Raw genomic sequence first — 144179 nt, 5'->3', positions numbered from 1 at the left:
ATCATCACTACTTTTGCTGGGTGGTAAATCAGTATTCCTGATGATCTGTCCAAACACCTGAAATGACTTTTCAGCACCCCAAAGGTGCGTTCCACAACATTGAGGGTGGCAATTTGTGCTTCGTTATAGCGGTGCTGTGCAGGGCCTTCTGGGGAACGCAGAGGTGTCATGAGCCACGGAAGACACCCATACCCTGAGTCACCTTTACAGAAAAGATGAGGTCAGTACAGTATATGGTAACGTATGTGCATTTGGTTAAAATGCGCAAGGGGGAAAAACACCAATCTTTACAGAATTATGGTAAAAGAGACTGATTCCACCTATATATTGGACATATCAGAAGACACTAAAGTGTCACTTCTGAGTAAAAATAACATGCACTATAGTACAGGTTACACTTACTGTTGGTAATTAGTGGTTTTATAAACAAGTATACCCATAATTTACCCAGACTGACATCACCTTCAAGTAATTGTGGGTTAGATACATTTCTGGCTAAACTTTACACACTATTCACACACTACACGGGAGTGCAATAAATTTATAGTATGTAAATTAACACATAATAGCACTATACATAGTGCGCAATCATTTACATAACTTAATATGTACTTAACAAGTAGCCAGCGCTCCGGCATTTGGTGGTCCTGGAATCGGTCCCAGAGGGCTGAGTAATGCAGAATATAGGCATCATGGCAGTTCCCTGGGTAGCCTGCAACCACACTGAGTATTTTGAGGTTGGCATCACATACCACCTGCACGTTAAGAGAGTGACGCCCACGCCGATTGACGTAGACATGTCCCCAAACGTGCGGTGCTTGAAGCCCAATATGGCTGCAATCTATGACTCCCAGCACATTTGGGAATGCTGAGCCCGACGTCCGGATCCCGACTGCCCGAACTCAGACAGCATGGTGGGCGCAACAAAGCCCCTTGCGGGCTCGCCACCTATTCTATTCTCCCTCTATGCCATTATGCACCAGTGTGGATAATTTATCAATACCCACTAACAATGAGACCTGTTTCCCTGGTAATGTAGATACTGTTACACAAAGTACAGCCTATAGAGAGGACACAATCATTACATGCGGACGGAAAGTGGGTAACGGCTACATCATCTCATTATGTGCATCACGGAAGTCACACAGGGGACAGACTGTTTCCATGTACTGAGTCTGTGAGAAGTTTTAAATACAATTCAAAATCAGAGAAACCGTTTTCATGTCCTGAGTGCGGAATTTTTTAAAAATACATATCAGGTCTTGTGGAGCATAAGAAACTTCACACAGGTGAAAGGCCCTTTCCCTGTTCTGAGTGGGAAATGTTTTACACAGAAATGGAAACTTGTCATACATCACAGAAAACACAGAGATAAGAGACCCTTTCCATGTGCTGTGTGGGAAATGTTTTGCAGTGAAATCATGTCTCGTTATACATCAGATAAGTCATACAGGAGAGAAACCTTTTCCGTGTTCTGAGTGTGGGAAGCGATTTATGTGCAAATCACGACTTTTTGAATACAAGAAGAGGCACGGGTGAGAGACCGTTTCAATGTTCTGAGTGTGGGAAATGCTTTACACTAAGGGCTTTATTCTAGTTCACTCTTAGAGGCAAATTCCTTCTTAGATGGACAAAACCATGTGCACTGCAGGTGGGGCAGATGTAACATGTGCAGAGAGGTTTTTCTTCAAAGTGAGATCTATATTGCAGTGTAAAAATAAAGCAGTCAGTATTTTCCCTGCACAGAAACAAAATAACTTGCCAAAAGCTAAAGCTCTCTGCACATGTTACATCTGCCCCCCTGCAGTGCACATGGTTTTGTCCAGCTAAGAAGGAATTTGCCTCTAAGAGTGAACTAGAATAAGGCCCTAAGAACATGTCTCGTCCTACATCAGAAAATGCACACAGGTGAGAATTTATTCCCATGCTCTGAGTGTGGGAAATGTTTTGCGCAGAAATCAAATCTTGCCACACACCAGAGAAGTCACACAGGGGAGAGACCCTTTCCTTGTTCTGAGTGTGGGAGATGTTTTGCGCAGAGAGCTAGACTTGTTAGACATCACAGAACGCTCACCGGGTAGAGACCCTTCCTGTGTTCTGAGTGTAGGAGATGTTTTGCGCAGAGAGCTAGACTTGTTAGACATCACAGAACGCTCACCGGGGAGAGACCCTTCCTGTGTTCTGAGTGTGGGAGATGTTTTGCGCAGAGAGCTAGACTTGTTAAACATCACAGAACGCTCACCGGGGAGAGACCCTTCCTGTGTTCTGAGTGTGGGAGATGTTTTGCGCAGAGAGCTAGACTTGTTAGACATCACAGAACGCTCACCGGGGAGAGACCCTTCCTGTGTTCTGAGTGTGGGAGATGTTTTGCGCAGAGAGCTAGATTTGTTAGACATCACAGAACGCTCACCGGGGAGAGACCCTTCCTGTGTTCTGAGTGTGGGAGATGTTTTGCGCAGAGAGCTAGACTTGTTAGACATCACAGAACGCTCACCGGGGAGAGACCCTTCCTGTGTTCTGAGTGTGGGAGATGTTTTGCGCAGAGAGCTAGACTTGTTAGACATCACAGAACGCTCACCGGGGAGAGACCCTTCCTGTGTTCTGAGTGTGGGAGATGTTTTGCGCAGAGAGCTAGATTTGTTAGACATCACAGAACGCTCACCGGGGAGAGACCCTTCCTGTGTTCTGAGTGTGGGAGATGTTTTGCGCAGAGAGCTAGACTTGTTAGACATCACAGAACGCTCACCGGGGAGAGACCCTTCCTGTGTTCTGAGTGTGGGAGATGTTTTGCGCAGAGAGCTAGACTTGTTAGACATCACAGAACGCTCACCGGGGAGAGACCCTTCCTGTGTTCTGAGTGTGGGAGATGTTTTGCGCAGAGAGCTAGATTTGTTAGACATCACAGAACGCTCACCGGGGAGAGACCCTTCCTGTGTTCTGAGTGTGGGAGATGTTTTGCGCAGAGAGCTAGACTTGTTAGACATCACAGAACGCTCACCGGGGAGAGACCCTTCCTGTGTTCTGAGAGTAGGAGATGTTTTGCGCAGAGAGCTATATTTGTTAGACATCACAGAACGCTCACCGGGGAGAGACCCTTCCTGTGTTCTGAGTGTGGGAGATGTTTTGCGCAGAGAGCTAGACTTGTTAGACATCACAGAACGCTCACCGGGGAGAGACCCTTCCTGTGTTCTGAGTGTGGAAGATGTTTTGCGCAGAGAGCTAGACTTGTTAGACATCACAGAACGCTCATCGGGGAGAGACCCTTCCTGTGTTCTGAGTGTGGGAGATGTTTTGCGCAGAGAGCTAGACTTGTTAGACATTACAGAACGCTCATCGGGGAGAGACCCTTCCTGTGTTCTGAGTGTGGGAAAAGTTTTGCAAATAAATCAAGTCTGGTGAGACACCAGGGAACTCACACCGGTCAGATACCCTTTCCTGGGACACGTCGGATCAGAAACATGGCCTACGACAAGGGGAAATGGGCCGTAAAGTGACACTGCACTGCTTTCTGATTAAAGGTGTGATAGTATATGTAATTAGTTCTGTAAATGTTATTACTCACTGGGGATTGGTTACATTCCAAATGCAATTTTGTGATGCCATGTGGCTAATTTTGTACAATCGTTCCCGTTTATAACTTAGCGAGTCAGTTTGCGTATGCAGTGTGTAGAAGGACGTGGGGCTAAACTGTTCTTTATGAATGGGGTTTAGGCGCAATTATGCACTAACTGTGGTTCCGGCTCAGATCTATCTGTCTGTGGACAACAGCCCAGAAGGCAAACCAGCACATCTTTATCTGGGCAGCCGGCATGTCACTAACTGCAGAAGCGGCATGCAGTGGATGGGGAGCCAGCTTCTACCCGCTGCTGGCTAACAGTGACTCTCCGATATCTGCCACGGAATGTCCACAGCCTGGAAAGTAAAGCTTCAACTTGGAAACAAATTGCAAAAAGATGGGGTTCCTTAGCGCATTTCTCCAAAACTTTGGCTTTTTCAAGAGGAAAGGCAGACAAAAATAACCTCACCCTCCATGGGCAGGGGGAATATAAATTGAATATACGTTTTTTTGCATAAAGAGTTTATTGGTTCTCTGGTAGCTAGATGCCCAAATATGTTATTTTGATAATCAGGGATGATGTTAGGAGTTAGGCCACATCCTATGCACATTATTACATTCATCTTATTATGTTCATTCAGTCTGTGCACCTCTTCCTTGTAGTACATGCACCAGGTATCGCTGCATGGGAGTCAGAGCGTCTCACCCCGTAGGGTCTATGTATGATAGAAACAATGAAAGTAGCTTCTGAAACTGCCTCTTAGCCATTTCCCCTTTCCTCATTGTTCCTCACACCAGGACTATGCAGATGCTTTGCTGGTGTCCATATGAGTGGAAGGGTTAGAGTACCGCGGCCAGAAAACAGGCGAATTGCCTGATTCGCTAAAAAAAAATGGCGAATCAGAGGCATAGAATACTGGCCTTTGTGTCTGTATAGTTCTAGTTATGAGAAATGAACCTGATAGCTGCAGCTGTCCTCAGTGACTGCAGGATATGTAATACATACAGAGGAACACCCTGTGACCACGTGATGCGGTCGATTGGTCGACCACTACTTGTCAAGAGGCAATAGATCTACACATGGAAAAGACCGACAAGATTCAAGTCGACATTGACAATAGGTCGACACAAGCAAAATGGCAACATAAAAATGGTCAACACGAGTTTTGGGGGGATTTTTTTTGTTTTTTACTCATTTGTTCTTACTTCACTTTCCAAGTGGGAATAAACTTACATTTAGTATGGTGAGCCCGAAGCATGGCGAGTGCAGCGCTACACCTATACAGTGTCCATGTCTGCAGGTTTTGACAGATGCCCCACAAAAGTGAAAAACGCAATGTCAATGTAAACCTTTTCCTGTCAACCATTTTCATGTCGACGTTTTGCTTGTGTCAACCTTTTGTCAATATTAAAGCATGTCCACCTTTTTCATGTGTCAACCTATTACCTGTCGACGACCGAATTACTGTCCATATAATGATCTGCACCCATGCACCACACTAAACTAGTACATATATCTGCTTAGTTATGAATTACAAGAAACCAGTGATAATAGATTTATAAATTGCGGCCATTTTCTTATAGCACAAACCAATGCCTCCCTAATTTTTATTCTCACGTTCGTATAAGTCAGTCTGGACGGTTAATAATATCAAGAAAACTTTATGTGTAAATACTGACTAATATCTGTATAAAACTATCCGGGAAATGTCCCCTATAGCACAGACTGTAGCTGCTGATATTGGTAGAGAATTAATACACTGGCGGCCATTTTCTTGTAGCCATGCACAACCTTTCATCCTTCTCACAACACGTGATGCTGCAGAGGGGGCGGGGCTACGCACACCCCCGGTAAACTGGAAGCGGATTTGACGCCTGCATATTGTATATATACTTCCGGGTCGGTGAGCCTGAGCCGGGCTGCGGTAATATTTCTGTGTGCGTGATAATGTTGTTCTTACCGGGGAGGACGGGATATTATACTGTGCGGTATAACGGGGATCCCCAGCGCCCCCTGTATATAATGTGGCGTGATTATCATTATTATATAGGGGAGGGCATAACTCCCAACATGACCCTCTCCAGGAGGGACACAATGCTCTGTTCCTGGACTTTCTGTCTGAATGAAAAACTGCCATCACCTGTGTTGAAAAACACCTTTCTTATCAATAACCCTGTTCAGCACAGGTGATGGCAATCTTAAATGCAGAGGAAAGTCCAGACACAGAGCATTGTGTCCCTCCTGGAGAGGGTCATGTTGGGAGGTATGGGAGGGGTCGGTATAGTGATATATAATGAGGGATAATCCCCCGGCACACGCTGCGTATGTGATATTATATAGGGGAGGGGTCTGTATAGTGATATATAATGAGGGATAATCCCCCAACACACGCTGCGTATGTGATATTATTATATAGGGGAGGGGTCTGTATAGTGCTATATAATGAGGGATAATCCCCCGGCACAGGCTGTGTATGTGATATTATATAGGGGAGGGGTCTGTATAGTGATATATAATGAGGGATAATCCCCCGGCACACGCTGCGTATGTGATATTATATAGGGGAGGGGTCTGTATAGTGTTATATAATGAGGGATAATCCCCCGGCACACGCTGCGTATGTGATATTATTATATAGGGGAGGGGTCTGTATAGTGATATATAATGAGGGATAATCCCCCAGCACACGCTGCGTATGTGATATTATTATATAGGGGAGGGGTCTGTATAGTGATATATAATGAGGGATAATCCCCCGGCACACGCTGCGTATGTGATATTATTATATAGGGGAGGGGTCTGTATAGTGATATATAATGAGGGATAATCCCCCTGGCACATGCTGCGTATGTGATATTATATAGGGGAGGGGTCTGTATAGTGATATATAATGAGGGATAATCCCCCGGCACACGCTACCATACCTCCCAACTTGTGTCCGGATGAAATAGGGACACTCGCGAGCGCCTGAAAAGGGGGCGGGGCGTATGCAAATGAGGTCGCGGCTTATGCTAATTAGCCGCGACCTCATTTTCATACGAGAATAGACGCTGTGCGCATGCGCACAGCGTCTATTCTACTAGATTGGGGGGTCTCCCAACTGCCACCCCCCCGCAGCGGGACAATGCCTGCCGCGGGTGGGACGTCGGGACAGGACCCGAAAATCGGGACTGTCCCGACGGAATCGTGACAGTTGGGAGGTATGCGCTACGTATGTGATATTATTCTATAGGGGAGGGGTCTGTATAGTGATATATAATGAGGATAATCCCCCGGCACACGCTGCGTATGTGATATTATTATATAGGGGAGGGGTCTGTATAGTGATATATAATGAGGGATAATCCCCCGGGACACGCTGCGTATGTGATATTATTATATAGGGGAGGGGTCTGTATAGTGATATATAATGAGGGATAATCCCCCGGCACACGCTACGTATGTGATATTATTATATAGGGGAGGGGTCTGTATAGTGATATATAATGAGGGATAATCCCCCGGCACACGCTGCGTATGTGATATTATATAGGGGAGGGGTCTGTATAGTGATATATAATGAGGGATAATCCCCCGGCACACGCTACGTATGTGATATTATTATATAGGGGAGGGGTCTGTATAGTGATATATAATGAGGGATAATCCCCCGGCACACGCTGCGTATGTGATATTATTATATAGGGGAGGGGTCTGTATAGTGATATGTAATGAGGGATAATCCCCCGGCACACGCTGCGTATGTGATATTATTATATAGGGGAGGGGTCTGTATAGTGATATATAATGAGGGATAATCCCCCGGCACACGCTGCGTATGTGATATTATTATATAGGGGAGGGTCTGTATAGTGATATATAATGAGGGATAATCCCCCGGCACATGCTGCGTATGTGATATTATTATATAGGGGAGGGGTCTGTGTAGTGATATATAATGAGGGATAATCCCCCGGCACATGCTGTGTATGTGATATTATATAGGGGAGGGGGTCTGTATAGTGATATATAATGAGAGATAATCCCCCGGCACACGCTGCGTATGTGATATTATATAGGGGAGGGGTCTGTATAGTGATATATAATGAGGAATAATCCCCCGACACACGCTGCGTATGTGATATTATTATATAGGGGAGGGGTCTGTACAGTGATATATAATGAGGGATAATCCCCCGGCACACGCTGCGTATGTGATATTATTATATAGGGGAGGGGTCTGTACAGTGATATATAATGAGGGATAATCCCCCGGCACACGCTGCGTATGTGATATTATTATATAGGGGAGGGGTCTGTATAGTGATATATAATGAGGGATAATCCCCCGGCACACGCTGCGTATGTGATATTATTATATAGGGGAGGGGTCTGTATAGTGATATATAATGAGGGATAATCCCCCGGCACACGCTGCGTATGTGATATTATTATATAGGGGAGGGGTCTGTATAGTGATATATAATGAGGGATAATCCCCCTGGCACATGCTGCGTATGTGATATTATATAGGGGAGGGGTCTGTATAGTGATATATAATGAGGGATAATCCCCCGGCACACGCTACGTATGTGATATTATTATATAGGGGAGGGGTCTGTATAGTGATATATAATGAGGGATAATCCCCCGGCACACGCTGCGTATGTGATATTATATAGGGGAGGGGTCTGTATAGTGATATATAATGAGGGATAATCCCCCGGGACACGCTACGTATGTGATATTATTATATAGGGGAGGGGTCTGTATAGTGATATATAATGAGGGATAATCCCCCGGCACACGCTGCGTATGTGATATTATTATATAGGGGAGGGGTCTGTATAGTGATATGTAATGAGGGATAATCCCCCGGCACACGCTGCGTATGTGATATTATTATATAGGGGAGGGTCTGTATAGTGATATATAATGAGGGATAATCCCCCGGCACATGCTGCGTATGTGATATTATTATATAGGGGAGGGGTCTGTGTAGTGATATATAATGAGGGATAATCCCCCGGCACATGCTGTGTATGTGATATTATATAGGGGAGGGGGTCTGTATAGTGATATATAATGAGAGATAATCCCCCGGCACACGCTGCGTATGTGATATTATATAGGGGAGGGGTCTGTATAGTGATATATAATGAGGGATAATCCCCCGACACACGCTGCGTATGTGATATTATTATATAGGGGAGGGGTCTGTACAGTGATATATAATGAGGGATAATCCCCCGGCACACGCTGCGTATGTGATATTATTATATAGGGGAGGGGTCTGTATAGTGATATATAATGAGGGATAATCCCCCAGCACACGCTGCGTATGTGATATTATTATATAGGGGAGGGGTCTGTATAGTGATATATAATGAGGGATAATCCCCCGGCACACGCTGCGTATGTGATATTATTATATAGGGGAGGGGTCTGTATAGTGATATATAATGAGGGATAATCCCCCGCACACGCTGCGTATGTGATATTATATAGGGGAGGGGGTCTGTATAGTGATATATAATGAGGGATAATCCCCCAGCACACGCTGCGTATGTGATATTATTATATAGGGGAGGGGTCTGTATAGTGCTATATAATGAGGGATAATCCCCGCCACACGCTGCGTATGTGATATTATTATATAGGGGAGGGGTCTGTATAGTGCTATATAATGAGGGATAATCCCCGACACACGCTGCGTATGTGATATTATATAGGGGAGGGGTCTGTATAGTGATATAATGAGGGATAATCCCCCGGCACACGCTGCGTATGTGATATTATTATATAGGGGAGGGGTCTGTATAGTGCTATATAATGAGGGATAATCCCCCGGTACACGCTGCGTATGTGATATTATATAGGGGAGGGGTCTGTATAGTGATATATAATGAGGGATAACCCCCCGCCACACGCTGCGTATGTGATATTATTATATAGGGGAGGGGTCTGTATAGTGATATATAATGAGGGATAATCCCCCGGCACACGCTGCGTATGTGATATTATTATATAGGGGAGGGTCTGTAGAGTGTTATATAATGAGGGATAATCCCCCTGCACATGCTGCGTATGTGATATTATTATATAGGGGAGGGGTCTGTATAGTGATATATAATGAGGGATAATCCCCCGGCACACGCTGCGTATGTGATATTATTATATAGGGGAGGGGTCTGTATAGTGCTATATAATGAGGCATAATCCCCCGTCACACGCTGCGTATGTGATATTATTATATAGGGGAGGGGTCTGTATAGTGATATATAATGAGGGATAATCCCCCGGCACACGCTGCGTATGTGATATTATATAGGGGAGGGGGTCTGTATAGTGATATATAATGAGAGATAATCCCCCGGCACACGCTGCGTATGTGATATTATATAGGGGAGGGGTCTGTATAGTGATATATAATGAGGAATAATCCCCCGACACACGCTGCGTATGTGATATTATTATATAGGGGAGGGGTCTGTATAGTGCTATATAATGAGGCATAATCCCCCGTCACACGCTGCGTATGTGATATTATTATATAGGGGAGGGGTCTGTATAGTGATATATAATGAGGGATAATCCCCCGGCACATGCTGTGTATGTGATATTATATAGGGGAGGGGGTCTGTATAGTGATATATAATGAGAGATAATCCCCCGGCACACGCTGCGTATGTGATATTATATAGGGGAGGGGTCTGTATAGTGATATATAATGAGGAATAATCCCCCGACACACGCTGCGTATGTGATATTATTATATAGGGGAGGGGTCTGTACAGTGATATATAATGAGGGATAATCCCCCGGCACACGCTGCGTATGTGATATTATTATATAGGGGAGGGGTCTGTATAGTGATATATAATGAGGGATAATCCCCCGGCACACGCTGCGTATGTGATATTATTATATAGGGGAGGGGTCTGTATAGTGATATATAATGAGGGATAATCCCCCGGCACACGCTGCGTATGTGATATTATTATATAGGGGAGGGGTCTGTATAGTGATATATAATGAGGGATAATCCCCCGGCACACGCTGCGTATGTGATATTATTATATAGGGGAGGGGTCTGTATAGTGATATATAATGAGGGATAATCCCCCTGGCACATGCTGCGTATGTGATATTATATAGGGGAGGGGTCTGTATAGTGATATATAATGAGGGATAATCCCCCGGCACACGCTACGTATGTGATATTATTATATAGGGGAGGGGTCTGTATAGTGATATATAATGAGGGATAATCCCCCGGCACACGCTGCGTATGTGATATTATATAGGGGAGGGGTCTGTATAGTGATATATAATGAGGGATAATCCCCCGGGACACGCTACGTATGTGATATTATTATATAGGGGAGGGGTCTGTATAGTGATATATAATGAGGGATAATCCCCCGGCACACGCTGCGTATGTGATATTATTATATAGGGGAGGGGTCTGTATAGTGATATGTAATGAGGGATAATCCCCCGGCACACGCTGCGTATGTGATATTATTATATAGGGGAGGGTCTGTATAGTGATATATAATGAGGGATAATCCCCCGGCACATGCTGCGTATGTGATATTATTATATAGGGGAGGGGTCTGTGTAGTGATATATAATGAGGGATAATCCCCCGGCACATGCTGTGTATGTGATATTATATAGGGGAGGGGGTCTGTATAGTGATATATAATGAGAGATAATCCCCCGGCACACGCTGCGTATGTGATATTATATAGGGGAGGGGTCTGTATAGTGATATATAATGAGGGATAATCCCCCGACACACGCTGCGTATGTGATATTATTATATAGGGGAGGGGTCTGTACAGTGATATATAATGAGGGATAATCCCCCGGCACACGCTGCGTATGTTATATTATTATATAGGGGAGGGGTCTGTATAGTGATATATAATGAGGGATAATCCCCCAGCACACGCTGCGTATGTGATATTATTATATAGGGGAGGGGTCTGTATAGTGATATATAATGAGGGATAATCCCCCGGCACACGCTGCGTATGTGATATTATTATATAGGGGAGGGGTCTGTATAGTGATATATAATGAGGGATAATCCCCCGCACACGCTGCGTATGTGATATTATATAGGGGAGGGGGTCTGTATAGTGATATATAATGAGGGATAATCCCCCAGCACACGCTGCGTATGTGATATTATTATATAGGGGAGGGGTCTGTATAGTGCTATATAATGAGGGATAATTCCCGCCACACGCTGCGTATGTGATATTATTATATAGGGGAGGGGTCTGTATAGTGCTATATAATGAGGGATAATCCCCGACACACGCTGCGTATGTGATATTATATAGGGGAGGGGTCTGTATAGTGATATAATGAGGGATAATCCCCCGGCACACGCTGCGTATGTGATATTATTATATAGGGGAGGGGTCTGTATAGTGCTATATAATGAGGGATAATCCCCCGGTACACGCTGCGTATGTGATATTATATAGGGGAGGGGTCTGTATAGTGATATATAATGAGGGATAACCCCCCGCCACACGCTGCGTATGTGATATTATTATATAGGGGAGGGGTCTGTATAGTGATATATAATGAGGGATAATCCCCCGGCACACGCTGCGTATGTGATATTATTATATAGGGGAGGGTCTGTAGAGTGTTATATAATGAGGGATAATCCCCCTGCACATGCTGCGTATGTGATATTATTATATAGGGGAGGGGTCTGTATAGTGATATATAATGAGGGATAATCCCCCGGCACACGCTGCGTATGTGATATTATTATATAGGGGAGGGGTCTGTATAGTGCTATATAATGAGGCATAATCCCCCGTCACACGCTGCGTATGTGATATTATTATATAGGGGAGGGGTCTGTATAGTGATATATAATGAGGGATAATCCCCTGGCACACGCTGCGTATGTGATATTATTATATAGGGGAGGGGTCTGTATAGTGATATATAATGAGGGATAATCCCCCGGCACATGCTGTGTATGTGATATTATATAGGGGAGGGGGTCTGTATAGTGATATATAATGAGAGATAATCCCCCGGCACACGCTGCGTATGTGATATTATATAGGGGAGGGGTCTGTATAGTGATATATAATGAGGAATAATCCCCCGACACACGCTGCGTATGTGATATTATTATATAGGGGAGGGGTCTGTACAGTGATATATAATGAGGGATAATCCCCCGGCACACGCTGCGTATGTGATATTATTATATAGGGGAGGGGTCTGTATAGTGATATATAATGAGGGATAATCCCCCGGCACACGCTGCGTATGTGATATTATTATATAGGGGAGGGGTCTGTATAGTGATATATAATGAGGGATAATCCCCCGGCACACGCTGCGTATGTGATATTATTATATAGGGGAGGGGTCTGTATAGTGATATATAATGAGGGATAATCCCCCGGCACACGCTGCGTATGTGATATTATTATATAGGGGAGGGGTCTGTATAGTGATATATAATGAGGGATAATCCCCCTGGCACATGCTGCGTATGTGATATTATATAGGGGAGGGGTCTGTATAGTGATATATAATGAGGGATAATCCCCCGGCACACGCTACGTATGTGATATTATTATATAGGGGAGGGGTCTGTATAGTGATATATAATGAGGGATAATCCCCCGGCACACGCTGCGTATGTGATATTATATAGGGGAGGGGTCTGTATAGTGATATATAATGAGGGATAATCCCCCGGGACACGCTACGTATGTGATATTATTATATAGGGGAGGGGTCTGTATAGTGATATATAATGAGGGATAATCCCCCGGCACACGCTGCGTATGTGATATTATTATATAGGGGAGGGGTCTGTATAGTGATATGTAATGAGGGATAATCCCCCGGCACACGCTGCGTATGTGATATTATTATATAGGGGAGGGTCTGTATAGTGATATATAATGAGGGATAATCCCCCGGCACATGCTGCGTATGTGATATTATTATATAGGGGAGGGGTCTGTGTAGTGATATATAATGAGGGATAATCCCCCGGCACATGCTGTGTATGTGATATTATATAGGGGAGGGGGTCTGTATAGTGATATATAATGAGAGATAATCCCCCGGCACACGCTGCGTATGTGATATTATATAGGGGAGGGGTCTGTATAGTGATATATAATGAGGGATAATCCCCCGACACACGCTGCGTATGTGATATTATTATATAGGGGAGGGGTCTGTACAGTGATATATAATGAGGGATAATCCCCCGGCACACGCTGCGTATGTGATATTATTATATAGGGGAGGGGTCTGTATAGTGATATATAATGAGGGATAATCCCCCAGCACACGCTGCGTATGTGATATTATTATATAGGGGAGGGGTCTGTATAGTGATATATAATGAAGGATAATCCCCCGGCACACGCTATGTATGTGATATTATATAGGGGAGGGGTCTGTATAGTGATATATAATGAGGGATAATCCCCCGGCACACGCTGCGTATGTGATATTATTATATAGGGGTGGGGTCTGTATAGTGATATATAATGAGGGATAATCCCCGGCACACGCTGCGTATGTGATATTATTATATTGGGGAGGGGTCTGTATAGTGATATATAATGAGGGATAATCCCCCGGCACACGCTGCGTATGTGATATTATTATATAGGGGAGGGTCTGTATAAGGCTATATAATGAGGGATAATCCCCCGGCACACGCTGCGTATGTGATATATAGGGGAGGGGTCTGTATAGTGATATATAATGAGGGATAATCCCCCGGCACACGCTGCGTATGTGATATTATTATATAGGGGAGGGGTCTGTATAGTGATATGTAATGATCGATAATCCCCCGGCACACGCTGCGTATGTGATATTATTATATAGGGGAGGGGTCTGTATAGTGATATATAATGAGGGATAATCCCCCGGCACACGCTGTGTATGTGATATTATTATATAGGGGAGGGGTCTGTATAGTGATATATAATGAGGGATAATCCCCTGGCACACGCTGCGTATGTGATATTATTATATAGGGGAGGGGTCTGTATAGTGATATATAATGAGGGATAATCCCCCGGCACACGCTGTGTATGTGATATTATTATATAGGGGAGGGGTCTGTATAGTGATATATAATGGTGTATAATAAGGCACACACACTCACACACACTATACATGTGATGTTAAACAGAAGAGGGGTGTGTATACCATTACTTGTACACACAGAAGCACTGCAGGGAAAACATGCCAGACCATAGTTGGTCCATTGGAAGAGTGTGTTTTAAGCTGAATTCATGGCAGAGTTTGCAAAACGAATGTTGATAAATGATTGTGTTGCACTGGTGCCTATGGAAAGTCCTGCTGAGTTTGGCCGATGGTCTACGAATTCCCAAGTATTAGTCCTGCTGTGATTCTCATTCATATTTAAGCAAACTTGGACAGTGTTAAATTACAGAGATGCAGTCTTTGGAAAATAAAGTGCAATCTTGAATGGACACACGTTAGTAAATTAGCCTTGTGCAAAATCTGCCAAAGTAAATAGTATCCTACATGGGGGATTGAACCTAGGAACTCACCAACATTCCCAGTGCACAGAACAGATACTAGCCCACTAGGCCACAGAGACCACTGACACACAAGGAACCTTTTCCTAGTATCATGGTGGAACACCTATTTTCCTGCTGTGTAGTGCCTGGGTAATGATAACAATGAGAAAAATCTTCAATCACTATAACATCTGCCATAGCTCAGAGGGTAAGTGGACCGGTGCCTTGTCCTCTGTGGTTATGGAGACCGGGGTTTGAATCCCGATGTGTCTTGTAAAATATTTTATTTATTTTTATTCAATAAATTAACTAAAATTCGGCTGCGTATCTTGCCCTGTACCTACCCTCTCTACTGGCAATGATGGCGGTGCCCTGACACATCTCTAGCTACACACCTAACTATAGGGATTCTCCATTGTGCTGTCCGGGTGGGGGGTGTGCTTGCGGTCCGACTTGCGTCATCATCCCGCAAGCACACAGGTGCCCATCATCCAGCGGGATCATTATCCGGGTGCTAAAGCAGGTCTGGCCCACCTGTGGCTCTCCAGCCGCTGTGAAACCACAAGTCCCAGCATGCTGAGACTTGTGGTTACACAGCAGCTGGAGAGCCACATACTAGAGGGATTCGAACCGGGGGACTCACCATCATTGCCAGTAACGAGAGCAGGTACTTAACCACTGGGCTACGCAGCCGACTGATGCTCAAGTCTTCGTTTCTAAATGTTATTGTCTAGGCCGGTGTAAAATCCACAGAACTAAATAGTAACCTACATGGGATTTGAACCAGAGGACCTACCAGCATTGCCAGTAATGAGAGCAGGTACCTTACCACTGGGCTACGCAGCCGTCTGATACACAACTCTTCGTTTCTAAATGTTATTGTCTAGGCTGGTGTAAAATCCACAGAACTAAATAGTAACCTACATGGGATTCGAACCAGGGGACCCACCATCATTGCCAGTAATGAGAGCAGATACCTTACCACTGGGCTACGCAGCCGACTGACACTCAAGTCTTCGTTTCTAAATGTTATTGTCTAGGCTGGTGTAAAATCCACAGAACTAAATAGTAACCTACATGGGATTCAAACCAGAGGACCCACCATCATTGCCAGTAATGAGAGCAGGTACCTTACCACTGGGCTACGCAGCCGACTGATACACAAGTCTTCGTTTCTAAATGTTATTGTCTAGGCCAGGGTAAAATCCACAGATTCCCTGACAAACCTAGTTTTTGCTGTACATTGGATATTGCACTTCGCACAATAGGCTCGGAACCAAAGCCTCCAGTATTGCTGTCTATGAGCAGTATATTGGGCCATTACACTCAGGTAATAGAGAACACTAAGTAATGTCTCAGTTTCTATTGGGAAGACAGTCGGTAAGTGTGTTGTAGACGCGGAGTTCCTGGTGCAGCCTCACAGCTGTTACTTGCACCATGCTGGTCCCAGCAAGAATCTACAGGTGATTGTGTTTATCTTTTTTTAATTCCTTTTGAAGGTACTTCAAATAAAATCTGCGCCATGAAGCTGCCCCCCCCTCTGGCAATGAGGGGGTGTCCTAATTCAGGACTGTGGGTATGGGACGTTCCCTGCATGCGCTGACTGTGCACCATCAGAGCTGCTGTCAGAGCGGATCATGGGCCCAATGGAATGATTTTCTGACTGGGAGTCGGTCTCAAGTTTTTATATTAACTTTGAAAAATCCTCTGCTCTCTACCCCAGAGTGGGACGCACACAAGCTGCATATACAAGGGGTGTCCCGGGATAGACCAGCAGTTTTATACAATAGAAGAGAACTTTTGTTGATTTGTAATATCATTGTAAAAGACAAACGTAGACGATTGAAACATGTAATAATAATGGTTTTATTTATATACTGACGTATATACATGTACACAATTTGAATTGGCATTTGTATAACAAATATTGTGTGTCACATGGCTTAAAATAAATAAAAATAAATAAATAAAAAGAGCACATGGTAGATTCGGTTTGCTGCTGCAGGGGAAGGGGCTGGGGAGCACATGGGAGATGCTGCACTTTGATACCGCTATGTGTCTTTGAGCACTGGATATAACTTTTTGAAAAATCATTTTAATAAATAAACAAACCAACATTTTTCAATGCTAACTTGTCATGTCTTTTAATTTTTATTTTAAATCATTGAGGAAAGGTTGGTTGGCAGTTTATCAGTCCTAAAATGGACATTTTTAAAAGAAAAGCAGGGCTGACCCAGGTTCAGTGGAAACGGCGCAGACCTGGGTCCGACCTGGGTCACAGTGCTGTGTAAATGGGGTATGAAGCTGGGTCCAACCCTGGAAACTCCTGTGTTGAAAGGCCAGGGTCCGACCAGGGATTTTGGTGTAAAAGGGGTATTAGGTGTACCAGGGGACAGTGCTGGGAAATGCGATACAGGACACGTGCATGTCTGTGTGCCACTGAGTCTCCGATCTGTACAGAAAGTGCTACAATGTGCAGCCTTTCCCAATACAAGATCTGTTCTGCTCCGTATACAGACTCAGTCACACACAGTATACAGACTCGGTCACACACAGTATACAGACTCAGTCACACACAGTATAGATGTGTCCTCTTGCCCCAGCATATGCACACCTACAGCCTTTCTTCCTCATGTACACATCTCACCCAGTAACACAGACTGACGTGCTCCCCCTACTGGTATACCTAGGCCACGTCCAGAGAGGAAAGCCCAGCCCCACGACCCCTCTACCACAGGATGGAGAACATCTCTGCCCCCCACAGGCACAAACTGACTCACTCATACCCCTTTCAGACAGAGAATCCCCAAAAACCCAGGTATTTCCCGTGTCGACCCCTTTCACACAGAAGCCGGATTTTTCCTGCAAATATCTGTGTGTCATAAGAAAAGGACAGTTTTAAAGGCACACAGAGATGAGGTCATCAAAAGTGGGTGGTGACTGCTCACTGCATTGCATTAACCATGGCATGACACAAGGATATGTTGTAAACAAGTTTTATTGTTTTTATATACTGGAAGGTACATGTTACCTCACTTGGCTGTCAGTATATTTGCAATGTTTGAGTACACTGTGGCATCTTTGACTGTCCCAGTCATCTGTTTGCCGATATCCTCCTCCCCTCTCACTGCCAGCAGCTCTCACCTCTTGCTTCTTCCAGTGGGCCATGCCTTTCTTCAGCTCCCTAATGACCTCAGAGGCCAGCCTCATTGCCATGGCCTCCCAGCCAATCAGAGAGGCCCATCCTCTCTACCAATCAGCCAGCACCCCACCAGGAGAGCCAATCAGTGCCTAACAATGTGTAATAATCCCAAAAACCTGGGTTGTTTCCTTTCAGACAGCCGGTGACCCGGGTTTTTGGAATTCAGACCTGGGAAAAACCCAGGTAAATTCCTGGGTTGAAGCCCTGGTATTTTAGACCCAGGTTGACCCTTTCAGACAGAAAAAAACCCCGGGTCTACCATCCTGGACCAGGGAAATTCCCGGGGGTTTTTTCTGTCTGAAAGGGGTATTATACCCCGTTCTCACTGCAGCCAAATTCCCGAGTCTAGCATGTAGACCTGGGAATTTTCCTTTTAACACGGGATTTATGGCAGTGTGAATGGGTCGCATATCCGGATTTCATACTATTTCAAGCTATTACGGTTTTTTTCCCTCCCTTCCCCGTTTCACTCCTCCCCCATGTTCCCCCTTTACTCCCCCCCCCCTTTTTTGTTTTTGACTTCTAAAAACATATATACATCGGAGACTATTATTGGTGGCAACTATGATCGTGGATGTGTTCAATGTGTCTTTGTTCCTTATATACCTTTCACTAATGATTAGTTTGATATGGTATCGGTACATCTGTCAGACCACACTTAGGTCTACAGTCATTAGGTCGACCCCACTAGGTCGACTAGCAGGAAGGTCAACCTGACTTGAGGCCGACATAGGCCAGGTCGACATGACTTAAGGTCGAATTTGCATAAAGGTCGACATGAGGAAGGTCGACTGGTCATAAGGTCGACATGGGGTTTTCACTGTTTTTTTTTTTTTTTTTACCCGAATGTCGACACAGTCGACATGGACACAGTTGACAATGAGAATCGGACCCTCGCAACGCTCGCTTCGCTCGCTATGCATCGGGCACGGTGGCTCTCTTCGCTCGCCACAGCTTTAATAACCTCCTCCACGCCCTAGTGGATGGTAGGGCATGAAATACCGCCTGTCGGCACATGTCGGCTCAAAAAACAGTGAAAAACCCATGTCGACCTTAAGTCATGTCGACCTTGGCCCATGTCGACCTTAAGTCAGGTCGACCTTCCTGCCAGTCGACCTAGTGGGGTCGACCTAATGACTGTAGACCTAAGTTCATTCTAATAGATGACCGCTTCCCTGTTATTTGCACCCTGTCTTGTAGAAAATATCTATACATATTTCTGCATTCCTTCCTCCATTTCTTGTTATTCCTTAGATATACTGATCTTTTGATTGTACATTCTTTTTATATCTATACAATATGTATCGATATACCGATCTTCTGACTGCATATTCTTTTCATATTTATATAACATGCACTATAAAATTTCGCCACAAGGAGTCGCCATTTCCATACATGTATGAGACATTTAGCCATAGAAGTCGCTGACCTGTGAATGAGAATAAGGTACGCCCATTACCTAGCGGGTCTAATCAGCGCATCGTTACCAGCTTCCCTGGATAACAAACGGCGCATGCGCAATCCTCTATCACCTACGGAGACAGCTCAGCACGGCCGCCCGGAAGTTGATAACACATTCTGAGGCCATCTCCTAGGCAACAAGTAGCCACCCGGCAGCATTACAAGTATGTATGCTGCACCACACTCGCGAGTCCCGCAGATTGGTTCCATCTGGCACCCGGAAGTACCGCTACCCAGCACTTCAATAGAGTATACAACTCTACACACCAGCTAGATAGGCATGTCCAAACTGCGGCCCTCCAGCTGTTGTGAAACTACACAACCCAACATGCCTTGCAATCATTTTAGCATTCCTAATAGCAAAACTGTGGCAAAGCATGATGGGACTTGTAGTTTCACAACATCTGGAGGGCCATAGTTTGGACATGCCGGAGCTAGAAGCTTAATAAGTATTAACACGCACTAAATGGAGATTGGCCGGATCCGTGACCCGGAAGTCCCGGTGTCACGGCAACAAATGTATGTTAACAAACTCACAAACCTTATTCCTCTACTTACTGTTCCTTTCACCCTTTGTTTTAAATTGGAAATTTATCAGTGAACAGAATTGTGTTTATGAATTTATTATTTGCCTCTCTCTCAAGCGCTATTTTTATTGTTACTTGTATAGATTGGTTGATCTAATTATTTGGTCACATGACCCATGTATTAGGGCAGTGGTTCCCAAACTGTGTGCCGTGGCTCCCTGGGGTGCTATGGGGGACACTTGCAGGGGTGCCACGGGTTGGTGGTCCTGGACCAATTCAAATATTTATGGTCAATTATTTATGGACAAAACCGGTGCTGGTGGCTGCCAATCATAGAATATGTGTACACACAGAAGAAAATAGTCCCCTTTACTACATAAATTAACCTAAGGATCACATATAAACACAATATACTTCATTGTGTAATTTCTTTTTTTGGCCTCGGGGTGCCATGAAAAACTTCTGATACTCTAGGGTGCCGTGATTCAAAAAGGTTTGGGAACCCCTGTATTAGGGTATTTAAAGCCAGACACCCACATGTATCAGCTATCCTTTGATAAAGCTACCTGGAGTAGCGAAACCGGTCAGGAAACTCACCACTCCTTACAGCTAAGAGGCTTTGGATTGCAGACCCGACTACACACCACCAGATCCCCTTCCACCCTCCATTTGGATACAAACTTTCTTCCATCTTCCATTTGGATACAAATTAAAAACATCTTCTGTTCATCCATTCAGCGGTAGGAGTTGGTAATTTGTGCCATCCTGGGCCACTCCTGGTTGTTCCATCTGGTCCTCCCTCTGGACTGTGCTATTGGGGACTGTTGTTGCTCCATTTCGGATATATAAAGTCGGGACTCTCCTGGCCACGTCTCAATACATTGCCTGGTTTGGTGACACCTTTTTATCCAGCTTTTAAAGTCATGTCAATCACATGTATGGACATCCATGTGTAATACTGATCTATCACTGGTTTAATATATCATTTTAGTTTATAAAATAAATTATTGTACTAGATTTACCAATCTGCTTTTATTTTTTATTCTTATTTTTACTTGTAGCGCTGCTCACTTCCATTGTTTATTATATAACTGATTGCGCATGCTTCTGCAAACACGCCAGACCATAGTTGGTCCATTGGAACAGTGTGTTTTAAGCTGAATTCATGGAAAAGTTACAAAACAAATGTTGATAAATGATTGTGTTGTACTGGTGCCTTTGGAAAGTCCTGCTGAGTTTGGCCGATGGTCTACGGATTCCCAAGTATTAGTTCTGCTGTGATTCTCATTCATATTTAAGCAAACTTGGACAGTGTTATATTACAAGCTGCAGTCTTTGGAAAATAAAGTGCAATCTTGAATGGACACACGTTAGTAAATTAGCCTTGTGCAAAATCCACAAAAGTAAATAGTATCCTACATGTGGGTTTGAACCATGGAACCCACCACCATTCCCAGTGCAGAGAACAGATACTAGCCCACTAGACTACAGAGACCACTGGAAAGCAAGGAACCATTTCCTAGTATTATGGTGGAACACCTATTTTTCTGCTGTGTAGTCCCTGGGTAATGATAACAATGAGAAAAATCTTCTATCACTATAACATCTGCCATAGCTCAGTGGGTAAGTGGACCGGTGCCTTGTCCTCTGTGGTTATGGAGACCGGTGTTCGAATCCCAATGTGTCTTGTAAATTTTTTTTTATTATTATTCATTAAATTAGCTAAAATTCGGCTGCGTATCTTGCCCTGTACCTACTCTCTCTACTGGCAATGATGGCGGTGCCCTGACACATCTCTAGCTACACACCTAACTATAGGGATTCTCCATTGTGCTGTCCGGGTGGGGGGTGTGCTTGCGGTCCGACTTGCGTCATCATCCCGCAAGCACACAGGTGCCCATCATCCAGCGGGATCATTATCCGGGTGCTAAAGCAGGTCTGGCCCACCTGTGACTCTCCAGCCGCTGTGAAACCACAAGTCCCAGCATGCTGAGACTTGTGGTTACACAGCGGCTGGAGAGCCACAGGCAGGCCAGGCTTGTACTAGAGGGATTCGAACCGGGGGACTCACCATCATTGCCAGTAACGAGAGCAGATACTTAACCACTTGGCTACGCAGCCGACTGATGCTCAAGTCTTCGTTTCTAAATGTTATTGTCTAGGCCAGGGTAAAATCCACAGAACTAAATAGTAACCTACATGGGATTCGAACTAGAGGACCCACCAGCATTGCCAGCAGGTACCTTACCACTGGGCTACGCAGCCGACTGATACTCAAGTCTTCGTTTCTAAATGTTATTGTCTAGGTCGGTGTAAAATCCACAGAACTAAATAGTAACCTACATGGGATTCGAACCAGGGGACCCACCATCATTGCCAGTAATGAGAGCAGATACTGAACCACTGGGCTATGCAGCCGACTGATACTCAAATCTTTGTTTCTAAATGTTATTGTCTAGGCCAGGGTAAAATCCACAGAACTAAATAGTGACCTAGATGGGACTTGAACCAGGGAACCCATCACCATTACCGGTATAGAGAGCTGCTATTAGCTCACTAGGCCGCTCAGCGGACAGGAAGATCCAGGCTTTGTTCTGTGTTATCTGGTTTTATGACAAACCTAGTTTTTGCTGTACATTGGATATTGCACTTCGCACAATAGGCACGGAACCAAAGCCTCCAGTATTGCTGTCTATGAGCAGTATATTGGGCCATTACACTAAGGTAATAGAGAACACTAAGTAAAGTCTCAGTTTCTATTTGGAAGACAGTCGGTAAGTGTGTTGTAGACGCGGAGTTCCTGGTGCAGCCTCACAGCTGTTACTTGCACCATGCTGGTCCCAGCAAGAATCTACAGGTGATTGTGTTTATATTTTTAATTCCTTTTGAAGGTACTTCAAATAAAATCTGCACCATGAAGCTGCCCCCCCTACTGGCAATGATGGGGTGTCCTAATTCAGGACTGTGGGTATGCGACGTTCCCTGCATGTGCTGACTGTGCACCATCAGGGCTGCTGTCAGATCTTGGGCCCAATGGAATGATTTTCTGACTGTGGGGTAGAGAGCAGAGGATTTTTCAAAGTTAAAATAAAAAATCGAAACTGACTCAGTGAGACGCACACAAGCTGCATATACAAGGGGTGTCCCGGTCAGGTGGGTATATTTAGGTCCTTGGTGGTGTTGAGGGTCTTTCTTCAGCTGTGACTGGAAAATGATTGAATGACTGTTTGCTATACTCTTCTGATTCTGCGGCCCATGATAATTACCGAGGCAGGTCCACAGCTTTCTCTCCAGTGGTAAGAGACCCAGGTAGGCCTGGTGGACAGTCGTCTGAATCTCATTGGGTTCATCTAAAAAAAGAGCTTAAGTATTCTATGGCAGTATTTATTTTATATCATTATTTGAATTCATTTTTATATTTATTTTACTTTAATAAAACTTTTTCCCTCTTTCTCTTGTTCTTATTTTCCACATATTTTCTGCACTCTATATATTTTTGCTAATCATCTTAACCCACAAATAGAGCTGCTGTATTGTGACATTTATATATATTTATTTCTATTTTGGGTTAATAATCTGCCCATTATTACCTGAAGGATTCCCTTTGGGGGTTATTCTAGTTCATTCTTTCTGACAAAATCCTTCTAATGCTGTGTACACACAGGGGCGATTTTGTGCAAAATCGCAGGAAATATGGTCGCTGAGCGACCATATTGCCCGCAATGGGAGTGTGCACCGGAGATATATCGCCGGGTGCGCGCTCCCATTTTTGCCCCTGTGGTGATCGCTGGTCGCAGGAACATGCTCCTGCGACCAGCTGATTTCCACTGCCAGGCTCTACTGGTCGCTGATGTAAAGTAGAAACTGAGCAATATATTGCTCAACCATATATCTCAGCAATATATCTCCCCCGTGTGTACACAGCATGAAGGTACACAAGGGGGGAGATATATTGCTAGCAATATATTGCTTGCAATATATTGCTCAGCAATATATTGCTGAGCAATATATTGCTCAGTGTCTCTTTTTCAACAAGCGACCAGAGATGGTCGCTGTTGAAAACGAACCTCTGCTGGGGGTGCCGCAGAGGTAATTAGCTGGAGCAAGCTCCTGCGACCAGCGATTACAATGGGGCAGAAAACGGGAGCGCGCACCCGGCGATTTATCGCCGGGGCACACTCCCAATCACTGGCAATATGGTCGCCTGCGTCCATATTCCCAGCGATTATAGCACCTATCTTCCCCGTGTGTACACAGCATTAGATGGACAAAACCATGTGCACTGCAGGGGGGCAGATGTAACTTGTGCAGAGAGAATTAAATTTGGGTGGGGTTTTTCTTCAAAGTGAGATCTATATTGCAGTGTAAAATCATGCAGTCAGTATTTACCCTGCACAGAAACAAAAAAACTCACCCAAATCTAATTCTCTCTGCACATGTTACATCTGCCCCCCTGCAGTGCACATGGTTTTGTCCATCTAAGAAGGATTTTGTCAGAAAGAATGAACTAGAATAAACCCCACTATGATGGTAACAATTGGACAAATACACTGCGGTGATCGGGCTGCCAGCCGGTGTCAGAATCCAGTTATGTGTAGCAGTGTGTGTGCTGGGTATGTGTAGCTGTATGTGTGTGTGTGTGTGTGTGCTGGGTATGTGTAGCAGTGTGTGTGCTGGGTATGTGTAGCTGTGTGTGTTTGTTCTGGGTATGTGTAGCTGTGTGTGTGCTGGGTATGTGTAGCTGTGTGTGTGTCTGTGCTGGGTATGTGTAGCTGTGTGTGTGTGCTGGGTATGTGTAGCGGTGGGTGTGTGTGTAGCTGTGTGTGTGTGTGCTGGGTATGTGTAGCTGTGTGTGCTGGTTATGTGTAGCTGTGTGTGTGCTGGGTTTGTGTAGCTGTGTGTGTGTGTGTGTGTGCTGGGTTTATGTAGCTGTGTGTGTGTGTGATGGGTTTATGTAGCTGTGTGTGTGTGTGTGTGTGTGCTGGGTTTGTGTAGCTGTGTGTGTGATGGGTTTGTGTAGCTGTGTGTGTGTGTGTGCTGGGTTTGTGTAGCTGTGTGTGTGTGTGTGTGCTGGGTTTGTGTAGCTGTGTGTGTGATGGGTATGTGTAGCTGTGTGTGTGTGATGGGTATGTGTAGCAGTGTGTGTGCTACTTATATATAAATGTGTGTGTGTTTGTGTGCTGGGTATGTGTGCTAGTTATGTGTAGCTGTGTGTGTGTGTGCTACTTATATGTAACTGTGTGTGTTGGTTATCTGTAGCAGTGTGTGTGTGTGTGTGTGTGTTTGTGTGTGTTGGGCAATTCCAAAGAAAGGGATGGAACTCTCCGATACAATGTTTGTGGTAAACATCTGGATTGTTACAAATTTAAAATGCACATAAAGAAAGAAGCACATTATACCACAATTGTATCTACCAATGGTGAATACAAATAAATACGTCTGATTTCTCTGAAACTATAACAAATATTTATTCCATACTTTAATAATAAAGCATAAACCAAACAGACAGTTTTAGTACAATTTTCAGGAAAGTTTTTCTTATTACCTTGACAATATTTAAAGGAATGTATGCGTAACAGATGTAACCAGAATATCGGCACGGATGTAACCATCAAATACATTAATCAGGAGATGAACAAAGGCCCCTTACATTAACTGGTACAGGGTAATTTACCTTTCTAACAATGTTTAGAGATTAGTACCATATCCATAACCTCTGGCTTAATGCATCGCCCATTCTCCATTCTCATTTATATCAGTGACAGTCCCACAAAAAAGTGGACAATGGGTCATGAAAGAAAAAAAATCAGATATTCAAAATATTAATTCCCCAGTGCATCAGTCATAAGGTGCCCATACACGTTGCGATAACAGCGTGCATTGTGACGCGTTATCGGGCGGAACGCATCCCAAGGCATGCGAGTTGCGTGCGATGCGATCCGCGGGCAGTACAAAAAGTATGTGCAGCACATACTTTTTGTACTGTGCAATGCCTGCGCGAGCGTGCATCGCACGTTGCTTATCGCAATGAGTATGGGCACCTATAGTCTATAGTAATTTTACATAAATCGGTTGGTAACAGTGTGTCACATGATATGATGCCATTTTGTCTTATTTCAGTAATGGTTGTCAGGGAGACACTGATTGTGACTGAAAACAAGGGTAAGAAACTTGGATTATTGTAGACATGTACTGTCAGAAATAATATGTTGATAATCAGTATTTCATGTGGTTACATGTGGCATGTATTTGGTGTTACATCTGTTACGTTTTTTTGGTATTCTTTTTCATATTTTGGTTAATGTGATGAGTAAACACATGATAGTTACCAGGTCTCTAATGGTTTATGAGAGGATTAAAAATTCCTTTGCCATTTGTTCACAATTTATTTCCTTTGGCAGTTCTGTACTGTAACCTATGTAACATGCTTAATGTAACGGACGTAACAGTTTATGTGACGTGTTACCGTTAGCTATGACTCCTCCAAGGGTATGGATCATTGAACAGACAGCAACAAAGTTGACAGAGTCATTAGGTTGATATGCTTTAGGTCAACATGCGGAGTGTAGATAGTCAAAAGGTCAACATTGAGGTTTTTCACTTTTTTTGTCCCGAATGTTGAGAGTCCACATGGACACTGAAACGTAGCACCACATCCCCTCGCATGGCTCGCTGCGCTTGCCATGCTCTGGGCAATTTTATTCTCCCACCACGCCCTAGTGGATGGTAGGACGTGAAATACCGCCTGTTGGCACATGTCATTAAAAAAAAAAAAGGTGAAAAACCCCTATGTCGATCTTTTGTCTGTCGACCTAATGCATGTCAGCTTAATGACCCAACCCATGTTGATCTAGTGCTTGTAGACCTAGTGACCGTATCCCACCTGCTGGGTGTCCATCGCATGTACTGTCCGTGAGGCTTTTCCTGGTTTTGTTAATCAGCTAATAGGATTGTGGTGACACAAGTGATTGACACCTTCTTTTTTGCGTTTTCGCATTTCTGTCATTCTGTGTCTTGATTTGACGGCTTCTGCTCGCCTTCTGGCCCGAGTCCATTCTGACCTCCTTTTTTTCTGGTCTTCCGCATTTTTTTTCTTTATTTCCGCAGCCTTTTCTGTGTTCAGTCTGGCTCTGTATTTTCTCATTTTTTCGGCAGGTGTCACAGCTTCCTTCTTTGTATTTCTCTCTTGCATATTGTCCATCTGGGATAAAAAAGCTAACTTGTAATAACAGCTACCAGGCATTTGTTGTTGATGTAACATAAGCTATGTTACGTCCGTTACGTTAAGCATGTTACATAGGTTACAGAACAGAACTGCCAAAGGAAATAAGTTGAGAACAAATGGCAAAGGAATTTTTAATCCTCTCATAAACCATTAGAGATCTGGGGCGAAATGTAATAGGGTGCGATTTTTAGACATGTGCGATTTTTGGTCAAAAACGGCCGAAATCGCACATTTTCCGAAAATCGCACATTTAATAGGTTGAAAATCGCGGTAAAAAATCGCGGTAAAAATTTTTTGACGCGAAATCGCACTTTTAGAAGTGCGATTTTTAGTCACATTTCAAATCGCATCCAGATGTTTTCCCATTATAAAGTATACAACTCGCAAATGTAATAGGGTGCGATTTTTGGTAAATGTTACCAAAAATCTCAAAAAAAATAGACCAGGTTCTGACAGGCGAATTTCACAGAACCATGCACAGATCATTGAGATCTGTGCATGGTCCTGTTAATAAAAAAAACGGCGTGGGGTCCCCCCTCCTAAGCATAACCAGCCCCGGGCTCATTGAGCCGGACCTGGTTCCAAAAATACGGGGGGACAAAAAGCATAGGGGTCCCCCGTATTTCTGAAACCAGCCCCGGACTCTTGGACCGGTCCTGGTTCCAAAAATACGGGGGACAAAAAATCTGGGGGTCCCCCGTATTTTGAAACCAGCACCGGGCTCCAACAGCCCGCGGTGTCATGCCACAGCAGGGGGACACTTTTTATACAAGGTCCCCCGGCCAAAACATGAGCACCGTGGCTGGTCAGCCTTGGACGGTGTACCTGGAGGAGTGGGGACCCCCCCAATAAAGGGGTCCCCCCCCAGGCTTCACCCGTCCAGGGCTGAAGCCCGGGGCTGTCACCGGCGTCCGTGGCCAGTGGACGCCGGCCTGATAGGGTTAAATCGATCATACGTTACATTGCTTTATACCGGAGAACTACAAGTGCCAGCAAACCTCCCCCGCATGCTTGGACTTGGAGAACCACAAGTCCCAGCATGCGGGGCATTAATGGGCCCGCTGGGACTTGTAGTCCACCTGTAAAAAGAATGTTTATAAAAAACACACACACAGAGAAGTAAAAGTTTATTACACACACACCTCACTTTTACACCAGCGTTACTTACCATTCCTGGATCCAGCGCTGGTCTGGCTGCTTCACAGCCGGCTCCCCCCGCACTGACAGGCAGCGGGGAGAACCGGCTTTCTCCGTTGCCTCTAACAGCTTCTGTAGCGCTGTTCCAGCGCTACAGAGGCTGAGAGCGCGATTGGCCGATACGTCTCCATGGAGACGCATAGCTCAGTCCTGATTGGCTGAGCTATGCGTCTCCATGGAGACGCATAGCTCAGCCAATCACGCTCTCAGCCTCTGTAGCACTGGTACAGCGCTACAGAAGCTGTTAGAGGCAACGGAGAAAGCCGGTTCTCTCCGCTGCGTGTCAGTGCGGGGGGAGCCGGCTGTGAAGCAGCCAGACCAGCGCTGGATCCAGGAATGGTAAGTAACGCTGGTGTAAAAGTGAGGTGTGTGTGTAATAAACTTTTACTTCTCTGTGTGTGTGTTTTTTATAAACATTCTTTTTACAGGTGGACTACAAGTCACAGCGGGCCCATTAATGCCCCGCATGCTGGGACTTGTGGTTCTCCAAGTCCCAGCATGCGGGGGAGGTTTGCTGGCACTTGTAGTTCTCCGGTATAAAGCAATGTAACGTATGATCGATTTAACCCTATCAGGCCGGCGTCCACTGGCCACGGACGCCGGTGACAGCCCCGGGCTTCAGCCCTGGACGGATGAAGCCTGGGGGGGGGGACCCCTTTATTGGGGGGGGGTCCCCACTCCTCCAGGTACCCCGTCCAAGGCTGACCAGCCACGGTGCTCATGTTTTGGCCGGGGGACCTTGTATAAAAAGTGTCCCCCGGCTGTGGCATGACACCGCGGGCTGTTGGAGCCCGATGCTGGTTTCAAAATACGGGGGACCCCCAGATTTTTTGTCCCCCGTATTTTTGGAACCAGGACCGGTCCAAGAGTCCGGGGCTGGTTTTGCTTAGGAGAGGGGACCCCACGCCGTTTTTTTAAAAACTTTTTTTTTTAGCACAAAATCGCATTTATGAAAATGCGCACATTTTCAGGACTAAAAATCGCCCGAAATCGCGGCAAATCGCATTTTTGGCCGCAAATTCGCATCTCATTACATATGCGAATTCGCGGCAAAAAATGCGATTTTTAAAGGTGCGATTTTTTTTTAGTCTAAAAAATCGCACCCTATTACATTTCGCCCCTGGTAACTATCATGCGTTTACTCATCACATTAAACAAAATATGAAAATAAATACCAAAAAAATGTAACGGATGTAACACTTAATATGTGCCACGTAACTTTTTCACTAACATAAAACCACATGAAATACTGATAATCAACATATTATTTCTTACAGTACATGTCATCAACTTGTGTTATATACTACAATAATCCAAGTTTCTTACCCTTGTTTTCAGAAAACAGCAATAGATCACAATAGGTCCCAATCAGTGTCTGTAACCTTTACTGAAATAAGACAAAATGGCAGCATGTCATGTGACACACTGTTACCAACTGATTTCTTAAAATACTATAGACTATGACGGATGCACTTGGAAATTCATATTTTGAATATCCCAACTTTTTTATTTTCATGACCCATGGCCACATTTTGTTGGAATTGCCCTGCTAGTTATGTGTAGCTGTGTGTGTGTACTAGTGATGTGTAGCCATGCGTGTGCTAGTTGTGTCTGCGTGTATACCTGTTACAGATGTGCTTGCTGCCGTTGCCCCAGCCTCTATGCCCCCAATGTATTGTTATACTTTGCTCATTGGTGGGGAGCTACATAGCAATACTGCCAACCCTATAAAAACACAAATACATGAGTCCTTAATACCTTATGGTATATGACAGGGGTTCCCAACCCTGGTCCTCAAGTACCCCCAACAGTGCACGTTTTCCAGGTCGCCCGGCAGGTGCACTCATTATTCAGACACATTTTAGAAGATCCACAGGTGGAGCTAATTATGTCACCTGTGATTCTGTGTGGAGACCTGGAAAACATGCACTGTTGGGGATACTTGAGGACCAAGGTTGGGAACCACTGGTGTATGACAAGAGTGCTGGGAGAAGATGATCCACCTATTCACCTGTGATATTTTACATTTGGATGCCCTGGGAAGTGGGAGACGAGCGCAAAAAACTACCTTATTATTATTGACAAAAACATTTTGGTTTTATGAAATAAACAAATATGCATTGTTACAGTTGCACTGAGTTATAGACCAGCAGTTTTAAACAATAGAAAATAACTTTTCTTGATTTGTAATGGGCCCCATACATCAGCAATCACAATTTATGGATTTCCAGATCCAGGGATTTTTTTGGCCAGATAAATGGATTTTACAATCTATCTGACTTTGCCCACACATTACAGATTTATTTCAGTGATCGGCAGATTTTTCCATCTAAAGATTGCATCTTCATATCTGGAAATTGCCCAATCGATTGTCATTTCAGCTGTTCATAATGTAAATAGATGGAGAAGACGAATTGGGAATGCCCACACATATAAAAAAGATCTGCAGATAATACCATGTTTAAAAACCTGATTAAGCAATCGATTGGTGATTTTGATTGGGATTGCCAAAAGGGGGAGCCCACACATCTAAAATTAATTGTGGCAATCATCTCCATATCTGTAAATTGTCACAATTAATTGCTGATGTATGGGGCCCTTAAAAGACAAATATAGACGATTGAAACATGTAATATCCTGGTTTTATTTATATACTGACGTATATATATGTACACAATTTGAATTGGCATTTGTATAACAAATATTGTATGTCACATCGCTTCAATAAAAAGAAGTAAAAACTTTGCCCATCAAAAGGCTTCGTGTTTGTTAAAAATGTGTTGTCGCAATGCGATGCAACTAAGGTGCACAAAGGGACTGTGCGGGGAAATGTGATATAAGACATGTGCATGTCTGTGTGCGACTGTACAGAAAGTGCTACAATGTGCAGCCTTTCCCAATACAAGATCTCTTCTGCTCTGTATACAGACTCAGTCACACACAGTATACAAGTGTCCTCTTGCCCCAGTGTATGTACACCTTCCAGCCTCTCACCTCATGTACACATCTCACCCAGTAACACAGACTGACGTGCTCCCCCTACTGGTGCACAACGGTCATGTCCAGAGAGGACACGTCCCCTCTACCACAGGATGGAACACATCTCTGACCCCCACAGGCACAAACTGACTCACTAAGTGACAGCGATACGGTATAAATGGGAGAGTTGTACAAATACAGCCACAGCCAGAAGCATTGTAACATATCCCCAGTGAGGTAGTAACATATTCCTACACCAATTACATATAATCTCACATCTTTAATCAGAGAGTATGCCAGCGTCATTTTGGGATACTGATGGGGGTAGTAACACTGCAGGTGGCACAGGTGTAAGATGCACAGAGAGAATTACATTTGTGAGGGGTTATTGTCCAAACTAAATTATAATCATAGTGTAAGAAAGAGGACACAGAGCTACATGCAAAAGCAGACAGTATTTAAGCTGCATGCAACCATAATGTAGTTGCATCTGCTGCATTGCTGCATGGTGATACTGCTCTTTCTGCTTTGCTTCCAGTTTAGCGTCAGCTCCTTTATGTCTAATTGGCTTTGTTCCGTTATGTTTCTGATCTTCGGTGTAATCCAGTTCGTACACTCAGAGCCCAGGAAAAGGTTGCTGACCCGTGTGACTTCCCTGATGTTTCACCAGACTGGACTTCTTTGCAAACTGTTTTCCACACTCAGAACACGAAAACGTTCTCTCCCCTGTGTGTGTTCTGTGATGTCTAACTAATTTTGATTTTTGTGTAAAACATCTCCCACACTCAAAACAAGTAAATGGCTTCTCCCCTGTGTGCGCTCTGTGATGTATAATGAGACTTGATTTTAGAGCAAAACATTTCCCACACTCGGAACATGTAAATGGCTTTTCACCTGTGTGAGTTGCCTGGTGTCTGACGAGATTTGATTTGTGTGTAAAACATTTCTCGCACTCAGAGCATGGGAATAACTTCTCACCTGTGTGCATTCTGTGATGGATGACAAGTTTCGCTTTCTGCGTAAAACGTTTCCCACACTCAGAACAGGGAAAGGGTCTCTCCCCTGTGTGGCTTCTCTGATGTATGACAAGATTTGATTTCATGGTAAAACTCTTCCCGCACTCACAACATGAAAATAACTTCTCCCCTGTGTGCATTCTCTGATGTATAATGAGACTTGATTTCAGCGTAAAACATTTCCCGCACTCAGAACATGGAAACGGTCTCTCACCGGTGTGCCTTTTCTTATGTTCCATAAGACCTGATTTGTATTTAAAACATTTCCCACACTCAGGACATGTGAACGGTTTTTCATTTGTGTGTGTTCCCTGATGTCTAATAAGTTTTGATTTCTGTGTAAAACATTTCCCACACTCAGAACATGGAAACGCTCTCTCCCCTGTGTGACTTCCGTGAAGAGACCAATGTCCGTCCTCAGCACATGGAATCATTATGTCCTCTATATTATGACCTGTACTATATGTAACAGTATTTACGTTACCAGGGGAACATGCCTCATGACTAGTGGGATCCAATGACTGATCTGCACTGAGCTGTAATGGCTGCATATTTCGGGTGTCCGGTATTTCTCCTGGAAAATCTTGCTTGATGTTATCTCCTATTCCAAAACCTGCTGAAGAAAGGAGTTGGCCCTTCAAGATATTTCCGCCTTTGCCTCCATCTGCTGGGAATAAAATAAATGCATGGAAATATAAATCTTATATTTAGTAGAGGCTTATAATACATAGTATGGGGCTGATTCAGCTCTAGCGCTGGCCATACAGCAGAACGATTCCGACGGATTGTGCGATCCATTGTGCACATCGTGTGGTATTTCGCAGCGGGGATGGCTTGCGGTCGTAAGCAGATTGTATGTGTTTTACAGCACATACATTCGATCGTTCCAATGTATGGCCAGCATAAGGACACTACAACCATCTGTAATATGATCACACAGGGCACAATCACTAGGGAAATGTAACATCTCATGGATCCCACCTCCACAGGGGACACTCAGGGCAGAACAATTTCCCGGTCATTCCTTCCATTGGTTTCCCTTCCCCATTCTTCTCTAGACTCTAACAGACATCTCGGAGCCTGACTTAGCATGTGGTCAGCAGCAGAAGGACAGGTATGAGAGGTAGGAGGGAGGAACCTGATTAGGGAACCCCCAAGGTGAGTCGAGAATTATGGGAATTTGGAAAGTTCTATGGGCGAGATTCACCAAACTAAAAATTCTGTAAAAACCCTGTTTTCAGGGTTTTTTTACCGCATTTTCATATGCAGCAAAGCACCACGCCAGTTCTATATGGCGTCCCCCACCGCCCCGTGCGCCCCCCACCGATCCACGCCGCACCCTCCCCGATATGGATTACAGTAATGCGCTATCACTGCTGTGTGGAATCAGTGTGGAACCGTCTATAACTCCTGTGTGGAATCGTTGTGCAAATATAACTCTATACTGAGACTGGCTGTATCCGGATGGCTGCCGGCGCTGCTTTTTCCTCTTCTTCTGGTGTGTTATCATTACTGCGGTATCACCTGCTCAGTGTCTGGGGGAGTACAAGAACCCCGTATCCTCACAGTTAGGCTGGTTTCACACACTCCGACTCCTGCCGGACGGTGAAATCCCGCACGGGCAGGGAGCCGTGCCGCACACAGTACTTTATCATGGAGGGGATGGCCACAGCCCGGCAGCCGTCCCTTCCAGTGGCTGCAACTGTGCGGCCGGGCCGTGGCCGTCCCGTGTGAATGGACACAATAGTGTCCATTCACAACTAATGTGTGCGGCACGGCTCCCTGGCCGTGCAGGATTTCGCTGTCCGACAGGAGCCGGAGTGTGTGAAACTGGCCTTAGGATGGGTGATAGTACCTTGTAGGGTTCCTGCAGCCAGTGTGTCACTCACCTGCGCTGATATCTGCAGGGATTTCCTCCTCCTTACACGGCCGATCACCCCTCACATACGTCACTTCCTCTCCTTCTACAATTTCTACTTTAATAGCAGCCAGGACGTCATCCTAATTATCCCAGAGACATAATATAGCATATAACTAATAATACCATAACAATGAGCAATGGTCCCTGCTGTGTAGACACAGAGGCTGAGACACAGGAACATGTGATACCAGTACCGGGATCTTCCTGCAGCGTCTCCTCATCACAGCACAAACCAGGAGCAGGTTACACCAAGCACAGCTAATACCGAGCAGCCATATTGCCAGTTACACACACCTCTATGTCTCTGTGTGCCACCACACGCACCTCTATGTCTCAGTGTGCCATCCATCACACGCACCTCTATGTCTCAGTGTGCCATCCATCACACGCACCTCTATGTCTCAGTGTGCCATCCATCACACGCACCTCTATGTCTCAGTGTGTCATCACACGCACCTCCATGTCTCAGTGTGCCGTCACACGCACCTCCATGTCTCAGTGTGCCATCACACGCACCTCTATGTCTCAGTGTGCCGTCACACGCACCTCTATGTCTCAGTGTGCCGTCACAGTCATCTCTATGTCTCAGTGTTCCGTCACACACACCTCTATGTCTCAGTGTGCCGTCACACGCACCTCTATGTCTCAGTGTGCAGTCACATGCACCTCTATGTCCCAGTGTGCAGTCACACGCACCTCTATGTCCCAGTGTGCAGTCACATGCACCTCTATGTCCCAGTGTGCAGTCACACGCACCTCTATGTCCCAGTGTGCAGTTACACGCACCTCTATGTCTCAGTGTGCCATCCATCACACGTACCTCTATGTCTCAGTATGCCATCACACTCACCTCTATGTCTCAGTGTGCCATCCATCACACGCACCTCTATGTCTCAGTGTGCCATCCATCACACGTACCTCTATGTCTCAGTGTGCCGTCACAGTCATCTTTATGTCTCAGTGTTCCGTCACACGCACCTCTATGTCCCAGTGTGCAGTCACACACACCTCTATGTCTTAGTGTGCAGTCACATGCACCTCTATGTCCCAGTGTGCAGTCACACGCACCTCTATGTCTTAGTGTGCAGTCACATGCACCTCTATGTCCCAGTGTGCAGTCACACGCACCTCTATGTCTCAGTGTGCCATCACACGCACCTTTATGTCTCAGTGTGCCGTCACAGTCATCTCTATGTCTCGGTGTGCAGTCACACGCACCTCTATGTCTCAGTGTGCCGTCACAGTCATCTCTATGTCTCGGTGTGCAGTCACACGCACCTCTATGTCTCAGTGTGCCGTCACAGTCATCTCTATGTCTCAGTGTGAAGTCACACGCACCTCCATGTCTCAGGGTGCCCTCACACGCACCTCTATGTCTCAGTGTGCCGTCACAGTCATCTCTATGTCTCAGTGTGCAGTCACACGCACCTCCATGTCTCAGGGTGCCCTCACACGCACCTCTATGTCTCAGTGTGCCATCTCACGCACCTCTAGGTCTCAGTGTGCCGTCACAGTCATCTCTATGTCTCAGTGTGCAGTCACACGCACCTCTATGTCCCAGTGTGCAGTCACACGCACCTCTATGTCTCAGTGTTCCGTCACACGCACCTCTATGTCCCAGTGTGCAGTCACACGCACCTCTATGTCCCAGTGTGCAGTCACACGCATCTCTATGTCCCAGTGTGCAGTCACACGCACCTCTATGTCCCAGTGTGCAGTCACACGCACCTCTATGTCCCAGTGTGCAGTCACACGCACCTCTATGTCCCAGTGTGCAGTCACACGCACCTCTATGTCCCAGTGTGCAGTCACACGCACCTCTATGTCTCAGTAGTTTTTGAAAATTTGTGAACTTATTACTTCCAGCGATTGTTATTAGAACATTAAAAACCATAAAGAAGGTGCCTTAGTTACCATGCTAAACCCTGACGACACCACAAAAGGTATTGTATATGACATACAGGGGTAGAGTTATTAAGCTTGGTGAAGTGATAAATTGTCTGTTTTTTATCACCGGCCAACTGTCATTTTTTAAACCAAGCCTGTAACTTCACAGTTAGGAAATGATTGGCCGGTGATATAAACCAGACACTTTATCACTTCACCGAGCTTAATAAATCTGCCCCACAGTGATCTGACAGAATCAGAGCCCATTACATACCACCTACCCATCATACCTGTCTAACTGTCCATCATATAGAGCCCATTACGTACCACCTACCCATCATTCCTTTCTAACTGTCCATCATATAGAGCCCATTACGTACCACCTACCCATCATACTTGTCTAACTGTCCATCATATAGAGCCCATTACGTACCACCTACCCATCATACCTGTCTAACTGTCCATCATATAGAGCCCATTACGTACCACCTACCCATCATACCTGTCTAACTGTCCATCATATAGAGCCCATTACGTACCACCTACCCACCATAAGTGTCTAACTGTCCATCATATAGAGCCCATTACGTACCACCTACCCATCATACCTGTCTAACTGTCCATCATATAGAGCCCATTACGTACCACATACACATCATAAGTGTCTAACTGTCCATCATATAGAGCCCATTACGTACCACCTACCCATCATACCTGTCTAACTGTCCATCATATAGAGCCCATTACGTACCACCTACCCACCATACGTGTCTAATTGTCCATTATATAGAGCCCATTACGTACAACCTACCCACCATACGTGTCTAACTGTCCATCCTATAGAGAACAATACATACCACCTACCCACCATATGTGTCTAACTGTCCATCATATAGAGCCCATTACGTACCAACTACCCACCATACGTGTCTAACTGTCCATCATATAGAGCCCATTACGTACCACCTACCCACCATACGTGTCTAACTGTCCATCATATAGAGAACAATACATACCACCTACCCACCATTCGTGTCTAACTGTCCATCATATAGAGCCCATTACGTACCACCTACCCACCATTCGTGTCTAACTGTCCATCATATAGAGCCCATTACGTAAAACCTACCCATCATACCTGTCTAACTGTCCATCATATAGAGCCCATTACGTACCACCTACCCATCATACCTGTCTAACTGTCCATCATATAGAGCCCATTACGTACCACCTACCCATCATACCTGTCTAACTGTCCATCATATAGAGCCCATTACGTACCACCTACCCATCATACCTGTCTAACTGTCCATCATATAGAGCCCATTACGTACCACCTACCCATCATACCTGTCTAACTGTCCATCATATAGAGCCCATTACGTACCACCTACCCACCATAAGTGTCTAACTGTCCATCATATAGAGCCCATTACGTACCACCTACCCATCATACCTGTCTAACTGTCCATCATATAGAGCCCATTACGTACCATCTACCCACCATAAGTGTCTAACTGTCCATCATATAGAGCCCATTACGTACCACCTACCCATCATAAGTGTCTAACTGTCCATCATATAGAGCCCATTACGTACCACCTACCCATCATACCTGTCTAACTGTCCATCATATAGAGCCCATTACGTACCACCTACCCATCATACCTGTCTAACTGTCCATCATATAGAGCCCATTACGTATCACATACCCATCATACCTGTCTAACTGTCTATCATATAGAGCCCATTATGTACTACCTACCCACCATACCTGTCTAACTGTCCATCATATAGAGCCCATTACGTACCACCTACCCACTATACGTGTCTAACTGTCCATCATATAGAGAACAATACATACCACCTACCCACCATACGTGTCTAACTGTCCATCATATAGAGCCCATTACGTACCACCTACCCACCATACGTGTCTAACTGTCCATCATATAGAGCCCATTACGTACCACCTACCCACCATTCGTGTCTAACTGTCCATCATATAGAGCCCATTACGTACCACCTACCCACCATTCGTGTCTAACTGTCCATCATATAGAGCCCATTACATACCACCTACCCACCGTACATGTCTAACTATCCATCATATAGAGCCCATTATGTACCACCTACCCATCATACCTGTCTAACTGTCCATCATATAGAGCCCATTACGTACCACCTACCCATCATACCTGTCTAACTGTCCATCATATAGAGCCCATTACGTACCACCTACCCACCATTCGTGTCTAACTGTCCATCATATAGAGCCCATTACGTACCACCTACCCACCATTCGTGTCTAACTGTCCATCATATAGAGCCCATTACATACCACCTACCCACCGTACATGTCTAACTATCCATCATATAGAGCCCATTATGTACCACCTACCCATCATACCTGTCTAACTGTCCATCATATAGAGCCCATTACGTACCACCTACCCATCATACCTGTCTAACTGTCCATCATATAGAGCCCATTACGTACCACCTACCCACCATAAGTGTCTAACTGTCCATCATATAGAGCCCATTACGTACCACCTACCCATCATACCTGTCTAACTGTCCATCATATAGAGCCCATTACGTACCACATACCCATCATAAGTGTCTAACTGTCATCATATAGAGCCCATTACTTACCACCTACCCATCATACCTGTCTAACTGTCCATCATATAGAGCCCATTACGTACCACCTACCCATCATATCTGTCTAATTGTCCATTATATAGAGCCCATTACGTACCACCTACCCACCATACGTGTCTAACTGTCCATCATATAGAGAACAATACCTACCACCTACCCACCATATGTGTCTAACTGTCCATCATATAGAGCCCATTACGTACCAACTACCCACCATACGTGTCTAACTGTCCATCATATAGAGCCCATTACCTACCACCTACCCACCATACGTGTCTAACTGTCCATCATATAGAGAACAATACATACCACCTACCCACCATATGTGTCTAACTGTCCATCATATAGAGCCCATTACGTACCACCTACCCACCATTTGTGTCTAACTGTCCATCATATAGAGCCCATTACGTACCACCTACCCATCATATGTGTGTAACTGTCCATTATATAGAGCCCATTACGTACCACCTACCCACCATACGTGTCTAACTGTCCATCATATAGAGCCCATTACGTACCACCTACCCACCATACGTGTCTAACTGTCCATCATATAGAGAACAATACATACCACCTACCCACCATTCGTGTCTAACTGTCCATCATATAGAGCCCATTACGTACCACCTACCCACCATTCGTGTCTAACTGTCCATCATATAGAGCCCATTACATACCACCTACCCACCATACGTGTCTAACTGTCCCTCATATAGAGCCCAATACATACCACCTACACACCATTCGTGTCTAACTGTCCATCATAAAGAGCCCATTACGTACCACCTACCCACCATACATGTCTAACTGTCCATCATATAGAGCCCATTACGTACCACCTACCCACCATACGTGTCTAACTGTCCATCATATAGAGAACAATACATACCACCTACCCACCATACGTGTCTAACTGTCCATCATATAGAGCCCATTACGTACCACCTACCCACCATACGTGTCTAACTGTCCATCATATAGAGCCCATTACGTACCACCTACCCACCATTCGTGTCTAACTGTCCATCATATAGAGCCCATTACGTACCACCTACCCACCATTCGTGTCTAACTGTCCATCATATAGAGCCCATTACATACCACCTACCCACCGTACATGTCTAACTATCCATCATATAGAGCCCATTATGTACCACCTACCCATCATACCTGTCTAACTGTCCATCATATAGAGCCCATTACGTACCACCTACCCATCATACTTGTCTAACTGTCCATCATATAGAGCCCATTACATACCACCTACCCACCATACGTGTCTAACTGTCCATCATATAGAGCCCATTACGTACCACCTACCCACCATACGTGTCTAACTGTCCATCATATAGAGAACAATACATACCACCTACCCACCATATGTGTCTAACTGTCCATCATATAGAGCCCATTACGTACCACCTACCCATCATACCTGTCTAACTGTCCATCATATAGAGCCCATTACGTACCACCTACCCATCATACCTGTCTAACTGTCCATCATATAGAGCCCATTACGTACCACCTACCCACCATAAGTGTCTAACTGTCCATCATATAGAGCCCATTACGTACCACCTACCCATCATACCTGTCTAACTGTCCATCATATAGAGCCCATTACGTACCACATACCCATCATAAGTGTCTAACTGTCCATCATATAGAGCCCATTACGTACCACCTACCCATCATACCTGTCTAACTGTCCATCATATAGAGCCCATTACGTACCACCTACCCATCATATCTGTCTAACTGTCCATCATATAGAGCCCATTACGTACCACCTACCCACCATACGTGTCTAATTGTCCATTATATAGAGCCCATTACGTACCACCTACCCACCATACGTGTCTAACTGTCCATCATATAGAGAACAATACATACCACCTACCCACCATATGTGTCTAACTGTCCATCATATAGAGCCCATTACGTACCAACTACCCACCATACGTGTCTAACTGTCCATCATATAGAGCCCATTACGTACCACCTACCCACCATATGTGTCTAACTGCCCATCATATAGAGCCCATTACATACCACCTACCCACCATAAGTGTCTAACTGTCCATCATATAGAGCCCATTACGTACCACCTACCCACCATAGGTGTCTAACTGTCCATCATATAGAGCCCATTACGTACCACCTACCCACCATTCGTGTCTAACTGTCCATCATATAGAGCCCATTACGTACCACCTACCCACCATACATGTCTAACTGTCCATCATATAGAGCCCATTACGTACCACCTACCCACCATACGTGTCTAACTGTCCATCATATAGAGAACAATACATACCACCTACCCACCATATGTGTCTAACTGTCCATCATATAGAGCCCATTACGTACCACCTACCAACCATACGTGTCTAACTGTCCATCATATAGAGCCCATTACGTACCACCTACCCACCATACGTGTCTAACTGTCCATCATATAGAGAACAATACATACCACCTACCCGCCATTCGTGTCTAACTCTCCATCATATAGAGCCCATTACGTACCACCTACCCACCATTCGTGTCTAACTGTCCATCATATAGAGCCCATTACATACCACCTACCCACCATACATGTCTAACTATCCATCATATAGAGCCCATTATGTATCACCTACACACCATTCGTGTCTAACTGTCCATCATATAGAGCCCAATACATACCACCTACACACCATTCGTGTCTAACTGTCCATCATATAGAGCCCATTACGTACCACCTACCCACCATACATGTCTAACTATCCATCATATAGAGCCCATTATGTACCACCTACACACCATTCGTGTCTAACTGTCCATCATATAGAGCCCATTACGTACCACCTACCCACCATACGTGTCTAACTGTCCATCATAAAAAACCCATTACGTACCACCTACCCACCATTTGTGTCTAACTGTCCATCATATAGAGCCCATTACGTACCACCTACCCACCATACGTGTCTAACTGTCCATCATATAGAGAACAATACATACCACCTACCCACCATATGTGTCTAACTGTCCATCATATAGAGCCCATTACGTACCACCTACCCACCATACGTGTCTAACTGTCCATCATATAGAGCCCATTACGTACCACCTACCCACCATACGTGTCTAACTGTCCATCATATAGAGAACAATACATACCACCTACCCACCATTCGTGTCTAACTGTCAATCATATAGAGCCCATTACGTACCACCTACCCACCATTCATGTCTAACTGTCCATCATATAGAGCCCATTACATACCACCTACCCACCATACATGTCTAACTATCCATCATATTGAGCCCAATACACACCATTCGTGTCTAACTGTCCATCATATAGAGCCCATTACGTACCACCTACCCACCATACAAGTCTAACTGTCCATCATATAGAGCCCATTACGTACCAACTACACACCATTCGTGTCTAACTGTCCATCATATAGAGCCCATTACGTACCACCTACCCACCATACGTGTCTAACTGTCCATCATATATAAGTGAAACTATGAGGAATTGCATCTTCATTAAGATATCAGATTTAATAATAATCTAAATTAATACAGGGAAAGAAAAATAATAAAATATTAGTGTGTAAGGGCCACAGACAGATATTATTATGAAGTCACTATTATTTGGCGAGACCATAGATCTACCTGATCCTCCTGTGGAATTCTGTGATCTTCCTCTGTAAACTCCTGTGAGTGGTGATGGGGGAGATCTCTCTCTGGGGCATATCTGCTGCTGGATCCATCTGTAGGAGACACACAGTGACTGAGGACATTGTATATATGTGACTATCAGATGATATGTATGTAGGTCACCCCGCATCTGTCTCCTGTCTGCAGTAACTGTCTCCACTTACCCAGTGATGAGAGCGGCCAGTGATTCTCCATCTTCACATCATCATACAGATCCTGGAGTCCTTCTGTATTCTCCGGCTCCTCCTGACACTGTAAAGGAAACACACACACAATGACACAGTCATCACTCAGACACATCCCCTGGTGTTACTGTATAACGTCCCCTTCCCAGCAGTCACCTCTCCTCTCACATCCCCGGTGTTACTATATAATGTCCCCTTCCCAGCAGTCACCTCTCCTCTCACATCACCGGTGTTACTATATAACATCCCCTTCCTAGCAGTCACCTCTCCTGTCACATCCCCGGTGTTACTGTATAACGCCCCCTTCCCAGCAGTCACCTTTCCCGTCACATCCCCTTGTGTTATTGTATAACATCCCCTTCCCAGCAGTCACCTCTCCTGTCACATCCCTGGTGTTACTGTATAACGTCCTCTTCCCAGCAGTCACCTCCCTGTTGTTACTGTATAACATTCCCTTCCCGGCAGTCACCTCTCCTGTTCCATCCCCAGTGTAATGTATAACGTCCCCTTCCCAGCAGTCACCTCTCCTGTCATATCCCCAGTGTTACTGTATAATGTCCCCTTCCCAGCAGTCACCTCTCCTGTCACATCCCCAATGTTACTGTATAACGTCCCCTTCCCAGCAGTCACCTCTCCTATCACATCCCCCGGTGTTACTGTACAACGTCCCCTTCCCAGCAGTTACCTCTCCTGTCACATCCCGGGTGTTACTGTATATTGTCCCCTTCCCAGCAGTCACCTCTCCTGTCACATCCCCGGTGTTACTGTATAACGTCCCATTCCCAGCAGTCACCTCTCCTGTCACCTCCCCCAGTGTTTCTGTATAACGCCCCCTTCCAAGCAGTCAACTCTCCTGTCACATCCCCGGTGTTACTGTATAACGCCCCCTTCCAAGCAGTCACCTCTCCTGTCACATCCCGGGTGTTACTGTATATTGTCCCCTTCCCAGCAGTCACCTCCCCCAGTGTTACTGTATAACGTCCCCTTCCTAGCAGTCACCTCCCCCAGTGTTACTGTATAATGTCCCCTTCCAAGCAGTCACCTCTCCTGTCACATCCCCAGCAGTCACCTCTCCTGTCAAATCCCCTGTTTTACTGTATAATGTCCCCTTGCCAGCGGTCACCTCTCCTGTCACATCCCCGGTGTTACTGTATAACGTCCCCTTACCAGCAGTCACTTATACTGTCACATCCCGGTGTTACTGTATAACGCCCCCTTCCCAGCAGTCACCTCTCCTGTCACCAGCTGAATGATCTCATTGGTCAGTTCCAGGATCTTCTGGTCAGTGTCTCGCTCCTGTATCAGTGAGTGAGGTGGAGGCACCATGATGAGGCTCTGGGTCCTGCTCCATCCTCCTGACACATGCGGATGGCTCCTGGGTGTCACACGCTCACTGGATCTCTGTATCAGTGATGTGTAATCCTGTGTATTGGGACAGACAGCAATATACAGGTAAATGAGGCTCCATGTACTTGCTCTACTGCTGCTTCTGACATAACCAGTGGGTCCACCATACTGAGTCCTCTATATACAGCCGGTGACCACAGGGGGATCATCTACTTTGTATAATCTAATAGAAAACTATTAGCGATGAGTGATGTCACTGTGACACTCCCATAAGCCCTCACCTCCCCGGTCACGTCCCTGTATTATTACTAGCGATAAGAGTGATGTCACTGTGACATCACCATAAGCCCTCACCTCCCCGGTCACATCCCTGTATTATTACTAGTGATAAGAGTGATGTCACTGTGACGCTCCCATAAGTCCTCACCTCCCCGGTCAAGTCCCTGTATTATTACTAGCGATAAGAGTGATGTCACTGTGACATCACCATAAGCCCTCAACTCCCTGGTCACATCCCTGTATTATTACTAGCGATAAGAGTGATGTCACTGTGACGCTCCCATAAGCCCTCACCTCCCCGGTCACATCCCTGTATTATTACTAGCGATAAGAGTGATGTCACCGTGACGCTCCCATAAGCCCTCACCTCCCCGGTCACGTCCCTGTATTATTACTAGCGATAATAGTGATGTCACTGTGATGCTCCCATAAGCCCTCACCTCCCCGGTCACGTCCCTGTATTATTACTGATAAGAGTGATGTCACTGTGACTCTCCCATAAGACCTCACGTCCCCGGTCATGTCCCTGTATTATTACTGATAAGAGTGATGTCACTGTGACTCTCCCATAAGACCTCACCTCCCCGGTCACGTCCCTGTATTATTACTAGCGATAATAGTGATGTCACTGTGATGCTCCCATAAGCCCTCACCTCCCCGGTCACATCCCTGTATTATTACTAGTGATAAGAGTGATGTCACTGTGACGCTCCCATAAGTCCTCACCTCCCCGGTCAAGTCCCTGTATTATTACTAGCGATAAGAGTGATGTCACTGTGACATCACCATAAGCCCTCAACTCCCTGGTCACATCCCTGTATTATTACTAGCGATAAGAGTGATGTCACTGTGACGCTCCCATAAGCCCTCACCTCCCCGGTCACATCCCTGTATTATTACTAGCGATAAGAGTGATGTCACTGTGACGCTCCCATAAGCCCTCACCTCCCCGGTCACGTCCCTGTATTATTACTAGCGATAATAGTGATGTCACTGTGATGCTCCCATAAGCCCTCACCTCCCCGGTCACGTCCCTGTATTATTACTGATAAGAGTGATGTCACTGTGACTCTCCCATAAGACCTCACGTCCCCGGTCATGTCCTTGTATTATTACTGATAAGAGTGATGTCACTGTGACTCTCCCATAAGACCTCACCTCCCCGGTCACGTCCCTGTATTATTACTAGCGATAATAGTGATGTCACTGTGATGCTCCCATAAACCCTCACCTCCCCGGTCACGTCCCTGTATTATTACTGATAAGAGTGATGTCACTGTGACTCTCCCATAAGACCTCACCTCCCTGGTCACGTCCCTGTATTATTACTGATAAGAGTGATGTCACTGTGACTCTCCCATAAGACCTCACCTTCCCGGTCAGCACGTAGATGATCTCCAGGGTGAGATGTAATATCCTGTCACTCTTCTCATTGTCCATCCTCAGTGATTTATAAAGAACGGGTCTCACTAGCACCTGAGGTCTAATAAAAGATTCTGCAGCTTTTCATAATGTATCTAGGAATAAAGAAAAAAGATGGAGTATATCCCTCGGTACTTGTGAGTTATCCGGACGCCCGATTTCAAAATCGGGTCGGATCGGGCACATCGCATCGCATCGCATGCGACCATCGGATGCGATGCGATGCGATGACCCGATTTTTCCATAGGAATCAATGTTAAAATGGACTGAGTCCATTTTAACATGGAATTCAATGGGAAAAAGGGGTCCTTTTCATACCCCTACTATCCAAGTGGGCATGGAGTTGGATATAAACCTGTGGCGAGCGTAGCGAGCCACCGAGCCCGAAGCGTGGCGAGCGTAGCGAGCCCCGCGAGGGGACACGGAATACCGTTCGCTCGCCACGCTTCGGGCTCGGTGGCTCGCTACGCTCGCCACAGGTTTATATCCAACTCCATGCCCACTTGGATAGTAGGGGTATGAAAAGGACCCCTTTTTCCATAGGAATCATTTTAACATTGATTCCTATGGAAAAATCGGGTCATCGCATCCGATGGTCGCATGCGATGCGATGCGATGCGATATCGCATCGCATCGTATCTGATTGTATGCCTTAACTTAAGGCATACAATCAAAAAATCGGGCGTCCAGATAACTCACAAGTACCTATCCCTCATTATATATCACTATACAGACCCGTCCCCTATATAATATCACATACATAGCGTGTGTCGGGGGATTATCCATCATTATATATCACTATACAGACCCCTCCCCTATATAATACTCCCCTATATAATAATATCACATATGCAGCGTGTGCCGGGGGATTATCCCTCATTATATATCACTATACAGACCCCTCCCCTATATAATATCACATACGCAGCGTGTGTCGGGGGATTATCCCTCATTATATATCACTATACAGACCCCTCCCCTATATAATAATATCACATACGCAGCGTGTGTCGGGGGATTATCCCTCATTATATATCACTATACAGACCCCTCCCCTATATAATATCACATACGCAGCGTGTGCCGGGGGATTATCCATCATTATATATCACTATACAGACCCCTCCCCTATAGAATAATATCACATACGCAGCGTGTGCCGGGGGATTATCCCTCATTATATATCACTATACAGACCCCTCCCCTATATAATAATATCACATACGCAGCATGTGCCAGGGGATTATCCCTCATTATATATCACTATACAGACCCCTCCCCTATATAATAATATCACATACGCAGCGTGTGTCGGGGGATTATCCCTCATTATATATCACTATACAGACCCCTCCCCTATATAATAATATCACATACGCAGCGTGTGTCGGGGGATTATCCCTCATTATATATCACTATACAGACCCCTCCCCTATATAATAATATCACATACGCAGCGTGTGTCGGGGGATTATCCCTCATTATATATCACTATACAGACCCCTCCCCTATATAATAATATCACATACGCAGCGTGTGCCGGGGGGATTATCCCTCATTATATATCACTATACAGACCCCTCCCCTATATAATAATATCACATACGCAGTGTGTGCCGGGGGGATTATCCCTCATATATCACTATACATACAAACCCCTTCCCAATCTAATAATATCACATATTATATATCATTACACAGACCCCTCCCATAAACAAAAATAATAACGCCACATTATGCACAGAATACGCTGGGGATTAACGCACATTATAATATCCCATCCTCATATCTATCCCTGTGAGGAGAAAAATAACATTATCACGTACAGATATTACCTACCCCCGGCTCACTGACCCGGAACTACATATATATACAATATAAAAAAGTAATAGGAGCTCTCCCGCTTCCAACATGGCGCCCGAGGGAGTGCGTATCCCCGCCTCATCCGCTGCGTCTCGCGGTGTAAAAGTTCTCCATGTGTTTGTTAATACCTGTGCGTTTCGAGGCTACAAGAAAATGGCCGCCGCCGTTCAGCCCATGCCTGTTTAGTGGTACATGCCGCTGTCATCACTGGACAAAAGGCGGTGATCGATACTGCTTATGTATTATGTGCAGTAGCTGTCCCCTGAGACTATTACTGATCTGTTACTATAACAGCGTTTGCCCCAGTTTTATAATACTCTAACATGACCATGTTCTGTACTACGAGAAAATGGCTCCAGTAACTGAGGACGGTTATTACAGGTAATTGGTAAAGTAGCAGATGAATCCTAGCTCAGTGTAGGGTTAGGACTGGTATATTTATTTATTAAGTTTCTTATATAGCGCACACAGATCCACAAAGCTTTGCAGAGAATAATTGAACCTTCACATCAGTCCCTGCCCCAGTGGAGCTTACAATCTATATTCCCATTTCCCTACCACATTAACATGTGCACACTGACATTCTAGGGTTAATTTTGTTGGCAGCCAATTAACCTACCAGTATATTTTTGGATTGTGGGAGGATTGTGGGAGGAAAGTGGAAGAAAACTACGCAAGTCATACCTCCCAACTGTCACGATTTTAGAGGGACAGTCCCGATTTTCGGGTCCTGTCCCGCTGTCCCACCCGCGGCAGGCATTGTCCCGCTGCGGGGGGGGTGACAGTTGGGAGACCCCCAATCTAGTAGAATAGACGCTGTGCGCATGCGCACAGCGTCTATTCTCGTATGAAAATTAGGTCGCGGCTAATTAGCATAAGCCGCGCCATCATTTGCATACGCCCCTCCCCCTTTTCGGGCGCTCCCTATTTCATGCGGACAGAAGTTGGGAGGTATGCGCAAGTATAGGGAGAATATACAAACTCCACTTTAGAAAGAACCTCTGATGCATACCTCCCAAGTGTCACGATTTCAGCGGGACAGTCACGATTTTCGGGTCCTGTCCCGCTGTCCCACCCGCGGCCGGCATTGTCCCGCTGCGGGGGGTGGCAGTTGGGAGCCCCCTCAAGCTGATTGAATAGACGCCGTGCTATTCGCGGCCGAAAATGGGGTTGCGGCTAATTTGCATAAGCTGCGCCCTCATTTGTATAGGCCCCACCCCCTATTCGGGCACGCGAGTGTCCCTATTCCAGCAGCCAAGAAGTTGGGAGGTATGCTGATGTCACAAGCAAGTGGCACGCACAGTTAAGGGAGGAGCAAGTGCCGATCAAGGTACCTAAAATGGGGTTGGGTCATTGGGTCGAACACTGACGGTGAAGATTTCAGATCTTCGCAGCTTACCAATCCAACGTGCATTGGGCCTAATGTGTCAGATACAGAGTTTGATACAAATTCTGCTAAGCGGGCAAAGGGAAACACGGTTTTACATGCCACGTCTGTATTTGCTGTGCACAAAACTAGTGGTCAGCTCTGACTCCCTGCCCCCCCGACTCACCCGCTACGGGACCTGCCCCCCGACTCACCCGCCCCAGGACTTTGTCACAACTCACCTGCCATCAGACTCCCTGCCCTGGGACCTCACCTCCGCCCCGGGAGCTGCGCCCGACTCCCCACCCCAGAACCTGCCCCCTCGACTTACCCGCCCTGGAACCTGCTCCCGACTCACCCGGCCCGCCACCTGCTCCCGACTCACCCGCCCCCCCCGGGACCTGCTCCCGACTCACCCCCCCCCCCCCCCAGGACCTGCTCCCGACTCACCCGCCCTGGGACCTGCTCCCGACTCACGCGCCCGGGACCTGCTCCAGACTCACCCGACCCGGGACCTGCTCCCGACTCACCCAACCCGGAACATGATCCCGACTCACCCGACCCGGGACCTGCTCCCGACTCACCCGCGAATTGCTCCCGACTCACCCGCACCCTGGGACCCGCTCCCGACTCACCCGCCCCTGGGACCTGCTCCCGACTCACCCACCCCTGGGACCTGCTCCCGACTCACCCGCCCCGGGACCTGCTTCTGACTCACCCGCCCCTGGGACCTGCTCCTGGACTCCCCGCCTGGGAATCTCTGCTCCAGAATCCCCACCCCGTGACCTGCTCTCGGAATCCCCACCCCGGGAAAAACCACAAGCACTCAAGGTATTTATGTATAGAATAATGTATTTTATTTACACAACAATGATACTAAAACCTTGTCCTAACTCACTGCGGGTGACTGTGCGCCAAGTAGCCCTTCGCAGTGTGTGACTCAAAATGACATTGCTAGCATATACTGACAGCAGCGGCGTGTGGTCTTGTATGTGTAAATCTGTACATATATGTATAAATCTATCCGACAATCTTGTAGTAAAGCTGTTTGACAGTGACGGTGAAACGCGTCAGCAGATCTCATCCCTCAGTGTTCCTGAACAAAACTTTTGCTATATTTCACTTCATTTGGACTGATCCGGACCAGCCCCAGGCGTTTCCAGTACCAGCATTTGCACCCCAGCAGAGGGAGAGTACCACCAGCTGACACCTGCACCGCCAAGCCATCCTCCACGGTGGACCGGATTCCAAGTGGACCAGCCTAGTACATAAAACAGGAGGCAGACAGGAGAGCGGGACTGACAATACATATACGCACAGACTGCACACTCTGGGGAATCATTACATGGTGAGCGGCTGTTATATGGGAGAGTCAGGGATAATGCAGGCGTGGCCAGGTGTGTGAGGGGAAGTCATGTGACATCAGCTCCACCCCCGATCAGCCTGATTCTATCACAGCCGCTGAGTAAGTCCTGGGCTACGCACAGACTGCACACACTGGGGAATCATTACATGGTGAGCGGCTGTTATCTGGGAGTGTCAGGGAATACACAGGCGTCCCCAGCCGTGTGAGGGGAAGTCATGTGACATCAGCTCCGCCCCCCGATCAGCCTGATTCTATCACAGCCGCTGAGTAAGTCCTGGGCTACGCACAGACTGCACACACTGGGGAATCATTACATGGGGAGCGGCTGTTATCTGGGAGTGTCAGGTATAATGCAGGCGTGGCCAGGTGTGTGAGGGGAAGTCATGTGAAGTCAGCTTCGCCCCCGATCAGCCTGATTCTATCACAGCCGCTGAGTAAGTCCTGGGCTACGCAAACTGGGGAATCATTACATGTGAGCGGCTGTTATCTAGGAGTGTCAGGTATAATGCAGGCATGCCCAGGTGTGTGAGGGGAAGTCATGTGACATCAGCTCCGCCCCCGATCAGCCTGATTCTAATCGCAGCTGCTGAGTAAGTCCTGGGCTACGCACAGACTGCACACACTGGGGAATCATTACATGTGAGCGGCTGTTATCTGGGAGTGTCAGGGAATACGCAGGCGTGGTCAGGTGTGTGAGGGGAAGTCATGTGATGTCAGCTCCACCCCCGATCAGCCTGATTCTATCACAGCCGCTGAGTAAGTCCTGGGCTACGCACAGACTGCACACACTGGGGAATCATTACATGGGGAGCGGCTGTTATCTGGGAGTGTCAGGTATAATGCAGGCGTGCCCAGGTGTGTGAGGGGAAGTCATGTGACGTCAGCTCCGCCCCCGATCAGCCTGATTCTAATCGCAGCCGCTGAGTAAGTCCTGGGCTATGCACAGACTGCACACACTGGGGAATCATTACATGGTGAGCGGCTGTTATCTGGGAGTGTCAGGTATAATGCAGGCATGCCCAGGTGTGTGAGGGGAAGTCATGTGACATCAGCTCCGCCCCCGATCAGCCTGATTCTAATCGCAGCTGCTGAGTAAGTCCTGGGCTACGCACAGACTGCACACACTGGGGAATCATTACATGGTGAGCGGCTGTTATCTGGGAGTGTCAGGGAATACACAGGCGTGGCCAGGTGTGTGAGGGGAAGTCATGTGACATCAGCTCCGCCCCCGATCAGCCTGATTCTATCACAGCCGCTGAGTAAGTCCTGGGCTACGCACAGACTGCACACATTGGGGAATCATTACATGGGGAGCGGCTGTTATCTGGGAGTGTCAGGGAATACGCAGGCGTGGCCAGGTGTGTGAGGGGAAGTCATGTGACATCAGCTCCGCCCCCGATCAGCATGATTCTATCACAGCCGCTGAGTAAGTCCTGGGCTACGCACAGACTGCACACACTGGGGAATCATTACATGGGGAGCGGCTGTTATCTGGGAGTGTCAGGGAATACACAGGCGTGGCCAGGTGTGTGAGGGGAAGTCATGTGACATCAGCTCCGCCCCCGATCAGCCTGATTCTATCACAGCCACTGAGTAAGTCCTGGGCTACGCACACACTGGGCACACTGGGAATCATTACATGGTGAGCGGCTGTTATCTGGGAGTGTCAGGGAATACACAGGCGTGGCCAGGTGTGTGAGGGGAAGTCATGTGACATCAGCTCCGCCCCCGATCAGCCTGATTCTATCACAGCCGCTTAGTAAGTCCTGGGCTACGCACACACTGCACACACTGGGGAATCATTACATGGGGAGCGGCTGTTATCTGGGAGTGTCAGGTAATACGCAGGCGTGGCCAGGTGTGTGAGGGGAAGTCATGTGATGTCAGCTCCGCCCCTGATCAGCCTGATTCTATCACAGCTGCTGAGTAAGTCCTGGGCTACACACACACTGCACACACTGGGGAATCATTACATGGGGAGCGGCTGTTATCTGGGAGTGTCAGGGAATACGCAGGCGTGGCCAGGTGTGTGAGGGGAAGTCATGTGATGTCAGCTCCACCCCCGATCAGCCTGATTCTATCACAGCCGCTGAGTAAGTCCTGGGCTACGCACACACTGGGCACACTGGGAATCATTACATGGTGAGCAGCTGTTATCTGGGAGTGTCAGGGAATACGCAGGCGTGGCCAGGTGTGTGAGGGGAAGTCATGTGACATCAGCTCCGCCCCCGATCAGCCTGATTCTATCACAGCCGCTTAGTAAGTCCTGGGCTACGCACACACTGGGGAATCATTACATGGGGAGCGGCTGTTATCTGGGAGTGTCAGGTAATACGCAGGCGTGGCCAGGTGTGTGAGGGGAAGTCATGTGATGTCAGCTCCGCCCCTGATCAGCCTGATTCTATCACAGCTGCTGAGTAAGTCCTGGGCTACACACACACTGCACACACTGGGGAATCATTACATGGGGAGCGGCTGTTATCTGGGAGTGTCAGGGAATACGCAGGCGTGGACAGGTGTGTGAGGGGAAGTCATGTGACGTCAGCTCCGCCCCCGATCAGCCTGATTCTATCACAGCCGCTGAGTAAGTCCTGGGCTACGCACACACTGGGCACACTGGGAATCATTACATGGTGAGCGGCTGTTATCTGGGAGTGTCAGGGAATACGCAGGCATGGCCAGGTGTGTGAGGGGAAGTCATGTGACATCAGCTCCGCCCCCGATCAGCCTGATTCTATCACAGCCGCTTAGTAAGTCCTGGGCTACGCACACACTGCACACTGGGAATCATTACATGGTGAGCGGCTGTTATCTGGGAGTGTCAGGTAATACACAGGCGTGGCCAGGTGTATGAGGGAAAGTCATGTGACATCAGCTCCGCCCCCGATCAGCCTGATTCTATCACAGCCGCTGAGTAAGTCCTGGGCTACGCACACACTGCACACACTGGGGAATCATTACATGGTGAGCGGCTGTTATCTGGGAGTGTCAGGGAATATGCAGGCGTGGCCAGGTGTGTGAGGGGAAGTCATGTGATGTCAGCTCCGCCCCCGATCAGCCTGATTCTATCACAGCCGCTTAGTAAGTCCTGGGATACACACACACTGGGGAATCATTACATGGTGAGCGGCTGTTATCTGGGAGTGTCAGGTAATACGCAAGTGTGGCCAGGTGTGTGAGGGGAAGTCATGTGACATCAGCTCCGCCCCCGATCAGCCTAATTCTATCACAGCCACTGAGTAAGTCCTGGGCTACGCACAGACTGCACACACTGGGGAATCATTACATGGGAAGCGGCTGTTATCTGGGAGTGTCAGGTATAATGCAGGCGTGCCCAGGTGTGTGAGGGGAAGTCATGTGACGTCAGCTCCGCCCCCGATCAGCCTGATTCTAATCGCAGCCGCTGAGTAAGTCCTGGGCTACGCACAGACTGCACACATTGGGGAATCATTACATGGGGAGCGGCTGTTATCTGGGAGTGTCAGGGAATACGCAGGCGTGGCCAGGTGTGTGAGGGGAAGTCATGTGACATCAGCTCCGCCCCCGATCAGCATGATTCTATCACAGCCGCTGAGTAAGTCCTGGGCTACGCACAGACTGCACACACTGGGGAATCATTACATGGGGAGCGGCTGTTATCTGGGAGTGTCAGGGAATACACAGGCATGGCCAGGTGTGTGAGGGGAAGTCATGTGACATCAGCTCCGCCCCCGATCAGCCTGATTCTATCACAGCCGCTGAGTAAGTCCTGGGCTACGCACACACTGGGAATCATTACATGGTGAGCGGCTGTTATCTGGGAGTGTCAGGGAATACGCAGGCGTGGCCAGGTGTGTGAGGGGAAGTCATGTGACATCAGCTCCGCCCCCGATCAGCCTGATTCTATCACAGCCGCTTAGTAAGTCCTGGGCTACGCACACACTGGGGAATCATTACATGGGGAGCGGCTGTTATCTGGGAGTGTCAGGTAATACGCAGGCGTGGCCAGGTGTGTGAGGGGAAGTCATGTGATGTCAGCTCCGCCCCTGATCAGCCTGATTCTATCACAGCTGCTGAGTAAGTCCTGGGCTACACACACACTGCACACACTGGGGAATCATTACATGGGGAGCAGCTGTTATCTGGGAGTGTCAGGGAATACTCAGGCGTGGCCAGGTGTGTGAGGGGAAGTCATGTGACGTCAGCTCCACCCCCGATCAGCCTGATTCTATCACAGCCGCTGAGTAAGTCCTGGGCTACGCACACACTGGGAATCATTACATGGTGAGCAGCTGTTATCTGGGAGTGTCAGGGAATACGCAGGCGTGGCCAGGTGTGTGAGGGGAAGTCATGTGACATCAGCTCCGCCCCCGATCAGCCTGATTCTATCACAGCCGCTTAGTAAGTCCTGGGCTACGCACACACTGGGGAATCATTACATGGGGAGCGGCTGTTATCTGGGAGTGTCAGGTAATACGCAGGCGTGGCCAGGTGTGTGAGGGGAAGTCATGTGATGTCAGCTCCGCCCCTGATCAGCCTGATTCTATCACAGCTGCTGAGTAAGTCCTGGGCTACACACACACTGCACACACTGGGGAATCATTACATGGGGAGCGGCTGTTATCTGGCAGTGTCAGGGAATACGCAGGCGTGGACAGGTGTGTGAGGGGAAGTCATGTGACGTCAGCTCCGCCCCCGATCAGCCTGATTCTATCACAGCCGCTGAGTAAGTCCTGGGCTACGCACACACTGGGCACACTGGGAATCATTACATGGTGAGCGGCTGTTATCTGGGAGTGTCAGGGAATACGCAGGCATGGCCAGGTGTGTGAGGGGAAGTCATGTGACATCAGCTCCGCCCCCGATCAGCCTGATTCTATCACAGCCGCTGAGTAAGTCCTGGGCTACGCACACACTGGGAATCATTACATGGTGAGCGGCTGTTATCTGGGAGTGTCAGGGAATACGCAGGCGTGGCCAGGTGTGTGAGGGGAAGTCATGTGACACAAGCTCCGCCCCCGATCAGCCTGATTCTATCACAGCCGCTTAGTAAGTCCTGGGCTACGCACACACTGCACACACTGGGGAATCAATACATGGGGAGCGGCTGTTATCTGGGAGTGTCAGGTAATACGCAGGCGTGGCCAGGTGTGTGAGGGGAAGTCATGTGATGTCAGCTCCGCCCCTGATCAGCCTGATTCTATCACAGCTGCTGAGTAAGTCCTGGGCTACACACACACTGCACACACTGGGGAATCATTACATGGGGAGCGGCTGTTATCTGGCAGTGTGAGGGAATACGCAGGCGTGGCCAGGTGTGTGAGGGGAAGTCATGTGACGTCAGCTCCACCCCCGATCAGCCTGATACTATCACAGCCGCTGAGTAAGTCCTGGGCTACACACACACTGGGCACACTGGGAATCATTACATGGTGAGCAGCTGTTATCTGGGAGTGTCAGGGAATACGCAGGCGTGGCCAGGTGTGTGAGGGGAAGTCATGTGACATCAGCTCCGCCCCCGATCAGCCTGATTCTATCACAGCCGCTTAGTAAGTCCTGGGCTACGCACACACTGGGGAATCATTACATGGGGAGCGGCTGTTATCTGGGAGTGTCAGGTAATACGCAGGCGTGGCCAGGTGTGTGAGGGGAAGTCATGTGATGTCAGCTCCGCCCCTGATCAGCCTGATTCTATCACAGCTGCTGAGTAAGTCCTGGGCTACACACACACTGCACACACTGGGGAATCATTACATGGGGAGCGGCTGTTATCTGGGAGTGTTAGGGAATACGCAGGCGTGGACAGGTGTGTGAGGGGAAGTCATGTGACGTCAGCTCCGCCCCCGATCAGCCTGATTCTATCACAGCCACTGAGTAAGTCCTGGGCTACGCACACACTGGGCACACTGGGAATCATTACATGGTGAGCGGCTGTTATCTGGGAGTGTCAGGGAATACGCAGGCATGGCCAGGTGTGTGAGGGGAAGTCATGTGACATCAGCTCCGCCCCCGATCAGCCTGATTCTATCACAGCCGCTTAGTAAGTCCTGGGCTACGCACACACTGCACACTGGGAATCATTACATGGTGAGCGGCTGTTATCTGGGAGTGTCAGGTAATACACAGGCGTGGCCAGGTGTATGAGGGAAAGTCATGTGACATCAGCTCCGCCCCCGATCAGCCTGATTCTATCACAGCCGCTGAGTAAGTCCTGGGCTACGCACACACTGCACACACTGGGGAATCATTACATGGTGAGCGGCTGTTATCTGGGAGTGTCAGGGAATATGCAGGCGTGGCCAGGTGTGTGAGGGGAAGTCATGTGATGTCAGCTCCGCCCCCGATCAGCCTGATTCTATCACAGCCGCTGAGTAAGTCCTGGGCTACACACACACTGCACACACTGGGGAATCATTACATGGTGAGCGGCTGTTATCTGGGAGTGTCAGGGAATACACAGGCGTGGCCAGGTGTGTGAGGGGAAGTCATGTGACATCAGCTCCGCCCCCGATCAGCCTGATTCTATCACAGCCGCTGAGTAAGTCCTGGGCTACGCACACACTGGGAATCATTACATGGTGAGCGGCTGTTATCTGGGAGTGTCAGGGAATACGCAGGTGTGGCCAGGTGTGTGAGGGGAAGTCATGTGACGTCAGCTCCGCCCCCGATCAGCCTGATTCTATCACAGCCGCTGAGTAAGTCCTGGGCTACACACACACTGCACACACTGGGGAATCATTACATGGTGAGCGGCTGTTATCTGGGAGTGTCAGGTAATACGCAGGCGTGGCCAGGTGTATGAGAGGAAGTCATGTGACGTCAGCTCCGCCCCCGATCAGCCTGATTCTATCACAGCCGCTGAGTAAGTCCTGGGCTACACACACACTGCACACACTGGGGAATCATTACATGGTGAGCGGCTGTTATCTGGGAGTGTCAGGTAATACGCAGGCGTGGCCAGGTGTATGAGAGGAAGTCATGTGACGTCAGCTCCGCCCCCCATCAGCCTGATTCTATCACAGCCGCTGAGTAAGTCCAGGGCTACACACACACTGCACACACTGGGGAATCATTACATGGTGAGCAGCTGTTATCTGGGAGTGTCAGGTAATACGTAGGTGTGGTCAGGTGTGTGAGGGGAAGTCATGTGACATCAGCTCCGCCCCCAATCAGCCTGATTCTATCACAGCCGCTGAGTAAGTCCTGGGCTACGCACAGACTGCACACACTGGGGAATCATTACATGGTGAGCGGCTGTTATCTGGGAGTGTCAGGGAATATGCAGGCGTGGCCAGGTGTGTGAGGGGAAGTCATGTGATGTCAGCTCCGCCCCCGATCAGCCTGATTCTATCACAGCCGCTGAGTAAGTCCTGGGCTACACACACACTGCACACACTGGGGAATCATTACATGGTGAGCGGCTGTTATCTGGGAGTGTCAGGGAATACACAGGCGTGGCCAGGTGTGTGAGGGGAAGTCATGTGACATCAGCTCCGCCCCCGATCAGCCTGATTCTATCACAGCCGCTGAGTAAGTCCTGGGCTACGCACACACTGGGAATCATTACATGGTGAGCGGCTGTTATCTGGGAGTGTCAGGGAATACGCAGGTGTGGCCAGGTGTGTGAGGGGAAGTCATGTGACGTCAGCTCCGCCCCCGATCAGCCTGATTCTATTACAGCCGCTGAGTAAGTCCTGGGCTACACACACACTGCACACACTGGGGAATCATTACATGGTGAGCGGCTGTTATCTGGGAGTGTCAGGTAATACGCAGGCGTGGCCAGGTGTATGAGAGGAAGTCATGTGACGTCAGCTCCGCCCCCGATCAGCCTGATTCTATCACAGCCGCTGAGTAAGTCCTGGGCTACACACACACTGCACACACTGGGGAATCATTACATGGTGAGCGGCTGTTATCTGGGAGTGTCAGGTAATACGCAGGCGTGGCCAGGTGTATAAGAGGAAGTCATGTGACGTCAGCTCCGCCCCCCATCAGCCTGATTCTATCACAGCCGCTGAGTAAGTCCAGGGCTACACACACACTGGGGAATCATTACATGGTGAGCAGCTGTTATCTGGGAGTGTCAGGTAATACGTAGGTGTGGTCAGGTGTGTGAGGGGAAGTCATGTGACATCAGCTCCGCCCCCAATCAGCCTGATTCTATCACAGCCGCTGAGTAAGTCCTGGGCTACGCACAGACTGCACACACTGGGGAATCATTACATGGTGAGCGGCTGTTATCTGGGAGTGTCAGGGAATATGCAGGCGTGGCCAGGTGTATGAGGGGAAGTCATGTGACCTCAGCTTTGCCACCGATCAGCCTGATTCTATCACAGCCGCTGAGTAAGTCCTGGGCTACGCACACACTGGGCACACTGGGAATCATTACATGGTGAGCGGCTGTTATCTGGAAGTGTCAGGGAATATGCAGGCGTGGCCAGGTGTGTGAGGGGAAGTCATGTGATGTCAGCTCCGCCCCCGATCAGCCTGATTCTATCACAGCCGCTGAGTAAGTCCTGGGCTACGCACACTGGGGAATCATTACATGTGAGCGGCTGTTATCTGGGAGTGTCAGGGAATACGCAGGCGTGGCCAGGTGTGTGAGGGGAAGTCATGTGATGTCAGCTCCGCCCCCGATCAGCCTGAATCTATCACAGCCACTGAGTAAGTCCTGGGCTACGCACACACTGCATACACTGGGGAATCATTACATGGTGAGCGGCTGTTATCTGGGAGTGTCAGGGAATACGCAGGCATGGCCAGGTGTGTGAGGGGAAGTCATGTGACATCAGCTCCGCCCCCGATCAGCCTGATTCTATCACAGCCGCTGAGTAAGTCCTGGGCTACGCACACACTGGGGAATCATTACATGGGGAGCGGCTGTTATCTGGGAGTGTCAGGTATAATGCAGGCGTGCCCAGGTGTGTGAGGGGAAGTCATGTGACATCAGCTCCGCCCCCGATCAGCCTGATTCTATCACAGCCGCTGAGTAAGTCCTGGGCTACGCACACACTGCACACACTGGGGAATCATTACATGGTGAGCAGGTTCCAAATAGAGTTGCAGCTAATGGCCGATCTAGCTAATTTCTGAAAGGCGTGCTAAGCAATTTGCAGTCTTGCACATGGCAGGACTTCACTCTAGAGATCCGGTGTGAATTAGGCCCAATAATTCTGAGCCATTGAACAAGTTGAAGATTTGATTTTTATTCCCATGGAAAACACAGATTCCAGGATCCTGGTGTTACCAACCACTCGTTAGAACAGCTTTCCAGCTTATTATTGAAGTGTGACAGCTATAAAGTACCAATATGGCCATGATTATATCCAGGGCCGTCTTAGCATTAGTGAGGGCCTCTGGGCAAACCAATTACCTGGGCCCCCCCTGTAAATTTGATTGCCGGGAGCACAACGCCCCCCCTCCCCTTCGGCAGGCCCCTCCCCGGGAATACGTTTGCCGGGAGCCACCCACTCCCACCCGCACACATGCTGGGTGCTGCTACTGCCTACCTTGTCTTGCCCAGCAGTCCAGCTTAGCGTCAGTCCCTGGCCATGTACGCTGTGGAAGCAGGAGGGATGCTCATCACTAGGCTGAGTGGGCGGCTGCGGCGCTGAGTCCCCCCCGCCGGGACTCGGGTAACGGGTGTCGTACTCGGCAGGTTCTTCCAAGCTGCAGCCTGAGCCTGGAGTTCTGTACTGGGGTGGGGTGCACTGGCGAGAAGCAGGCCGCCGATACCTGCCGGGACCACACCACCACCTCCTCGCAACTCATGTTAGCCAGGGTGGGCAGTCAGCAGCGTAGTGCCTTTGCCTGTGGCCTGGCAGCCAATCAGGAGCAGCCACTCCTGATTGGCTGCCCGTCCGTGAGCTCCAAATTCCAATTGCTTTAGTACTGTACAAGTGGCTGGCCTCACTGTGTGTTCCGGACCAATTTAACCCTTGCCGCCGTCTTTCCCATTGATTATATCAGGTGCTGTTTGTAGTAATAATTACAGATTCAGTCTTACTTATATTACAGCGCTGTGGTTTTCACATATTTCCTTTTCAAAAGTATAGTCCCAGGCCAGACCTTACCACATCTAAGCATGCGCACAGTGTGAGGTCTGCTGTCCAGCTACAGGGCACAGCGTGCCAAGATATTAGTAGGCCCCATAGCAAACGTTTGTATGGCCCCCTATTTAGCAACTGATGGTGATAAATGTATGTAAAACATATTACTTACACAGCAAAGATGGGGCCCCTTCAGCTCTGGGCCCCATAGCAGCTGCACCCCTTGCACCTATGGTAGTTACGCCCTTGCCATGTACACATCTCAAAATATACATGAGTACCTAGGCTACGCCCAGAGAGGAAAGTCCAGCCCCATGTCGTCGTGTCCCCCCCCCCCCCCAGGCACAAACTGACTCACTAAGCTACAGATACGGTATAATGGGAGCGTTAGTACCACTGCAGCCACATGGCATCACAACATTGCATTTGGACATATTAAGTTTGGTACACACTATATCGTATGCTCCTTCAGCGATATCGTTAGCGGAGTACCTTGAACTCCCGGGCAAACAACACATTGAACGATAATGACAATATCACGGCCCCCGGCCTCCGCTCGGTACATGCAGTCTATGATGATACAGGTAAAATATTACTCCACGGAGGACATCATTCACATACACACTAGGCGATATGTACGATGTAGCCTTAATGATATCGTACATATTTTTAACGATATATTGTATAGTGTGTATGCACCGTTAGAAGCACTATAACCAATGAGTGAGACAGTAAGAAACTACAGAACAAATTACACATAGGGGGTTATTCTGGTTCACTCTTTCTGACAAAATCATGTGCACTGCAGGTGGGGCAGATGTTACTTGTGTAGATAGAGTTAGATTTGGGTGGGGTTTTACTTCAAAGTAAAATCTATATTGCAGTGTAAAAATAAAGCAGTCAGTATTTTCCCTGCACAGAAACAAAATAACTCACCCAAATCTAATTATATCTGCACGTTTTACATCTGCCCCCCCTGCAGTGCATATGGTTTTGTCCATCTAAGAAGGATTTTGTCAGAAAGAGTAAACTAGAATAAGGCCCATAATCTCACATCTATCATTAGAGTATTACAGCGCCTCTTTATGTCCATTTGTCCTGTGCGATGGCTCCGATCTTGGGGAAAAGATAATAGGATGCGAGAATCCGGAAGTGAAAGATTATGTGAGACTGCTGGGGGTTTTTTTGTTTGTTTTTTTAAATCAGCAATTATTTAAACTGCAAAACCAGATTGATTTTGCTGTGGAAATGATTGCTGCTTTTAAAAAAAAAGAGAGAGAGATCTCTCGCAAACCTCCCACTTCCTGTTTTTCACTCAGAGCCCAGGAAAGGGTCTCTGTCTTGTGTGAGTTCCTTGGTGTCTCACCAGACTTGATTTCTTTGAAAAATGTTTCCCGCACTCCGAACACGGAAAGGGTCTCTCCCCTGTGTGCGTTCTGTAGTGGATGACAAGTTTGGCTTTCTGCGTAAAATATTTCCCGCACTCAGAACACTGATAAGGTTTCTCCCCTGTATGCGTTCTGTAGTGGATGACAAGTTTGGATTTCTGCGTAAAACATTTCCCGCACTCAGAACACTGATAAGGTTTCTCCCCTGTGTGACTTCTCTGATGTATGACAAGATTTGATTTCATGGTAAAACTCTTCCCGCACTCACAACATAGGAATAACTTCTCCCCTGTGTGCATTCTGTGATGTATGACGAGACATGATTTCAGTGTAAAACGTTTCCCGCATTCAGAACACGGAAAGGGTTTCTCACCTGTATGCCTTCTGAGATGTACGACCAGTTTCCATTTTTGCGTAAAACTTTTCCCACACTCAGTACAAGGAAAGGGTCTCTCCCCTGTGTGGGTTTTCTTATGTTCTACAAGACCCGATTTGTACTTAAAGCTTTTCCCACACTCAGAACAAGGAAACGGTCTGTCCCCCGTGCGACTTCTGAGCTGCGCAAAATGAGACAATGTAGCTGTAAACCGCTGCCTGTTCTCAGCACACGGAATAATCGTGTCCCCTGTGTAAGCTGTATTATATGTAACTGTACCTTCTTTACCATGTGGATATGTCCCACGAATAGTGGGATCCGGTGAACGATCTGCACTGAGCAGTAATGGCTGTGTATTTAGGGGGTCTTGGTTTTCTCCTAGAAAATCTTGTTTGATGTTTCTATCTCCTATTTCAAAACCTGTAGATGAAAGGAGCTGTCCGTATAAGATTTTCATGTGTTTGTCACCATCTGCTGGAAATCAAATAAAAATCTTTATCAGACTGATAGTAGAGAGCAGGACTCCTTTAGACAGAGGTGGGTGTAGAATACGGGAGATCTCTAGGAAGTGTATACACAGGACATGTGACTCCTTCCTGCAGTCAGTGTGTCACTCACCTGCGCTGATATCTGTAGGGATTTCCTCTTCCTTACACGGCCGATCACCCCTCACATACGTCTCTTCCTCTTGTTCTAGAAGTTCTACTTTACTAACAGCCAGGACGTCATCCTAATTATCCCAGAGACATAATATAGCATATAACTAATAATACCGTCACAATGAGCAATGGTCCCTGCTGTGTACAGACACAGAGGCTGAGACACAGGAACATGTGATAACAGTGCCGGGATCTTCCTGCAGCGTCTCTTAATCACAGCACAAACCAGGAGCAGGTTACACCAAGCACAGCTAATACCGAGCAGCCATATTGCCAGTCACACGCACCTCTATGTCTCAGTGTGCCGTCACACGCACCTCTATGTCTCAGTGTGCCGTCACACGCACCTCTATGTCTCAGTGTGCCGTCACACGCACCTCTATGTCTCGGTGTGCCGTCACACGCACCTCTATGTCTCAGTGTGCCGTCACACGCACCTATATGTCTCAGTGTGCCGTCACACGCACCTCTATGTCTCAGTGTGCTGTCTCACGCATCTCTATGTCTCAGTGTGTCATCACACGCACCTCTATGTCTCAGTGTGTCATCACACGCACCTCTATGTCTCAGTGTGCCGTCACACGCACCTCCATGTCTCAGTGTGCCACCACACGCACCTCTATGTCTCAGTGTGTCGTCACACGCACCTCTATGTCTCAGTGTGCCGTCACACGCACCTCCATGTCTCAGTGTGCCGTCACACGCACCTCCATGTCTCAGTGTGCCGTCACACGCACCTCCATGTCTCAGTGTGCCGTCACACGCACCTCCATGTCTCAGTGTGCCGTCACACGCACCTCCATGTCTCAGTGTGCCGTCACACGCACCTCCATGTCTCAGTGTGTCGTCACACGCACCTCTATGTCTCAGTGTGCCGTCACACGCACCTCCATGTCTCAGTGTGCAGTCACACGCACCTCCATGTCTCAGTGTGCCGTCACACTCACCTCTATGTCTCAGTGTGCCGTCACACACACCTCTATGTCTCAGTGTGCCGTCACATGCACCTCTATGTCTCAGTGTGCCGTCACACGCACCTGTATGTCTCAGTGTGCCGTCACACGCACCTCCATGTCTCAGTGTGCAGTCACACGCACCTCTATGTGTCAGCGTGCCGTCACACGCACCTCCATGTCTCAGTGTGCCGTCACACGCACCTCTATGTCTCAGTGTGCAGTCACACGCACCTCTATGTCTCAGTGTGCCGTCACACGCACCTCTATGTCTCAGTGTGCCGTCACACGCACCTCCATGTCTCAGTGTGCCGTCACACGCACCTCCATGTCTCAGTGTGCCGTCACACGCACCTCTATGTCTCAGTGTGCCGTCACACGCACCTCTATGTCTCAGTGTGCCGTCACACGCACCTCCATGTCTCAGTGTGCCGTCACACGCACCTCTATGTCTCAGTGTGCAGTCACACGCACCTCTATGTCTCAGTGTGCCGTCACACGCACCTCTATGTCTCAGTGTGCCGTCACACGCACCTCTATGTCTCAGCGTGCCGTCACACGCACCTCCATGTCTCACTGTGCAGTCACACGCACCTCTATGTGTCAGCGTGCCGTCACACGCACCTCCATGTCTCAGTGTGCCGTCACACGCACCTCCATGTCTCAGTGTGCCGTCACACGCACCTCCATGTCTCAGTGTGCCGTCACACGCACCTCTATGTCTCAGTGTGCAGTCACACGCACCTCTATGTCTCAGTGTGCCGTCACACGCACCTCTATGTCTCAGTGTGCCGTCACACGCACCTCTATCTCTCAGTGTGCCGTCACACGCACCTCTATGTCTCAGTGTGCCGTCACACGCACCTCTATGTCTCAGTGTGCCGTCACATGCACCTCTATGTCTCAGTGTGCCATCACACGCACCTCTATGTCTCAGTGTGCCATCACACGCACCTCTATGTCTCCGTGTGCCGTCACACGAACCTCTATGTCTCAGTGTGCCGTCACATGCACCTCTATGTCCCAGTGTGCAGTCACACGCACCTCTATGTCTCAGTGTGCCGTCACATGCACCTCTATGTCTCCGTGTGCAGTCACATGCACCTCTATGTCCCAGTGTGCAGTCACACGCACCTCGATGTCTCAGTGTGCCGTCACATGCACCTCTATGTCTCCGTGTGCTGTCACATGCACCTATATGTCTCCGTGTGCTGTCACACGCACCTCTATGTCTCAGTGTGCCGTCACACGCACCTCTATGTCTCAGCGTGCCGTCACACGCACCTCTATGTCTCAGTGTGCTGTCACATGCACCTCTATGTCTCCGTGTGCTGTCACACGCACTTCTATGTCTCAGTGTGCAGTCACACGCACCTCTATGTCTCAGTGTGCCGTCACACGCACCTCTATGTCCCAGTGTGCCATCACACGCACCTCCATGTCTCAGTGTGCAGTCACACGCACCTCTATGTCTCAGTGTGCCATCACACGCACCTCCATGTCTCAGTGTGCAGTCACACGCACCTCTATGTCTCAGTGTGCCGTCACACACACCTCTATGTCTCAGTGTGCCGTCACACGCACCTCCATGTCTCAGTGTGCCATCGCTCCCATCTCTATGTCTCAGTGTGCCACCACACACACCTCTATGTCTCAGTGTGCCATCGCTCCCATCTCTATGTCTCAGTGTGCCGTCACACGCACCTCCATGTCTCAGTGTGCAGTCACACGCACCTCTATGTCTCAGTGTGCAGTCACAATCACCTCTATGTCTCAGTGTGCAGTCACACGCACCTCTATGTCTCAGTGTGCCGTCACAGTCACCTCTATGTCTCAGTGTGCAGTCACACGCACCTCTATGTGTCAGCGTGCCGTCACTCCGACCACTATGTCTCAGCATGCCGTCACACCCACCTCTATGTCTCAGTGTGCCGTCACACGCACCTCTATGTCTCAGTGTACAGTCACAGTCACCTCTATGTCTCAGTGTGCCGTCACAGTCACCTCTATGTCTCAGTGTGCCGTCACAGTCACCTCTATGTCTCAGTGTGCCGACACACGCACCTCTATGTCTCAATGTGCCATCGCTCCCACCTCTATGTCTCAGTGTGCCATCGCTCCCACCTCTATGTCTCAGTGTGCCGTCACATGCACCTCTATGTCTCGGAGTGCCGTCACACGCACCTCTATGTCTCAGTGTGCCCTCTCTCCCACCTTTATGTCTCAGTGTGCCATCTCTCCCACCTCTATGTCTCAGTGTGCCATCGCTCCCATCTCTATGTCTCAGTGTGCCGTCACACGCACCTCCATGTCTCAGTGTGCAGTCACACGCACCTCTATGTCTCAGTGTGCCGTCACAATCACCTCTATGTCTCAGTGTGCAGTCACACGCACCTCTATGTCTCAGTGTGCCGTCACATACACCTCTATGTCTCAGTGTGCAGTCACAATCACCTCTATGTCTCAGTGTGCCGTCACAGTCACCTCTATGTCTCAGTGTGCTGTCACACGTACCTCCATGTCTCAGTGTGCAGTCACACGCACCTCTATGTGTCAGCGTGCCGTCACTCCGACCACTATGTCTCAGCATGCCGTCACACCCACCTCTATGTCTCAGTGTGCCGTCACACGCACCTCTATGTCTCAGTGTACAGTCACAGTCACCTCTATGTCTCAGTGTGCCGTCACAGTCACCTCTATGTCTCAGTGTGCCGTCACAGTCACCTCTATGTCTCAGTGTGCCGACATACGCACCTCTATGTCTCAATGTGCCATCGCTCCCACCTCTATGTCTCAGTGTGCCATCGCTCCCATCTCTATGTCTCAGTGTGCCGTTACACGCACCTCTATGTCTCAGTGTGCCGTTACACGCACCTCCGTGTCCCAGCGTGCCGTCACACGCAGGTTGCTGTGTAAGGTGCAGCTTATTACAGATCACATCATGGAATTATTGTAATATTGGTGACACCCTAAATCCCATCTACCTGATTCTCCTGTGGGGTCCTGTGATCTTCTGTACACCCCTGTGAGTGGTGATGGGGGAGATCTCTCTCTGGGGTATATCTGCTGCTGGATCCATCTGTAGGAGACACACAGTGACTGAGGACATTGTATATATGTGACTATCAGATGATATGTATGTAGGTCACCCCACATCTGTCTCCTGTCTGCAGTAACTGTCTCCACTTACCCAGTGATGAGAGCGGCCAGTGATTCTCCATCTTCACATCCTCACACAGATCCTGGAGTCCTTCTGTATTCTCCGGCTCCTCCTGACACTGTATAGGAACCTGACACACACAATGACACAGTCATCACCCAGACACATCCCCTGGTGTTACTGTATAATATCTCCTTACCAGCAGTCACCTCTCCTGTCACCTCCCCCGGTGTTACTGTATAACGTCCCCTTCCCAGCAGTCACCTCTCCTGTCACATCCCTGGTCTCATTGTATAACGTCCCCTTCCCAGCAGTCACCTCTCCTGTCACATCCTCCCGTGTTACTGTATAACGTTCCCTTCCCAGCAGTCACCTCTCCTGTCACATCCCCGGTGTTACTGTATAACATCCCCTTCCCAGCAGTCACCTCTCCTGTCACATCCTGTGTTACTGTATAATGTCCCAATACCAGCAGTCACCTCTCCTGTCACATCCCCGGTGTTACTGTATAATGTCCCCTTCCCAGCAGTCACCTCTCCTGTCACATCCCCGGTGTTACTGTATTACGTCCCCTTCCCAGCAGTCACCTCTCCTGTCACATCCTGTGTTACTGTATAATGTCCCAATACCAGCAGTCACCTCTCCTGTCACATCCCCGGTGTTACTGTATAATGTCCCCTTCCCAGCAGTCACCTCTCCTGTCACATCCCCGGTGTTACTGTATTACGTCCCCTTCCCAGCAGTCACCTCTCCTGTCACATCCCGGTGTTATTGTATAATGTCCCCTTCCCAGCAGTCACCTCTCCTGTCACATCCCCGGTGTTACTGTATAACGTCCCATTCCCAGCAGTCACCTCTCCTGTCACATCCCCGGTGTTACTGTATTACGTCCCCTTCCCAGCAGTCACCTCTCCTGTCACCAGCTGAATGATCTCATTGGTCAGTTGCAGGATCTTCCAGTCACTGCCTCTCTCCTGTATCAGTGAGTGAGGTGGAAGCACCGTGATGGGGCTCTGGGTCCTGCTCCATCCTCCTGACACATGTGGATGGCTCCTGGGTGTCACACGCTCATTGAATCTCTGTATCAGTGCTGTGTAATCCTGTGTTTTGGGAAAGACAGCAATATACAGGTAAATGACATAACTAGTGGGTCCAACCTAATGAATCTTCTATATAGAGCCAGTGACAATGGGTGCATCATCTGCTTTGGATAATGTAATAAAAAACTATTACTGGTGATAAGAGAGATGTCACTGTGACTCTCCCATAAGACCTCACCTCTCCGGTCACGTTCCTGTATTATTACTAGCGATAAGAGTGATGTCACAGTGACGCTCCCATAAGTCCTCACCTCCCCGGTCATGTCCCTGTATTATTACTAGCGATAAGAGTGATGTCACTGTGACGCTCCCATAAGCCCTCACCTCCCCGGTCATGTCCCTGTATTATTACTAGCGATAAGAGTGATGTCACTGTGACGCTCCCATAAGCCCTCACCACCCCGGTCACATTCCTGTATTATTACTAGCGATAAGAGTGATGTCACAGTGATGCTCCCATAAGCACTCACCTCCCCGGTCACGTCCCTGTATTATTGCTAGCCATAAGAGTGATGTCACTGTGACTCTCCCATAAGCCCTCACCTCCCTGGTCACGTCCCTGTATTATTACTAGTGATAATAGTGATGTCACTGTGACTCTCCCATAAGCCCTCACCTCCCCGGTCACATCCATGTATTATTACTAGCGATAAGAGTGATGTCACTGTGACTCTCCCATAAGACCTCACCTCCCTGGTCACATCCCTGTATTATTACTAGTTATAATAGTGATGTCACTGTGACGCTCCCATAAGCCCTCACCTCCCCGGTCACATCCCTGTATTATTACTAGTGATAATAGTGATGTCACTGTGACACTCCCATAAGCCCTCACCTCCCCGGTCATGTCCCTGTATTATTACTAGCCATAAGAGTGATGTCACTGTGACGCTCCTATAAGCCCTCACCTCCGCGTATGATTACTAGTGATAATAGTGATGTCACTGTGACACTCCCATAAGGCCTCACCTCCCCGGTCACGTCCCTGTATTATTACTAGCCATAAGAGTGATGTCACAGTGACGCTCCCATAAGCCCTCACCTCCCCGGTCATGTCCCTGTATTATTACTAGTGATAATAGTGATGTCACTGTGACGCTCCTATAAGCCCTCACCTCCCCGGGCACATCCCTGTACTATTACTAGCGATAACAGTGATGTCACAGTGACGCTCCCATAAGCCCTCACCTCCCCGGTCACATCCCTGTATTATTACTAGTGATAATAGTGATGTCACTGTGACGCTCCTATAAGCCCTCACCTCCCCGGTCACATCAGTGTATTATTACTAGAGATAAGAGTGATGTCACTGTGACTCTCCCATAAGACCTCACCTCCCCGGTCAGCACGTAGATGATCTCCAGGGTGAGATGTAATATCCTGTCGCTCTTCTCATTGTCCATCCTCAGTGATTTATACAGAACGGGTCTCACTAGCACCTGAGGTCTAATAAAATATTCTGCAGCTTCTCATAATGTATCTAGGAATAAGGAAAAAAGATGGAGTATATCCCTCATTATATATCACTAAACAGACCCCTCCCCTATATAATAATATCACATACGCAGCGTGTGCCGGGGGATTATCCCTCATTATATATCACTATACAGACCCCTCCCCTATATAATAATATCACATACGCAGCGTGTGCCGGGGGATTATCCCTCATTATATATCACTATACAGACCCCTCCCCTATATAATAATATCACATACGCAGCGTGTGCCGGGGGATTATCCCTCATTATATATCACTATACAGACCCCTCCCCTATATAATAATATCACATACGCAGCGTGTGCCGGGGGATTATCCCTCATTATATATCACTATACAGACCCCTCCCCTATATAATATCACATACGCAGCGTGTGCCGGGGGATTATCCCTCATTATATATCACTATACAGACCCCACCCCTATATAATAATATCACATACGCTGCATGTGCCGGGGGATTATCCCTCATTATATATCACTATACAGACTCCTCCCCTATATAATATCACATACGCAGCGTGTGCCGGGGGATTATCCCTCATTATATATCACTATACAGACCCTCCCCTATATAATAACATCACATACGCAGCGTGTGCCGGGGGATTATCCCTCATTATATATCACAATATAGACCCCTCCCCTATATAATATCACATATGCAGCGTGTGCCGGGGGATTATACATCATTATATATCACTATACAGACCCCTCCCCTATATAATAATATCACACACGCAGCGTGTGCCAGGGGATTATCCCTCATTATATATCACTATACAGACCCCTCCCCTATATAATAATATCACACACGCAGCGTGTGCCGGGGGATTATCCCTCATTATATATCACTATACAGACCCCTCCCCTATATAATAATATCACATACGCAGCGTGTGCCGGGGGATTATCCCTCATTATATATCACTATACAGACCCCTCCCCTATATAATAATATCACATACGCAGTGTGTGCCAGGGGATTATCCCTCATTATATATCACTATACAGACTCCTCCCCTATATAATAATATCATATACGCAGCGTGTGCCGGGGGATTATCCCTCATTATATATCACTATACAGACCCCTCCCCTATATAATATCACATACGCAGCGTGTGCCGGGGGATTATCCCTCATTATATATCACTATACAGACCCCTCCCCTATATAATATCACATACGCAGCGTGTGCCGGGGGATTATCCCTCATTATATATTACTATACAGACCCCTCCCCTATATAATAATATCACACACGCAGCGTGTGCCGGGGGATTATCCCTCATTATATATCATTATACAGACCCCTCCCCTATATAATAATATCACATACGCAGTATGTGCCGGGGGATTATCCCTCATTATATATCACTATACAGACTCCTCCCCTATATAATAATATCATATACGCAGCGTGTGCCGGGGGATTATCCCTCATTATATATCACTATACAGACCCCTCCCCTATATAATAATATCACATACGCAGCGTGTGCCGGGGGATTATCCCTCATTATATATCACTATACAGACCCCTCCCCTATATGATAATATCACATACGCAGCGTGTGCCGGGGAATTATACCTCATTATATATCACTATACAGACCCCTCCCCTATATAATAATATCACATACGCAGCGTGTGCCGGGGAATTATACCTCATTATATATCACTATACAGACCCCTCCCCTATATAATAATATCACATACGCAGCGTGTGCCAGGGGATTATCCCTCATTATATATCACTATACAGACCCCTCCCCTATATAATATCACATATGCAGCGTGTGTTGGGGGATTATCCCTCATTATATATCACTATACAGACCCCTCCCCTATATAATAATATCACATACGCAGTGTGTGCCGGGGGATTATCCCTCATTATACATCACTATACAGACCCCTCCTCTATATAATAATATCACATACGCAGCGTGTGCCGGGGGATTATCCCTCATTATATATCACTATACAGACCCCTCCCCTATGTAATATCACATACGCAGCGTGTGCCGGGGAATTATCCCTCATTATATATCACTATACAGACCCCTCCCCTATATAATAATATCACATACACAGCATGTGCCAGGGGCTTATCCCTCATTATATATCACTATACAGACCCCTCCCCTATATAATAATATCACATACGCAGCGTGTGCCGGGGGTTTATCCCTCATTATATATCACTATACAGACCTCTCCCCTATATAATAATATCACATACGCAGCGTGTGCCTCATTATATATCACTATACAGACCCCTCCCCTATATAATAATATCACATACGCAGCGTGTGCCGGGGGATTATCCCTCATTATATATCACTATACAGACCCCTCCCCTATATAATAATATCACATACGCAGCATGTGCCGGGGTATTATCCCTCATTATATATCACTATACAGACCCCTCCCCTATATAATAATATCACATACGCAGCGTGTGCCGGGGGATTATCCCTCATTATATATCACTATACAGACCCCTCCCCTATATAATAATATCACATACGCAGCGTGTGCCGGGAGATTATCCCTCATTATATATCACTATACAGACCCCTCCCCTATATAATAATATCACATACGCAGCGTGTGCCGGGGATTATCCCTCATTATATATATCACTATACAGACCCCTCCCCTATATAATATCACATACGCAGCGTTTGCCGGGGGATTATCCCTCATTATATATCACTATACAGACCCCTCCCCTATATAATAATATCACATACGCAGCGTGTGCCGGGGGATTATCCCTCATTATATATCACTATACAGACCCCTCCCCTATATAATAATATCACATACGCAGCGTGTGCCGGGGGATTATCCCTCATTATATAGCACTATACAGACCCTCCCCTATATAATAATATCACATACGCAGCGTGTGTCGGGGGATTATCCCTCATTATATATCACTATACAGACCCCTCCCCTATATAATATCACATACGCAGCGTGTGCCGGGGGATTATCCCTCATTATATATCACTATACAGACCCCTCCTCTATAAATTAATATCACATACGCAGCGTGTGCTGGGGGATTATCCCTCATTATATATCACTATACAGACCCCTCCCCTATATATTAATATCACATACGCAGCGTGTGCCGGGGGAATTATCCCTCATTTTATATCACTATACAGACCCCTCCCCTATATAATATCACATACGCAGCGTGTGCCGGGGGATTATCCCTCATTATATATCACTATACAGACCCCTCCCCTATATAATAATATCACATACGCAGTGTGTGCCGGGGGATTATCCCTCATTATACATCACCAGACCCCTCCTCTATATAATAATATCACATACGCAGCGTGTGCCGGGGGATTATCCCTCATTATATATCACTATACAGACCCCTCCCCTATGTAATATCACATACGCAGCGTGTGCTGGGGGATTATCCCTCATTATATATCACTATACAGACCCCTCCCCTATATAATAATATCACATACGCAGCATGTGCCGGGGGCTTATCCCTCATTATATATCACTATACAGACCCCTCCCCTATATAATAATATCACATACGCAGCGTGTGCCGGGGGTTTATCCCTCATTATATATCACTATACAGACCTCTCCCCTATATAATAATATCACATACGCAGCGTGTGCCTCATTATATATCAATATACAGACCCCTCCCCTATATAATAATATCACATACGCAGCGTGTGCCAGGGGATTATCCCTCATTATATATCACTATACAGACCCCTCCCCTATATAATAATATCACATACGCAGCATGTGCCGGGGGATTATCCCTCATTATATATCACTATACAGACCCCTCCCCTATATAATAATATCACATACGCAGCGTGTGCCGGGGGATTATCCCTCATTATATATCACTATACAGACCCCTCCCCTATATAATAATATCACATACGCAGCGTGTGCCGGGGGATTATCCCTCATTATATATCACTACACAGACCCCTCCCGTATATAATAATATTACATACGAAGCGTGTGCCGTGGGATTATCCCTCATTATATATCACTATACAGACCCCTCCCCTATATAATAATATCACATACGCAGCGTGTGCCGGGGGATTATACCTCATTATATATCACTATACAGACCCCTCCCCTATATAATAATATCACATACGCAGCGTGTGCCGGGGGATTATCCCTCATTATATATCACTATACAGACCCCTCCCCTATATAATAATATCACATATGCAACGTGTGCCGGGGGATTACCCCTCATTATATATCACTATACAGACCCCTCCCCTATATAATATTATCACATACACAGCGTGTGTCGGGGGATTATCCCTCATTATATATCACTATACAGACCCCTCCCCTATATAATAATATCACATATGCAACGTGTGCCGGGGGATTACCCCTCATTATATATCACTATACAGACCCCTCCCCTATATAATAATATCACATATGCAACGTGTGCCGGGGGATTACCCCTCATTATATATCACTATACAGACCCCTCCCCTATATAATATTATCACATACACAGCGTGTCGGGGGATTATCCCTCATTATATATCACTATACAGACCCCTCCCCTATATAATATCACATACGCAGCATGAGCTGGGGGATTATCCCTCATTATATATCACTATAGAGACCCCTCCCCTATATAGTAATATCACATACGCAGCGTGTGCCGGGGGATTATCCCTCATTATATATCACTATACAGACCCCTCCCCTATATAATATCACATACACAGCGTGTACCAGGGGATTATCCCTCATTATATATCACTATACAGACCCCTCCCCTATATAATAATATCACATACGCAGCATGTGCCGGGGGATTATCCCTCATTATATATCACTATACAGACCCCTCCCCTATAATGATAATATCACATACGCAGCGTGTGCCGGGGGATTATCCCTCATTATATATCACTATACAGACCCCACTCCTATATAATAATATCACATACGCAGCGTGTGTCGGGAGATTATCCCTCATTATATATCACTATACAGACCCCTCCCCTATATAATAATATCACATACGCAGCGTGTGCCGGGGATTATACCTCATTATATAATCACTATACAGACCCCTCCCCTATATAATAATATCACATACGCAGCATGTGCCGGGGGATTATCCCTCATTATATATCACTATACAGACCCCTCCCCTATATAATATCACATACGCAGCGTGTGCCGGGGGATTATCCCTCATTATATATCACTATACAGACCCCTCCCCTATAATGATAATAACGCCGCATTATACACAGGGGGCGCTGCAGATCCCCGTTATACCGCACAGAATAATAATCTCCCCTGTGAGGACTCGGGAGAACAATAACAAACATTATTACCTCCGCCCGGCTCACTGACCCGGAACTACATATATAGCATGGAAGCGTCAAATCCGCTCTCCAGCTTCCAACATGGCGCCCGGGGCAGTTCCTGCCCTCTCCTGCGTGATGGGGATATGCCGAGTGACGTACTGGATGATGAGGGCAGCGTCTGTGGGTGTGTTTCCCTAGTTACAGTAGATACCACTGTGTTTAGCACATGGACATCACAGGATTAGTCAGTATTGCCTATAGGTAAAGATGACTTGCGTTGACAAGTGTTTTGTACTACAAGAAAATGGCCGCCGTCATAGTTGATGTGACAGACCAGCCGTTTTATTCCTTTAAGTGAGCAAAGTTATCAGATTAGTGCTGTGCATGGAGCCTCCGCCTATGACATATATCTATATATATATATAGTAAACGACTCAAACAGAGGTGGCACTCGGCGGGCTTAGTGAAGAAATACTTTTAATTCACAGCAATCTGTGGTCCAACGTTTCGGAGCTAACGTGCTCCTTTTTCAAGGTGTACAGCTTGAAAAAGGAGCACGTTAGCTCCGAAACGTTGGACCACAGATTGCTGTGAATTAAAAGTATTTCTTCACTAAGCCCGCCGAGTGCCACCTCTGTTTGAGTCGTTTACTACAAATCCCCCCAGGAAGGCACCAGCGGCAGCCGCATACATTTGGACGAGAGTGCCGGGCCGACCCCGCATACTATATATATATATAGATATATCTATCTATCTATATATATATATATCACAAAAACAGGGAAATACAGCACTCCAGGCGGCTTGAAATAAGTACACTTCACCAAATGATTTGGTACAACGTTGCACTGCCCGTTTTGTTGTGGCATTTTCATCAGGTATAAACAACATATACAAAAGTCTTACCTTAAATAAAAGGGATGCGGTCATTCGTCAGACTGCATTTAGGTCTACAGTCATTAGGTCGACCCCACTAGGTCGACTGGCAGGAAGGTCGACCTGACTTAAGGTCGACATGGGCCAAGGTCGACATGACTTAAGGTCGAATTTGCATAAAGGTCGACATGAGGAAGGTCGACTGGTCATAAGGTCGACATGGGTTTTTCACTGTTTTTTGAGCCGACATGTGCCGACAGGCGGTATTTCATGCCCTACCATCCACTAGGGCGTGGTGGGAGAATAAAATAGTGTGCCGAGCGCAGCGAGGCACCGTGCCCGAAGCATTGCGAGCGAAGCGAGCGATGCGAGGGTCCGATTCTCATTGCCAACTGTGTCCATGTCGACTGTGTCGACATTCGGATAAAAAAACAGTGAAAAACCCATGTCGACCTTATGACCAGTCGACCTTCCTCATGTCGACCTTTATGCAAATTCGGCCTTAAGTCATGTCGACATTGGCCCATGTCGACCTTAAGTCAGGTCGACCTTCCTGCCAGTCGACCTAGTGGGGTCGACCTAATGACTGTAGACCTAAATGCAGTCTGACGAATGATCCCATTCCAAATAAAAACATCCGGTGAGCTGGCCAGGACATGGAACTTGATCATTAGATCGAGATTATGGGTAATTGTTTAGTTTCACGGCGGCAGTATGGCCGCCCGCTACTTCCAGGTTCGGCGCTCGGCAAACTTTCTAAAATAAAGTCCATGCCAGCGTGTTTAGTTCATACCCCCACTATCTACGTTGGCATGGAGTTGATTTTAGATAGCATGGCGAGCCACCGAGCCCGTAGCGTGGGACACAGACGCTGCCGCCGTGAAACTAAACAAGTACCAGATTATGTTATCATGCATTGTACTTTGAATTACTCTGGTACTGAATATTTATGTGTTTGATGTACTTGATATGAGTTGCTTATCAAATTTTGACAGTAGTTGTTTCCACATTAAAATGTACGTTGAGAATAAGCATTAAGTATATGCTGATTACATTGCATAATTGAGATCATACTCATTGGATTGTTGATTTATAACAACTATACAATAGTCCAGCGGTTGGACAGAGACGTTTTTAATCTGTTTGTATTTTTGTATGTTTTTCATGATATTATCATGTTTGTTTATTGTGTACATTTCCGTGCTGAAACCCCTGGTCTCCTGCAGTGACTTTGATTGCTGCAGGGGTGCTGACTGCATAAACCAGCTGGTTCTCCGACCCCTTGCCTGTTTACATCCTGCTATCTAGCCACCACCCACTTGCTTGCGCCTCTTGTAATCTGTAGGTCTCCCCTTCCTACTAGATTGTAAGCTCCTCCGAGCAGGGCCCTCTTCTCTTCACATGTCACTCACAGCTCTCCTATACTCAAACACTCAGTGACCACCTTCGTCTGCATACTCATCTCCATCATTGGCCTCAAGTCTCTAGTTCGGGGGTGGGGAACCTTTTTTCTACCGAGGGCCATTTGGAAAATTTGATAACCCTTCGGGGGCCATATAAAAATTATTAATTATCGGCATATACACGTGGGCATTATACACAGGGCAGCGGCATATACATGTGGGCATTATACACAGGGCAGCGGCATATACATGTGTGCATTATACACAGGGCACCGGCATATACATGTGGGCATAATACACAAGGGCAGCGGCATATATATGTGGGCATTATACACAGGGCACCAGCATATACATGTGGGCATAATACACCAGGGCAGCGGCATATACATGTGGGCATTATACACACTGACAGCGACATATACATGTGGGCATTATACACACTGACAGCGACATATACATGTGGGCATTATACTCACGGGCAGCGGCATATACATGTGGGCATTATACACACTGACAGCGACATATACATGTGGGCATTATACACACAGGCACCGGCATATACATGTGGGCATTATACACCGGGCAGCGGCATATACATGTGGGCATTATACACAGGGCAGTGGCATATACATGTGGGCATTATACACACAGGCAGCAACATATACATGTGGGCATTATACACACGGGCAGCGACATATACATGTGGGCATTATACACACAGGCAGCGGCATATACATGTGGGCATTATACACATGGCCAGCGGCATATATATGTGGGCATTATACACAGGGCAGTGGCATATACATGTGGGCATTATACACACAGGCAGCAGCATATACATGTGGGCATTATACACACGGGCAGCGACATATACATGTGGGCATTATACACACGGGCAGCGGCATATATATGTGGGCATTATACACACGGGCAGCGACATATACATGTGGGCATTATACACACGGGCAGCGACATATACATGTGGGCATTATACACACGGGCAGCGACATATACATGTGGGCAGAGACACCATAAAAAGTGACAGTGTGGAGGAGGGGGGGTGTCACCCCCAAACAGGTTAATGTGATTATGTATGATTATGAGAATCAGACATAATCACATTAACCTGTTTGGGTGTGACTCTAGGGGTAAATGACAACCCCTGGATCTGTCAGTCACTGGGGAAGGGTGAGAAAAGCAGCATTGGCGGGCGCGTCTTCTGCACATCTCCCCCGCTACCCGCCCGGCTATATTACTGATGTATCAGCCGCCCGCCCGCCTATATTACTGATGTATCAGCCGCCCGCCCGCCTATATTACTGAAGTATCAGCCGCCCGCCCACCTATATTACATACCAGGCGCCAGAGATGGCTGCCGCTGCCGGGGAGATGTGCAGAAGACGTGCCCAGCCAATCACAGTGTCTGTGGAGGTGATGCGCCGGCAGTGATTGGCGGGCGCGTCTTCTGCACATCTCCCCGGCGGCAGCAGCAGCAGCCATCCCCGGCGGCTGGTATGTAATATAGGCGGGCGGCTGATACTTCAGTAATATAGGTGGGTGGGCGGCTGTTTAAAAAGTAATATAGGCGGGCGGGCCGGACATACTGGGTGCGGGGGCCGTATCCGGCCCGCGGGCCGGAGGTTCCCCACCCCTGCTCTAGTTGTATGTTGATTGAGTCCTCACTACTTATATCCAAGCTGTAATGTGTATTGCACTGTGGTACTCTTTATTTGTACTCTATTTTTGTTATTTATTCAATGTAATACTGTTTTGTCTTCCTGTACTGTTCCTTTGTACGGCGCTGCGAAATACTTGTGGCACCTTATAAATAAAATTATAATAATAATAATAATTATGCTGCGAGCTGATGTGTATTCTCACAGAGAAGAAATTCTTAGATGGTTACTTCCCCTCTAATGATTTATTGTCTGCTCGCCGCGGAGATGAAGCTCAGGACTTACTGCGCATTGGGTGCAGGTGCCAATGTCATGTGACGTCAGCCACCCGCGCCCTGAAGACTGTCCTGCATTTCTATTGGTGTGCCCACCGGTTTTGTGGGTTTGCCCATGAAATGCCGGGTGTCCACCCCGGAACGCCCCCTGCCTGTCAATCATGTAGCAAGCAAAATTCGCTGTTTGATGACCAAGACTGAATCGACCCCTCAACTACTCCTACTCCCTGTACTCTCTCCATACTCCTACTCCCTGTACTCTCCCCATACTCCAACTCCCTATAGTCTCCCTGTACTCCCTCCATACTCCTAACTCCCTGTACTCTCTCCATACTCCTACTCCCTATAGTGTCCCTGTACTCTCTCCATACTCCTACTCCCTATACTCTCTCCATACTCCTACTCCCTATACTCCCTCCATACTCCTACTCCCTATACTCCCTCCATACTCCTACTCCCTATACTCTCTCCATACTCCTACTCCCTATACTCCCTCCATACTCCTACTCCCTCCATACTCCTACTCCCTATACTCCCTCCATACTCCTACTCCCTGTACTCTCTCCATACTCCTACTCCCTGTACTCTCTCCATACTCCTACTCCCTGTACTCTCTCCATACTCCTACTCCCTGTACTCTCTCCATACTCCTACTCCCTGTACTCTCTCCATACTCCTACTCCCTGTACTCTCTCCATACTCCTACTCCCTGTACTCTCTCCATACTCCTACTCCCTGTACTCTCTCCATACTCCTACTCCCTGTACTCTCTCCATACTCCTACTCCCTATACTCCCTCCATACTCCTACTCCCTGTACTCCCTCCATACTCCTACTCCCTGTACTCCCTCCATACTCCTACTCCCTGTACTCTCTCCATACTCCTACTCCCTGTACTCTCTCCATACTCTTACTCCCTGTACTCTCTCCATACTCCCTGTACTCTCTCCATACTCCTACTCCCTGTACTCTCTCCATACTCCTACTCCCTGTACTCTCCCCATACTCCTACTCCCTAGATTATCTTCATACTCCTACTCCCTATATTCTCCCTGTACTCTCCCCATATTCTCCCTGTACTCTCCCCATACTCCTACTCCCTATATTCTCCCTGTACTCTCCTAAATACTCCTACTCCCTATATTCTCCCTGTACTCTCCCCATACTCCTACTCCCTATAGTCTCCCTGTACTCTCCCCATACTCCTTCTCCCTGTACTATCCCCATACTCCTACTCCCTGTACTCTCTCCATACTCCTACTCCCTATATTCTCCCTGTACTCTCTCCATACTCCTACTCCCTATATTCTCCCTGTACTCTCCCCATACTCCTACTCCCTATATTCTCCCTGTACTATCCCCATACTCCTACTCCCTGTACTCTCTCCATACTCCTACTCCCTATATTCTCACCATACTCCTACTCCCTATATTCTCCCTGTACTCTCCCCATACTCCTACTCCCTATATTCTCCCTGTACTCTCTCCATACTCCTACTCCCTGTACTCTCCCCATACTCCTACTCCCTATATTCTCCCTGTACTCTTTTCATACTTCTACTCCCTATGTTTTCCCTTTTCCTGTACTCTTACTCCAGATTTTCTGGAGTAACACTGGATCCCAGAAGACACACTGCGAGGTTCGGTTCAGTCGGATATTACAAAGTGGAACCATTGCATCCCAGAAGACATACTAGCCACCTCACAGCTGTGCTGGAAGAACTACTAATTATTTTTACGGATTCAGTATTGAATCCCGGCGGTCGGGATCCCGGCGTTCGGAATCCCGACAGCCGAAATGCCGACAAGGGGGGGACGTGGATCCGCCCCCCCTTGCGGGCTCGCAGCGCTCGCCACGCAGCGGGCCCGGTGCCTCGCTACGCTCGGCACACTAATTTATTCTCCCTCCAGGGGTGTCGTGGACACCCATGGAGGGAGAAAGTGTCGGCATTTCGGCGGTCGGGATTCCGGCGTCGGGATTCTGAACGCCGGGATTGTAACTGCATCCCATTTTTACTATGTTGGCAGTCACATTCATCTCACGGATAATTTAGGGGATTATTCTGGTTCACTCCTTCTGGCAAATTCCTTGTTAGATGGACAAAACCATGTGCACTGCAGGGGGGGGGGGGGGGGTAAACCTGAGCAAGGCCGGCACCTCAGATTGTCTCCCTAGTAATGTACATGCTCATATTAAGTAATCCTGGAAGGTATAATAGGTGTCACATGCAGATATGCAACCCTAGGCCCGACCTCACCACCTATGGTATTAATGGGAGAGTAATACAAAGACAGCCAGGTGAACATTGAAACATTGTAATCAAATCCCCAGTGGGACAGTAACATATTTCACAGCTAATTACATATAATCTCACGTCTTTCATCTCTGAGTACTGCACTTTCATTGTATGTCCAATTTCCCTTGTCCTGTGCAAAGTTTCTGATGGTGACTCAGTGCCGACGTTTGTGTTACACTCCCAGAACAGGAAAAGGTCTTTGACCCGTGTGAGTACCCTGATGTCTCACCAGACTTGCCTTCTTTGTAAAACGTTTCCCACACTCAGAACAAGGAAAAGGCCTCTCCCCTGTGTGTGTTCTGTAATGCGCGACAAGTTTGGATTTCTGTGCAAAACGTTTTTCGCATATGGAGCAGGGGAATAATTTCTCTCCTGTGTGTGTTCTGTGATGGATCAGAAGTTTTGCTTTCTCCATAAAACATTTCCCGCACTCAGAACAAGGAAAGGGTCTATTACCCGTGTGCCTTTTCTTATGTTCAACAAGACCTGATTTGTAAATAAAACATTTCCCACACTCAGAACACGGAAAGGGTCTCTCCCCAGTGTGACTTCTCTGATGTATGAGGAGTCGCGGTTTCATGGTGAAATTCTTACCGCACTCATAACAAGGGTATAATTTCTCCCCTGTGTGCACTCTCTGGTGTATGACAAGACGTGATTTCAGAGTAAAACGCTTCCCGCACTCAGAACACAAAAAGGGTTTCTCACCTGTGTGCTTTCTGTGATGTACGATAAGTTTCCATTTCTGCGTAAAACATTTCCCACATTCAGAACAGGGAAAGGGTTTCTCCCCTGTGTGCACTTTGTTATGTTCCACAAGACCTGATTTGTATTTAAAACTTTTCCCACACTGAGGACATTGAAACGGTTTCTCATCTGTATGAGTTGCCTGATGTCGAATTAGTTTTGATTTCTGAGTAAAACATTTCCCACACTGTGAGCATGCAAACGGTTTTTCCCCTGTGTGTTTTACCTGATGTCTAATAAGTTTTGATTTATATTTAAAACTTTTCCCGCAATCAGAACATGGAAATGATCTCTCATCTGTGTGACTTCCGTGGTGTTCATGAAGAGATGATGTAGCGGTGAACCAGTGGCGATCCGCAGCACCAGCAATGATCGTGTCCTCTGTATAAGCTGTACTATATGTAACATTACCTATGCTACCAGTAAAACATGTCTCATGAAGAGGAGGATACGATGACTGATCTGCACTCAGCAGTAATGGCTGTACATTTAGGGTGTCCGGTATATCTCCTGGAAAATCTTGTTTGATGTTATCTCCTAATTCAAAATCTGTGGATAAAAGGAATTCTCCATCCAAGATATTCCTGTGTTTGCCTCCATCTGCTGGAAATAAAATAAATGCATGGAAATATAAATCCTTGTCAGGCTGACCATATAGAGCAGGATTCCTATAGGAGCTGATAGCTCCTGCCCATCCCCCCCCCCCTTGGAGATCTCTAGGGAGTGTATACACAGGACATGTGACTCCTTCCTGCAGCCAGTGTGTCACTCACCTGTGCTAATATCTGTAGGGATTTCCTCCTCCTTACACGTCTCTTCCTCTCCTTCTAGAAATTCTACTTTAATAGCAGCCAGGACCTCGGTCTAATTATTCCAGAGACATAAATATATCATATATTAATACCATAATAACAAGCAGAGTAATAACAATGAGCAATGGTCCCTGCTGTGCACCTCTATGTCCCAGTGTGCAGTCACACGACCTCTACGTCTCAGTGTGCCATCCATCACACGCACCTCTATGTCCCAGTGTGCAGTCACATGCATCTCTATGTCTCAGTGTGCCGTCACACGCACCTCTATGTCCCAGTGTGCCGTCACACGCACCTCTATGTCCCAGTGTGCAGTCACACGCATCTCTATGTCCCAGTGTGCAGTCACACGCACCTCTATGTCCCAGTGTGCAGTCACACGCACCTCTATGTCCCAGGGTGCAGTCACATACACCTCTATGTCCCAGTGTGCCGTCACACGCACCTCTATGTCCCAGTGTGCAGTCACACGCACCTCTATGTCCCAGTGTGCAGTCACACGCACCTCTATGTCCCAGTGTGCAGTCACACGCACCTCTATGTCCCAGTGTGCAGTCACACGCACCTCTATGTCCCAGTGTGCAGTCACACGCACCTCTATGTCCCAGTGTGCAGTCACACGCACCTCTATGTCCCAGTGTGCAGTCACACGCACCTCTATGTCCCAGTGTGCAGTCACACGCACCTCTATGTCCCAGTGTGCAGTCACACGCACCTCTATGTGCTACAGGGCATGATCTTGCATGCAATACTGAAATACAAGTGCTTCTGCCAGTGCACATAAGAAACTCCAAAGCGAATGCCTTACACACAGGGTGTACACACAAAGGCGCGCTGCCATACATTCATACTGTATTAGAAATGTGGCAGAATAGTGCTGGGTGTCCCTGGGCAGTGACTGGTTAGTGCTGTCTGCCATCCTAGACCATTCAGTAAACCAAATGCACATCCACAACCATGGGAGGAACTGCACCGGCCATAGAGCTGCTGAAAGTGTTAGTTGTGCAACCAATGATGGTATGAGGAAGCAAAAATCAAAAGCTAAAAGTGGGCGTCTCAATCCTACACATTCAGCCAATCGGAAGCACACTGTGGAAGGTGTATGTAGCAGCATTATCACTGCGGCACATACACTACACCTACAGTCGCTGCTGTGTGCAACCAGAATCCGGTTCCCTGTCTCTTCCAGCATAAGTGTAGAACTTTCTATCTCATTTGAATTAGAATATAATATTTAACAATATAGCAATTTATAAATGGGAGTGAAACAGAACGATACCATGTAAGGTGCAGCTTCTTACAGATCACATAATGAAGATATTATTACATTGCTGAGTCTCATCTACCTGATCCTCCTGTGGGATCCTGTGATCCTCTGTACACTCCTGTGAGTGGTGATGGGGGAGATCTCTCTCTGGGGTATATCTGCTGCTGGATCCATCTGTAGGAGACACACAGTGACTGAGGACATTGTATATATGTGACTATCAGATGATATGTATGTAGGTCACCCCACATCTGTCTCCTGTCTGCAGTAACTGTCTCCACTTACCCAGTGATGAGAGCGGCCAGTGATTCTCCATCTTCACATCATCATACAGATCCTGGAGTCCTTCTGTATTCTCCAGCTCCTCCTGACACTGTATAGGAACCTGACACACACAATGACACAGTCATCACCCAGACACATCCCCTGGTGTTACTGTATAATATCTCCTTACCAGCAGTCACCTCTCCTGTCACCTCCCCCGGTGTTACTGTATAACGTCCCTTTCCCAGCAGTCACCTCTCCTGTCACATCCCCGGTGTTACTGTATAATGTCCCCTTCCCAGCAGTCACCTCTCCCGTCACATCCCTGGTGTTATTGTATAACGTCCCCTTCCCAGTAGTCACCTCTCCTGTCACATCCCTGGTAATATTGTATAAGGTCCCCTTCCCAGCAGTCACCTCTCCCGTCACATCCCTGGTGTTATTGTATAACGTCCCCTTCCCAGCAGTCATCACCCAGACCCATCCCCCGGGGGTTACTGTATAACGTCCCCTTCCCAGCAGTCATCACCCAGACCCATCCCCCGGGGGTTACTGTATAACGTCCCCTTCCCAGCAGTCATCACCCAGACCCATCCCCCGGGGGTTACTGTATAACGTCCCCTTCCCAGCAGTCACCTCTCCCGTCATATCCCCGGTGTTACTGTATAACGTCCCCTTCCCAGCAGTCACCTCTCCCGTCACATCCCTGGTGTTATTGTATAACGTCCCCTTCCCAGTAGTCACCTCTCCTGTCACATCCCTGGTAATATTGTATAAGGTCCCCTTCCCAGCAGTCACCTCTCCCGTCACATCCCTGGTGTTATTGTATAACGTCCCCTTCCCAGTAGTCACCTCTCCTGTCACATCCCTGGTGTTATTGTATAACGTCCCCTTCCCAGTAGTCACCTCTCCTGTCACATCCCTGGTGTTATTGTATAACGTCCCCTTCCCAGTAGTCACCTCTCCTGTCACATCCCCTGGTGTTACTGTATAACGTCCCCTTCCCAGCAGTCACCTCTCCCGTCACATCCCTGGTGTTATTGTATAACGTCCCCTTCCCAGTAGTCACCTCTCCTGTCACATCCCCCGGTGTTACTGTAAAACGTCCCCTTCCCAGCAGTCACCTCTCCTGTCATATCACCGGTGTTACTGTATAATGTCCCCTTCCCAGCAGTCTGACCTCCTGTCACATCCCCGGTGTTACTGTATAACATCCCCTTCCCAGCAGTCACCTCTCCTGTCACCTCCCCAGTGTTACTATATAACATCCCCTTCCCAGCAGTCCCCTCGCATGTCATATCACCGGTGTTACTGTATAAAGTCCCCTTCCCAGCAGTCATCTCTCCTGTCCCATCCCCCGATGTTACTGTATAACGTCCCCTTTCCAGCAGTCACCTCTCCAGCCACATCCCCGGTGTTACTGTATAACGCCCCCTTCCCAGTATTCACCTCTCCTGTCACATCCCCCGGTGTTACTTTAAAACGTCCCCTTCCCAGCAGTCACCTCTCCTGTCACATCCCCCGGTGTTACTGTAAAACCTCCCCTTCCCAGCAGTCACCTCTCCTGTCACATCCCCCGGTGTTACTGCATAATGTCCCCTTCTCAGCTGTCACCTCTCCTGTCACATCCCCGGTGTTACTGCATAAGGTTCCCTTCCCAGCAGTCACCTCTCCTGTCACATCCCCGGTGTTACTGTATGACGGCCCCTTCCCAGCAGTCACCTCTCCTGTCACATCCCCGGTGTTACTGTATAACACCCCCTTCCCAGCAGTCACCTCTCCTGTCACATCCCCCGGTGTTACTGTATAACACCCCCTTCCCAGCAGTCATCTCTTCTGTCACATCCCCCGGTGTTACTGTATAACCTCCCCTTCCCAGCAGTCACCTCTCCTGTCACATCCCAGGTGTTACTGTATAACATCCCCTTCCCAGCAGTCACCTCTCCTGTCACATCCCCGGTGTTACTGTATAACATCCCCTTCCCAGCAGTCACCTCTCCCGTCACATCCCTGGTGTTATTGTATAACGTCCCCTTCCCAGTAGTCACCTCTCCTGTCACATCCCTGCTGTTATTGTATAACGTCCCCTTCCCAGTAGTCACCTCTCCTGTCACATCCCTGGTGTTATTGTATAACGTCCCCTTCCCAGTAGTCACCTCTCCTGTCACATCCCCTGGTGTTACTGTATAACGTCCCCTTCCCAGCAGTCACCTCTCCCGTCACATCCCTGGTGTTATTGTATAACGTCCCCTTCCCAGTAGTCACCTCTCCTGTCACATCCCCCGGTGTTACTGTAAAACGTCCCCTTCCCAGCAGTCACCTCTCCTGTCATATCACCGGTGTTACTGTATAATGTCCCCTTCCCAGCAGTCTGACCTCCTGTCACATCCCCGGTGTTACTGTATAACATCCCCTTCCCAGCAGTCACCTCTCCTGTCACCTCCCCAGTGTTACTATATAACATCCCCTTCCCAGCAGTCCCCTCGCATGTCATATCACCGGTGTTACTGTATAAAGTCCCCTTCCCAGCAGTCATCTCTCCTGTCCCATCCCCCGATGTTACTGTATAACGTCCCCTTTCCAGCAGTCACCTCTCCAGCCACATCCCCGGTGTTACTGTATAACGCCCCCTTCCCAGTATTCACCTCTCCTGTCACATCCCCCGGTGTTACTTTAAAACGTCCCCTTCCCAGCAGTCACCTCTCCTGTCACATCCCCCGGTGTTACTGTAAAACCTCCCCTTCCCAGCAGTCACCTCTCCTGTCACATCCCCCGGTGTTACTGCATAATGTCCCCTTCTCAGCTGTCACCTCTCCTGTCACATCCCCGGTGTTACTGCATAAGGTTCCCTTCCCAGCAGTCACCTCTCCTGTCACATCCCCGGTGTTACTGTATGACGGCCCCTTCCCAGCAGTCACCTCTCCTGTCACATCCCCGGTGTTACTGTATAACACCCCGTTCCCAGCAGTCACCTCTCCTGTCACATCCCCCGGTGTTACTGTATAACACCCCCTTCCCAGCAGTCATCTCTTCTGTCACATCCCCCGGTGTTACTGTATAACCTCCCCTTCCCAGCAGTAACCTCTCCTGTCACATCCCAGGTGTTACTGTATAACATCCCCTTCCCAGCAGTCACCTCTCCTGTCACATCCCCGGTGTTACTGTATAACCTCCCCTTCCCAGCAGTCACCTCTCCTGTCACAACCCAGATGTTACTGTATAACACCCCCTTCCCAGCAGTCACCTCTCCTGTCACATCCCCCGGTGTTACTGTATAACCTCCCCTTCCCAGCAGTCGCCTCTCCTGTCACATCCCAGATGTTACTGTATAACGTCCCCTTCCCAGCAGTCACCTCTCCTGTCACATCCCCCGGTGTTACTGTATAACACCCCCTTCCCAGCAGTCATCTCTTCTGTCACATCCCCCGGTGTTACTGTATAACCTCCCCTTCCCAGCATCACCTCTCCTGTCACATCCCAGGTGTTACTGTATAACATCCCCTTCCCAGCAGTCACCTCTCCTGTCACATCCCCCGGTGTTACTGTATAACCTCCCCATCCCAGCAGTCACCTCTCCTGTCACATCCCAGATGTTACTGTATAACGTCCCCTTCCCAGCAGCCACCTCTCCTGTCTCATCTCCGGTGTTACTGTATAATGCCCCCTTCCCAGCAGTCACATCCCCTGGTGTTACTGTATAATGCCCCTTCCCAGCAGTCACCTCTCCTGTCACATCCCCCGGTGTTACTGCATAACGTCCCCTTCTCAGCAGTCACCTCTCCTGTCACATTCCCGGTGTTACTGCATAAGGTTCCCTTCCCAGCAGTCACCTCTCCTGTCACATCCCCGGTGTTACTGTATGACGGCCCCTTCCCAGCAGTCACCTCTCCTGTCACATCCCCGGTGTTACTGTATAACACCCCCTTCCCAGCAGTCACCTCTCCTGTCACATCCCCCGGTGTTACTGTAGAACACCCCCTTCCCAGCAGTCATCTCTTCTGTCACATCCCCCGGTGTTACTGTATAACCTCCCCTTCCCAGCAGTCACCTCTCCTGTCACATCCCAGGTGTTACTGTATAACATCCCCTTCCCAGCAGTCACCTCTCCTGTAACATCCCCGGTGTTACTGTATAACCTCCCCTTCCCAGCAGTCACCTCTCCTGTCACATCCCAGATGTTACTGTATAACACCCCCTTCCCAGCAGTCACCTCTCCTGTCACATCCCCCGTTGTTACTGTATAACCTCCCCTTCCCAGCAGTCGCCTCTCCTGTCACATCCCAGATGTTACTGTATAACGTCCCCTTCCCAGCAGTCACCTCTCCTGTCACATCCCCCGGTGTTACTGTATAACCTCCCCTTCCCAGCAGTCACCTCTCCTGTCACATCCCCCGGTGTTACTGTATAACACCCCCTTCCCAGCAGTCATCTCTTCTGTCACATCCCCCGGTGTTACTGTATAACCTCCTCTTCCCAGCATCACCTCTCCTGTCACATCCCAGGTGTTACTGTATAACATCCCCTTCCCAGCAGTCACCTCTCCTGTCACATCCCCCGGTGTTACTGTATAACCTCCCCATCCCAGCAGTCACCTCTCCTGTCACATCCCAGATGTTACTGTATAACGTCCCCTTCCCAGCAGTCACCTCTCCTGTCTCATCTCCGGTGTTACTGTATAATGCCCCCTTCCCAGCAGTCACATCCCCTGGTGTTACTGTATAATGCCCCTTCCCAGCAGTCACCTCTCCTGTCACCAGCTGAATGATCTCATTGGTCAGTTCCAGGATCTTCTGGTCAGTGTCTCGCTCCTGTATCAGTGAGTGAGGTGGAGGCACCATGATGAGGCTCTGGGTCCTGCTCCATCCTCCCAACACATTGGGATGGCTCCTGGGTGTCACACGCTCACTGGATCTCTGTATCAGTGATGTGTAATCCTGTGTATTGGGATAGACAGCAATATACAGGTAAATGAGGCTCCATGTACTTGCTCTACTGCTGCTCCTGACATAACCAGTGGGTCCACCATACTGAGTCCTCTATATACAGCCGGTGACCACGGGGGTATCATCTGCTTTGTACAAATTAGTGGACACTAAAATAACTTTATCGAGGGGCCTGTAGTAGACACAGGACTCAGAACGGGCGACACAAGGAAGATAGAATGAGAGGTAAGTGATTTATACAGTCTGCTGCGCTGTGCACATAGGGAACCATCACAGCTGAGGTAGGAAATATCTATGTATAATAAACCTTTCTTCTCTATATTATATATTTAGGGAGACATCAGGGATATGGGAACAGAACTGTAAATCTAAAATACACCTAATTATGCAGAAAATGCTGCAATAGCAAAAGTCTCATCAATACATAGTAACATTCAGAGGAAATACAACATAGTGAGGGCAACACCCCTGTGTTATTACTAGAGATAAGATGGCACTGTGACACCCCCATAAGCCCTCACCTCCCCGGTCACGTCCCTGTATTATTACTAGTGATAAGAATGATGTCACTGTGACTCTACCATAAGCCCTCACCTCCCCAGTCACGTCCCTGTATTATTACTAGAGATAAGAGTGATGTCACTGTGACGCTCCCATAAGCCCTCCCCTCCCCGGTCACATCCCTGTATTATTACCAGTGATAAGAGTGATGTCACTGTGACACCCCCATAAGCCCTCACCTCCCTGGTCACATCCCTGTATTATTACTAGTGATAAGAGTGATGTCACTGTGACGCTCCCATAAGCCCTCACCTCCCCGGTCATGCCCCTGTATTATTACTAGCGATAAGAGTGATGTCACTGTGACACTCCCATAAGTCCTCACCTCCCGGGTCACGTCCCTGTATTATTACTAGCGATAAGAGTGATGTCACTGTGACACTCCCATAAGCCCTCACCTCCCCGGTCACATTCCTGTATTATTACTTGCGATAAGAGTGATGTCACTGTGACACTCCCATAAGTCCTCACCTCCCGGGTCACGTCCCTGTATTATTACTAGCGATAAGAGTGATGTCACAGTGATGCTCCTATAAGCCCTCACCTCCCCGGTCACATTCCTGTATTATTACTACCGTCTGCAAAGCGCATTGAGTCCCGTTGGAGAAAGTGCGCTATATAAATTATACTTACTTACTAGCGATAAGTGTGATGTCACTTTGATTCTCCCATAAGACCTTCCCTCCCCGGTCACATCCCTGTATTATTACTAGTGATAAGAGTGATGTCACTGTGACTCTCCCATAAGACCTCCCCTCTCCGGTCACATCCCTGTATTATTACTAGTGATAAAAATGATGTCACTGTGACACTCCCATAAGCCCTCACCTCCCCGGTCATGTCCCTGTATTATTACTAGTGATAAGAGTGATGTCACTGTGACGCCCCCATAGGCTCTCACCTCACCGGTCACATCCCTGTATTATTACTAGTGATAAGAGTGATGTCACTGTGACTCTCCCATAAGACCTCCCCTCCCCGGTCACATCCCTGTATTATTACTAGTGATAAGAATGATGTCACTGTGACACTCCCATAAGCCCTCACCTCCCCGGTCATGTCCCTGTACTATTACTAGCGATGAGTGATGTCACTGTGACTCTCCCATAAGACCTCCCCTCCCCGGTCACATCAGTGTATTATTACTAGCGATAAGAGTGATGTCACTGTGATGCTCCCATAAGACCTCACCTTCCCGGTCAGCACGTAGATGATCTCCAGGGTGAGATGTAATATCCTGTCACTCTTCCCATTGTCCATCCTCAGTGATTTATACAGAACGGGTCTCACTAGCACCTGAGGTCTAATAAAATATTCTGCAGCTTCTCATAACTTATCTAGGAATAAAGGAAAAAGATGGAGTATATCCCTCATTATATATCACTATACAGACCCCTCCCCTATATAATATCACATACGCAGCGTGTGCCGGGGGATTATACATCATTATATATCACTATACAGACCCCTCCTCTATATAATAATATCACATACATAGCGTGTGATGGGGGATTAGCCCTCATTATATATCAATATACAGACCCCTCCCCTATATAATATCACATACGCAGCGTGTGCCGGGGGATTATACCTCATTATATATCACTATACAGACCCCTCCCCTATATAATAATATCACATACGCAGCGTGTGCCGGGGGATTATCCCTCATTATATATCACTATATAGACCCCTCCCCTATATAATATCACATACGCAGCGTGTGCCGGGGGATTATCCCACATTATATATCACTATACAGACCCCTCCCCTATATAATAATATCACATACGCAGCGTGTGCCGGGGGATTATCCCTCATTATATATCACTATACAGACCCCTCCCCTATATAATAATATCACATACATAGCGTGTGAAGGGGGATTATCCCTCATTATATATCACTATATAGACCCCTCCCCTATATAATATCACATATGCAGCGTGTGCCGGGGGATTATACATCATTATATATCACTATACAGACCCCTCCCCTATATAATAATATCACATACGCAGCGTGTGCCGGGGATTATCCCTCATTATATATCACTATACAGACCCCTCCCCTATATAATAATATCACATACGCAGCTTGTGCCGGGGGATTATACCTCATTATATATCACTATACAGACCCCTCCCCTATATAATATCACATACACAGCGTGTGCCGGGGATTATCCCTCATTATATATCACTATACAGACCCCTCCCCTATATAATATCACATACACAGCATGTGCCAGGGGATTATCCCTCATTATATATCACTATACAGACCCCTCCCCTATATAATAATATCACATACGCAGCGTGTGCCGGGGGATTACCCCTCATTATATATCACTATACAGACCCCTCCTCTATATAATAATATCACATACGCAGCGTGTGCCGGGGGTAATCCCTCATTATATATCACTATACAGACCCCTCCCCAATATAATAATATCACATACGCAGCATGTGCCAGGGGATTGTCCATCATTATATATCACTATACAGACCCCTCACCTATATAATAATATCACATACGCAGCGTGTGCCGGGGATTATCTCTCATTATATATCACTATACAGACCCCTCCCCTATATAATAATATTACATACGCAGCGTGTGCCTGGGGATTATCCCTCATTATATATTACTATACAGACCCCTCCCCTATATAATATCACATACGCAGCGTGTGCCGGGGGATTATCCATCATTATATATCACTATACAGACCCCTCCCCTATATAATAATATCACATACGCAGCGTGTGCCGGGGATTATCCCTCATTATATATCACTATACAGACCCCTCCCCTATATAATATCACATACGCAGTGTGTGCCGGGAGATTATCCCTCATTATATATCACTATACAGACCCCTCCCCTATATAATAATATCACAAACGCAGCGTGTGCCGGGGATTATCCCTCATTATATATCACTATACAGACCCCTCCCCTATATAATATCACATACGCAGCGTGTGCCGGGGGATTATCCCTCATTACATATCACTATACAGACCCCTCCCCTATATAATAATATCACATATGCAGAGTGTGCCGGGGGATTATCCCTCATTATATATCACTATACAGACCCCTCCCCTATATAATATCACAAACGCAGCGTGTGCCTCATTATATATCACTATATAGACCCCTCCCCTGTATAATAATATCACATACGCAGCGTGTGCCGGGGGATTATCCCTCATTATATATCACTATACAGACTCCTCCCCTATATAATAATATCACATACGCAGCGTGTGCCGGGGGATTATCCCTCATTATATATCACTATACAGACCCCTCCCCTATATAATAATATCACATACGCAGCGTGTGCCAGGGGATTACCCCTCATTATATATCACTATACAGACCCCTCCTCTATATAATAATATCACATACGCAGCGTGTGCCGGGGGGTAATCCCTCATTATATATCACTATAAAGACCCCTCCCCTATATAATAATATCACATACGCAGCATGTGCCGGGTGATTATCCATCATTATATATCACTATACAGACCCCTCCCCTATATAATAATATCACACACGCAGCGTGTGCCGGGGATTATCCCTCATTATATATCACTATACAGACCCCTCCCCTATATAATAATATCACATACGCAGCGTGTGCCGGGGGATTACCCCTCATTATATATCACTATACAGACCCCTCCCCTATATAATAATATCACATACGCAGCGTGTGCCTGGGGATTATCCCTCATTATATATCACTATACAGACCCCACCCCTATATAATAATATCACATACGCTGCATGTGCCGGGGGATTATCCCTCATTATATATCACTATACAGACTCCTCCCCTATATAATAATATCACATACGCAGCGTGTGCCGGGGATTATCCCTCATTATATATCACTATACAGACCCCTCCCCTATATAATATCACATACGCAGCGTGTGCCGGGGGATTATCCCTCATTATATATCACTATACAGACCCCTCCCCTATATAATATCACATACGCAGCGTGTGCCGGGGGATTATCCCTCATTACATATCACTATACAGACCCCTCCCCTATATAATAATATCACATATGCAGTGTGTGCCGGGGGATTATCCCTCATTATATATCACTATACAGACCCCTCCCCTATATAATATCACAAACGCAGCGTGTGCCTCATTATATATCACTATATAGACCCCTCCCCTGTATAATAATATCACATACGCAGCGTGTGCCGGGGGATTATCCCTCATTATATATCACTATACAGACTCCTCCCCTATATAATAATATCACATACGCAGCGTGTGCCGGGGGATTATCCCTCATTATATATCACTATACAGACTCCTCCCCTATATAATAATATCACATACGCAGCGTGTGCCGGGGGATTATCCCTCATTATATATCACTATACAGGCCCCTCCCCTATATAATAATATAACATACGCAGCGTGTGCCAGGGGATTACCCCTCATTATATATCACTATACAGACCCCTCCTCTATATAATAATATCACATACGCAGCGTGTGCCGGGGGGTAATCACTCATTATATATCACTATACAGACCCCTCCCCTATATAATAATATCACACACGCAGCGTGTGCCGGGGGATTACCCCTCATTATATATCACTATACAGACCCCTCCCCTATATAATAATATCACATACGCAGCATGTGCCGGGGGATTATCCATCATTATATATCACTATACAGACCCCTCCCCTATATAATAATATCACACACGCAGCGTGTGCCGGGGATTATCCCTCATTATATATCACTATACAGACCCCTCCCCTATATAATAATATCACATACGCAGCGTGTGCCGGGGGATTACCCCTCATTATATATCACTATACAGACCCCTCCCCTATATAATAATATCACATACGCAGCGTGTGCCTGGGGATTATCCCTCATTATATATCACTATACAGACCCCACCCCTATATAATAATATCACATACGCTGCATGTGCCGGGGGATTATCCCTCATTATATATCACTATACAGACTCCTCCCCTATATAATAATATCACATACGCAGCGTGTGCCGGGGGATTATCCCTCATTATATATATCACTATACAGACCCCTCCCCTATATAATAATATCACATACGCGTGTGCCGGGGATTATCCCTCATTATATATAACTATACAGACCCCTCCCCTATATAATAATATCACATACGCAGTATGTGCCGGGGGATTATACCTCATTATATATCACTATACAGACCCCTCCCCTATATAATAATATCACATACGCGTGTGCCGGGGATTATCCCTCATTATATATCACTATACAGACCCCTCCCCTATATAATAATATCACATACGCAGTGTGTGCCGGGGGATTACCCCTCATTATATATCACTATACAGACCCCTCCCCTATATAATAATATCACATACGCAGCATGTGCCTGGGGATTATCCCTCATTATATATCACTATACAGACCCCACCCCTATATAATAATATCACATACGCTGCATGTGCCGGGGGATTATCCCTCATTATATATCACTATACAGACTCCTCCCCTATATAATAATATCACATACGCAGCGTGTGCCGGGGGATTATCCCTCATTATATATATCACTATACAGACCCCTCCCCTATATAATAATATCACATATGCGTGTGCCGGGGATTATCCCTCATTATATATAACTATACAGACCCCTCCCCTATATAATAATATCACATACACAGTATGTGCCGGGGGATTATACCTCATTATATATCACTATACAGACCCCTCCCCTATATAATAATATCACATACGCGTGTGCCGGGGATTATCCCTCATTATATATCACTATACAGACCCCTCCCCTATATAATAATATCACATACGCAGTGTGTGCCGGGAGATTATCCCTCATTATATATCACTATACAGACCCCTCCCCTATATAATAATATCACATACGCAGCGTGTGCCGGGGGATTATACCTCATTATATATCACTATACAGACCCCTCCCCTATATAATAATATCACATACGCAGCGTGTGCTGGGGGATTATACCTCATTATATATCACTATACAGACCCCTCCCCTATATAATAATATCACATACGCAGCGTGTGCCGGGGGCTTATCCCTCATTATATATCACTATACAGACCCCTCCCCTATATAATAATATCACATACGCAGCGTGTGCCGGGGGATTATCCCTCATTATATATCACTATACAGACCCCTCCCCTATATAATATCACATACACAGCGTGTGCCGGGGGATTATCCCTCATTATATATCACTATACAGACCCCTCCCCTATATAATAATATCACATACACAGCGTGTGCCGGGGGATTATCCCTCATTATATATCACTATACAGACCCCTCCCCTATATAATATCACATACGCAGCGTGTGCCGGGGGATTATCCCTCATTATATATCACTATACAGACCCCTCCACTATATAATAATATCACATACGCAGCGTGTGCCGGGGGATTATCCCTCATTATATATCACTATACAGACCCCTCCCCTATATAATAATATCACATACGCAGCGTGTGCCGGAGGGATTATCCCTCATTATATATCACTATACAGACCCCTCCCCTATTTAATAATATCACATACGCAGCGTGTGCCGGGGGATTATCCCTCATTATATATCACTATACAGACCCCACCCCTATATAATAATATCACATACGCAGCGTGTGCCAGGGGATTATCCCTCATTATATATCACTATACAGACCCATCCCCTATATAATAATATCACATACGCAGCGTGTGCCGGGGGATTATCCCTCATTATATATCACTATACAGACCCCTCCCCTATATAATATCACATACGCAGCGTGTGCCGGGGGATTATCCCTCATTATATATCACTATACAGACCCCTCCCCTATATAATAATATCACATACGCAGCGTGTGCCGGAGGGATTATCCCTCATTATATATCACTATACAGACCCCTCCCCTATATAATATCACATACGCAGCGTGTGCCGGGGGATTATCCCTCATTATATATCACTATACAGACCCCACCCTTATATAATATCACATAGGCAGTGTGTGCCGGGGATTATCCCTCATTATATATCACTATACAGACCCCTCCCCTATATAATAATATCACATACGCAGCGTGTGCCGGGGGATTATCCGTCATTATATATCACTATACAGACCCCTCCCCTATATAATAATATCACATACGCAGCGTGTGCCGGGGGATTATCCCTCATTATATATCACTATACAGACCCCTCCCCTATATAATAATATCACATAGGCAGCGTGTGTCGGGAGATTATCCCTCATTATATATCACTATACAGACCCCTCCCCTATATAATAATATCACATACGCAGCTTGAGCCGGGGGATTATCCCTCATTATATATCACTATACAGACCCCTCCCCTATATAATAATATTATATACGCAGCGTGTGCCGGGGGATTATCCTTCATTATATATCACTATACAGACCCCTCCCCTATATAATAATATCACATATGCAGTGTGTGCCAGGGGATTATCCCTCATTATATATCACTATACAGACCCCTCCCCTATATAATAATATCACATACGCAGCGTGTGCCGGGGGATTATCCCTCATTATATATCACTATACAGACCCCTCCCCTATATGATAATGATAATAACGCCGCATTATACACAAGGGGCGCTGGGGACCCCCCTTTGTACTGCACAGTATAATATTACTACCCGAGTCCCCCATAGCTTCTCCTGTGAGGAGAACAATATCATCATTGTCACACACACAGATATGTATATTACCTCCCCTTCGCCCGGCTCACTGACCCGGAACTACATATAATACAACACGGAGGAGGTTGGGCCGCTCTCCAGCTTCCAATATGGCGCCCGGGGGAGTGTGAGGCCCCGCCCCGTCTGCCGTGTCACGTGGCGAAATCTCAGGGCAGAAATACATTGCGGTCACTTCCGGCTGAGTCTACAGGAAAATGTCCACCGCAGGACACTGAGCAAAGTGACAGCTGTGGCGACGCTGCTGCTACACAAAGCGCCCTGTATATGTCCCAATGTCCTTACCGGCGTCTATATGTACATGTGCTCTTTCTGAGCGCTGCTACAGTACAAGGTTCCTGTCAGCCAGCTAGGCTTCTCGTAAGGGTGACATGTACCATATCTCCCAACATGACCCTCTCCAGGTGGGACCCACTGCTGTATGCCTAGACTTCCCTGGTAATGTATGATTACCAGCACCTGTGGTGACACCTGTCTTGTCACTTAACCTGTTCCAAACAGGTGATGGCAATCCTACAGTAAGAGGGAAGCCCATGAACAGAGCAATGTGTCCCTCCTGGAATGGGTCAGGTCAGTGTGCAGATGCCCCCTGGTCAGTAATACCCGCCTTTGTATCCCCTCGCAACCATGTAAGGGGGTGTGTTACTTAGACACATCGCCTCGCATGTGCCCACAGCAGGAGAAATTATGGTCCTAGCACGGCGCCCGTCATGGTACATCGCATGCCTTAAATTAAGGTACTTAAGGCATTCGATGGACGCGATGGACCCGATTTTCTGTCTTTAACTGGCTCAATTGCCGGTAAAAGTGAAAATCGCGTTGATCGCGTCCATCGCGGCCCCTAATAAGCGATGCGACCAACGCGATTTTCCCATAGGGAACAATGTTAAAGTGAAAATCAGGTTATTATAATGGCCCGCGATGCGATCAACCCGATTTCACATAGGTGACAATGTTAAATGGGCCAATATGGCCCATTTAACATTGAATATGTGTAAAAAGCATGGTTAATGGCCCCCCAATTTTAAACGCCACCCCGCTATTGACGCCAACCCGAAGCGTGGCGAGTGCCGGCGGTACGCGTCCTCCGACCTTTTCATACCCCTACTATCCACGTCGGCGTGGAGTTGAGAATAGAAAGTGTGGCGAGCCACCGAGCCCGAAGCGTGGCGAGCCCCGTGGATACCTGTGAAGCCCGCGATGGGCCGCGATACCTGTGAAGGTATCCGCTCGCCTCGCTGCGCTCGCCACACTTTCTATTCTCAACTCCACGCCGAAGTGGATAGTAGGGGTATGAAAAGGTCGGAGGACGCATACCGCCGCCGCTCGCCACGCTTCGGGTTGGCGTTAAAATTGGGGGCCATTTCAAACATCAGGGGGGTTTCTATTACAATGGGGTGTTTTGGGTCATTTCACATTAAAAATTAATGCAAAATCGCATCGATCACATCGCATGCGATTTGGTTGGCATGCGATGCGATCGACGCGATTTTTTGCAACGCGATGCTCACAATCAAAATCGGTGGCGCCGTGCTAGGAAACAAGTACCGAAATTATTTGAAGGTCGGCGACTAACGTAGAGTTTCTGCTGCCTTAACGGAAAAGAAGTCAGTGGAGATAGACATTGTTACTGGTGACTGGGACGAAGACGCGCATGAAACGCTGGGAGTTCCCATGTCCCAGTGCCGCCACAGCCCCTGTCCACCCCCTTCTCTCCCTGCTGTGAACGGCCAGCAACCCTGTAAATCGCTGAGGCCGATCGCAGTGGGGGCAGGCGTTGAATTCTGTTCACCCCTATACATACAAAGGTATTCAGATGCCTGACCATTCCACCAGCATGGACTGTAATGACATTGTATAGAAATACATATACATTAATATGGAGTCGGATCCCCTATTGCAGCTATAACCGCATCCAGTGTATGGGATGGGAATTTGTGTCCATTCATTCTGTAGATCATTTATTAGGTCAGGTTCTGATGTCGGATGAGAAGGCCTTCCCCAAACTGAGCACAGCATTGTTCTAAATACCCTGGTATGCTGGAACATTGAGCTTGCCCTTCACTGGAGATAAGATACAGAAATATCAGGTAGATAGATGGGAGAATCTAAAGGTCCATTTACTATTTAACATTTGCAGCCAATACACCAGTTTTCAGGGGTCACCTGCATATATTAAGCACTTCCAGAATGTCCCGCTCACAGCCGTTCTCCCCATAGTCTTCTATGGGGGATGCGATGCTGACGATGTATAAATATCTGGCAACGCAATTGTTCCCAGCGCTACCGCCATTCTGCAATGGCAGTTCCCTATGGGCTACAGACCACACTCCCGGTGGGGGCAGTGCAGTCAGCAGGGCAGCTGGGGTCAGCGCTAACCACGCAAACACGGACCCCCAGCACCCGGTGAGTCAGAGTGCAGGGATGGGCTCCGAGACTGGGTCTGTGGGACGATACATTCATCCGAAAGGTTTGCATATTGCAATGCGATCCTGGGCGGCAGATCCCACCTAGGGGATAGAGTCTCTGGGTCTACAGCGTTGGTCAACAAGCATTAGGTCAACATGGGTCTAGGTTGACAGGTGATTAGGTCAACACAAGAATTAAGTCGTCAAGTGTCTAGGTCGACATGGGGTTTTTCACTATTGTCTGAGCCGCCATGTGCCGACAGGCGGTATTTCATGCCCTACCATCCACTAGGGAAATGTGGGAGAACAAAATAGTGTGCCGAGCGTGGCGATGCACCGAGCCTGAACCCTAGCATGCGGATGCGGTGCACTGGAAACTGTGTCCATGTGAACTGTGTCGACATTCGAGTAAAAAAAAATTAAAAACCCAATGTTGAGTTTGACTGTCAACCTAGACACTGTTGACCTATTGCTTGTGTTGACCTGTCAAACCCATGTCGACCAACTTGCTGTAGACCAAACGATCCCAACCCCCACCCAGATTGCATTGTATATGTGATCCTACAATAATTGGGCCCCTAGATGAGAATTTTAAATATATATAATTTTTCTTTGTAGTCATTCTGTGCTAAATACCGCTAGCAATGCGCCGCTCCTGCACGTCGCTGAGTCACTTACTCTCCGAACAATTACCTGGCTCTGATTCGTTTGTAAATGGGGGCCCGATCCGAATAGATTCAGGAGAGGTCAGGTTATATTACCACACTCTGCACCCCATACGTTATACGCTTTCCCCAGATTTCAGGCTCCTTTCCTGCATCTTTTCACTTCTTCCCTGATCTAAAAAGAAGCTTCCACAGGAAATCAGCTTGGGTGGGTAATTACAGATTTTATTATCTGCTATGTGCCTGACCCACGTAACTGCTCACCACACCCATATATGTCCGGGATACGGTCACTAGGTCTACAGCAGGATGGTCAACAAGCATTAGGTCAGCACCATTTCGGTCGACACAAGCATTAGGTCGACATGTTTTTTTTTTTAACAAATCAGAACCGACGTGACGTCAGGCGGTATTTTATGCCCTACCATCCCCTAGGGCAGTGATGGCTAACCTTGACACTCCAGCTGTTGTTGAACTATACATCCCAGCATGCCCTGCTACAGTTTTACTATTTGGCCATGCTGAAACTGATGCAGGGAATGCTGGGATGTGTAGTTCAATAACAGCCAGAGTGTCAAGGTTAGTCATCACTGTACTAGGGTGTGGTGGGAGAATAAAATAGTGTGCCGAGCATAGAGAGGCACCGTGCCCGAAGCATGGCGAGTGGACGCGGTGCTACGGTTCAGTGTCCATGTCGACTGTGTAGAAATTTTAGACAAAAAAAAATGTGAAAAAACCCCATGTTGACTGTCGACCTAGCCCATGTTGACCTTATGGTGTTGACCATCCTTCTGTCTACCCAATGATCCATACCCATATGTCCTGTACTGTTACATCAGCTACATAGCCTCTATACAAACAATATACAGTATTGCTAAAAAACCAATTCAGACTGACCCTAGAACATAGCCTATTAGTTACCGTGAAGGTGACACTAGTATACAGTATATGAGGGATATGAACATTACACAGGGTAGTACTGCACCTTATGATGCATAGACTGACAGACTTAGTACATTACTAGTATATTAAAAGTGCCACCAACCTATAGTACATGCAGCCATATATGAAATTATGCAGTGATATAACCCAGCTGTTACAGAACGGATTGGTGGCATTGTCATATTGGCACCGCCCACAACATGGCTGCCTTGACTGTCTTTTCAATCTTAAATGCGGGACGTCACAGGTGTAGTTAGATGGTACAGTTGACACATGCAGCTGTGTGATGTGCGATGACTTTAGCTTTAAAGACGATGATTACATTTGTTCTTCTGAATGTAATTAGAATTGCCCTCTTGGTCATGGATGAAGTCTTTGATTTGGTACATCTAGTTTGCCCTGTTCTTACTTCTCCATCCACATGAGCTCTCTGAAGTCCACACAGGTCCAACCACTCCTTAATCACATCCAACAAATATGGACCCTCCCGTACAAATCCTGAATATTGTGCATCTGATGTATTTAAATGGTTTAAGACGAGATTGATTTATCAGTTTCCTTGGTCCTGTCTCTTGTTAGAACCACTTCATATGGATATTATTTTTAATCTGTGTGAGTTCCCTGATGTCTCATGAGACTTGATTTGTGTGTAAACCATCTCCCACACTTAGAACAAGAGAATGGTTTCTCACCGGTGTGAGTTCTCTGGTGCACGATAAGATGTGTTTTCATTGTAAAACATTTCCCACACTCTGAACATGAATACGGTTTCTCGCCTGTGTGAGTTCTCTGATGCCGAATAAGTATTGATTGCTGAATAAACAGTTTCCCGCACTCAGAACATGGGAATGGTTTCTCACCCGTGTGCTTCCTCTGATGCTCAACAAGAGAGGATTTAGCTGTAAAACATTTACCGCACTCAGAGCACAGAAATGGCCTTTCGCCTGTGTGAGTTCTCTCATGTATAAGAAGTTGTCCCTTATATGTAAAACATTTCCCACACTCAGAACACTGGAAGAGTTTCTCATCCGTGTGAATCTTTTGATGTACAATAAGTTGTGCATTATATGTAAAACATTTTCCACACTGAGAACAGAGAAAGGGTTTCTCACCCGTGTGAGTCCTCTGATGTATAGTAAGTTGTCCCTTGTAAATAAAATATTTCCCACATTCAGAGCATGAAAAAGGTTTAGTTTTGTTATGTTTAACAAGACTTGCCTGATGTCTGATAAGACTTGATTTGTATGTGAAACATTTCCCACACACGGGACAAGAAAAGGGTTTTTCACCAGTGTGAGTCCTCTGATGTACAATAAGTTTTGACTTTTTTGCGAACCACTTCCCACACTCAGTGCATGGAAATGGTTTCTCACCTGTGTGAGTTCTCTGATGTACACGAAGCTGCGCTTTATATGCAAATCCTTCTCTACACACAAGACATGGATACGGTTTTTCACCGGTGTGCGTTCTGTGATGTATAAGAAGTTGTGATTTGTTGGTAAAACATTTCCCACACTCAGAACATGAAAATGGTTTCTCACCTGTATGCATTCTCTGATGTCTACTAAGTTTGGACTTTATGGTAAATCCTTTACCACACTCGGAACATGGAAATGGTTTCTGACTTATGCAAGTTCTCTGATGCTTACGAAGAGATGATTTCTCAGGAAAACATTTCCCAATCTCTGAACATAGAGCTACTTTGTTGAAGATATGATCTGTAGTATTTGTAGCACTGTCTACGTTATCAATGGAGCATCGCTCATGATCAAAGGGATCAGCTTTATCTGTACTGGGAAGTACTTTATATGTATTTGGGACAATAGGGGTCTCTCCTGCAGTATCTTGTACAATGTGATCTTCCACTTTATAATCTGTAATAAATTGTCGTTCCTCCAAGTTATTCCCATGTCTGCAGCCATCTGCTGGAAATAAATATAAGGAAGTACAGTGAGATGGGTCAAGGTGTCCAGTTGTTTCATATTGCAAAATTATAAACAGTTCATTCCAATTATACAAGCGCATCAATAAGCACATTAAATGCAATGTCCTATCCACGGTGGATGTTGGGATGAAGTGTGCAATGATACAGGTGTGAGAATCACCTGCTTAACTGCCTTAGTGTTACTAAAACAAACAAAATAGAAAAGTCCCAAGGGGCTATCGGTCCTTGCAGCCTCACTTCCAAATGGAGGACCATCCAGTAATCCTCACTCGCAAACTCTCCAGAACAAATGAGGAAATGCAGGCGCCTGACTTGTATGTTCCGTAGTGTGATTTTTTTTCTCACGTGAAAAATAAACAGAAAAATATATGTGTATCAGTGACACAATTTATAATAAAATGATGGGGGTGAAATGAACCCAGGGGAAGAAAATCGTACCGCAACTCACTCTGTTTGTAATAGAGCAGGACCCAGCAAGCCACAAGGATAAAAGAAACCGCTATACACCTGTTACACTTCACTGCAGAGTGAGTTGTGGTGCCTTAGTGTCACTGCAGAGTGAGTTGTGGTGCCTTAGTGTCACTGCAGAGTGAGTTGTGGTGCCTTAGTGTCACTGCAGAGTGAGTTGTGGTGCCTTAGTGTTACTGTTAGTCTAAATGAAGTGTATATATTCATGGATCATTGCACAGAAGAGAACAAGTTTAGAACATAGAGGGGATAAGTAATAATGTCATAGAAGGAAGATCATGGGTCATGGCAGCAGTGGCGGGCTGGGCCGGGGGGCAGGGTGCCATGTGCCCCCCGGGCCACTTGGTTACCTTAGTGTCTTGGGCCGCCTCCACTGTACAAGAAGGGCCGTGGTGGTCCAGTCAGTGTGCCGCAGCTGCATTTTAGAGACCACCTGTCCCCGTGTGGCAGCCTGCTTGTGAAGGCGACGGCCCCTCCAAAAATGGCCGCCGCCTTAGAGGAGACAGACACTAGAGGAACTTCCATACCTCTAGTGTCTGTCATAGAATAACAGCACGTCCAGCGCTACCCGGAAGTGCGGAATCGGGTAGCGCTGGTGAGCTGTTTGAAAAAGAAGCATGGGAGAATGGGTGAGCGGGGCCGCGGGCAGGGGGACACAGAAAGATGGGATGGTGCACGGTGGGGAAGTAATGCCACTGCCACCGCAGGAGCACACCCCTCTTCTTATCTATGCTGGTCCTGGCTGTCAATCACTCTGGTTAAGTGGATTCTCAGTAGGGGGAGAGGCTACACTACCCTCACTGTCAAGCAGCCCAAGCCCCAGCAGCATGGAGAGAGAGACGGGGAGGAGGACAGAGGATCTTTACTGTACATGCCATGAGGTACAGTATCTACCCTGCCTGCGTGTGATTTGAGGATGGAAGGGAGGATGATGGGGCATTATATAATCTGTGTGTCTGTACTCATGTAATGTATGTGTGTGACTATGCATATCAGTATCTGTGTGTCAGCATTTGTGTCAACTTCCATGTGCAAGTTTGTTAATATCTGCCTGCATCTGTGTGTAATGTGTCAGTAGCTGTCTGTATTACAGTGTCAGCATCTGTCTATGTATCAGTGTCACCACCCCAGTCTGCCTCAAGGCCCCAGTTAGCTTAATGCAAGCCCCCTTTTTATCGACCACACACTTTTCGGGCCAGTGCTCAGTACTTACCCCCTTGGCTAAAAGTTGCCAGTCAGCCCCTGCATGGCAGAGAGTGAAGCAAAAGATAATGTTGTCCTGCGGTCAGTGTGTCACTCACCTGCGCTGATATCTGTAGGGATTTCCTCCTCCTTACACGGCCAATCACAGCTCACATACGTCTCTTCCTCTTCTTCTACAATTTCTACTTTAATGGCAGTCAGGACGTCATCCTAATTATCCCAGAGACATAATATAGCATATAACTAATGATCCATAACTAATGCCAGGGCCCTAACTACGGGGGCTAGGGGGTCACACACTATGGGTGCTGAATAGGGGGGGGGGGGCATAGTTATTGAGCTGAGGGAGACAGTGTCACAGCAGGAGGGAGAAGATGGAATGGAAGCAGTACGACAGCTGGGCAGAGAGCAGTGGGTCTTCAGAGCGGGTCCGTTGTTGTTTGAAATTTTGCTCCAAGTCACCAACTATAGGAGCTCGCAGGCCAGCAGCCAACCAGGAAACACCACTGCCTCTCCTAATTGGCTACTGGGATGCGAGCTCCTATTGGCTGGTGACTCGGCGCAAGATTTCAAATAGTCACGGACCCGCTTTAAAGATAGCCAAGCAGCCCACCGCTCTCTACCCAGCTCTCACACTGCTTCCGTGCTGACGGCTGTTACCGCAAACATAACTCTTCTGTGGCAACAAGCATGAAACCCCCTTGGCAGAGTATGTAATCCTCCATAGCAACAGGCATGAAACCCCCTGTGGCAATGACCATGAAACCCCTTGGCATGGAACATAAAGCCCCTGGCATCGATCATGAAGCCCCTGGCATTGAGCAGGAAATTCCTAGCAATTAGCATGTGGGTAAGTGGCACTAGGTGGTATAATATGTAGTGTTCATTCTAGCACCCACTGTGAGGTTAGCAGGCTGACCGTAAGACTGTAATTATGATATTTTATTATTTGTAGTGAAAAATGTACACTTTAGTCAGTCTGTACCCTGTAGTCTCTATGTATGTCTATATTCCCCCTATATGTGTGTGTAGTTCCAGATCATATATTATTAGGCTGTATAATCCCACCAGAAATGTAATGTCTGTATTTCCCAGGACTTTATTCATGTAAGCATTATACCATTGATACCATTTGCCCGTGCCCTTACTTGGTCATACAGGAAAAGGGTTATCATAAACTGTCCTCCCAAAAGGCAATCTCCACAGGGGGTGATCCAATTACCCTGCTATTGTGCTGCTATTTACAGGAAAGAGATAGCAGAGGAACCATCTCCACAGGGGGGTTTACAATTCTTTGTAAACCTCTGGGCTCTAGCAGACTTTGTGGAACCGGGCACCGCAGGGGGTGATCGAATCCCCCTACTATCAACAGGAAGGTTGTCCACAGGGGGTGATCAGCCCATAATGTAATCAGCCGATTATTGTTCCTGCTATTTACATGAGGGTGATAGCTGAAGGACAATCACCACAGGGGGTGATCAAATTCCCCTGCTATCAACAGGAAGGTTGTCCACAGGGGGTGACCACCACATAATGTAATCAGACTGTGTTTTGTATCTTGTGTTGACACTGCATCTGCATATCTCTGGCCACTTCCAGACTTTCTGGAACCGACCCCAGCAGGGGGGGGGGGGGCAGCAGCAGTAGCTGGGAGGGGGTGATACCTGACTCTTGAATCCACCAATCAAGATCCACTGCAAGCCCACTTTCGGTTTGTGCACCGTGGGAATTGAGAAGTTTTTAAAATGACTGGCACACAAGCCAGGAAGAGAAGATTTTGATGGACTGTCCTGGACTAAGAGGTTATGCTCTGTCTAGGTATCGTGTGGACTTATATGCTATCACTGCTGTGTGGAATAAGTGATAGTTTTGTGCTTTGGACTGTGATGCTACAAGGACTTTGCTACCCGGATGTTTTTATGCTACCATTTGAATCTTTTTCCTGTCTTCATCTACTTTCGTGTGCTGTGATAAAAATAAACCATATTTTGGTTTCATCTGCTCGGTGTCTGAGTGATTGAGGAACCCCGTATCTTCACACCCACCATCTTTAAAAACCCATGCAGTTCCTGTTCCCTGCCTGAGGTGTCACTGTCTGCTGTGGTGTTTCTAACACAGGTCTGGTTTGCATATCCGTGCTGATATACTGACCACACTGTGCTAGAAGCACTACAGCAGACAGCGACTCCCCAGGCAGGGAAGAGGAACTGCATGGGTTTTCACACATGGCGGGTGTTAGAATGAAGACCAATATGTAACGGGCATCATGGTGTGTGGCGTTGTGTGTAATGAGCATTAAGGTGTGTGATGTGTTATAGCTGCTAGCTCTGTGTGACCACACCCCTCGTGACCCCACGCCCATTTTTGCCAAGCGCATTGGAGTTTTTTGGGGGTTTTTTTTGGGGGGGGGGGTTTACATAGAACAAAGGTAAGAGAGCACCTACCTGATCCTCCTGTGGGATCCTGTGATCTTCCTCTGTACACTCCTGTGAGTGGTGATGGGGGAGATCTCTCTCTGGGGTATATCTGCTGCTGGATCCATCTGTAGGAGACACACAGTGACTGAGGGGTAGATTTATTAACTGATGATCAGGGGAATATCCCTGATCTATGACAGCCGCCGAGCGGGTGTCTAGCGTGCGGCGCTGTAGGGCCAGAGGCATAGCGTAGCTATGATATTTCGTAGTGCCCGCCTGCCTCCTGCCTAATTTATGAACGGTCAGCATCGCTGACCGTTCCGCCGCCTGCAGCTATCGACTTTGACAGCTGCAGGCGGCGATGCCCTATACCTACAGCAGGGACAGCGCTGTCCCTGCTGCTGGCTCTGAGCTGCGCTGGGGATCTCGCATGAGTAGCCAGATCCCACGCATGCCCAGTCCAGGCGGCCAGGGAGAAGCAGACAGAGACGCGCTGTCAGCTGGAGGAGGCATCGCCGGAGGGGGGAGTTAGCGCTCCACCGCTTCAGCCGGCAAGATCTTAGATCTTGTCGCTCTCCCCTGCTGCTTCGCCTCGCTACTGAGGTTTTAGCGCCGCTATAATAAATCTACCCCTGAGGACATTGTATATATGTGACCATCTGTCTCCTGTCTGCAGTAACTGTCTCCACTTACCCAGTGATGAGAGCGGCCAGTGATTCTCCATCTTCACATCCCGGAGTCCTTCTGTATTCTCCGGCTCCTCCTGACACTGTATAGGAACCTGACACACACACAATGACACAGTCACCACCCAGACACATCCCCTGGTGTTACTGTATAACGTCCCCTTCCCAGCAGTCACCTCTCCCGTCACATCCCTGGTGTTATTGTATAACGTCCCCTTCCCAGCAGTCACCTCTCCTGTCACATCTCCGGTGTTACTGTATAACGTCCCCTTCCCAGCAGTCACCTCTCCTGTCACATCCCTGGTGTTACTGCATAACGTCCCCTTCCCAGCAGTCACCTCTCCTGTCACATCCCCCAGTGTTACTGTATAACGTCAACTTCCCAGCAGTCACCTCTCCTGTCACATCCTCGGTGTTACTGTATAACGTCCCCTTCCAAGCAGTCACCTCTCCTGTCACATCCCTGGTGTTACTGCATAACGTCCCCTTCCCAGCAGTCACCTCTCCTGTCACATCCCTGGTGTTACTGCATAATGTCCCCTTCCCAGCAGTCACCTCTCCTGTCACATCCCCGGTGTTACTGTATAACATCTCCTTCCCAGCTGTCACCTCTCCTGTCCCATCCCGGTGTTACTGTATAACGTCCCCTTCCCAGCAGTCACCTCTCGTGTCACATCCCCAGTGTTACTGTATAGCGTCCCCTTCCCAGCAGTCACCTCTCCTGTCACATCCCTGGTGTTACTGTATAACGTCCCCTTCCCAGCAGTCACCTCTCCCGTCACATCCCTGGTGTTACTGTATAACATCCCCTTCCCAGCAGTCACCTCTCCGGTCACATCCCCGGTGTTACTGTATAACATCCCCTTCCCAGCAGTCACCTCTCCGGTCACATCCCCGGTGTTACTGTATAACGTCCCCTTCCCAGCAGTCACCTCTCCGGTCACATCCCCGGTGTTACTGTATAACATCCCCTTCCCAGCAGTCACCTCTCCTGTCACATCCCCGGTGTTTCTGTATAACGTCCCTTTCCCAGCAGTCACCTCTCCTGTCACATCCCCCGATGTTACTGTATAACGTCCCCTTCCCAGCAGTCACCTCTCCTGTCACATCCCTGGTGTTACTGCATAACGTCCCCTTCCCAGCAGTCACCTCTCCTGTCACATCCCTGGTGTTACTGTATAACGTCCCCTTCCCAGCAGTCACCTCTCCTGTCACATCCCTGGTGTTACTGTATAACGTCCCCTTCCCAGCAGTCACCTCCCCGGTCACATCCCTGTATTATTACTAGTGATAACAGTAATGTCACTGTGACACACCCATAAGCCCTCACCTCCCCGTTCACGTCCCTGTATTATTACTAGTGATAAGAGTGATGTCACTGTGACTCTCCCATAAGCCCTCACCTCCCCGTCACATACCTGTATTATTACTAGAGATAAGAGTGATGTCACTGTGACACCCCCATAAGGCCTCACCTCCCCGGTCACATCCCTGTATTATTACTAGTGATAACAGTGATGTCACTGTGACGCCCCCATAAGCCCTCACCTCCCTGGTCACATCCCTGTATTATTACTAGTGATAACAGTGATGTCACTGTGACACTCCCATAAGCCCTCACCTCCCCGGTCACATTCCTGTATTATTACTAGCGATAAGAGTGATGTCACTGTTACTCTCCCATAAGCCCTCACCTCCCCGGTCACGTCCCTGTATTATTACTAGCGATAAGAATGATGTCACTGTGACGCTCCCATAAGCCCTCACCTCCCCGGTCACGTCCCTGTATTATTACTAGCGATAAGAGTGATGTCACTGTGACGCTCCCATAAGATCTCACCTCCCCGGTCACATCCCTGTATTATGTACAATATAATAATATCACATACGCAGCGTGTGGCGGGGGATTATCCCTCATTATATATCACTATACAGACCCCTCCCCTATATAATAATATCACATATGCAGCGTGTGCCGGGGGATTATCAATCATTATATATCACTATACAGAACCCTCCCCTATATAATAATATCACAGACGCAGCGTGTGCCGGGGGTTTAACCCTCATTATATATCACTATACAGAACCCTCCCCTATATAATAATATCACAGACGCAGCGTGTGCGGGGGGATTATCCCTCATTATATATCACTATACAGACCCCTCCCCTATATAATAATATCACATACGCAGTGTATGCCAGGGAATTATCCCTCATTATATATCACTATACAGACCCCTCCCCTATATAGTAATATCACATACGCAGCGTGTGCCGGGGGATTATCCCTCATTATATATCACTATACAGACCCCTCCCCTATATAATAATATCACATACGCAGCGTGTGCCGGGGGATTATGCCTCATTATATATCACTATACAGACCCTTCCCCTATATAGTAATATCACATACGCAGCGTGTGCCGGGGGATTATCCCTCATTATATATCACTATACAGACCCCTCCCCTATATAATAATATCACATACGCAGAGTGTGCCGGGGGATTATCCCTCATTATATATCACTATACAGACCCCTCCACTATATAATATCACATACGCAGCGTGTACCTTCTACCGGGGGGATTATCCCTCATTATATATCACTATACAGACCCCTCCCTTATATAATAATATCACATACGCAGAGTGTGCCGGGGGATTATCCCTCATTATATATCACTATACAGACCCCTCCCTTATATAATAATATCACATACGCAGAGTGTGCCGGGGGATTATCCCTCATTATATATCACTATACAGACCTCTCCCCTATATAATAATATCACATACGCAGCGTGTGCCGGGGGATTATCGCTCATTATATATCACTATACAGACCCCTCCCCTATATAATAATATCACATACGCAGCGTGTGCCGGGGGATTATCCCTCATTATATATCACTATACAGACCCCTCCCCTATATAATAATATCATATACATAGCGTGTGCCGGGGGATTATCCCTCATTATATATCACTATACAGAGCCCGCCCCTATATAATAATATCACATACGCAGCGTGTGCCGGGAGATTATCCCTCATTATATATCACTATACAGACCTCTCCCCTATATAATAATATCACATACGCAGCATGTGCCGGGGGATTATCCCTCATTATATATCACTACACAGACCCCTCCCCTATATAATAATATCATATACATAGCGTGTGCCGGGGGATTATCCCTCATTATATATCACTATACAGAGCCCGCCCCTATATAATAATATCACATACGCAGCGTGTGCCGGGAGATTATCCCTCATTATATATATCACTATACAGACCCCTCCCCTATATAATAATATCACATACGCAGCGTGTGCCGGGGGATTATCCCTCATTATATATCACTATACAGACCCCTCCCCTATATAATAATATCACATACATAGCGTGTGCCGGGGGATTATCCCTCATTATATATCACTATACAGAGCCCGCCCCTATATAATAATATCACATACGCAGCGTGTGCCGGGAGATTATCCCTCATTATATATCACTATACAGACCTCTCCCCTATATAATAATATCACATACGCAGCATGTGCCGGGGGATTATCCCTCATTATATATCACTACACAGACCCCTCCCCTATATAATAATATCACATACGCAGCGTGTGCCAGGGGATTATCCCTTATTATATATCACTATACAGACCCCTCCCCTTTATAATAATATCACATACGCAGCGTGTGCCGGGGGATTATCCCTCATTATATATCACTATACAGACCCCTCCCCTATATAATAATATCACATACGCAGCATGTGCCGGGGGATTATCCCTCATTATATATCACTACACAGACCCCTCCCCTATATAATAATATCACATACGCAGCGTGTGCCAGGGGATTATCCCTCATTATATATCACTATACAGACCCCTCCCCTATATAATAATATCACATACGCAGCGTGTGCCGGGGGATTACCCCATATTATATATCACTATACAGACCCCTCCCCTATATAATAATATCACATACGCAGCGTGTGCCGGGGGATTATCCTCATTATATATCACTATAGAGACCCCTCTCCTATATAATAATATCACATACGCAGCGTGTGCTGGGGATTACCCCATATTATATATCACTATACAGACCCCTCCCCTATATAATAATATCACATACGCAGCGTGTGCCGGGGGATTATCCTCATTATATATCAATATAGAGACCCCTCTCCTATATAATAATATCACATACGCAGCGTGTGCCGGGGGATTATCCCTCATTATATATCACTATACAGACCCCTCCCCTATAAAATAATATCACATACGCAACGTGTGCCGGGGGATTATCCCTCATTATATATCACTATACAGACCCCTCCCCTATATAATAATATCACATACACAGCGTGTGCCGGGGGATTATCCCTCATTATATATCACTATACAGACCCCTCCCCTATATAATAATATCACATACGCAACATGTGTCGGGGGATTATCCCTCATTATATATCACTATACAGACCCCTCCCCTATATAATATCACATACGCAGCGTGTGCCGGGGGATTATCCCTCATTATATATCACTATACAGACCCCTCCCCTATATAATAATACCACATATGCAGCGTGTGCCGGGGGATTAACCCTCATTATATATCACTATACAGACCCCTCCCCTATATAATATCACATACACAGCGTGTGCCGGGGGATTATCCCTCATTATATATCACTATACAGACCCCTCCCCTATATAATAATATCACATACGCAGCGTGTGCCGGGGGATTATCCCTCATTATATATCACTATACAGACCCCTCCCCTATATAATATCACATACGCAGCGTGTGCCGGGGGATTATCCCTCATTATATATCACTATACAGACCCCTTCCCTATATAATAATATCACATACACAGCGTGTGTCGGGGGATTATCCCTCATTATATATCACTATACGGACCCCTCCCCTATATAATAATATCACATACGCAGCGTGTGCCGGGGGATTATCCCTCATTATATATCACTATACAGACCCCTCCCCTATATAATATCACATACGCAGCGTGTGCCGGGGGATTATACCTCATTATATATCACTATACAGACCCCTCCCCTATATAATATCACATACGCAGCGTGTGCCGGGGGATTATCCCTCATTATATATCACTATACTGACCCTCCCCTATATAATAATATCACATACGCAGCATGTGCTGGGGGATTATCCCTCATTATATATCACTATACAGACCCCTCCCCTATATAATAATATCACATACGCAGTGTGTGCTGGGGGATTATCCCTCATTATATATCACTATACAGACCCCTCCCCTATATAATATCACATACGCAGTGTGTGCCGGGGGATTATCCCTCATTATATATCACTGTACAGACCCCTCCCCTATATAATAATATCACATACGCAGCGTGTGCCGGGGGATTATCCCTCATTATATATCACTGTACAGACCCCTCCCCTATATAATAATATCACATACGCAGTGTGTGCCGGGGGATTATCCCTCATTATATATCACTATACAGACCCCTCCCCTATATAATAATATCACATACGCAGCGTGTGCCGGGGGATTATCCCTCATTATATATCACTATACAGACCCCTCCCCTATATAATAATATCACATACGCAGCGTGTGCCGGGGGATTATCTCTCATTATATATCACTATACAGACCCCTCCCCTATATAATATCACATACGGAGCGTGTGCCGGGGGATTATCCCTCATTATATATCACTATACAGACCCCTCCCCTATATAATATCACATACGCAGCGTGTGCCGGGGGATTATCCCTCATTATATATCACTATACAGACCCCTCCCCTATATAATAATACCACATACGCAGCGTGTGCCGGGGGATTACCCCTCATTATATATCACTATACAGACCCCTCCCCTGTATAATAATATCACATACGCAGCGTGTGCCGGGGGGATTATCCCTCATTATATATCACTATACAGACCCCTCCCCTATATAATAATGATAATAACGCCGCATTATACAAAGGGGGCGCTAGGGATCCCCGTTATACCGCACAGTATATTATCACCCCCTCTTATCTTCCCTTGTGAAGAGCATAATAACATGATCACATTACCTCTGGCCGGCTCACTGACCCGGATCTACATTTACAATATGTCACTGTTGTCACAAGCGCTCTCCAGGTTCCAACATGGCGCCCGGGGAAGTGCGTGCCCCGCCCCCTTTTGCGTAGTCACGTGGTCAATACTTTTGAACGTCCTACGTGATACTAGAGCTGTTCTTGTGAGTCTACAGAATAATGGCCGCAGCTGAGGACAGATGAAAATGTCTTAGTTATAGTTGTGGTCTCCCTCCATCAGCTAGTGCTTCGCTTCCAGCGTCAGGGCGGGCGGGGTGATGGGGGAGCCTCGGAGTTCTCGCTATAGTATAGTAATGTGTAGTGACAGGAGTGTGACACATGGATGTAATGCACAGGCAGCATTAGCTCGGCGCCCGTGTACTCCGCAGCGGGATGTATATAACATACATTATATTGTATCCTGCCTTATCATAGATGGGTGACCGTGACATGCTGTGTATTTACGGCTGATTTGCGTTCAATTCTGCACCAGCCCCAGTATATGAACTGGTTTGGAAAAATTTTTTTACAAAAAAATTGTCCTGCATAATAAAGTCAATGGCATGACTCCTACTGGCAACAAGTGGTACTGCAATAGCAGCGTTCTAATAAAGTAGCCTGTAGTTTTCGTATTAGTTCTCTATAGTCTCAATTTATTTATTTACAGTTTGATATATAGCGCAGCAGATTCCGTTGCGCTTTACAATAGTACAGTACAACTTTGGGTACTTGATTCCTAGCACGGCGCCCATCGTGGGTCATCGCATACCTTAAGTTAAGGTATGCGATGGACGTGACCGGCGCGATTTTTGGCTATATTTAGCCTTTTCCCCGACAATTAGAAAATCGGGTCCATCGCATACCATTATAATGTCATGCGATGCGACCGACGCGATTTAATATTGAATGCATTGTATTCAATGTTAAATTCCTATGTAAAATCGGGTCCATTGTATGCCATTATAATGGGATACAATGCGACCGATGCGATGGACCCGATTTTACATAGGGAACAATGTTAAATGGCCCAATAGACCCGATTTTTGATTGTATACCCACCCTGATGGGTAATTGGTATGTGAAATGGCCCCCCATTATTAACGCCACCCCATGATGAATGCGAACCCGAAGCGTGGCGAGCGCAGCGAGCCCATGAGATGCGGCGGTAAGCGTCCTCCGACCTTTTCATACCCCCACTATCCACGTCGGCGTGTAGTTGAATTTATATAGTGTGGCGAGCGCAGCGAGCCACCGAGCCCAAAGCGTGGCGAGTGCAGCGAACCCCGCAAGGAGACGCATAATACCTGTGAAGTAATGCGCGTGCGCTCGCCACGCTTCGGGCTCGGTGGCTCGTTGCGCTCACTACACTATATAAAATCAACTCCACGCCGACGAGAATAGTGGGGGTATGGAAAGGTGGGAGGACGCGATCACCTTAGCTCCCGTCCCACCATTGGATACTCTATCAGTTTCAACAAAAAATAGGGAGGGAACAGTAGAGATTGGGTGGGTGCACACTGCAGATAGCTATGTAAGGCGTCCAACTGATTATATACGCTTAAAATTTAACTTTTATTGGATATACCTTTAAAAAAGAAAGAGTATGCTAATTACTGATTCTCATTAGAACATATACGTAGAAGTGAGTAAAGTTTAGAAAAAGTGATTAAAAAAGATTGTGACGTAGAGGCTCATTCAATTTATATGTGTTTCTGTCTCCTAATCTTTCCTTGTCCGCTTAGGGAGAGGAACTTTAATCGTTATATATGTATTTTTAATGATCAGTTCTCTGACCGTAATATTTTTGCTCCAGCCAAATATTTTTTCTGGCTATTGGTTCAATATTTTATTATATTAGGAACTTGTGAGCCCTTCCTATACTAAGTGAGCTAATCTACATCACGCGCGTGATGTAGATTAGCTCACTTAGTATAGGAATACCACCTAATGAATGTTTTGATGTTGTACTGTCTCCAGTGTTCCCTCTAAGCTGTGCGCGTGTGCGCGCGCACACAACTCGCCGAGCCCGCGCACAGACATTACAACTGAGCGCACAAAGGTTAAAATCTTGTTTTAGTGTGCCACGAGTTTAATAAGGTTGAAAATCACTGCTATAGTCTATATGTGTGGTGTGTGAAGTCTGTAAACATTCAAATTGCTTTATTAACTCAACAGAACTCGAAACCTAGGCCTGTATACGTTATGTGACGCACAAAAATATACATTTCCTTCCAAAGTTGCACAGCCAATATATTTTTCTGCACAAAGCCTTCGTAAACTTAGAGGGAACATTGACTGTCTCCTATAGAATGCTCTTACCGAGATTACAGGAGCCTGACACGTACGCTGGTGCCGCAGCGCTAATACTGAAGGAAGCGGCCAGCGTTTGTTCAGCGCACCCAGCACGCGGCTAATGGCTACTTTGCCCGACGTGCATGTGTAGCGCTGTTTACTATCCCAACAAAGTACAGAGTGCATATGATCTGCATTATAAGGGATAAAAGATCCACATGCCACCCTGTAAAAGTGATCTCTAAACATAATAGCAAATGAAGCGGTAATTAACCGCATGGGTCATAAATAGCAAACAGGTTGCTGTGGAGTGTAACTTCAGAATATCGCAGGCACTGTAAAAAGTTATTAATGCTCCGACCACTGATCTTCTATGTGCATGTGATTAAATACACTGACAGTAAAACCAAGAAATTGTAGAAATACACAAAAGACTTAATTGGTGAAATTGGACAGTGTGTACGCACTATTGGAACCCGCTAAACAGCAAAAGCAATGAATTGTTATAAAATATAAGTAACTGGATGATTTAGAATGTTTCTCAAAGATCAGAAATACCGCACTCATCCAATAAACACCTGACAAATGTGTGTGCACATACGATAAATAAATATATTAAGCTAAGAAACTGTTGGAAGTAATCAATATAAATAAATTGGATAAAGCAAGATTGGACGGTGTGTACCCACCACAGAAACTTGCTGGCAAATAAAACCAATAAACTGTGATATAAAACAATACAATTGGATGAGTCAGGATTGGATAGTGTATATCCATTATAACGTTCACTCTCAGCACACCCGATAACAAGTCCACCTAAAATATAAGGTAGGGACAAAATACACAGATACCCTCAAGCACCCACATGAGAGTCTATACTGAAGTGTAACATACCTGGAAAGATCAACTAGTGACTATCTACAACGGTGTAGTGTCAAAAATTATATATAACACACACAAATGAAAATAAGAAAGATTGAATACACGGTCAGTATTTACCATAAAGTTGGGTTGTATAAACGATAAAGTGTGTGTACAGTGAGAATATCATCCAGTTTTCGAATTGAGAGTCCAAAGGAAGATTGGTTAGTGTGTACTACCAATACAATCTAACCATCACATATCCATATAGTGGAACAAGTGCACACTGTCCACATATTGATTAAACAAAATCACATTGTACTAAGAGCTGAAGGGCTCACAAGTTCCTTATATAATAAAATATTGAACCAATAGCCAGAAAAAAATATTTGGCTGGAGCAAAAATATTACGGTCAGAGAACTGATCATTAAAAATACATATATAACGATTAAAGTTCCTCTCCCTAAGCGGACAAGGAAAGATTAGGAGACAGAAACACATAAATTGAATGAGCCTCTACATAACAATCTTTTTTAATCACCTTTTCTAAACTTTACTCACTTCTACGTATTTGTTCTAATGAGAATCAGTAATTAGCATACTCTTTCTTTTTTAAAGGTATATCCAATAAAAGTTAAATTTTAAGCGTATATAATCAGTTGGACGCCTTACATAGCTATCTGCAGTGTGCACCCACCCAATCTCTACTGTTCCCTCCCTATTTTTTGTGTATATCTAAAACTTAGAGAAGGGTAGCATCACTTCTCCTCTTTTTTGAATAAAACAGTCAATTCAATCTGAAAGATAATAATAAATAAGAGAACACAGATACAGCCTATAAGAGGCGAACAAAAGGACATATCAGTGCGGAACTCATCCCTCTCCCTCCTCTCCCTTACATTTCTATCCGTTTCAAACCTGAAGATTTATCCAATGGTAAGCCGGGTAGTAGTGAGCTAAGGTGATGATTCGTTAACTAATTTCGGTGGTCCACCTGGTTGTAATGATGAAGGTTTGGCCGTTTGTGTGTCTGGTTATTTAGGTGTGCAGGGAGACGCCAGCCGTACTTTGTCCAGTGGTTTGTGGAGGAGATGTGGTCGTGAGTAAGACTGTGCTTATAAAAAACTAAGACTTTCTATATGGTGAAGAAAATACCTGGTGAGTGCAAATTGTTGCTGCTGAAATAAATATATATATATATATATATATATATATATATATATATATATGTATAATCTAACAAATATGCACATTGGAAGTCCATAAAAATGATATTTATTAAGTCTGTTTCTTATGAAGTTGTTAGTTTTCCTTACATTACATAGAGGAATTTAGAACTAATTTGTAGAAGAACAGATCCTAAATTCCCCTATGTACAAGGGCTAAAGTGAAAGATGAAATTGTATTGTACTGTATGTGCATATTTGACTCAGAAACTGGGATACAATACTAAGGCTATATAGGTCTAATTAATACACCTTCATATAAAGCGCCAACCTGTAATTGTTGTATATATTTTTTATATCCCCCCCCCCCCCCCCAACAGATAATTCTGTAGGCAAGAGGCATCAGCAATTGACCCCTGTGGAGTGCATCTTGCGTGCAGGGCCCGCCTTCTTTTTAACGAGCTGTAAATAAATACCCAGTTTGTTGTATCACTGATTGGAAATGTAAAGCACAATGAAATTTGGAGGGATACGTCTAATAAAGCATGGTATTGCCAGATCAGCCATCAAATCTCCCCACTCAGAGACCACCAAGGGAACAGGTTATGGAAGTTGCCCGACCATGAATTGGGGAGGGTGAACGGCATGTGTGGTGGGAATGCAGAAACCGTCTTTACTTTATTACTTGTGTATAGAAATGTTGTTGTTGGTTTTTGTGTGTCTCCTCAGGCTCCTAATGAGGGAGGCCTCATAGTGGTCTAACGGGACTTTGATTTGGTAAGGCCTGTAGCCTTTTTTTTTTTTTTATTATTATTAATTACTATGACTTGTGCTAAAATTAGAGATGTGCGGGCTCGGATTCCTCAGATCCGAGCCAGCACGGACGTCATCAATCCGGGCCCGGATACGAGCAGCGCTCGGCGCTCCCCGCCTTACTCGAATCCGGGCGCACGGGCAAAACGTCATCGCCCGGCGTCGGATTCTCGCGAGATCACGGAACCCTTAAATTCCGCAACCTCGCGCCGCCATCTTCACTCCAATCTCGGAGAAGGGTAGGGAAGGGTGTGCTGCTGCTGTGTGTGGTCTCTGCTGGGGCCCGTGCTGCTGTGTACTGCTCAGTGATCAAGACATCACCATTGCAAGGATGACTGGTGCTGTGTTCTGTCTCTCCTTTGTGCTGGTGCCTGCCTCTGCTGAGTCTGCTCCTGTATAGTCAGTCACAGTGTGATAGTCCACTGGTGCTGCTAGTGCCACTGCCTGCCCTGCACTGCCTAGTGTCTGCTGCAGTCTGCTCTCTGCTGTTGCCACTGGCTAGTGCCTACCAGTACCTATTGCAGTATATAATTCCAGTGTGCTGTTGCCCCTGGCTATCAGTACCCAGGGGCGTAGCTAAGGGTTCATGGGCCCTGGTGCGAAAGGTCAGCTTGGGGCCCCCCTACATACAACAAAATTAAAATCTCTGTCTGTTTATATTTTAATACTCTATTTGTAATCTCCCATATGTATTTCGCTTCAAAATATGGCTGATTCCTCATACCTGTAAATCAATTCTGTCTCCATACCCCTATACCCACCACAAACACTACTCCCCCTGTCCACTCACATACGCCCCATATCCTTACATAACCTATTTCCCATGTGTTCCCAAATACACCCCATACCCTCTACCCCCAACATACCCTACTCACCCTAATCTCCTACAAACACTCCATATACCAAGACCCCAAACACATCCTGCACTTCAGCTCTCGTCCCCCAACAATCCCCCCAATAACCCTCAATCCCCACCACACACACCCCATTCTACCCACATACAGCACAGGAGCCCTGCGGAAGCAAGTTCTCACCTGTGAGCTGTAATGGCATCACACATGTCAAGTGACATGAGCTGCAGCCTGCAGCAGGTGTCACATGATGGGTATATAAAGAAGAGTATCTAAAGTACTAGTACAGGCTGAGCCACCTTACATTGCTGTACTTACATTGTGTGCTGCGGCAGGCTCCTCCGAATCCCAGCCCAGTGTGTCACGCACGCTGGGGCTCCTGGCTAGCCACCGCACCCCTGAGCCCTCAGGCAGATTCGCCAAGAGGGAAACTGAGGGCAGACAAGAGTCCTACTTCTTCTCCCATGAGTGCGCTTGCACAGGGTGCGCGGTGCTGGCGTCGGCGCATGACATCATGGCGCACAGCACCGGCCCGCGCATTGCACTCTTGGGAACGGGTGAAGGGGAGAGGGGAGAGCCGGCGGCGCAGTCCACTCCAGACAGCACACAGAGCGCCCGGGAGCCAGGAGGAACATGAGGTGCACAGAGCGGCAGCAGGTCCACTAACTTCTGCCGCTGCTCTCCCCAGGCTCAGAGCGGAGTTAAGGCGTACGGCACACAGGGCCCTACGCCTCTGCCGGACAGTGGCGGGGGTTGGGCCCCCCTGGCTCAGGGGCCCGGTCGCAGGTGCGACCGCTGCGACCCCTGTAGCTACGCCACTGTAGTACCTATCACAGTATATAATTCCAGTTTGCTGTTGCCACTGGCAGTGGCTACCAGTATTTTATTTATTGCAGTATATAATTCTAGTCTTCTGTTGCCACTGGCTACCAGTATTTATCACAGTATATAAATTCAGTCTGCTGTTTCCACTGGCTACCAGTATTTATCGCAGTACAGTATATAATTCCAGTCTGCTGTTGCCGCTGGCTACCAGTATTATTTATCACAGTATATAAAAATCCAGTCTGCTGTTTCCACTGGCTACCAGTATTTATCGCAGTATATAATTCCAGTCTGCTGTTGCCGCTGGCTACCAGTACTATAAGTCCAGGGGTGCCCACATGTGTGCTGTATCCATCCAGGGGTGCCCACATGTGTGCTGTATTTGTCCAGGGGTGCCCCCATGTGTCCTGTATCAGTCCTGGGGTGCCCGCATGTGTGCCGTATAATTCCAGGGGTGCCCCATGTGTCCCATATCAGACATGGGGAGCTGCCCTTTTTTTTAATGAAAATAAAATTAAGGTGTTTTTTTTTTTTTTTTTTACTGTAAGGGCTGTTAAATGCTCTGTAGTCCAGGGGTGAGCCAAGAGTGCTGTATAATTCATGGGGTGTTGCTAAGTAAGGTGTGCTGCTCTTTTTTATAATTAAAAGAATACACATTTTTATTTTTACTGCAGGAATTTGTCTGCCGAATAATTCCATGCCTGCCGCCATATGTGCCGTAACAGTCCAGAGGTGCCGCCATCTGTGCCGTATAATTCCATGTGTGCTGTATAAGGTCAGGGGTGCCACCATCTGTGCCGTATAATTCCTGGGGTAAGCCAAGTCTGCCGTATAATTCATGGGGTGCTGCCAAGTGTGCTGTATTAGTCCAGGGGTGATGCTAAGCGTGCCATATCAGTCCAGGGGTGATGCTAGTGTGCCGTATCAGACTAGGGGGGATGCTAAGTGTGCCATATCAGTCCAGGGGTGATGCTAAATGTGCCGTATCAGTCCAGGAGTGATGCTACCTGTGCCATATCAGTCCAGGGGTGATGCTAGGTGTGCAGTATCAGACTAGGGGGGATGCTAAGTGTGCCATATCAGTCCAGGGGTGATGCTACCTGTGCCATATCAGTCCAGGGGTAATTCTAGGTGTGCAGTATCAGCCTAGAGGGGATGCTAAGTGTGCCATATCAGTCTAGTGTTTGTGCCGCACACTTGTGTGGCTTATCATAGTTATCCAGCTACCTCGGTGCAACCTTTTGCCCTAAAAACAATATTGTAAGGTGTGAGCTGTTCAGAATAGACTGTAAATGAGTGGAAATGAATGTTATTGAGGTTAATATAGCGTAGGAGCAAAAAAAAAAAAAAAAATCTGCGATTTTAGCAGTTTTTATGCTTTTTTAACAAAAAAATCAGAACCCAAAACCCAAGAAATCCAAACACAAAACACTTAGGAGGTGTTTTGGCAAAACCCATTAGAACCCAAAACCTCAAGGTAATCAGAACCCAAAACCCGAAAAGTGGCCGGTGCACATCTCTAGCTAAAATATATATAAATCAATACATTTGCTTTTAATGTTTTCAAATTTCGTAGTTCAAACACACCAGGAACCTGTGGAATTGATAAGACCCCACTTGGGAAATAATGATAGTTCCTATTGGGACTAATTCCGCATGTATTTATAATGTGGGAACTCTCAGTAGACTGCGAGGAGAAAGCCGCCACCGCCACCACCCGGCAGAGGAAACACCCCTTGCTAACGTGTGAGAAAATGGCACATAGATCGCTAATCTCCACCCATTTACAAATCCTGAACCATAGAACAGTTTTTGCCGTCGGTGCGAATGTGAGCAGCTCTGATGCTTCAACTAGTCTGCAACTGAGACCGGCTGGAAGTGGTCATGGCTGATGTCACACTCCTCCACCAAAACCACCCAGACACACCCAGAAAATGTCAGGTTACCACCTTCTAACACCGGCTTCCTGTCACTCAAACTCCGCCCACATCCTGACACTATTTGCCCCGCCCATGCGGAGCCATTCGATAATTCCTCAGTTTGTGAATTCTCACATTAGCGATCCATGGTGAACTAGAACCATAGTACATTGTATTATAGACACATTTACATGTTAATTTATTGTTCACATTACTAATAAGGAGTCTGTGTATTGAGACGCTTATGTACACGTTGGGGGAACTTACTAAGATGGCAGTTCTATTTTACATGGATGGATGTTGCTATGGCAACCAGTCAGATCTTATCTGTTATCTTCTAGAGAATGCTAAATAAGTAGATTCTGATTGGTTGCCCCTGGTAACATACCATGTGACATAGAACTCCTATCTTGGTACATTTCCCCAGTTGTGTTTTCTGTACTATATGCTACAGATATCTGCAGCGCTTGCTGCTGTACATTGTATTCTGTTTGCAAATTGACAGAACCACACTGCACTGCAGGTGGGGCAGATGTAACATGTGTAGAATAAAGGCAGCCATACACAGGTCCAACTAGTCTGATGCACAAGTCGGACATGTTGTTTTTCCTTCTGACTAAGCGCTTGATGCGCCATTTTTTGCATGCGATAAATTGCATGTATTTTTTACTATGGTTTTTTGATAGAGATAATGTGAGCACAGAAGCCATTGTGCTATAATTACTATGTGACCGCATAGATGGCGGGGATAAATCAGGTCAGGGATGGGATTGGGCTTCTGCCTCATGTTGGGCCTTATTCTAGTTCACTTCTTCTGACAAAATCCTTCTTAGATGGACAAAACCATGTGCACTGCAGGGGGGCAGATGTAACATGTGCAGAGAGAATTAGATTTGGGTGAGTTATTTTGTTCTGTGCAGGGAAAATACTGACTGCTTTATTTTTACACTTCAATATAGATCTCACTTTGAAGTAAAACCCCACCCAAACCTAACTATCTCAGGGTTGCCGACCCTCCCGGAATTTGCGGGAGTCTCCCGAAAATCGGGTTCTTCCTCCCGGCCCTTGGAAGGGTGGGCAACCCTCCCGGAATCAGGGGGACCCCCACTGAGCCCCCCGATCGCGGCATTTATATGCCGCAATCCGCGGGTCTCAGGGGAGGGGGCGGAGCTAAAACGGCACAATCGTGACGTCTTAGCCCCGCCCCCTCCATGGATAACTGTTATTTCGGCTATTTCTTGTAATGGGGCGGGCTTAATGACGTCACAGTTAAGCCCCGCCCCCAAAACGAGTAACGCAATATTCCTCTCCGGGCTTCTCCCGGAGAGGATTTTTTCAAAGTCAGCAACCCTGAACTTTCTGCACAAGTTACATCTGCCCCACCTGCAGTGCACATGGTTTTGTTCATCTGAGAAGGATTTTGTCAGAGTGAACTAGAATAACCCCCGTTGTGTTGTGTTGTGTTGTGTTGTGTTGTGTTGTGTTGTGTATCTACAATGTATGAGCACAGTGGCGTAACTACTGTAAGGCAGCCGCTTGGGGGAGCAAGCAGCAGCAGGGTCTGTGTGGGCGCTGGCACCTGCTCTACGCACCGGTATGCTGCTGCCTGCCGCTGCCCACTGACCGAGCACTGGAGGCGAGTTAGCCACAGTACAGGTGGGGCCATGGCAGAGACGCCAAATCCCCCCCCACTGTACACAGAGCCAGCTATTGGCTACTGTGTACAGGATGGGCGGGTGGATGGGCATGCTAGGGTGGCCTCGGATGCGTCTGAGCCAAGGGAAGCAGCAGTGTGTGCTGGTCTCTCTTCCTCTATCCTGCTTCAGCTTCTCCGTTATGCGTGTTACATCATCACGTTGGGGAAACATGCTGGGGAGGAGCCTGGAGGGGGGATGCCACAAACTTTTTGGCAGGGGGGAGCAAAATTTATAGTTACACCACTAGATGAGCAACAGTGTGTACGGGAACAGGAAATGCAGCAATATGTGGGCTCAGTAACTAACACACATAGGAGAAGATAGTGAGGGACAGGAGATGCATGTCCCAATCCAGTGGCTTCCTATTTCCTTCCTTTAACGCTTTACCACACAATCCATGACTGACAAATCCTCCCACATCAGGGGTGTAACAGTCACTGCTCTGTCTGGTTTATATGTGTGCAAGTTGTCAAGTCTTATATACAAGTATACAGCTTCTACATACAGCCGGAGGAGCCTCTTCCACGCTAATGGTGTGGTCAGGTGGTTGACACAGCTTGACGTGAGCCGTATTAACCCCATGTCTACATTCAGAATGCTGTAGGTCACTGTGCCAAGCACATTGGTAGGAGTCAATTAGATATACAGTTACTCAACATATATAACAATATTCCTGGGGGACAAGTTATGCTGTGCCAGCAAATTGTCTGAGTGGGGAAATGAATGGGATACGTCATTGGGTCAACATGGGTTTATTTTTCTGTTCTTTTGAGCCGACATGTGCCGACTGGCGGTATTTTATGCCCTACCATCAGCTAGGGAGTGCTGGGAGAATAAAGTAGTGTGCCCGAAGCATGGCGAGCGCAGAGCTACGCTTCAGTGTCCATGTCGACATTTGGGTAATGTCGACCTAGTGGTGCCGACCTACTTGCTGGTGACGTAATGATCCATATCCAAATAAACATTTCTGCGACTGCAAGTCTGTAGCTGTAACTCCCTTACCTGCACCACACTACCCTGGTTCAGCTGGCGTGCGACTGGGAGCATGGGTACACTGTCAGCATTGGTGACTGTATTCTGAGCACATTGCAGTTACTGCTCGGATGATGAGGATGACATGTACCCAGGTGGCTAAGTAGGGAATGTTATCTGATAGTGACACATATAGGTACAGGCTTCTCCAGATCAGCACAAACGCCTAGGGCTAGCGCTCGCTGCAGTGTAAAGCTGGCCATACATCTACAGACTGATTGTCAGATCTGGTTGGAACAAAAACCTGGTAATATCTGAGTGACCGTTTTTGGCAGTTTTCCAACATTTCAAGTCAACTGTTATCTGCTCTCATCGTTACCAGGTTTTTGTTCCAACCTGCCAGATCTGACAATAAATCTGTAGATGTACGGCCAGTTTAAGCTCACTCTAAGCCAGGGTTGCCGACCCTCCCGGAATTACCGGGAGTCTCCCGAAAATTAGGTCCCCCTCTCGGCCCCCCCGGAAGGGTGGACAACCCTCCCTGAATCAGGGGGACCCCCACTGAGCCCCCCGATTGCGGCATTTCAATGCCGCAATCCACGGGTCTCAGAGGAGGAGAGGACCTCTGATCTGACCTGCTGCACGGAAAATCAATTGGGATTGTGGGCAGATTGCATGTGGTTTTGAGCACATGCAATCTGTTATTAGATGGCTCATACAACCAGTCATGTGACTCCCTCCCTGACTAGCAGAGAAGAGAGGTGCAGCTTCCGGGCGGCCTGCGGCAGTGAAGATGCCGGGAGCCGCAGAAGTTTCCAAGCGGCAGACGGGCGGGCGGCTGAAGAGAGCGGTGGACGTCTTTTTGCACAATTCTGTCACTACTCTGAAAGCAGTTTTCAGAAGATTGCTGCATTCGGGATATTTAATAATGGCATAACACAGCAGGTGTCAGCAGATTGGTAGCTGCTGGCAACCTGTAAATAAATAAATGGATATTTGCTACTCGTATCCTTTTGATCCTAGTAGGCCAGCACCCTATTTAAATCTCGGTACTTGTTTCCTAGCACGGCGCCCACGATTTACATCTTATGGCATCTAATGCATCGCATGCCATATAGCCGCATGCCATGCCATGGATAAACCGTTGGAAAGAAACTTTGGTACTTGTGTACTAGCACGGCGCCCACGATATTAGGTCGCACGACATATAATCGCATCGCATGGCATACACTCGATGCAATGCGATGCAATGCGATTTTAAATTGTTTAGGCACCCTAATGGGGGCTTGCAATGTTAAATGCACCCCCACTATCAACAACAACCCAAAGCGTGGCGAGCGCAGCGGTACGCGTCCTCCAACCTTTTCATACCCCCACTATCCACGTCGGCGTGGAGTTGATTTTATATAGTGTGGCGAGCCACCGAGCCTGAAGCGTGGCAAGCGTACGCGTATTACTCATACTTGCCTACTTTTGAAAAATAGTTTCAGGGAGATTATAGTTTGTAGGAGAATTTTGCACAGCGCCCTATTGAGGGGGCGTGTCATGCTCCACCCAAGGGGCGTGTCTAGTCCCATATATGGAGAGATTGTGAAAAGAGATTGTGAACGTGGCACCTAGAAGCGTGGGTGTGTACTGCTACATCTTAGAGGAAAATTTAAAAATGACTTATATACAAATGTAGATGATCCCCAATGCAGTTAGTAAGAGATACTATACTTGGTAAAGAGCTGGGAAATGGTGCAGATAATTAAATGTATCTATCTCTGATTCATTTTTCCCCAAAAAATGTAACCGTGTAATGTGGGCTAGGTGAAATGAGGGAGATTGCTAGACTAATGAGGGAGAGAGGGAGATTGCTGCTATTTCAGGGAGTCTCCTGCAGAATGCAGGAGGGTTGGTAACTATGGTATTACTTTACATGTATTCTGCCACGCTTCGGGCTCGGTGACTCGCTGCGCTCGCCACACTATCTAATACCATCGCATTGTATGGCATACGATGCTATACGATTTTTTTATTGTACAAGATTGGGTCGCATCGCATACCATATTTAGGCTTATGGTATACGATGCGATGGGGGCCGTGCTAGGAAACAAGTACCTGAATCTCCAATCTATACAATCATGCAGACAGATTGTATGACAGGTTGTATGTCCAAAAAACAACAAAGAATTGCGGGGAGTTGAAGGAAATTGTACACACGGCGTATGCAGCGATAGCCTGGAGATACAGGTCATCCACATCTCGGCCTAAAGACAGCTGCTTATACAGAGTCGCAAAGCTGACTACAAAAACCATCGGGCAACGGGAACGGGCCCCGAGGCACCTCAAGTGCTGATCCACATTCAACGGAGTGGTAACCTTGAGAACATCGGCTGAGGTACGGTTACCTGCGGACGGCAGGTCCCTCAGCCCCTGTCCTGTCCTTTATCAGTCCCCCGGGCAGCTGCACTCCAAAAGGCATTTGGATTATAAAACTATCAACATATTGTGGATACACAAAATCAGAAAATTGCCTGGTGTGTACACGGCAGAATCTGGAGGCAACCTTATTCCATCTGGGACTTCTGTGCTGCTTTGCATAAAAAAATCAAAAGGGATACCAAGTTTACAAGAGAACTGTTGAACTCTGATCATCATTGGTGAGAATTGGTTCCATTATTGATACTTAGCTTTAGGGCAATTGACTTGAAACACAAGTGTCTCTACAGTGTTTTAAATTAATGTGCCCAACACATGTCAGTGCCTAATGAATTGTTCTATTTAATATAGATCTATCTGTGTTAATAAATTTTTATACTGTGACAACTGCGCTCCCTGCTTTTCAATTATAAGGGACATACAGGCTGTGACTATTACAGTACAGTGTGCAGAGGTTATAGGTCACAGGGGAGGTACATAAGGGACATACAGGCTGTGACTATTACAGTACAGTGTGCAGAGGTTATAGGTCACAGGGGAGGAACATATGGGACAGACAGGCTGTGACTATTACAGTACAGTGTGCAGAGGTTATAGGTTACAGGGGAGGTACATAAGGGACATACAGGCTGTGACTATTACAGTGCAGAGGTTATAGGTCACAGGGGAGGGACATATAGGCTGTGACTATTACAGTACAGTGTGCAGAGGTTATAGGTCACAAGGGAGGTACATAAGGGACATACAGGCTGTCACTACTACAGTACAGTGTGCAGAGGTTATATGTCACAGGGGAGGAACATATGGGACAGACAGGCTGTGACTATTACAGTACAGTGTGCAGAGGTTATAGGTCACAGGGAGGAACATATGGGACATACAGGCCGTCACAGTACAGTGGTTATAGGTCACAGGGGAGGAACATATGGGACATACAGGCTGTGACTATTACAGTACAGTGTGCAGAGGTTATAGGTCACAGGGGAGGAACATAAGGGACATAGTACAGGCTGTGACTATTACAGTACAGTGTGCAGAGGTTATAGGTCACAGGGGAGGGACATATAGGCTGTGACTATTACAGTACAGTGTGCAGAGGTTATAGGTCACAAGGGAGGTACATAAGGGACATACAGGCTGTCACTACTACAGTACAGTGTGCAGAGGTTATAGGTCACAGGGGAGGGACATATGGGACAGACAGGCTGTGACTATTACAGTACAGTGTGCAGAGGTTATAGGTCACAGGGAGGAACATATGGGACATACAGGCCGTCACAGTACAGTGGTTATAGGTCACAGGGGAGGAACATATGGGACATACAGGCTGTGACTATTACAGTACAGTGTGCAGAGGTTATAGGTCACAGGGAGGAACATATGGGACATACAGGCTGTGACTATTACAGTACAGTGTGCAGAGGGTATAGGTCACAGCGAGGAACATACAGGCTGTCACTTACAGTACAGTGGTTATAGGTCACAGGGGAGGAACATAAGGGACATACAGGCTGTGACTATTACAGTACAGTGTGCAGAGGTTATAGGTCACAGGGAAGGGACATACAGGCTGTGACTATTACAGTGCAGAGGGTATAGGTCACAGGGGAGGAACATATGGGACATATAGGCTGTCACTATTACAGTACAGTGTGCAGAGGGTATAGGTCACAGGGGAGGGACATACAGGCTGTGACTATTACAGTACAGTGTGCAGAGGGTATAGGTCACAGGGAGGAACATAAGGGACATAGTACAGGCTGTGACTATTACAGTACAGTATGTAGAGGTTATAGGTCACAGGGGAGGGACATACAGGCTGTGACTATTACAGTACAGTGTGCAGAGGGTATAGGTCACAGGGAGGAACATAAGGGACATAGTACAGGCTGTGACTATTACAGTACAGTATATTACACTCGCCCATTCATTAGCGCCTTTCTCACAGCTATTCCTACAGAGGTGTCTGCATACATAAAGTGAGCTGACTTGTCTTGTGCGACTCCGTTAACGTTTCCCAATAATGCGTCTTATTGACATTGTCGTGTGAATACGATGCACAGACTCTTCTGACTACAATATGTGGCATGGCTATATTCTGTGTCACCACTGCTGTATCTGCATACAAACTACAGTATCATGTTAGGGTTCACCAAGAAACCGCTGTGGCATTTTGTATACAGATACACCTAATATAGGCATTCCCCGGGATTGGCATCCCTACCTGTAACCATCACTGGGAGCAGATAATGCACCTGAATGAGACAGATCTTACGCAGAGTGGAACCAACTTTCTGTTAAACCTCTGAGCGTCTGATGCTCCCGCCATACTTTTTACCCTTAGAGAGACTACTACACCCCGCCCCCCTTAGCCCCCCCCCCCCCTCCCTTTTTCCCTACTCCCGTTTTACCTGAAATAACCAAAACAGAGTCATATATTTATGGCGAATTAAAGGTCACCTTTATTAATCAGATTACAAATATAATCTTACTCGCTTATGTGGCAAAGAAAGCACTGCGGTCCACCAGCCCTCGAACGTAACTGAATCAAGCCGACCGTGGGGGGTTGCCCATGGACCCTTTCTCGCAACTGAAACCGGTAACCGACCTGGGTCCCCAACTTGCCCCCCCCCGGCGCCAGGCCTTTGGAGATCTGCACCCCCCTTTTTGGGGTGCCTCCGCTTCCTGACGCCACACTTTGGCTGGTCCGCAGGTACTTCCGCCCTATTAACACACTCTGCTGTAACCAGTTTCTTCTTGGATGTTGCTCCTTCTTCGTCCAAGGGTGGGTGGGTGGGACAATCTTCTCTGCCTCACCTGCTGCAATTGTTGATCCTCCCCCTATACCTGCCTTGTCCTTAAGTATGGGTATACGCCCCTTGGGGAGGGCCCTGTTCCCTATAGCCCTCTCTCACCTTCCCCCTATCTCTTCCTTACTATATACCTGCCCCTTATCTAACCCCCTTAATACAAAGGGGCACACCTCCTGGCCTTGGGATCCCATCCTAATCGTTTATGCTCTCTCTTGGGCTAATCGCCATTCGCTCCTATTAAACCTCTGAGCGTCTGATGCTCCCGCCATACTTTTTACCCTTAGAGAGACTACTACACCCCGCCCCCCTTAGCCCCCCCCCCCCCTCCCTTTTTCCCTACTCCCGTTTTACCTGAAATAACCAAAACAGAGTCATATATTTATGGCGAATTAAAGGTCACCTTTATTAATCAGATTACAAATATAATCTTACTCGCTTATGTGGCAAAGAAAGCACTGCGGTCCACCAGCCCTCGAACGTAACTGAATCAAGCCGACCGTGGGGGGTTGCCCATGGACCCTTTCTCGCAACTGAAACCGGTAACCGACCTGGGTCCCCAACTTGCCCCCCCCCGGCGCCAGGCCTTTGGAGATCTGCACCCCCCTTTTTGGGGTGCCTCCGCTTCCTGACGCCACACTTTGGCTGGCCCGCAGGTACTTCCGCCAACGCTAGGTTCCCAGAACCGCAGCCCGCCACCTTACCGTGACCTTCCCTCACCCTATGACTCACACCTTCATAACAAATTCACACAACATTTGCAACAACAGGAGATCCTCCACCCCGGCAGGGTTTTAGCTATGCATCACTTCCTTTCTCCCTGACCTGATGTATTTCTTGTAACTAGCTGAGCGCCACCTCCCGATGCATTTTATCTCTTTCTCCGAACAACCTGCTTCGAACGCTGTGGTGGCTGCGCCAATTCTAAACGAGTGCGTACCATACTCCTTTTCCTGCCACCCGTTGGCCCTCACACATCGCTTAAACAGGGTTTTAAATTGGTATACCGTGAGTGGAGACTCGTCCGCGTGCACCAAAAAGGCCTCAGACCCTCCTTTAACCTCGTTGGCTCTGAGCGCCAAGTATTCTTTTACCAACCTAACGGGGCATGTCTCTGGGTTGCTTCCTTCCCGCAATGCCACCCATTTTCCTTTGCCCTGCTGGTCTGTCTTAGACCTGTGTATTTTGCAGGCCACCACCATTCCGCTCACAGAAACATTGCCTGCCAGCATGCCTGACCCCTTGCAAGCTTTCGACGCGGCCACCAGCTCGCCCACCCTAAATGCCCCATGGAATGCCATTGCGAATGTCGCCCTGAGCAATGCTGTTTCGAAGACCCCCCTGCACACATCTTTAGCTGCCCCCATGAGCTGCCCCAGCATCGGCTCAGTAATGGGCCGCCTAGTATCAGGCTCCGTTGGGCTCCGCCTGCCCCAACCTTTCATCATCCGGCTGATGATAAAGCTCTTTGTAATGTCCTCCTCCCCTGCTACCTTTGTAAAGAAAGCAATGGCTGCCAGTGCTACCCTTGCTTGGGCTTTGGACTTCCCGTCTTTGTACATTCCCCACAAGAATTCTTTTATTGACTCGCTTTCCCGCTTACCCTCCCTTGCTGCTGCTTTCTTATGTCTCCCCCATTCCTCCCAAGCTGCCCTGTAGCTTCTCCATGTCGCAGGCGCCAACGAGTCCTTCACCAGCTTGTTCACTCCCTCTTGACGACCTGCCATAAATGAGGTGGACATGTTAACCCTTGAAGCTGCGCTTGGGGGGCTGCTTCCCTAAAGGCTTCCCATTTTCCCCTAGAGAGAGCATCCGCTATGATGTTGTCTACCCCTGGGACGTGCTTGGCACGAAAGTTAATATTGTGCTGCAGGCAAACCAATACCAAATGCCTGATCAGATTGATCGCTGGTGGGGAGGAGGCACTCTGCTTGTTGACCGCCTGAACCACCCCCAGGTTGTCGCACCAGAATGTTATTTCCTTGCTGGCTAGCCTGTTACCCCACAACTCCACCGCTACTATGATCGGGAACAGCTCTAGCAGCAGCATGTTCCTGGTCAGCCCTGCTTTGGTCCAACTCTGCGGCCACTTGGATGCGCACCATTTCCCCTCGAGATATGCCCCAAAACCGCAAGACCCTGCCGCATCGGTGTACAGCTGCAGTTTCTTGCTTGACACAGGTGGTGCTGGCCAGATGCGAACACCATTGAATTCCTTTAGAAATGTTTCCCACATAAACAGGTCTTCTCTGATTTCTTCCGTCAATTTAACCAGATGATGCTGCTTTTTTACCCCTGCTGTGGCCCTTTCCAGTTTCCGGCAGAAGATTCTGCCCATTGGGATCACTCTGCATGCGAAATTAAGTGACCCTAGCAACGATTGGAGCTGTTTTAGGGTAATCTTCTTTGCTCTGGCATGCTCTCCAATCTGCCTCATAAGGCCAGCAACCTTGTCCTCTGGTAATCTACACAGCCTGTCGGTGGTATCTATTTCAATTCCCAGATATGACAGTTTGTTTGAAGGCCCCTCTGTTTTTTCTTTTGCTATGGGAACCCCAAAAGTGTGAAACAGCGCCTGAGCGCATTTTAACAGACGTTCGCATGTGCCCGTGTTTGCCTGGCCTACCAGAAGAAAGTCATCCAGATAGTGCGCAATTGTCCTGCAACCCGTCCCCGCTTCAATGCACCAGTGCAGGAACGTGCTGAATTTTTCAAAGAACGCGCATGAAATGGCGCAGCCCATGGGTAAACAAAGATCCACATAATAATTGCCCTCAAACTTTAGACCCATGAATCTGTGACTATGTGGGTGAAGGGGGAGGAGCCTAAAGGCGGATTCAATGTCTATCTTCCCCAATTGGGCCCCCACCCCACAGCTGCGCACTATTCTGAGTGCGTCTTCGAACGACTGGTAATCCACGCTGCACTGCTGCTTGTCCAAGGCGTCATTCACTGATCTTCCTGCTGGGTAAGACATGTGTTGGATGAGCCTGAATTTCCCGGGTGTCTTTTTTGGGACCACTCCTATTGGGGACACTATTAAATGCTGAAAAGGGGGTTCTGGGAAGGGTCCTGCTATGCGCCCTGCTTCCATCTCCTTGCGGACCTTCTCCCCCACTATAAATGGAAATTCACTGGCAGATTTCAAATTTGTTTCTTTTATTGCACCTAGGACTTCCCCTTCAATGGGCAGTTTAAACCCATCCCTGAACCCTATTTTTAGAAACTCTGCTTCCTCCCTCTTGTGGTACCACCCCAGCCATTTCTGCATGCTGTCCAATTTTACTGGAGTAGTGGCCTTACTTAAACCGACGAGCTCCGTCTGTCTGGCCTCCAGGTAAACCGCCTGCTCTTTTACCGCATTCCTTCGCTGGGTGTCCGCTCCCACATTGTGAGCATACGTGCCTGAACTTGCACTGCTGGCCTCTTGTGCATTGGGTGCTGTTGTAAGCAAAGCATTTTCCTTTTGATTTCCCTTGAAAACTAGGCCTCCCTGTCCAATTCCCTTGCTCGCTGTCCTGCTCTTCTTCCTTGGGCTGTGTCACATGCAGCCAGATCTCTACATCCTTCTTTCCCAATGTAAGCACTTTCCGGCCACTGTGCTTCTTGCGGAAGGCTTCATCATAAGCCCTCCATGTGTTTGCCTTGCTGTTCTCCACCATGTCATGTATCATGTTCATATATATAAGCACATTCATGTTCTCTCCTGGCCTGGTCTTAAGGTAACATGCTGCAAATTTGTACATCCCGCTTAGCCATCTGTTGTACGTCTTGTACGCGGCTTCTGCTGCTGGCCCCTTGTTAGCTGCCAGCTCACATGCTTTCCTCGTTTCCTTTGTCATAGTGAATATGTCTACGTACTTCCCAGTTTTTATGTCCTTTGCTGCTGCGCTACGCACCCCACTGTCAATAATTGTGGAGTCACATGTAAGAGATTCCTTCTCTGACTCTTTGGCCTTAGCTTTCTTACTCTTCTTCTTACTGCCCTTTTCCCTTTTTCTCATCTTACTAAGCATTTTTAAGAGTTTGGCCTGCCCTGGGTTGGCTGCCTCTGCCTCGCTATCAATGCCCCCCGTATCGGAATCAGAGTCTGAGGACCCCGCATTTGACTCACCACTGCTCTCGTCCTCTCCCGAACTGTTCTGACCCTTCTCAGTTGAAGCGGTTGTTGTTGCTGCCTGCTGTTCTCCAGCAGATATCAGGTTCGCACTTGCTGGCGTGATGATGCTTAAAGTCCCTTGCTCCTCGGCAGGTATCAGGCTTCCGTTTGGTGGTGCGGTGTTGCTGTCAGTCGCCGTGCTTGGATGACCTTGGGGCAGGCAATTCGTTGTGTCCCCTTGGCCTGAGTATCCATTGGTTTGCAGTGCCCCTTGCTGCTGTGCCGGTGATGCCGCTGTTTGCCGTGTATGCTCCAATTGGGGGTAGGGCCACTGCATTGGCATTGAAGGGTAAGTGCCGGAGATAGTGGCCGCTTGCCGGACGCTCTGCCCCCACCCGTGTTGTCCTTGAGGTTGAAGCCCTGGGTATTGGCTAGATGCTGCTGATGCGTTTGGGTTCTGAAAGGGCACCGGCATGAATTGCATGGGGTTTGCTTGCCTCCAGTTGTTTGCGGCCATGCCCCTGGGTGCTTCTGCGCTTGCTTGCGCGGGTGCCTCGGGTAAGGGCCAAATGCTCCGTGCTGGGCCATATGGCATGTGGCCCAATTGCTGTTGTTGGTAATATTGCCATGGCATGTATGGATGCAGGGGAGCGGAGCCTGGCTGGGGAAAATTCCCAGCCGCCCCGAATTGGTATGGAGCGCAAGGCGCTGGCTGCGATGTGTCCCTATTAGCGGGCTCTGCTGCTGAGATGTGCTCAGGGTTGTGGTGCTGTATGTGTGTGGGCTGATGTGTCGTATGTGGCCCACCCTGATGCCCTGTGTTTAAGACTTGCTGCGTGGCTGCTAACATGGGTGGGTTGCCCGGCTGTGACTGCCCTGGGTAATACCCATGTATCCCAGGTGTCTGCAGAGACCCCTGCTGCCCTGTCTGATAACCATTACCCAGCATTTGGTGATTGCTGTGCAATGCCGCTGGCTGGCCGCTAGGGGGAGCAGCTGCTATCAGTGTTGTGGGGATATTTGCATACAATGGGGCTATTGATTGGCTGATATTGGGGGAGGGGGGCAGGCACTCCTGATTATGCCCGGGGGCTTGGACGCCATGTTGGGTGCTTTGAGAGGGGGGATGGCTGTGCTGTGTTCCTGGCCAGGGTGAAAAAGGCTCTGGTGACCGAGCGAGGTCAGTGGAGGGGTTGGGCGCAGATCGGCCATAGTGACCGGTGGGCGCCGATGAGAGCTGGCTGTTGCCGGACAGCGGTACTTGATATCGGGGGTCAGGCGCCTGGTACTGACCCTGCTGCCCGCTCGCTCTGTCCCCCTGCGGCTGCGTTGCCGTCGGGAGCTGTGTGCTTGCCGTATCTTGCTGGGGACGGTTGTTGATGGCCGTAAAGGGGGGGGCGCTACTGTACTGTGCTGCCTCCTCCCGGAGGTTCAGCACCGAGCCCTCTGCGATGTCCGGCGGCGGAGGCTGGTGACGGGGGTCCGGCTCCATGTACTCCCGCTGCTCCCCCCCTGCTGTGACGGACTGGTACTGCGGGGTTAACGGGGGGAGCTGTGCGGCTGCTGTTAAAGTCTCGGGTTGGGTGCGGAGGGGACCGCATGCAGACTCCTGCCTGCTGCTGCTAGGCGTCGGGTACGGCGGGGACAGGCTGCGCTGCAGCTGTGAGTGCGCCCCTGTACATACCGGATTCTGCATCTGTGCCCCGGCTGTGGCTTGCTCTCCTCGCTGACCTTCCTCCTGTCTCCGGGCATCTCCCTCGGTAGGATCCTGCCGTCCCCCCGCTGCTGCTGAAGCCTTCTTTCCTTTCTTCCGCTGCTGTTCTGGTCCACGGTACTTGGCAGGCACCTCCCTGGCTCTCTTTGGACGGTCCATAACTTGATTTCTCGCTGAAGCTGCTGTGAGTAGTAGAACAATCTTCTCTGCCTCACCTGCTGCAATTGTTGATCCTCCCCCTATACCTGCCTTGTCCTTAAGTATGGGTATACGCCCCTTGGGGAGGGCCCTGTTCCCTATAGCCCTCTCTCACCTTCCCCCTATCTCTTCCTTACTATATACCTGCCCCTTATCTAACCCCCTTAATACAAAGGGGCACACCTCCTGGCCTTGGGATCCCATCCTAATCGTTTATGCTCTCTCTTGGGCTAATCGCCATTCGCTCCTATTTAGTGAAGTCTCTGGGCACTATCCGGTGCTGGATTATGAGGCTCATATCCTGTAGGAGTTCTCTCACAGTGACCAGTCCCTCTGGCTTCCTTCAGTTTCTCATCACCGCCTGCCCTGTACATTAGGAACCCAGTGAATGGGCTGCATCCTGCGTATCGGGTGCAGTAAAGCCCCCTGCATACTTCCCATGGCCTTACGTATTACCAGGAGTATTTTATATTGGATTGGGTATGATATGGGGACTGACGGGAGCAGCGCTACAAGATTTTGCAAGGAAAAGTCTTAATGCAACATTCAAAATAGTTTGTACTGTAGGCTGTGAATAATGAAAATACCACAATGACAATGGCTCCTCTGTTATACATACTTGGATCCTATCTGGAGCTTGTATTCTGCACCATCACCACTGGGTGGGGCTGGTGTTCTCTCACTGCCGGCTAACTTGGGTGCAGTAGGCCTCACTATAATACACAAATAATAATTTATTTTATTAACAGTTTCTTATATAGCGCACACATATTCCGCAGCACTTTACTGAGAATATTTGAACATTCACCTCAGTCCCAGACCCAGTGGAGCTTATAATTTATGTCCCCTACCACATGTACATGCACACACAGACTACCTGTATATTTTTTTGCAACCGGAGTACCCAGAGGAAACCCATGCAAACACGGGGAGAATATACAAACTCCACACAGTTAGGGCCATGGTGGGTATCGAACCTCAGTGCTGTGAGGCAGTAATGCTAACCATTACACCATCCGTACTGCCCCGTGTATATATAACACATGGTGGTAATAGAACCCATGACCTCAGTGCTGTGAGGCAGTAATGCTAACCATTACACCGTCCGTACTGCCCCGTATATATAACACATGGTGGGAATAGAACCCATGACCTCAGTGCTGTGAGGCAGTAATGTAACCATTACACCGTCCGTACTGCCCCGTATATATAACACATGGTGGGAATCGAACCCGTGACCTCAGCACTGTGAGGCAGTAATGTAACCATTACACCATCCGTACTGCCCCGTATATATAACACATGGTGGGAATAGAACCCATGACCTCAGTGCTGTGAGGCAGTAATGTAACCATTACACCGTCCATACTGCCCCGTATATATAACACATGGTGGGAATAGAACCCATGACCTCAGCGCTGTGAGGCAGTAATGTAACCATTACACCATCCGTACTGCCCCTGTATATATAACACATGAAGGGATAGAACCCATGACCTCAGCGCTGTGAGGCAGTAATGCTAACCATTACACAGTCCGTACTGCCTGTATATATAACACATGGTGGGGATAGAACCCATGACCTCAGTGCTATGAGGCAGTAATGCTAACCATTACACCGTCTGTGCTGCCCCGTATATATAACACATGGTGGGAATAGAACCCATGACCTCAGTGCTGTGAGGCAGTAATGCTAACCATTACACCGTCCGTACGGCCCCGTATATATAACACATGGTGGGAATAGAACCCATGACCTCAGCGCTGTGAGGCAGTAATGTAACCATTACACCGTCCGTGCTGCCCCGTGTATATATAACACATGGTGGGAATAGAACCCATGACCTCAGTGCTGTGAGGCAGTAATGCTAACCATTACACCATCCGTACTGCCCCGTATATATATCACACGGTGGGAATAGAACCCATGACCTCAGCACTGTGAGGCAGTTATACTAACCATTACACCATCCGTGCTGCCCCGTGTATATATAACACATGGTGGGAATAGAACCCATGACCTCAGTGATGTGAGGCAGTAATGCTAACCATTACACTGTCCGTACTGCCTGTATATATAACACATGGTGGGAATAGAGCCCATGACCCAGAGCCGGCCCTAGCCTAAATGATGCCCATGGCAAGATTTTGGCTGGTGCCCCCTAGCACCGCCACTAGTTCCACCTCTGACTCTGCTATGATGAGGGTTGATGGTGCTGGGAAAGGGGAGCAGTCATCATTTTGGTGCTCCTACCCGCAATATTTTAAATAGAAACAGTGCACACATTTGGTGCGCAGCCCAAACAGGGGTGTGTTCTTGCTGGGAAGGGGCATGGCCACACAATTTTACCCCCAATTCAAATTATGCCACACAGTAGTGCAACTTTATTCACATTATATCATGCGATGGTGTCCCTTATTCACGTTACATCACACAGTAGTACCACTTTACCTTATATACATTACTCCTCACATTATTCACATTGTACCCTTAGAAAAAAAATCCTGAGAAAATAATGTATTTTAACCACCTCCATGTCCACACTGCAACCCAGCACAAAGCAGTGTGTGCTGGGCAGAGGAGAAGAGCTGCAGCTGCTGCTGTCACTTAAGGTGAGGGGGCCCGGGTCCCCTACTGGGCCCGTCCATCAGACTTTGGCCTGGGTAATTTGTACCCCCTACCCCTTTCTCTTGGCACCCCTGATAATACCACACAGTAATGCCCCTTACACATGGCACATTATTAATGTCCTTATAACCATAATGCCCCTTACACATTATGCCAACCTTTATTAATTCCCTTCATACACATAATGACACACAATGCCCCTTACACATATGTTGCACATTATTAATGCCCTTATACACATGGCAAACATAATGCCCATTACACACGTTGCACATTATTAATGCCCTTATACACATGACACACATAATGCCTATTACACATGTCACACATTATTAATGCATTTATACATGACACACATAATGCCCCTTACACATATGCCGAACACTATAGCACAACCAACCCACCCGCAGACAGCACTCGCACAGCCGCTAACACTGTGACCTCTGCTTGGATACAGATGTTTCCTCATACATCTTGACTCAATAGGCCATGCAGCTCCTGGCCAGTTCTGCTAATGTTGGGTGCCTTTTTTGCTGAAAAATCGTCTTATTTGCATTATGACCAGCTTCTGATGATAAAGGAGCTTCCGATGATAAAAATGATATGCGGCATGCCTATATTCTGTGTACGACTGTGGCTGTACCTGCATACAGAATGCTATGTTACAGTGATTTCCATGAATACACTATTTCATATACAGATACAGCCTCACTCACACACAGAATATAGGCATGCTGCATATAATTTTAATCAGCAGAAGCTGCTGATGCCCCTAGGCATTCCAAATGCCCTAGGCAATTGCCTAGTTTGCCTATGCCTAAGGCCGGCCCTGCCATGACCTCAGCGCTGTGAGGCAGTAATGCTAACGTGTGTCACCTTAGTGTGGATTTTGCAGTGAGGCATATACTGCAGGGTTGCCGACCCTCCCGGAATTTCCGTGAGTCTCCCGAAAATCGGGACCCCCTCCCGGCCCCCCGGAAGGGTGGGCAACCCTCCCGGATTCAGGGGGGACCCCCGCTGACCCCCGGATCGCGGCATTAAAATGCCGCAATCCTCGGGTCTCAGAGGAGGGGGCGGAGCTAAAACGGCACAGCCGCGTCATTTTAGCCCCGCCCCCTCAACGGAGATCTGTGAATTCCCGCTTTACCAACATGGGGGCGGGGCTTAGTGATGTCACTCGTAAGCCCCGCCCCCTGAGCGGCTGCTGAATCTCTCCTCTCCGGGCTTCTCCCGGAGACGAGAATCTTAAAGTCGGCAACCCTGATATACTGTATGTATGTACGAGTGTATATGTACATTCCATCCCTCTATTTAGCTTGTACAACTTCAGTACTCAATGATAGACCACACCTTACATTGCCCCTGCCTATCACTCATTGTGGAGAGACTGCCCCATGCTGACGTATTGACAGTGTGGTTTTGTGGTCTCAGATGATTGTAGACGTATTTTCTTCAGATTTTGCCGCTTCCTTACGTGCAGGGATGCGAGTATAGAAACCCCTAAATACTAGTGACTGGAAATGGCTGTTATCTCTATATAAGACCACCTGTACCTCAGTCATGGCCCTTTATACAGAGTGACAACAGTAATGTTATACAGGAAGGCCGCCCTCTGCTGCAGACATTGTAGGGTTGCGGTATAGATGGTAGACCAGGTCTAGGTCAACATACCCTAGGTCGACTGACAGAAGGTTGACACAAGCTTAAGGCTTTCGTGGTCGACGTGAATAAGGTCGACATGAGTTGTTTATACATCTGTCGCCCTGGACACTGTATTAGATTACCGCGTCCCCTGGCATGACTGCGTTTGCCATGTTTCGGGCACAGTGCCTCGCTGCACTCGGCACACTATATTCTCACTCTATGCCCACTATGGAAAAAACACCTAAAAAAAAAAGTGAACACTCATGCCGACCATATTCATGTTGACATAACCCTTTGAAGTGCCAACATCTGATATATCCGCTATAAATGCCGGAGTCACTCACATTTGTTATATAAAGTCAAACAACAAATGTTGTGCAATGAAAGGTTCTATTTCCTATATAAGGGAATGTTACAGGTCATTATGACAAATACAAATGTTCGGCAATTCTCACACCTCTTCACAAATTCACTTGGCACTCAAAGGGTTAATCTTGTGCCACCCTAGGGTATGTCGACTATTCTTAGGTGCTGACCTAGTCACTGTCAACCATTAGTGGTCCACCTAAGCATTGTGGACCCAGGGACCAGAGGCGTAGCGAGGGCTCGCCCGCTCCCCCGCTCCATCCGGGAGAGACATGCTGCTGCTATGTAAAATTCACGGCTCCCGCTGGACCGCTAGCCAATGGGCGCTTGCGGTCCAGCAGCCAATCAACTGGTGGCTGCTGGACCGCGAGTGCTTATTGGCTTGCAGTCCAGCAGGAGATATGAATTTTACATAGCAGCAGCATGCGGGGAGCCGCGGGCGGTGCACATGGACGCACATTGGCAGGGGGGAGGGGAGGGGTGCACACATGCTGCATCGACTGTCAGCACAGGCAGGGGGGGGGGGTTTGCACACTGGCAGGGGAAGAGGTGAGCGGCTAACCGGCAGTGTACTCCCACCCTGCTGCACCTGCCCACTACTGCAATCTACCCTCCCACCCCGCTGCACCCACCCTCCGACTCTACTGCACCCACCCTGCTGCATCCTACTGCACCCCCCCCACCCTGCTGCACCCTACTGCCCCCTTGGCGTCGAGCATGAAGCCCCTTGGCGTCGAGCATGAAGCCCTTTGGCACTTATGAGTCAAGTGTGTAATGGGAATTACGGTGTGTTATATAGTATGTCATTAGAATTATGGTGTGTTATATAGTATGCGAAGGGCATTACGGTGTGTTATATAGTATGTCAATAGAATTCTGGTGTGTTATATAGTATGCGAAGGGCATTACGGTGTGTTATATAGTATGTGATGAGCATTGTGGTGTATTATATAGTATGCAATGGGCATCATGTGTGCGCTTATAGGTAATTGGAATTACAAATTTCACTAATGTGCAATGGGCATTACAGTGTGTGGTATAATGTTGGTCCGTGCCCACTTTTCACTGCGCAGGAGCCTCACCTACTACAAATTGGGGGGGGTGCAAAACATGCCCTTGCTCCGGGCGCCGTGGCACCTAGCTACACCACTGCCAGGGACCATTTTCCCATGGTAGTTGGGGTACTAAGTACTGTATATGTTATGGGTGTTGGAGTACCTGTAGTGAGATGGACAGGAGTGCCCCCTGGTGGGCAGAACTCTCCTGACGGTACTTGTGTATGCCCATCGCATTGCATACCATAAGGCATACGATGGTATGCGATGCGACGCGATATTGTACAATGCCATACAATTTTAAAATTGTATGGCATTGTATATGGCATACAATGCCATACGATGCAATGCGATTAAACATTGTATAAGCACCCTAATGGGTGCTTACAATGTTAAATGCACCCCCACGCCATCCCCCCCACTATAAACGTGAACCCGAAGTGTAGCGAGCGCAGTGAGCCCGCGAGGGGCGGCGGGACGCGTCCTCCGACCTTTTCATACCCCCACTATCCACGTCGGCGTGGAGCTGAGAATAGAAAGTGTGGCGAGCGCAGCGTGCCACCGAGCCCGAAGCGTGGCGAGCGGACGCGGATACCTGTGAAGGCCGCGAGGGGACTCAGATACCTCTGAAGGTATCCGCGTCCGCTCGCCACGCTTCGGGCACGGTGGCTCGCTGCGCTCGCCACACTTTCTATTCTCAACTCCACGCCGACGTG

General features: G+C 47.4%; 1 protein-coding gene and 1 pseudogene across 1 annotated transcript; one reads left to right on the top strand and one right to left on the bottom strand.

Moving 5' to 3' along the window:
• Window positions 1-215: 215 nt before the first annotated feature.
• Window positions 216-3494, top strand: LOC146050292 (uncharacterized; annotated as a pseudogene).
• Window positions 3495-27378: 23884 nt separating this feature from the next.
• On the bottom strand, window positions 27379-115204 carry LOC146050291 (uncharacterized). Its single transcript, XM_083167221.1, has 20 exons — window positions 115125-115204; window positions 108976-109063; window positions 108310-108407; window positions 105964-106075; window positions 102855-104174; window positions 91598-91728; window positions 89645-89836; window positions 84924-85023; window positions 84718-84812; window positions 83333-83423; window positions 81989-83162; window positions 75620-75633; window positions 69741-69871; window positions 68215-68406; window positions 67337-67436; window positions 67131-67225; window positions 63153-63264; window positions 62142-63008; window positions 30048-32960; window positions 27379-27500 (listed from the first exon to the last, which is right to left on the bottom strand). Exons 2-19 carry the CDS (start codon window positions 109004-109006, stop codon window positions 32317-32319), a joined length of 5499 nt encoding a protein of 1832 aa, XP_083023347.1. The 5' UTR covers window positions 109007-109063; window positions 115125-115204; the 3' UTR covers window positions 27379-27500; window positions 30048-32316.
• Window positions 115205-144179: the final 28975 nt, after the last annotated feature.

The sequence above is a fragment of the Crinia signifera genome, chromosome 12 (assembly GCF_055691185.1).
Source record: "Crinia signifera chromosome 12, ASM5569118v1, whole genome shotgun sequence".
In the NCBI taxonomy this organism is placed as follows: Eukaryota; Metazoa; Chordata; class Amphibia; order Anura; family Myobatrachidae; genus Crinia; species Crinia signifera.
This window is presented reverse-complemented; position numbering and strand designations above follow the sequence as displayed.

Bases quoted from the DNA above. Each gene is read 5' to 3' on its own strand.
- LOC146050291 (XM_083167221.1), bottom strand. From the start codon at position 109,006: ATGGAGAATCACTGGCCGCTCTCATCACTGG. The intron at 85,024-89,644 runs GTGACTGCTGGG...TGTGTGTGTCAG, and splicing joins TTCAGCTGGTGACAGGAGAG to GTTCCTATACAGTGTCAGGA. The intron at 32,961-62,141 runs GTCTGGTGAGAC...AATACAAATCAG, and splicing joins ACATTTTTCAAAGAAATCAA to GTCTTATGGAACATAAGAAA.